The 144179-nt window shown below is 35.6% G+C and overlaps 2 protein-coding genes and 2 long non-coding RNA genes across 4 annotated transcripts in view; 3 read left to right on the top strand and 1 right to left on the bottom strand.

Moving 5' to 3' along the window:
- LOC145675437 (uncharacterized) overlaps positions 1–12789 on the top strand; it is a 103036-nt gene extending 90247 nt beyond the window's left edge. Inside the window, exons 2-3 of the long non-coding RNA XR_014129116.1 lie at positions 9119–9263; positions 12444–12789. This is a non-coding gene — a long non-coding RNA (uncharacterized LOC145675437). The remainder of the gene's footprint in view (positions 1–9118; positions 9264–12443) is intronic.
- The window catches only part of LOC145675435 (uncharacterized), a 29062-nt gene extending 1571 nt beyond the window's left edge, over positions 1–27491 (bottom strand). The window contains exons 1-4 of the mRNA XM_081745854.1: positions 26881–27491; positions 18946–19147; positions 11643–12015; positions 1–508 (exon numbers count right to left, since the gene is read on the bottom strand). The exon at positions 1–508 is cut by the window's left edge and continues 1571 nt beyond it. Of these exons, the coding sequence (XP_081601980.1) occupies positions 1–508; positions 11643–12015; positions 18946–19147; positions 26881–27117 (1320 nt within the window). The 5' untranslated portion in view covers positions 27118–27491. The remainder of the gene's footprint in view (positions 509–11642; positions 12016–18945; positions 19148–26880) is intronic.
- A 30129-nt stretch (positions 27492–57620) lies between these two features.
- On the top strand, positions 57621–115293 carry LOC145676082 (uncharacterized). Its single transcript, XR_014129278.1, has 4 exons — positions 57621–62178; positions 67683–67866; positions 107553–107621; positions 115203–115293. It is a non-coding gene; the product is annotated as an uncharacterized LOC145676082 (long non-coding RNA).
- A 25263-nt stretch (positions 115294–140556) lies between these two features.
- On the top strand, positions 140557–143031 carry LOC145674820 (uncharacterized). Its single transcript, XM_081745040.1, has 2 exons — positions 140557–142842; positions 142984–143031. Exon 1 carries the CDS (start codon positions 140589–140591, stop codon positions 142683–142685), a length of 2097 nt encoding a protein of 698 aa, XP_081601166.1. The 5' UTR covers positions 140557–140588; the 3' UTR covers positions 142686–142842; positions 142984–143031.
- The last annotated feature ends 1148 nt before the right edge of the window (positions 143032–144179 follow it).

Genomic DNA, 144179 nt, shown 5'->3' with positions numbered 1-144179 from the left:
ACACAGTTTACAACAGTGTGGTTTCTTTTCTAAATGAATTAACAAATGGGCTTTTAAATCACATTTTTGAGCAAAAGCTTTTCCACAGTCATGACATTTGTGTGGTTTCTCACCTGTGTGAATTAACATATGCCTCTTCAAACCATATTTTTTAGTAAACGTTTTACCACATTTCACACAACAGTGTGAACGTACACCGGTATGATATGATATGTGTGCATTCAAATGAGATAGTTTACTAAAAACTTTTCCACACTCGTGACACAGATATTGATTATCACTTGTATCTTTTGTCTTGTGAAATTTCGAAAGGAATTTTTCACTGAACGTTATGTAAAGATTCTGGAAGGAGCAAGTTTCATCTATCAAATTTCTTGATAATTGTAGAGAAGTTGGAGCGATATTTTTACAGCACTGCCAGCAGGAGTTCATTTCTTCACCAGTTCTCATTTTCAAGTCAGAATTTTTGGACAGCGTTTTGTCACATCCATTGCAAGAAATTTCGGAGCTGAAATTGTTTAAAAAGACAGACTCAGGAAATGCTTATATGAAAAATTTGAATATTATTTGCTTATTAATAAACATTTATCATAATGTAATTCTTAGGACTGACGTAATATTACAGAAATTTTAAGACTTGCAGACCCAGTACGTGATGTAAGGTTCTTGGTACGGATTCATTTTTTAGAAAAGAAATTTTATTAACTTCCAACTGTCACTATCTATTCTAATTGGTCTACACATATGAAACAACAAGAAAAATACTCAGCACAGAAACCAAAATGAGAACATATATGTACGACCTACGCAAACCCATTGATTGCCCGTGACAAGGGAGACAAGGAAACTGAAAACTAATATATTCCTGAAAAAGTACGATTCATTCTATCCCAATGAAGCAGCACAGGACGTGGACGAAATTAAATGAAAACAACGTTAATACACCGATAATCTCGAGTTGGTGATATTACACATGAATTTAAGCAAAAAAGTATGTACGAACTTTTGTCACAAGGGACACTATCTTCATGCGAGTGGTGCTGGAAAGTGGTACAAGAAGCTGATATGACGGATATTTCATTGACGTGACATGTCCCTGTTAAGTTAAAATTTAGGTGTCCCACAAATGCGAAAGGAGTAGTATCCGCGCAATGTGATCTCGGGAATAGGCAGGGTTTCCGATAAAACACTGCAAACAAACAAGAAAAAAGAGACGATGGAACGCAAGATGAGATCAATAGAGACAGACTACACATAGGAACAGGAACAATCAGCAGGGATAAAAATGATGTTCCCGGGAACACCGTAGAATCAATCGGAGGCAAAATGGGAAATTAGTTAAGTTAATGAAACAAAATTAATCTCTTCTGGACAAATAGCAGATGACACAGACGCAATAGAACAATATGGCACAAGGTACATGTAGCCAGTGTTTCCAACCGCAATTAAGAAAACGCAGATATCGACTGTGTGAGATAGCACATGGGATGTGCCCCATCGAAATACTGCACTCAAACACTACGGTACCGGTAACGTATGTTGTATGAAGGCTCACTGAAACCACCACGGGAATGCTAATGACAAAATGAATAATTAACAACAGCATAGTAACTATAGGTATCACAGCAAATGTTCGAAGCGTCAACTATGCTACATCACAGCAGCAAGTGCAGTACACGCACTAAGATTATAATATGAGTGCGAATAGTTGCACTTGCATGAACTCGTATTGACATATGTGGTGCTGGTTTTGCGCAGAGCTGGCGGATCTGAGTGTTTTTAGATGAACTGCCCATCATAATCAAGTTGAAGAAAATCCGGAGACCGTGCAGGTTATTGGCATTGATTATAGATACCTATTCATCTGTATGGTAGTCAGATAGAAACACCGGTAAAGGGGCACGGTAAAATTTGAAGTAACTCCAACTGTACGAGGCTCATAACTCATCTTTCGTCCAGTGAAATATCCAACTGTAGGTAACTGAACCGTCACGTAAACATGTCCAAGCAAAGGAACACTTTAACATCCCAGTCTACACATTATTTTAAAGGTATTAGCGTGTGTGCTTTGGACTCAAGCATGTTGTTGTGGTCCCCTTACTGAGTATTTGGAAATTGTTGATGCTATGCAGACTGAAGACTGCTTCATCGGCGATTATAGAAATTGTTCTTCGTTGGTAACTTGTTACAGAAAAGAACGACAAACTCTTTCTACACATATCAGGCTACAAGAAATCTTGCATACCTTGTATGTGGTATCGATAAATGTTTCTATCATGAAGAACACGGATACATAGCTATGTCATGAGTTCGATGAAGACGCCTGGAATTCCACTAGGATATTTTTAAACATCTCGTCTTCATTCCCAGGTGTTCGTGCTCACGCGGTCGTTCTCTCGTCCGCTGTCTCCGTCTCTTTCTGGTGGGGATACACTGCATCAAATATTACACTCTTTCGGAATTTTAGTCGTAATACAAACACATGGATTCTATCCAATTACTGTTTTTCGACCATTCTTGAGAAATTTGCCCGCCTGTACAGCTCACAGATGACGAGAAGAACCCTAACGGAAGTAGTATGACGTAGGTATGGGCTCGCCTACTTTTCGCATGGGGGTTTCAAATGACACCACGGAATAGCACACAGATAACTACCCGGAGTAGCAGACGGCATATAAGTATAGACCACACCTCAAAAACCGAAAATGGACTTGATCGTGTCGTTGACCTTTCCTCGCTACCCCTGTTTTAGGGTTTTTCTCGTCGTCTGTGAGCTGTACGTGAAATATTCCGCCTCATAAACTTCCAATCAGTAACTTGCACAGCGCCACGTAGTATCCAATAACCTGCTTCTGACTATGGATTTTCGTTGCCATATTATTCATAGCTCAATTTATGAACATGTACTAACCTATTCCAATTCAGGAAAGTATTTTCTGTGTGGTTGGAAACACTGGCTACACATTTGCTGCTTTCAAACAACAAAGTCAATACAGCTTACTTTCAGGCGAACAGCATTGACTCTTCTGTATGACACATCCTTCACCTGTGAAGTGAGGAGACTACAAATGTATAGATTCAAATGGACAAGGCTCCAGCCGTATTTCTCGTTCAACACTGAAGTTCTATTCAAAGTCAAAAGGGACAGTAATTCGAGCGACACTATCTTCGTCCATCTCTATGTAATCTGCAGACGTTTCACTGATAGGTTATTCTGGAACTGACTTCCGGAAAAAGGACTTGCTCGACGCCGTCACCTTAATTATAACTGTTTTCGAAAATCACTAATGCTGTATGGCGAAGCATTCCTTTCCTCATTCTACACAGAAGTTTATTACAATGGAAACTAAGCTCCGGAGTGATCGCTCGGTCTCCTGGTCATGACATTACACAGTTAGTATGAAGAAAAAGATTCACTAGTTAAGTAAGTGGCTCAAGGCTCAGTATTTTTATCGTGGGTACCCTTATATATATGTAAATCAATAATACAATTAGTGGATCACTGCAAGGAATGTCCAACATAATTAGACGACAGAAAATGAATGGTAAAGAATTCATGAAATAGTCTTAAAATGTTAAATCCGCACATCTTTTAAATAGTTTGAAATTATTAACGTCGGATGATTCAAGCAGGTGGATGTATTTCATAATGGTGTATAATGTCAAGAAAATATGACGGACATAATTCAATCTGAAACAACTAGACAAAATATTAATGCAGCTGTTAAACAGAAATGCAATTATGCACCTTAGTGTTACATTGTTCTAAGCAAAACGAAAGGAATGAGAATCGAAGACGCAAAGATTATGTTGTTTATGCCTGCGCAGCTTGATCGCTAGTACATGACAAGTAAAATAAAGTGACATAGTTAATTATTTTTGAAGATAGAGGAGAATGTTAAATAATAACTTACTGTAATCTGTTACGTGTTTTTCGAATGTAAGCGTAAAGTTGCTGTGCTGCAGTGGTGAAGCTTGCAGAAAGCTTAGGCAACACAATTCGTTATACACCATGACTTACCTATGAGACCAAATTATATTTGTGCGCTATTTTAATTCACATTGTTGATTCGGCATATTTTAGGTAACTCTAGAAAAGGGACATAGGGTCTTTAGGATTTTTAGGGGACAATTTATTATTGCTGGCATTTAGTATTTTTCGATTTTCTCTAAATCGGCTCTAGTGATTAGAAATAAGTTATATGAAGTGCTATGTAAAGGAGCTGTAACTTTTTAAATGTTACATGAGCGATGACGAGCACCGTATGAGCTACTTGCTCATATTACTAAAAGTTCATGCTTATTAAACTAGCAATAATGGGTACAAAGGTTCCTCACAAACAACAGTTAGTTTCGAGAACATTGAATTGCGGAAATATACTTAAAAAGTCACGGCTTTAGAAGAAACGCATCATTGTTCCAGCAAATGAGTTAATGTGTATAAATCTGAAAATATGTGAGAGTATTTTAATATTATGAGACATTAGCATTATTCTAGCAATTTGAAAAATCAAGATATCTTTTCCCGAGAAAAAGCAGGTGTCCTATAGAGTTTAGCTTTTAATAGTTTTTGGGACCTAATGTAGGAAAGATGCAAAAAATTTCTTTTGAAACTTAAATTCAGAATACTGAAGTTTTCCTCACACTCCTGACTGCATGTATATTTTGGTTCTTGCAGTAGGTTTTCTCAGAGATTACTTGATATTACCAAAATCATATATCAGAAAATAGATTAATATCACTTTCCTGAAAGAGTCCTTGGTTTAGAAGTTTGCTTTAAAACAACGCATATGAGCAAATAATATATTAACATATAACGATGCTTAAAGATTCGGTTTACTCTCCCTTTTATTACATCCTGACATAAGATAACTTTACTATATGATAAAGGTTGCTTTAATGGTATTGCAAGCAAATGTTATTTTACATTCTTTCGTGATATTTAACTTTTTTTTTTTTTTTTTTTGGAATCGTTTTCCTCTCTACATCCTATGCAACTGATGCATAGGATCACTCAAGTGTTACCAGAAAACGGCAACATATTTTAAAATAATCTTGCTTTTATCCCGCTGACTTTGATGGATTTTTATAAATTACACATTGGTTTTGGCTCCAAGGAAGGTAACCGACAAGAGCGTCTTTTGGGAACACTCGAACAACTAGTAAAACAATTAACACAACGCACACACACAGATGTGTAATCATCGTAGTCTACTTGTAATTATGTTATTACATTTTTGGTTTAATAGTTTTACATTTACTAAACAAATAATGCATTCAACGAAATTATGATTGCATAGAGTAATATTACATTCAGTTGTCAATTTTGTGGCAGAAAGACAAGGGAAAATCAGCAAGGCAAGAGAACAACCTTAAAACATATAGTAGAAACATTCTTGTGTCTATGTCGGAAGAAATTCAAATTTCAAGAATTCGAAACGAAATTCATGCTTACTGTGTTCTTCGTCATGCAATACACCAACACAAGTTCTTATTAGAGCTAGAAAGTGAGCTTAGGAGGCAATACAAAACAGTAATAATAATAAACGTTCATGTGAGTTGACGAAAGGAGTACTTAGTCCACCAGAAAAGGTTGTCCGCGTGTTGCCCAGAAGGGTCACCTGTTGACACGATCAAGAGAGAGAGGGATTGAATGACCCAAAGTTTAATGCAACCGTCGGAATTTCACGTAATCTGACCTCTAAAAATACAGTTCATATACGGTGTCCCACACTGATGATATGAAAATTTCACAACTACCATCACAAAAACTAACCAGTTATGAACATTTCATGTTAGCATAAAAATGAGGAAAGGAAGAAATATAATAAAGTAAAAAATGACAGTTATATCAACGCGTTTAACTTCCACGCCAAAAGAAAGATGGAAATCTCTGGATTACTCGTAAGCGACTTGTTAGAGATGGTAGAATACTCATACAAATACCAATTAATTAATGCGCATATCTAGTTAACTAAAGCGACGAAGCTATATAATTCCTGGGTCATACAACGTGTTTTTTAAAACTTGAGACTACAAAATTTCTGGAGAAAGAAATAGTTAATATTTTGCAAGAGGAGATTAACCGGGGATGAAATTAACCCCCATCCCCTCAGAGTAATGATGAAGGAAGTTAAGGATTCTCAAAATAAAAAAAAAAGGGAAATTTTATTCCAAACATATTTTAGTTCCTGATAGATGGTGCTAAAATCAGAGAAAACTAAGCTCAGTTGGAAACGATTCATTCTAAATCACCAAAACACAGAACCACTTTTTTCTCAAACATTTTCTCGTATAGTTGTAGAATCAGCGAAAGATAGCTGTGCACTTGATGTTAATTCAGATAATCCAGATGTATTGTTTGTAGCAGTTCAATTGGGTACAGAGTGCGGAAATATTCATAGGTGCCTACCGAGAATTTGTGGCTGCATCTCTCCATTTTCCACGACCACGGTACCTGAGAAACTATTAATTACACTGCTCGACAAAATGAAACTTTTTGAACGCTGTTGTTTTTGATTTGACACCTGATTTTATACAATTTGAGGTTGCTAATTACGAAAATGAAATTAGTTTTCTCCCATCAGTCAGATTTTTTCATTCACAAATCGGAAAACATGATTGCGAAAATCGTGCTATTTACACAGCAACACTGCTAATATAGAGTAACATTATGACCATATATTTCTAACAAAGGAACATAATTTTGCGTCAGAACTAATCTGAACATCGACATTCTAATAAATTAAGGTTATCAGTGATGTAACTAGGGGGGCAAACGAGGCTTGTGCAATGGAAACCGCATTGGGAGGACCCAAATTGGGCAAATATTTGGGGGAGCGTTTTGGTTTAGTTGGTCAAGCGAGCGTTAAGGCGCGCTCTTGCCCCAGGCGACAACTAGCGTATTTACGTCGATGAAGGTCATTGATAAACAACTGACCTCATTTTTGTCTCTGCCTTTTTACTTGGAAGCTTCTAAATCTAGACTTCCTTTTGTGAGTAGTTCGTGAATCTTCACGTACCAACGTCCAACAATAATTCGCCAACATTGTTGTTCTCCAACGTCCCTGATGGTGGAATTCAATTGCTTTGATGTCCTGGTGAATTATCAAAAACATTAAGAAAACCGTAATAGTTTCCAAACAGCAAAATCATTGTAGAGCACTGTTATTATTTCATTTTACGCCCACATATTTAGTTTGAAAATGTGTTCATCTAGTTTTTCAAGAAGGTTCTTTACAAGTCGCTTTTGATCTGTACGTTGTGAGTGTTACTGATACTACATTAAATTAGACAATTTTTAATACAGTCATTGTGTTGTTTCATTTGTTTCGAACTGTGCCTGTTCGTTGCTTCTGAACTATCTGTACGTAGTTTCGTTACTTTATTTTGTTACATTTCATATTATTATTTCAGTTTTACTGTCAGTCAATAACTATGGATTATTTGTCTGTATAAGAGAAAATCGAAATACTTCTGATTTATGGACAATCTGGCAGTATCTGGCATAATATTCATTTTGTGGGCCTTCCTAAGAGATAAAGTTGATCAACAATTGTCAAAACTCAAGAAAACATGATAGAGCGAATCACGAATGTGTGCGCCGAAATAACGTCGAACATATGGAATTGAAGCTAGTCAACGTGACCACTTATTATAATTGAACGTTACGAGGCAAGGGAATGGATCGAAAACAATCATCCATATACTGAGATAACTTATAGTAAGAAAATAGCTTTCGTGTTATCAACTCTCGACTAACACTGGAGCATGATTAAATAGAACAGGTTTTCATATTGAAAGAACGAAAGAAACTGCTTGGTCGTCAGACACGAAACATGAAAAAATTCAAAAGAAGGGAAAGGTATTTCCTATCGCTAATTTATTTTTGAATGAATTGTGAGGGTTACTAATTGAAGAGATCCTAGTGAACTTAGTTCTCGCTGATTACAGTGTCATCTAGGTTTCGAGTAATGGAGAAAAATGTTTCGAATAAAATATACTTATATTTCCTAGAAGAATTCGAATTTGCAATAATACATGTTGCTCCCACTTTAGTTTTCGAAGTTGGAGCACTCAGCTCAAGGGATTGGGGCTAATTTTTCACAAGCAAATTTCCTTCTTCATAGTATTAAGGTTTTATTTCTAACATTTTTTTTATGTCGTCCGATGCTTATCTCTCCAGATATTTTACAGTCTCAAGCTAAGAATCCTTCCCCTATATATTGAACTCTGATAGAAAATTGCACTTGACTTGCAATATGAATAAATGGAAGGTCCTGGATAGAATGAAACAACATAGTTATCTGATCATTAAGAATAATTTCAGACAGTAGATATTCTAAAGTATAATACTTTACGGCTGAATATCTATTCCATTCTTTATGCCGTTAAATGAACTATTTCGTACTTTACATAATTTATTTACAACAGGATCTTCATGTTCTTATTATTGTCGTATTTAAGAGTGCCTTCCTTACTGTATACTACCTTTTGTAAAAACGTCAATTTATAGAAGTTGGTTGGTTTAAGTTTAGCATTTCTTTCGGCAGTAAAGCTATAAGAGATGTGAACCTAGAGCTTAATGCGAGTTATATAGGCTCCCACCGGGAAATGAAGCCGGTCTAGCATGCAAGACATAATTTACAAAAATACGAAATGAGATGATTTGATATCCTCGAATATACTCTCATGTCTGTAAGACGACGAAAATAAATCAGATGAACATGTTTCGCCACCTCTATCAGTTTTGGTAAATCTAGCATCAAGTTCAATATTTTACTAAGTGTGATACCCATTGTAAGGATCATAATTTCAAGGCTAGTGGTGGTCTGGTCTTCTGTAAATAGTTTAAAAGTGAGCAAATGCACATGAAAAAGTGACCAAAATCCTATCAAATAGCAATTTTAACCTTGATATCACACTTGAGCACAAATTTAATTTACTTTTATTGTTTCAGTTAAAATAGGGCCGGCTGGATTATAGCTGAAATAAGTAAGGTTGAAATAAATAAAAAAAAATATTTTACTTAAGTTTGTCAGCTAATAAACAAATGCATTACTTGTGTTTAGAGGTTCATTATTAATTGCATACTTTGCACGGTTTCGTATTTCAACAGGGCTTTTAAACCCACTTTGAGAGCTTAAGCATCCACCAACCACCTTTAGAAAGAATAAAGGTTGAAGTCAGATTAAAGCTGACTTGGTTCACATGTGGCAGCACAGTTGGACATGGCAGCAAGTACTGAAGTTTCTAGAAGAGTAGTAAGTAACAAGTTTCTGCCTTTTTTCATTTATTTTTTATTTTTCTTAGAAAAGTACCAATGCAAAATATAAATCACACGAAGAAATGATTAGCCTATAAAAAGGTAACTTTTAGTGATGAACCTAAAAAAAAGTGACTTTTAGTTAAAAAAGTGACTCGCTGTAAGCCCTATAATTTTGTTTGGTTAAAATATAGCTAGTAGGTTTAGACTTAAATACACAGCTTTAGACCCCATTCCTTTTACAATCTTTGCAAAACTTGCGAATAACGTGGCAATGCAATGAATACAAGAAGTAATTGTAAAAGCTATGCGGTCTCTTGAAGCCTATGACGTAACATTTGCGTTGTGTTGCTGACGCTCACCGCTAAGGAATGAGACCCCATGTTTCAAAACTTTCATAGAATACGAGAAATTTTTCCGTTACTGTAATGCGAAGGTATTTAACTTGTATTAAAATTCGCTCCATAATACATACTCCATTGGAATAATTGTATTACAATAACAGCAAACCTGCTTATAATCAATGAACAAAATGAAGTTCCTTTCTCATCCACATTATAAATATGCATATTATTATTAGCAATATCTATGAAAATGATTTGGCACTCATAAAATCAGAATATAAGCTATTGTAACAGAAAATGCGTTTCGAAATAATAATACTTAAAATCACACTAACTGAAATAATAGTCTGATATGTAGAACATGTAGTGATATGAAAACATCTCGCAGAAACTGAGACGCAATATGAGTCGTAATAAATAAGGACGGATTCAGGACGTTGGAATCATATATTACATACTTGCTTACATCAAAAACTACTCTTGTATATATTATAGTGAAGCTATCTTGTATTATTCATTTTAATTAAAAATAAAATAAATTGAAAAAAAATCATTATAACCCGATAGAAAAGATAATCAATGAAGGATAGTTTATAGCATGAAAAATTTTCCTACGGAAAAGTAATTCGTCGTACATGCATGTTTTCGTCAAATATTTATTATAAGTTCATTTTAATCGCTGCATTTAAAACGTGGCTAATAAATAGTCTCATCACTGAATCTCTTATGCCTCAAATAGGGTACTTCAATGTAATTTTCTCCTAAACTGTAATTAGGAAGTTTTCTTTGTGAAATTCTGACTAAGTCGAACATTAGTTTTGAAAACTCGTAGCTCAGAAAGCAGTTCTGGATATCGTATTGTATATACATACTAAAAGTTCATCAGCTTGATCAAGATCGAATGTGTTTCATCAGTGCCTTACATACATGTTATCTTTATGATTATTTGTTTATTTATTTTTGAAAGTTCAAATGAAGAATAAAAAATGGCTAGGATCAACATCACACACCAATATACTGACTTTAATGACATATGGATTATCAAACATATATATACAGGTGGTAAAATCTTATCTTGGAATCCATTTGTAAATATTAAACAGAGAAACAGAGAAAAGATGCTGAACTTTGAATGATACAAATAATAACAGGTATAAATCGTTTATTATAATCTGCAATTCCATCGGGTTAAAAGTATTGCTAATCTGAGTTATAAAGTATATTTTCCTCGTAAAAGGCACATGAACTAAAAATAATACACTCATTAGAGTATTAAAATAATCAATCCTTTGCAGATAGCTTAAATGAATGGTTACCATCAGTTAAGTTCAAAAAATGTTAACAAAAGAAATAATGAAATAATAACATTTAAAACTAGAATGACTGAAATAATAATCTGATACGTAAAGTATATCAAAACCATGGCATGACTTCAAGAAAGATAAATAAGACGTGATCTGCTTTGTATTGAATAAACAGATTAAACGAGGTAAAACCATATACTATTACTGCTTGTACAAGAAATTATTTGTATTTATGTAAAGAAGCTTTACCGTATTATTAATTTTAATTAAAAATAACAAGAACTAAACCTGGTATTTCCATACAAAAGAAAATCGATAGAGGAATATTTAATGCATGAGAAATTCGGAGCAGGAAATGAAAGTCAAGCAAAATGTTTTCAACAAAACACATCAAAAATCTTGAAAAGGTGTGACTACGCTATTATAAGTAATGATTGTTAATTTAAATCTATCTGTTTAACGAACCACGATTATGTCTTTTAGGGTAAGAGAGACAGATGATGATGATGGAACAATTGGTTGAATGAGATTGTGGAAGGAAAGAGGAGTACCCGGAAAAGCCCACGGACATTATGTCCACCACAAACTTACTTGGCTGGGGATCGAACCAGGGACATCACGTGCCAGAGATAAGCGCTCTACCACTGAGCCACCACTCTCCCCAACGACTATTTAAATGTTTAGGAATGTGCTAGAATACATTAAAAAAATCTAGGAAATAAACAATACCTTTCCGGATCAGATGTAGATGTAGTTTTCAATATAACTTCTTTGGTGTCAGTTGAGAAAGCTGAAGAAATTGGTTGCGCCACATTATGCACTGACGTTTGAAAAGTATTATTGCTAAATGATGATTTTACATCAACAGTACATCTTGCACTATGAGCTGATAATGCCACTTTTGTGGAGGATACTATAGTTTCGTTGTTAAAGTTGTATTCTTCTGTCACTACTGGTAGTGAAAACTCTTCTTTCTCTATCTTCATTGGATTTATCAAGTTCTTCTCTGCTAGTGGATCTTCCTGAAGATAACACTCATTTGTATCTTCCATCCAGATGACTTCTGATTTTATATACATTTTACTATCCACACTATCTTTAACTGAAAGATAGAGTGATTGTCACTAGTTAATGATGATAAGGTTAAATCTCAAAATATTTATTAAACATGCATAGAGTGATTGTCACTAATTAATGATGATAAGGTTAAATCTCAAAGTATTTATTAAACATGCAATAAGTTATTAATTCTACGTTTTTCAAATATCTTGGACATTGCTTCATATTCGCAAACAGGATGAGATTACACTACACACAAAAGATGTTCATCACAGTTTAAAAACAACGAATGATTGTAATATTAAGTAAATATTAAATCGGCCCCAAACGGATATTTCGAAATGAGAGAAAGAATTGTTTTCTTGTAAATAAAATGCAAAAGTTCATAAGTAATGGCATTGATGCTATTTAATTAAGACATTTTGCTCAATTTCTAATACTGAAATAGCTGTTATTCGTATTTCTTTACAGGTTTATTTGAAGTTTATCATTTCTTAGCACAAGCATAAACGCAAAAGTTTACTGGAAGATATGACTGGTGTGTGCTCCCACCGACATTATATTACGGATCTTCCATAGAAAGGCGCCTAGTATTATTAATATGGCTGTATGCTTGTCGAATACACAACTATTCGAATAATTAGTCTGGAAACAGAATAAGAACTGTTACACCAGCATCTTGTAATCAATCATTTTAAATAAACACTAGCGAGAAAAGAAAAATTATATTTTAATAAATTATATAAATTTTTATTCTAACAAAACAGCTTGAACAAATACAACACTACTGTTTGGTATGTAGTTTTCCATGTATGAGTGGTCGTAGTCAAATCGGAAACAAGTAAAAATAACTCTTTAGAATCCGCTACTGACTTTCCAATTTTCATTTGTATTAGAACTTTGTGTTGAGAGGAACCAGAATGCAAATTGTCTTCATTGCAAAGGAACTTTCTGTAATATTCCGTGTATGTATTATGTTATTTACTTCAAAGAATTACGTAAATTGCACAAGTCATTTACGTGTATTCAATAACATTTAAAAAATATCTAGGTGTGAATACAATGTATCGGATAAATCCTGAATAAATATATTGTATAAATAATTTTTACTTTATATGTTTTTGAAGAGCGAGTCATAGTATTGATGACAAAGGGATGACGTTCTCTTCGACATTTTATGATATATGGAAACAAAGAGAGTCAATAGGCTTTCGAAATGCAAGAATTAATCTTATTTTTCGGAAATTTACAACAAGCAAAAATATGGGAATTAAGCATTACTCGGTAGTTTCCCCCTGTTTCAAGCTCTGGGGGTAATGAGTTCATAAATGACACATCTACTAGTTATTTCATATGATTCTCCCAAAAACATTCCTTTGCTATTTCTTGTTTTCTTATGAAACGGCGAAGTAGTAGTAGGGCTAATACTACTTCAATATGAAAGAAAAAGCATTGTCATGCCATTACTTGGCTACAATATGAAGTAGGAAATTAGTACTTATGCTAAATTTTTTTTTTCATAAAAATAAAGGTCCATGAGCGTAGCTCAAGCCCAGTGGGGTGTCCGAAACGTGGCGGATGGTGGAACGGCCTTCAGAAATGAAGGTTAGCTGAGAAATAAGCGAGTTCTAGCAAGATTTTGACGAATAAGGGGTCCCCGACCAATGAGCACAGGAGGTAAATATCTCAAAACCTCACTGCGAGCATGAGAGCAGAGAGGAGGCAGCCCCTCCATCATGCTAAGAAGCTGCAGACGAATCCCCTGCACTTCCGATTATAAATGATTAAAAGAAGAACCAGAGCTGCGCGGCCGGACCTACAGGACTGAAAATTGGCGAAGAGTAAGGTACATGAATATCGGAACGTGGATTATCAGGGGACTGAACGGAAAGGAAACGTAACTCGTAAATGAAATAAAGAAAACCAAGGTACGATACCTGGCCATAACTAGAAGAAAGGAAATGGAATTATAGAACTGGATGAAGGACACATACTCATATATATCAGAGTCCCGAAAGAAGAGAGAGCCAGAGCAGGGGCAGGACTACTGATACACAACGATAATAAAAAGAACGTAATAGGATGGGAATTCGTAAATGAAAATATAATGGCAGCCAGCACCAAAGAGGAAGACTGTGAACTAACATTGATAATAGTACATGGCCCAAACGAGGACGACACAGAAGAAAACAAAGAAAAATTCTTCGAGACGTTCCAAAAAATCACAGCCGACAGTAATCAAGAAGTCATATTAGTCGGAGACCTGAATGGTAGAGTGGGTAACAATATAAACGAATGGAGATATGTTATAGAACCGCAAGGTGAAGACACCTTAAATGATAACGGAAGCAGAATCTTAGAATTCTGCTTAGCAAATAATATGGTAGTGGCGAAAACAAAATACCCACACAAAGATATACAGAAGTACACAAGAGAGGAACCAACACGTAACGAAAAATCTATAATCGATTACTTCATAATAGAGAGAAAAGCACTGAAGAAAACAAAACACGTCCGAGTTAAAAGACGCCCAGAAATAGGAAGCGACCACAGACTATTAATCCTGGAAAGGGCAATCGAAAGAAACATAACCAGACGGAAGGAAAGGAATAAAAATCAAGAACGGGAAAACAAAGTACGAATCAAATCACTCAAACTAAAAGAAACAAAAGACAAGAGAGAAATATCAACTTTGAATAACAGAGAAAATCGAAGAAAATAGAAGAAACGAAAGTAATGAAGAAAAAAGCATAGACTTGCTGTGAGGGAAACTCAGGAACATACTACTACAAGCAGCAGAGGAAACATGGGGAACAGTAAAAATAGGTAGCAATAAGGAAAGAACTCCATGGTTGACACAAGAAGTAAAATACGAAGTAAGAAAAAGAAAAAGCTGTGGAAAAACACCTCACCAAAAAGGATTTGGAAAGTTTTGAGAAGTACAGACAACAGAGAGACAAAGTGAAAATCAAAGTACTAGCAGCCAAGAAAAAGGCATGGGAACTGTTTCGAAAGAGTATGGTGGAAAATAGAACAGAAAATTAAAGATTGTTCTATAAAGCATTAAAAACGATGAGAAAGGACAAGGAATGCCCATCAAAATTCGTAGAAGAAAAAGACGGTAAACTCAGAACGAAACCAAAAGAGATAATGCAACGGTGGAAAGAATATTTTGAAGATCTACTACAAGCCGACATCCAAAGAGAAGACAGAGAACAGGCCACAAACCTAGATGAATTAAACGAAGAAACGAACGAAAGAGATGAAACAAACGAAACAAATAAAATAGAAATGGAGGAACTAAAGCAAGCACTAAAAAGACTAAAAGTAGGCAAGGCTAGTGGACATGAGGGAGTGACACCAGAAAATCTGGAATATATGGGAAAAGCTGGAGGAGAACTGTTCCTAAACCTACTAAACGAAATATGAAAACAAAAAGCAATACCGAAAGAATGGAAGATTTCAGTAACAATACCAATTTTTAAGAAAGGGGACAATCGGGAATGCAAAAATCACCGAGGCATATCTTCAGTCAATGTACCAGGGAAAATGTACTCAACAATCATGGAGAGTCGACTCAGGAAAGTAATAGAACAACAACTTGAAGAAACACAAGTGGGTTTTAGACCAATAAGAAGTGTACAAGACCATTTCTTCAGCCTCAAGCAAATTATCAGCAAATCTGTAGAATACAACAAAACCGTACACGTGTGCTTTGTAGATTTACAAAAAGCATTCGATAAAGTTCCATGGAAAGAGATGTGGAAAGTATGAGAAAAAAGAAACGTAAACAAAAACCTTATAAAAGCTATACAAAATGGAAACAAATGTTGCCGAAATTACGTGAGAAACGGCTATCATAAATCAGAAGAATTTGAAATCAAGGCTGGGGTGAAGCAAGGAGATATGTTATTCCCGTATATGTTCATAATCTTAATAGATGAAGTACTCAAAAAATGCCATAAAAAATGAAACCATTTAATGTAGGATACTGGAATATCAAAATGATAAAGCTAACAGAACTTCTAAACGCCGACGACATCATACTAATAGCAAAATCAGAAACAGATCAACAGCAAAACCTAAATATACTAAGCACAGAATTAAAGGAGAAAAATATCGTAAAAAGCAAGGAGAAAACCAAAACCATGGTAATCGGCAAGAAAAACACGAAACAGAATCAAGCTGGATAACGAAACATTAAAACAAGTAGAAAACTTTAAATGTCTAGGAGTGGACGTAAACAACCAAGGAAGAAAAGAAGAGGAAATAAAGGATAGAACCATGAAGATAGGAAAATTATACCAAATGATAAACAGGGGTTTCATTAGTAAAAAAAGAAATATCCACAAACACAAAGCTAACGGTGTACAGAACTACCTACATACCAACACTCACATACAGCAGCGAAAACTGGGCCGTTAGCGGAAGATACCGACGACCTATACAAACCATGGAAATGAGGTACCTAGGGAGAATAACGGGCAAATCCAGGAAGGATAGAATAAGAAGTCAGACTATTAGACTCTTCTTAAACATTCAACCATTACAAGAAACAATGGAAGGTAACCAAATTAGATGGTTTGGACATACAAATAGAATGGATGAAACAAGTACTGAAAGCACGCCCCCAAGGCCGAAGACCAAAAGGAAGACCAAGAAAACTCTGGAACATGAGTGTTAAAGAGATATTGGAAACACGGGGTTTGGAGTGAAACCAAGCCAACAAAATGACGACAGATAGGAAAGCCTGGAGAGCTCTCTGTAACACCTCGAAATCAATGGGTAGAGGAGGACGCGACTAAGTAAGATAATGGTTCACTTTATGAGCCTCGTAATGCCAGTTCCCCGTTACTTGACGGCATTACAGTTTCAGCATTTAATAAAAAGTTCCATATAGACTCATTCAAAACTAGATACTGCTTAGCAATCTATAGAAAGTTTATACTTTGTACTAATTACGTACGTTATACTCAAAAATTGTTATTTATTACTTTACATCCACATAGAACAGTAAAACAAATAAATTCCATTTCTGAGGAAAATGCTGTAGAAAATTTACAATGAAAATGTAAATTTGCTTTACAAATCAATATGGAAGATCATCTAAAACATTCTATAAACTGTTATGCATATAAACAAATATGTAGATAATAGTTATTCACAAGAAGTTATTACATTACGGTCTAGAATAGATTCATTTATAAAATACAGTTATTTTCTGTAAGTTGGCCACTTTTCAATGGAATCGATGATGATCAACATAGACAGGTTTCACTTTACTGTTAATGATATTTACGACGTAGTACTTTTCAACTCGTCCAAACAACCTTCAAATATATTTAAGGCTAAGTGTTAATTTGTTAAGAAAATATTGTAGTCTTTTAAAATGATCTGAAAGAAAACGTGAAAAAGTAGCATGTTTTACATTGAAAGAAAAGCTACAGAGAAAAAGTATTTTTTCTTTTTACTACATTAGACAGAACACACTGTTTAAAGTAGGTTCCGAACCACTACTTAAGTTTGTATCCGAAACAAGTATTCCAGTAGATAATCGACACTATGTTCATGTGCGTAAGGCATCCGGGCGCAAGTCCTTCTCATAATGTTATTCTTATTTGCAACACGGGTCATAGTAAGCACGAAGATCAATTTCAATAGATACCTGGGTTATATTTCGGAAACACGTAATTTCCATAAAATATTATAAACATATATCTCAACGTTGAAAGAAATCAATGATGTAAATTCCCAAACATTTTACTTGAAACAATACTACGTTTTTAGAAATCGACAGCCTATGGTGGTACATCACCTCAAGACCAAAACTTAAAAAATAAACTATTTTGTGATATTGCTCATAAGACGCGATTTATGAAGATAAAGACCAATTTTCCTTTTGGAAAAGTAATTATAATCTTGTAGTTAATTTAAAAAAATGAAATCTTTAACTTTCACGTCCCACGATTATGCCGGTTAGGCTAAAGGAGACGGTGATGAGAGACGAGTGAAATGGTGGAATGAAGAAAGTGGGAGGAAACGGGAGAACCCCGAGAAAACCCACGAGCACAATGTTTGTCTACCACAAAGTCCACACGGCGCGAGCTGGGATCGAACCAGTGACCCCAAGCACCGGAGGTGAACGCTCTACCAGTGAGCCACCGCACCCTCTGTAGTTAATTTGAGAAACTGCACGCTTTAAACTAAAGGGTGGCCCATATAAAATAGTTCAGAGCGGTAATATCCGATATCAGAATGGAAAATTATAAAAACTGGATTACCAACGTGACAAAAGACGCTGAAAAATACTTATGTTAACGTCGAGAGTATATTGGTTGACATCGCGGTTGACAGAAATTTACATTTTTCTTCAAAATCTTTTACTGTCCAATAGGAAACTATTTTCGTGTAAATAAAGGGCATCTAAAATTCGCATTCCTTAGGGTATGATAGGGAATCATTATTGCAAGCAGGTAGTGCGTACTGCTACCAACAACGAACTGAAACAGACCTGCTGATAAATCTACACGTGCTAACACTCAACAACACAACTTCTAAGGATGCACTACTATCAAACGAGACTTGTCTTTTCCCGGAATATATACAAATTTTCTTTTTGGAATACTCATACATGTTTATTCAGAACTTATGAGAGGCTCTATATTTTTCATTCAGAACATTAAATGTTAAAATCAGTATCTAATGAGGAAGATACTAGAAACAATGAAAAGGAAAATGTGTTACTCTGAGTTATTAATATTCTAAATATTGTTTGTTATTGTTGCAAAGTACAAGCATTGGTTTCCATAACTTCACATACCTAATACCACGTCCATCAGTGTAAATGCTTTCTGTAATATTGAGAAATGAGTGTCGCAAATTCTAACATGGATTACTATGATTTCGTTTTAAATAAGCAAATACAAAATTAGATACTAGTGTTTATACGTTAAATATTCATACGCTGTCTTACCTTGGTTATTTTCAATGTTGGGCAAAGCTTCAGAAACAAGTTTACTTTTTTGTTTGCCAGAAGAGTTTTTCTTAGGTTTTTGAGAAAACAGCAATGTTCTTGGTTGGTAATCGAATATGTGTGGGATAACACCATCTTTCATTTTAACAATACATTTCTTCATTAACTTATATCGTATAAAGTTTTCCATATCTTCTTCCAACTGGAACAAAACACAATAGAACGTTAGTACAAAGGAGGTAACTTGTAATGCAGTATTGATATGTAATATTTATTACAGTAATTTCGCTTTCGAAAGAAGAGTGCGAAGAAGCGAACTAAATTCGTACTTCTGAAAAATGTACTCGGGAATAATTACGGCAAATTAACAAACCAACATATGATACTAAGTACAGTTCTAAAGGAGACGAAAATGCAAATCGCATTGGAAGAAAACTTAAACAAATATTAGAATAACGTGAATGAAAAAAACGGAGCATTTGTATCGATGAACAGACGAAGCCTGAAAAAAATCCTACTATTTTAAAGGTTCTCTGTGAAACATGGCTTACGCAACGAGAATGATCTCGGGTGTTAAGTGCAACAAAAATTACATCAATCTAGTGAACATAAAATGCAACGGTTAAACTAAGACACTGTATTTCATGGTTCGAGACAAATTTGAAAAGTGAAAATTAGCGTCAGATTTTATTAGTTTTTATGTAAAAATCATCACTTACAGTAGAAGTAACTGCTCAAAATTAAATTTGACAAGAAAAGAAATCAATTTGATTTATTTGAACTACATTCTACATTACGAAATATTCTATAGTATTAATGCAATTAGTTCTCTAACGGTAAAGTACCTTTGTTTATTATATGTAAAATTCATATGGATGTATTGTAGTACTCTTATACCACTGAATACATACATAATGGAAATGCATGGTATAAATGGAAAAATATATTAGGGTGTGTGTGTATGTATGTATGGTATGCATCTTGTTGTTTGTGTGGCTTTAAGAATAACGGTTAAGCTCTTTTACTATTATTCTGACAGGTAATAGACGGTCAGTCTGCACAAGATGTAGAATACGTTTCACATTTGCATCATCTCTAAATTCCTGGTCTGGCAGACCGAGGCTCACCTTCCAATGATTCCGTGCCTTGAGAAAACGCCTTGACACTTAAAAATCTGTGATCGCAAAAAAGCAGCATCGAGGTGGCCATGATTGATTTTTAGTAGCCTCAGTCGCATTTCCACTGAAGCCTGAAGCGGAACTTGATGGCATATTGTTGCTCGTAACTTTGTTCGCTCGTTTTCGTGACGTGGCACAACTCAATATGAGCTCTCCCATTTTTTCTGTCTACATCACGGACTTGTCACTTGCACTGAGATAGAAGGTTTTATAGGCGACTAAGACACGAAATATTTTAATGTAACCAAATGCGTATTTTGATTTGGAATGCACTATATTACATTACAAAAAAATGTAGTGATGCGGTCCTCATGTTTAAGCTATATACACCTTTGGCGTGGGAGACCCCGGTTTGATTCCTGGCGGGAGGTTAAGTGGTTTGGATCCCACGTTAAATTGTAGGTTTATGTCTTTCGTAGTCTCGTTGGTGAAGGGGATGCTAAACTCAAACCAAATGAAACAAAAATATATCAAAATGAAAGAAAATCCAGACATTAATTCACAATATTTCGAAAGAAAAATATCAGTAAATGAAAATTAGACACAGAATTAACTTATATGGTTAGGGCTACAGCATTACTTACTGCTAAAATTAATTGTATATTTATTACTTTACTGATAAATTTTGTATTTAAACATGGTCTATAAAATGCTAGTAAGAGAAAGATGAAAAGAAATTTCTTTAGGTTAACGTATGATTATTTTTAGGTCTATGGGAGATGGTGGCATATTAGTGAAATGAAGACAGTAAGAGGAAACGGAATAAGCTAAAGAAAACCCATGAACAGGATCACGTCTAACAGAAAACCAATCGGAAAAATGATACACACTATGTACAATGACTTCCTTAAGAAAGATTACGCAACATCAAAGCTTACGTTTCTAAAAACATGTACACATTCAATACTTTTATCTTTTCAGAACTGAAAATACCTACTGAAATCTACAGCAAAAATGGTCAAATAGAAGCAAAGATCTGAATAAAAAGAATTGGAAGTGTTAATGCCAGGATTATTATTTTTGAGCTCAGATGAATATCCATCTAGTGTCTGTCAATAGGTATGAAAAAGCTGATACTAGTTCTTGTAGACATTCAGTAAGATACCAATACAGAAGTGGCCCCACCGATTCCAGTAACTATACGGCGTCCTGTGAGTGATGTATATCAATATTTTCTATTTGCTTAGGATGTTTCTTCTGTATTATCTTTCGTTAAGTGCGAAAAATTTACTGACACCGTCACGGACAAAGATAAACTCATTTATTACACTTTTGTCCATGAGTGAACTTCAAGTTCACTACTCTTAACTATGATTTGGAAACGACAGTGAAAGGAAACGTTGGGTATTTGAAAACTAAACTATGCTTAAAAAATTCTTTATCTACAAGAAATTACTTTGTAATTCAGTCTTCGAATTTAAACGTATTGAAGTAAACTACCTTGCAGAAGCCATCGTGTAAGTTAATACATTTATAAACTTGCACATATTTCTTTCCGTCAAACAAACGTTTAAATGCATTATGCACATAGCGTTAGTTTTTTCGGGATCAAAATTATCTTTCGTTAAATAGAGGACGCAAAACAAGGGTCGTGTTGTACTATAGCTGAAACCTCGGCCTTTAACAAAGTAGTTTCTTTAATAGAAGTTTTATTGAGTAGATTTAGATATTGAACAGCGAATATATCTGATTATGACTTTTATTTACAAAACAGTTTTCTCAGTGTATAAATCAGGTTTGCTTTATAAACGTGTATATATTTTGCTACGTTACGCTTGCATCAGGAGAATTGTTTATAATCAAAATTCAGCAGTAATATTCATGTCTTTAGATGTATTCGTTGAGAATAAAATATTCTATAAATCTTCAAGTACAATATTAACGCTCGTTGACTCATAACTAACGTATTATTCAATACAAGAAACAACGTTCAGTGATTTTCCTTTACGTTCAAATTAAAAACAAACTTTACGGATTATAAGGAATAGCATTTAAGATTACAATCGCGTACGTCGCGTTACGTTTAAAATTATTGCTGAACCCCGTTTTGAAAATTGCTTTTTTTCATATCGTTTGTCTAGGTTCTTCACTTCTTTCATAATTTACATCGTATTAAAATGTAAGGCTTCAATAATTTCAATTCTAAGAATCCATCTTTGAAAGTGTCTGACTTTTATATTCCATACAAATGCACTTTTTTTTTTTTTTTGGTAAAAAGAAATCTCTTTATACTGCTGTATATCTTCCATCATTTCACCTATCACATTCTGTATATAGACAAATACACTTCCTTCTTCAAATTTAGTTAGTACCTTTTTTCTTTGTTATTCTAGGAAATTTTCACAGCTTGATGTATGGATTTAACAACACAAACGATATTACTACACAGTATTCACTTGTAGTTTTAACCAGGCACATGCCATTTGTACAAAAACCTTTCTTAATAGCTTCGTGACACAGGCACGAAAGTTTCTGAAGAAAGAAAAAAAAAACAATCAAATCATCGTTACTAATAGTTGAAGTATTTAAGAGAAAAGAAAATGAAAGGGTGAAGTTTGTTCTATTTCTAGTTGAATACCTCTATTTACAAAGACATAAACAATTTTGTTCACACCATACATGCACATGCTAACATGTGATTTATAGAAACAAAATCGTCTATACAGAAGCAACACTAGTAACTCAAATATTTAGCATTATTTCAGGATTAAAGAATAATGAAAAGAATATTCATAATTGTTTGTTTCGAACGACAAATACGAACTTTGCAAAATGTTTCTGTAGTGGCTTGAAAACACAAAAGTTTCATTCTCTTACAACTACTTACAATGAGTAACAGCACCAAATGCGATATTTACGTCTTGTGGTATCGTAAGAGCAACGTAATCAGTTATATTAATATCCATAGTTTTACAAAACCGCTAACTTATTCCAATGCGCTTTGCTTAATAATAGTGTCCACACCACATCTGGAAGATATTTATACTAGAAAGGTAAGTTTTCAATGCACTCTCAAATTACACTCTTGACATAGGTGAATAATTGGAAGACCAAAGAAAAAACAAATTGAGCGAAGTTCAAATAGAGTTGAAGCTATTGAGATATAAATTAAATAAATTGATGAACTTCAACATCTAAGAAAAATGTCATATTAGCAATAAAATTGAGAAACATTGTCAATTGTTTACCCGAAAGACAAACAAAATATATTTTCTCTCCTTTCTCTCTCGGAATCGAGAAGACGGACGAAACAACACATTAGTTTAATGCCAGAGCCATTCTTGCGTCAATTACTGTTGTACGACCAAATATCTACAGAAGACGCTATCTCAGCAACAGCAAAAAGTTCGGATGATCGGCTCATTCGATTCACGGTTTGCATGACCCGAGTACCTGTTTCTTACTCGTTAAACTCTGACAAGACTGAAGTGTGCTATATACAGTGGTCTGAACTACTGACATCTGGTGATACACTTTCGGACAACAATGCAAGACCACAGTCGATGGAAGCAACGTAAAGCTATCTGCCGCACACATTAGAAGCAACTTTCCCATCCGTTGTACAGTACTTCCTTGCACTAATCAAGTTCCATCTCTTCCCAGTATTAAACAATGCTCTTAAATGAAGTCACTTCGATGTCAATGAGAAAGTGAAGAACCATAGAGATTTTCGATATGTAGGAAATCCTTTCTTCAAGATTTATTTTTAGATTTACCATGGTAATAATTCTTATTTCTGATGTACTAAATTCTACGGAGCAACAATTTTACATCAAAATATTGGTTTTTCTGAAAGCCTTGATAAAAATTATTAGACTCCTTGACTTTTATGACTAACTACTCAATTTCATTTCACCCCAAGGTTCATGATTGGTGGACATCAGGTAACCTGCTATGAGCTTTAGAATCTGGGTGATTAACGGAAAGCGAAGAACAATCAACAGAGAAAGATTTAGCTTCAGTGAGAGCTTTCAAATAATATTAACTATTAAATTATGTATAAGAGGTTTTCATGTAACTGTTATCCAGATTTATATAGAAATCCAACTTGACATTATTTATTTATACCTTTCTACTACATGTATATTTACTGATAATGTGCTTACAAAAAATTTCCGAAGATACTCTTTATATATATTTACGGACAAATTTCAGTTTTTGTGCTGTGCTATTTTGTACATGCATATACTTTGAAAAATAATGACTTTATTCTTGACTTTCCTAAATATCTCTGCTCATGTTGTTCAATCGAGCGGTTATTTATTGTTATTGATTCTAGTAATAAAGTGGTAATTACAGAACACTGATGCAACTGAAACAAGCATACTTCAATGAATTTCAACAATATTGGTGAGAACTACATTGACATTTAGTTAAAAATCAAATACAATCTGAATTTTACTGAGTTTGTACAACTACACATATTCCGAAGTCTACCTATCGTATCAATCAACAAAAATTAAGTTACATTATTTTCATGGTGATTTCCGAAAGTGATATCCATTATAAGAAACGTAACTGTACTCCTCTGTATACTATTTTATAAGAGTCATACCGGCATCCTGTAAGAACGTAGAAATGCTTACGTATTTTATGGGTCCATATACTTGTAAAATTTTCAGGAAAATATCTATTATTTGAAAATATGAATGAATATGTAATCAAAATAAGGTAATAATCAAAATACTCTACATGAAAAGACATATTTATAAGGATTAAATTTCTGCAAGCGAATGAAATAGGAAGTATTGAACCAAAAACTGACACATACACGTACGTGTAATTTCGTTGCAGTGTAGTGTTATCCATTACTCTATTGCATCCACAGACTTGCATTGGGGCAAAATACGAACCCAGCAGTACTATTGTAAGAAAACAAATGCGAAAGAAATACAATGATTCTTGGCTGCTTAGGGAAAGATCGGACACAACACTAAATATTGCAGGAAATTAACTGCGAAGTTAACAGCGTTTGCGATGTTAAAAGCAAAGCGTCCGCGCGAAATTGAGTAGCAAAATATTTAAAAAACTAACTAATTGATGTTATCTTTCAGTGCCAAGTCAAATGAACAGCGAATAAGGTTTTACCAACTGCTGGAAAATGCAAGCAAAATGAAGCCGATAAGTTACCAAACCGTACTTAGAGAATCGTAAAAAAATGTCTTCCAAAATACAGCAGAGAAACGATTTTTTCTGTTTACTTAGCTCAATTTATGTTCAAACTTGAGGCCATAGTCCACGAAGAAGAAGTCATGACAAAGTTTCATAACATCGTACGAGCCAAGAAGTGGTAGAAAGCTAACATTAATCAAGAAAGGCACTGAAAAAGTATAGGGTAAGCAGATAACTTTTGTGGCGTTCATCTGGAGGTCAGTGTGCTTTTCGTTTAAAGAGCACACTGCGCTTTTCTGATCTCTACGGACGCAACACCACATGTTTCGCCCTTCCTCACTTAGTTAGATAGCATTCGAGCTTTCCGTGGCAACATATCACAGGTTGGTATGTGTTTTTCAATAATTATTTCTTGTGCCCCCCTTGAACTTCATGGGCTATGTGGGGTATTATCATGTAGCCAAGCGCAAATGCTATTGAGAACATGTAGAAAATCTGCGATTCTTAAACTATTATTTCCGGTAACCTCGTTGAACCTAACGTAAGACAAGTGAATTATTTTCATGTTGCTTAGCAGAAATATTATGAAGAGCATTAAGGAGAAAATCTGTGAAGGAAATATAATTTTTATACAATTATTTTTGGTGGGCCCCCCTCAAACTCATCTAGGCCAAAGTGAGATACTTTTATATCGCAAACACAAATGTTTAGGGGAGAATAAGGAAATTGGTGAAAGAATTGGAACTTTTCAACAATAATTTTGAGCGGCAGGCTGTGCTAAAACTTGACGTGAACGCAAAATTGATAATTAATATTGAAAAAGAAAAGAAAAGTGTGCATTTTACGAATATATTACGTAATAAGAAAAACCATGATCGGGGATAGCTATTTGACGGCAATATTATTGTGCAAGTTGAGTTCTTAATTTGTATTTATTTACGACAGTAGCACGTTACAGTGTACAAGTCATAAGAAAAGTGCAACATGTTTGTTTATGAAGATGCCGACCGTTGCTGGTGTGTGAACTTTTTAAGTTAAAATATCTTACTTTATCGGTATATTTTTGTATCATTTTATTCGTACAGGTTAGATTAGTTTATTTTCGTTTAGGTTTGGTTAACTTTGCATTGAGCCCCCAGTTCCAAAACTATCCATAAACAATGTGTCAAGGTGCTGAAAGTACATAATTAATTAAATTATATATGGCTCCGTAAGTTACGCCTGGGGTTAAGTTTAGAGTTACTCCTCCGTTTTTTATGAGAATTAGGAAAATTTACAGGAGAAATGAGGTAAGAAATGATGATCTGGAGTTATTATGTGATGTTTAGGTGTGTAAGTTTAGCAGTAAAGTTATGTTTAATACATGAAAAGATATGAGGAAGTGGGCACCATTTGGAAGACGCGGAACATTCGATGATTCAGCAGCATGTCTATTTTATGTCGAGAAAACAACCTAATGAACCCCTGATCCCGTTCCTACTCCTAATACTACTTATACTACGGATCCGTATAGTAAAACTGCACGTTTTAATGTGTTTACTACTTTTTTGTAGGCATGAAAATGAAGGGGCAACTCTAAACTTAAGCCTACGCCTGTACTGAAGAAGGTATTATTTTAACTCTAAACCCACTGTACCGTACTTACATTAAAATGATCCTCACAGACGAAGGACACAGTATTTCTGCCGATGCTGTCCTGAACACGTCCACATGCTAGTATCCATGCTCGCCTTCGCTCGATATTCTTTGGAAGCGTAATAAATAGCTTGTCTGGTGTTCTCAATGACGTATTGGTACAAAAGGGTACGAGGCACCACTTATATGATGATATTTTCTTTTTTACTCGCTTTCGCACTTTTGTTTTCCTTTCTTCTCCTTCCATAACGTGATATTTTATTACTTCAACTGCAGTGTTTACTCCCAGCCATATACAGTATAGAAATAAATAATAATATTATGTCATAGTAATTTAATGTAAAATTAATTATAAAAACTTAGACTGTCATACTAGTCCTTCTATATGAATTTTGTTCTTCTTTTTCTCCAAACGTTTAATAGGTGACTCGAACTTAATTCATGTAGACTACAATTAGAAATATTTCCTTCATATATGCCCTACATGGAGGATTTTAGAAATGAACATGAAATTGTCTATAAGTAAAGGTTTCTACAAGGAAAAGGTAACAACCAAATCCGTGTAATATCATAATTGAGAGAAAAGTTCAGACCAATGTTGCCAACAACCTCTGAAGAAAATAGGCTACATGGCCTTTAGATTTTTTTTTTTTTTTTAACGCAAAAAGTGGCTAGATTTTGAACTTCCAACCTATAACCCACAGTGTGTATTTAAACCTCTTTCTTGTGTGTAGGATTATAGGTGAGTTGTAGTAAAATCTGAAATATCGAATTTTATTCGCTGAAGACTAACAAGCAACATAATGACTTTAAATTATAATAAAATCTATCAACAATTCATCTCATTTGTGAAAGTCAACAGCCATATTATCAGTTGAATTAAAATAAAACTTCATCGATGACGTCGTAGCTTGCCGAGGTGCTGGTACTTTTTGCACCATCGTAGGATAGTGGATTGGTTGTGTTTGTATAGTCTGCCATTGTTCCAATTATCAGTAGTACCGTTCCGGCAGGTCAAGGTTCTTACACACACTTCTTCTTACTATAGGAATAGCAACATGAATCATCATGATTGCATTGTGAGGTTTCAAGTTAATTTGATATCCTATTTGTTTCGTTTAATAAACAAAAACAATCTGTGTAGCTTGAAGAACCGAACATTTTTTAAAATTTGTATTAGAAATTTTTCATTTTTACAGTGAAATGCAAAAAATAAATCAATTAAAAAGTAACAAACGGGGCCGTTACCGGAGGACATTAAATTCTTTCATAAAACACTCTCTGTCCAGAGAAATCAATTAATTATATATAAAGAAAAATGGACTTTTTTTAAAAAATTATATTTTATTTTCAAAGAAAGGGCTATAAGGCTATATTTAAGGCTATAAGCATTTCGTAGATTTGTATGGCTAAATGGCTCTCCAAATAGGCTAGATTTAGCCGAAACTAGGCTAAATTGGAATCACTGGTTCAGATAGTACCCAAATGGACGGGGTTAAAATCATGGGGGAAAAGTGAGGAATGTGTAATGAAGAAATGAGAAAGTGTAAAGGAAGAAGTTGATGTATGAACGAGCAAATGAACAAAGAAGATAGATGAAAGCGTAGTATATGTGAGAACAAAGTCCTACTTGACCTCATTTTTTCTACATACCACGGGAACATGACATGCAATCGAAGGCTATCAAAGACGAACTCAATTAATGTTTTCACCTAATGTTACATGACAGGATTGGAATTTTTAATTACCAAGGGCCGGGTGATATCATTGAAATTCCGTAATTTATTTTGGATCTCTTCACTTACTAGCCTCTGCATAACTTGTTGAGAGTAACACATCGCATAACATTCAAAATGCAATTATGCTTATTCCAAGATAGCAAAAATGACTTGCAACAATCTTGCAGCAGATTTGCAATTCAAATCTGAAAAACTTGCAGCAGACTTGTCATGCAAGTCTGCAAGTTTGATGCAAGTTTAATGCAAACTTCCTAGTTGACGCTCTTCGAACTTACAGCACGGCAGTTTGCAAAGGAAGTTTCTGCAAGGGGTTTACTTGCACAGCAAGCCTACTGGAAGTTTCCACTTGCACTGCGAGTGCACAGCAAGTCGGCAGCAAGTTAGTACGGTTTGACGCAAATCTCTGCAAGCATATCACGAGCACCGCAAGTGCACAACAAGTTGGCAGCAAGTTTGTGTAGGTTGAAAGCAAGTCTCTGTAAGAATACCACTTGCACTGCATGTAAGATAAGAGATTTTTTTACGCATATAGACATATTCTGCTGTAGAAATTGATTAATTTTGTATGCCTTTTACAAACCGAATATTTACTGTATACGAACATACATACAGTATATTTTTCTCAACAACTTTGTCAAACAATACACGTTTAAAATATAAACTATCTTTACATACTGGATACTTACGTAATTATCTTAATTATCCACTTGTTTTAATGCTTCACACACTTCGCACCTACTACAAATGGCGGCCTGGCCGGGAGAGTTGCAGCAAGCCTCCAATGCAAGTGAAATCTAGCAACTAAAAATAAATTACAACATTTGCGGGAACTCTTTCAAAAACCCTGCAGCAGGTGTACAATGCACGGAAAGTCTAGCAAGTTAAAATCAAATATAGTGAAAGCCTTGCTGCAAACCAACATGATTTTAGTGATAATGGCTAAAATATACGGTAATCTGAAACTCGTGTTTCGCAATGCAGTAATGCAACAAACTTATATAATAGGGCTTCTTATTTGACATTCTAGTTTTGAAAGAAAAAATCTTAGTTTCAGCATCACGATATTTTATAATAGCAATGACGGTTACTTACGTCAGTTACGACCTAATTACAAAAGGACAACTTCTCAATTTGATCATACGGTAATGCCTAAAATTAAACTGTTACACTAATAGGTTTCACTACCAGCGTTGCTCGTCTATCTGACACCAATAGGTGCCGTAAGCGTGCAAGGTATTTATGGATTCAGTTTCAATTTAAAAACGGTATTGTTTCAAATTTAATTATTGTATAATGACGTAAGAGTCAGAGCCATATTATGATTTGAGAATTAATATGTTTCCATTTATATATTAATAAGTTGCGATCATTTAATTGCAATATTTTGATTTATTTCAAAATAGATTTTGAAGATCTTGCATATGAACGTGTTTTACAGTTTATTATTAGGATATATATAATTTTAACTTATAGCATACACTGGGCCGTCGCGTGGATTGTAAGCGCCCGGGGCGAGATTTCTAGTGCCCCCCCAATGTGTTGTGAAAAAGAACCAGAGTTTATTCTATATTCCTAGGTTTAAATATGGAATTTAATATCATAACATAAGACAAAAGAAGTTGGTATTAAATCAGTTTTTTAAAGTTAGTGCTTTTGTAGCTAAAACAAAAAAGTTTATGAAAACATGGTTTTTCAATTAGTGAAATCGAGTGCTATTCTTGCATATTTTGAACTTGATACACATCAATATAGTAATAACATAGAATATGCAAATAACGATATAAATATTAAATTCCAAGATTTAAAGAAGAAAACTATTCTCATAGAGGGCTGGAGAGAGTTCCAGTTGGTAATTTTCAAGTTCAGTACTCTATCGGGAGTCCTTCATGGATCTAATCTAGGTCCCCTCTTGATTCTTCTTGTTGTTAATGATATTTTTCTGTGGTATTATAACTTCTCAAGTTCTTCCTTTTGCTGATGATCTCAAATTATACCCCAAAATAAGTTCAATTGATGACTGCGTGGAAATTCAACAGGACCTACAGGAGGTTCAAATATAGTGTGGTAAGAATAAATTAGTTGTAATTGTGTCCTAAAGTAAATCTGTATCATCCACGAGGAAAGAAATTCCAATCAACTTTACCTATACAATACGTGATATTTCCTTGTCTACCCCAAATACTATTAAAGATCTGGGATCTATATTTTATAGGAAATTAGCCTTTGCTCAATACGTTGACGCAATAACGAGTAGCGCATATGGAAACCTAGGTTTAATTTATAGGATAGAACGGGATTTCTAGAAAGAATAAACATTTATATGGTTCTATTTTTTGTATGTGAAGTCAAAATTATAATACTGTTGTACTTTTTGGACAACAAATGTCACTAAATACTCTGATGCAATAGAAAGTATACAGTTTAATTTAAAAACAAAATGGTTGCACACAAGAAAACAATTTTCTACCCAAAGAATGTTCCGGACGAAGACTTAGTAACGAATTTTAGTTTTCAAACATTAGAAAAAAGATGGGTATTTGATTAATATGTTGTTCATACAAAAATTATCAAACGGTAAAGTTAACTTTCCAGAATTAGTTTCAGAAGTATTATTACGTGTCCCAGCAGGCAAGACTAGAACAACAAACACTTGGATATTCTATTATAGAAAAGCAAGAACTAACATTACTTAAGTCTACTCTGTGGAGAATGTGTGCTTCATATAACGTAGTGATTAGATTTCATGAAGTACATTATTTAGTAAAAATACAAAAAAAAACTATTAAAATATCAATAATAATAATAATAATAGCACAAAAATAAAAAATCAGCACATTTTAGTGGGGTCTATTTTTCTGGTTCGACAGGTTGTTTCTTTCGGTTGCAATTCTCTTTTCTCCAGGGCCATACGTTTTTGTCGACCGGGATGGTTTTGTTGCAGCCCAATTCCCCTTCACTCAATCGGCTTCACGTTGATCCTACGGCGAGGGCGTGCTTATGCGACAGCCAGGGAAGTTGCGTAAGTTCTCCTCGCAAGTGCCCCGGTGTGAAACTGCGACGTTTACACACACACATTTTCACTTTATAAACGCATATTTAATACCAATATTCTATGGATAGAAAACTATAAACTGCGATTCGTTCTCATCATCTAGCAGAAAGTCCAAACCAAATAAGAGCGAGACAAACTCTCGAAGTATATGTAGTGTGGAATAGACAAATATCGTTATATCTGTATTCCGTTATCTTGTAATTAAAGATAAATACGCCTATAGTGTCAACGTCGAAACACATCTTCCGAATGGTATTAATGGCTTGTCTCATTTCCTCATTAATAAAGTCATTACTTATAATGCTTGATAGGTTAAAGGTATCAAGAAATTACGTAATGCCACCTTATTGGTGGAAACGGTCGACGAGAAGCAAACAGTGAAGCTACTCAAATTGACTAACATCGGACTAGTGATTGTACGTGTAGTATCCTGTTGTCTCCTGACGTCATCATAGTCAACTAATCATCATATTCTTGGTTTGCTTTACAAATTTATATGCATTCCTCTTTCCTAAACTAGCGGGTAGTTTGTATGCCTTTCGTACATTGTGTCCCGGGTTCATTTCCGGTGGCAGAACCTTAAAAAATTGGAACGCATTGCGGTTGGTATGGGTTGCATTTTAAAGTGTAGCCCACTTCTCATATACATATCCTCAAAACTGAAACAGACGCTTAACTGCAATAACCAACCAAACAAACCAAGTTCCATCTAAATATTGAACATGAATTTTGAAAAAGGATAATCTCATATGAATGGTGTTTTTGTTTTCCGATAATACTTTGTTTGTCAGTACATAGTAAATAAATATATATTTTTTAAATGATCTACAGTGAAACTCCATTTATTTGGATTAATGAGTTCTGGACGTAAAAAGGGTACGCTGAAATGCAGATAAAAATTGGGAAATCATAAGAAAACGATACTTTTGTTTAGTAAAATATCAGGCCTAATATAAGTCAAAATTAAAGTCAAGTGAACATCTGTTTCACTACCAACAAAAAAAGTACAGAAGTTCCAATTAAATAGAAAGTTTACTGTTAGTTTTAATACTAATTTTAAAAGAAATGTATTAACTGAACTAATACAGTCTGCACTTGAATATCTTTAGTTTTTAAATACATACATTTTTAACTTTCTGTTATCGATACGAACAAGTGACGATATGAATGACTGCCGTTAGGACAATTGCAATTATACTTATTTATTGGTGTACCAAAAATGTGCGTGAACGATTTTGTTCAAGTACTCAATTACTTTCTTATTAGGACAATCACATACACACGAACACAAATAAGGGGTGCGATATAAAAAACGTCCTTTTTAGCTTCCATTGCTTTCTATTAAATTTTATTATTACTATTAGTACTGCGGATAAGCTAATCTATTGTGCACTTTTAATAAAAGCACCAAATTTGGCACAGAGGTAGACAGATGTAAGATGAACAAATTTGGATGTGGAGCCATCGGCCAACTGATTCCTGGCGGGCGTGGGACCATTTTCCAAAATGACCGCCAGTAGACACCTGAAAGACAAGAGAAGTTAGGTAAAGTTTGTTGGTGAAGGTTTTAGTAAATGTTTATTGAATATTTTGAATAAAAACATGCCGTCTTGTAAGATATATATATATATATATATATATACAGGGTGGTCGTGCATGAATGTCGGAAAATTCGTGAGATGAATCTACAGGTAAAAACAAGCAAAAAATGTCATATGAACATTGGGTGAATGCGGCTTCGTTTGGACGCTAGAGGCGTCTGAAATGTCACCTTCCGAGGCGGCAATTTGCAATATCTCAAGAACGGAGAGAAATACGAATGTCGGGTCAAAACATATCAAAGGAAACCCCATCCGAAGAATCCAATTATGCATAAGTGGTGGCGAAACAGTGGCGGCGCTAGAGGGGGGCACAAAGAAAGTGAATGAAACATGGAGAAAAGTGAACAATTTACACTGAAAAATTGTAGGAGGGGATGTTACTTGGAATATGCAACAACAAATGTTAATGAACAAAGGCAACAACGGCTAGTCTGTAGGGACTTTATGGGAGGCGGATTGTAGGAATACAGTATCTTTGTAATGGTGAGAAATAGGAATGTCGGGTCAAAAGATGTTAAAGGAAATGCCATCCGAAGAATCCAATTATGTATAAGTAATGGCGAAACAGTGGCGGCGCCAGGGGAAGCACAAAGAAAGTGAATGAAACATGGAGAAAAGTTGAAATTGGTGAAAACACAACTATTTGAAAGCAATCAGGGAACAAGGAATACGACTCTAGGTGTGCTGTATGATACATGCCCGATGACAGAGGGCGCATAGCTACAGTAGGTGGAACAAGGGGGCGTGCAGAGCGTCGCGTAGTAGAGTTAATTATAGGAGTAGTGAAAGCGTGGGTAACGAGAGCGTTCGCATCGAAGGTGCAGAGGACAGCGCACAGTTCATTCGTACTGAATGGGGCAATGACAGTAACAGCACAAGCGTTTTAGTGCTACACTCTATAGGCAGGGCAGTAATCCATGTGTATGTGAATGTGGTTTACTTTGTGTCGTGTGAAACAGTGTTGATGTTGACAAGCGCTATGTGTAATGCACCACAATGAATAGGGTAGTATACACTAACGCCGAAATGGCAGATATGCATTTGATGTACAGCTTAGCGGAAGGTAATGCAGAAGCACGTAGGTTATATGCGGAACGCTACCCAGATCGACAAATTCCAGCACCGGGGATGTTTATTCGTATTCATCAGCGATTGCGGGACACGGGATCATTCCTTCCCAACACAGACATTCCGAGACGGCGACGCGTTCGAACACCCCCCTGGAAGAGAGGGTACTCCGACATGTGACACGGAACCCGAGTATTAGTACCCGACGAATAGCAAGGCAGGAAGACGTTTCGCATCAAGTCGTGCTAATCATCTTGCATAGTAATAATCTCAGACCATACCACGTACAACGAACGCATGCGTTATAGGATGGTGACTATGAAACCCGACGACGTTTCTGTCGTTGGTTATACCGCCGCTGCCGTGTATCACCAGCCTTTCTAACACAGGTATTGTTCTCGGATGAGGCATTATTCACACGGGATGGCATCACAAATTTCCACAATGACCATCGATGGGCACTCAACAACCCGCATGCAATTGTAGAGACGAAGCATCAACAGCGTTTCCAATTGCATGTGTGGGCTGGTATTATTGGCGACAACGTTGTGGGACCAATAATACCAGCCCAACGTTGTGGGATTTCTTACCACAGCGATTGTACGCAATATCGTATCTCCAGTTTCTGACTCAGAACCTACCTATTCTGCTTGAAGATTGCCACTGAGGACACGACAGTGTATGTGGTTTATGCATGATGGCGCCCCTGCTCACTCATGTCGCACCATTCGTGCATATCTGAACAAAACATTTCCACGCAGGTGGATAGGTCGTGGTGGAAGACAAGCATGGCCCTGAATCCCCTAGATTTTTTCCTGTGGGGTTAAGTGAAGAGTCTCGTGTATACACGGCCCCTGCATGATGTTGAAGATCTTTGCCAGCGTGTATGTGATGCATTTGCCACATTACGGCAAACGCCAGCGATATTGGCACCAGTCAGACAATCCTTACGCCATCGTGTAACTGTCTGTCTCGAAGAACAAGGACAACATATTGAACAGCTGCTATAGAGTGGCATTATGTTGACCATGGTAAGTACAATACCTCTTGTTTTTACAGTACACTGGGTCTCATCTTCCATACGTGGTTTTTACGAGCAGCACGTTTCATCACTAAGAGTGTTTAACAGTTTCTTTGCAGCTCCCATGCGCCGCCACTGTTCCGCAGTACGTGTGCATAATTGGACTCTTCGGATTGGATTTCCTTTGATATCTTTTCACCCGACATTTCTATTTCTCTCCGTTAAAATGATACTGTATTTCAACATTCCACCTCTCATAGTGTCCCTACAGCGTAGCCATTGTTGCATTTGTTCATTAACATTTGTTGCTGCATGTTCCATATAACATCCACTCCTACAGTTTGTCAGTGTAAATTGTTCACCTTTCTCCGCATTTCATTCACTTTCTTTATGCTTCTCCTGGCGCCGACACTGTTTCGCCATCACTTTTACATAATTGGATTCTTCGGATGGCATTTCCTTTAACATCTTTTGACCCGACATTCCTATTTCTCACCATTACAAAGATACTGTATTCCTATAATCCGCTTCTCATAAAGTCCCTACAGACTAGCCGCTGTTGCCTTTGTTCATTAACATTTGTTGTTGCATATTCCAAGTAACATCCTCTCCTACAATTTTTCAGTGTAAATTGTTCACTTTTCTCCATGTTTTATTCACTTTCTTTGTGCTCCCCTCTAGCGCCGCCACTGTTTCGCCACCATTTATGCATAATTGGATTCTTCGGATGGGGTTTCCTTTGATATGTTTTGGCCCGACATTCGTATTTCTCTCCGTTCTTGAGATATTGCAAATTGCCGCCTCGGAAGGTGACATTTCAGACGCCTCTAGCGTCCAAACGAAGCCGCATTCACCCAATGTTCATATGACATTTTTTGCTTGTTTTTACCTGTAGATTCATCTCACGAATTTTCCGACATTCATGCACGACCACCCTGTATATATATATATATATATATATATATATATATATATATATATATATATATATTGTTACACAGTTATGCCTCGAAGTCCTAAGCCGGACTCAAATTATGGGGCGAGACGCCCGCGCTTTTCAAATTGTGTGTGCAGCAAGGAAAAGAGAGAAAGGGAGAACGGAGTCAGGTGAGGCTTTAATTGTATTAGCAATCTGATGCCTCATTGACACCAACCCACACGCATGTAATAGTGGTATGACCCTGGCTTTGATTTACTCAAATCACAAGTGCCGGGTCGCGGATGCAAATTTAGTTAACACCACGCAAGCGATAAGTACATAAAAACATTATGTATTTGGAGCTATGCGTGAAATAAAAATATATTAGTAAATGTAAAATAGATACTTCAGCCCGGCGTGATGGGGGAAAATCATAGAAACACTAGACGTCTTAGCCACTATTGAGCATGCGCGTGAAAAAGCTTCTCCAAGCTCGTTGAGGCTCGTGACGTAGCTCTAGAGCGACGTCAGAACTAGCAGAAAATGCGTGGGACGAAGTCCCTATAAAAGCGAGGCTCTTCGCCGGGTGCTGGTTGATCGTTTCCGGACTTCGTATAGTGCACTTGGATCGTCGTCCCGGACGCTCGTCGTAAAATCAGGTATGTGATTATTTTTCTAAGTCCCCCCCCCTCGATTCGGGATGAGCACCTTGAGATTGTTTAATGATAAATATGAAGTTTTATTCCAACATGAAACCAAATTCCCTCTTCAAGAATTAACACTTTTCCTTTTGGGCCAATGCAAGTTGCGAGTACGGATTATCAAATTCACTATTTTCAATAAATCGCGGCTTAGCATAAAAACCTTCTAGCTCCCATTTGGTAATGAAGGGGTTGTGCCCATAAATGTGATATAGTAGTAAGTTCAAGTTGTAATCCCAAGTAACCGATTTGTAAGATTTCTTTGTATTTTCATTTTATTTTTTTTATTCTTATAAATAAACCGTACATTGAAATTGGTCTCTTTAATTGAGTCAAGCTATCCCTCCCTATCTAGATTCAGCTCACAGTCTTCATATGTTACCTGGGTTTCGATTTCCAGTACAAGCTCTACCACTGAAATACGAGTCTCCCCCCACTATTGAGACTTTTAGTACACTTTCTCATCATCTTCGAACCAGTGAGCCAAAAACGTTTCAATACTGAGGCTTAAAGGGAGTTGGACTCAGAACCAACTTTGTCATACTGGGTGGAGAGTAGAGAAGTGATTTCAAACAGAGATGGGCACCCTCACTCATTTTTGCCCTCAAGAAGGCCGCCCTCACCCTCACTCACCCTCACTTCGGTAGATGAGGGTGAGGGTGTCTGAGGGTGTGTGAAAGAGTCTATTGAGGGTGAGGGTGTCTGAGGGTGAGGGTGAGGGGGTGGACTGAGGGTGAGGGTGTCTGAGGGTGAGGGCGAGGGAGTCGATTGAGGGTGAGGGTGTCTGAGGGTGAGAGTGAAGGAGTCGACTGAGGGTGAGGGTGGCTGAGGGCGAATATGATGGAATCAACTGAGGTTGAGGGTGTCTGAGGGTGAGGGTGAGGGAGCCAACTGAGGGTGAGGGTGGCTGAGTCTGAGGGTGAGGGTGAATGAGGGTAATGGTGAGGGAATTAATGGAGGGTGAGGGTGAGTGAGGGTTAGCGAAAATGCCCATCACCAGAATGAATTCCTGAAGGACGTTTGCTTGAAAGTTATATGTTTGGGAAGTGGTTGATTAAATAGTTCTTTCCTGCGAACTTCAAATAGAGTAGCAACCTGGTTGGCACAGAGTCACGTAATTAGGTCACAAAACATCCGCTGGCCCAGTGTACGAATTAATGGGGATGGTGAAAGAGATATTCCGTGTGACAAAAATTTAATTCTCTCCCTGAAGAACATTTTCATTTTTTCCCCCTCTTTAGTATTTTTTTCGAGTGGTCATATAGCTAGAAAAGATAGCATATTTTATGTAAACAAACAAAAACATAACATTTATGTCTGACTTAAAACAGGTTATAAACATTTTTGCAGTCGTTAGAATCACACACTTTTTTCTTGGAATAGTTACTTACTCATGAGGAAAACACATTCTTTTTGTCAGAAGCAAACTATAGAGGCTCGAGAGGAGTGGAAAGGTCACGAAAATTCTGTAATTCTTGGAAAAGCATTCCTTGTAAGACGTGTCAAGGTCACAAATTCTCATAACATTCGTTGTAACGGATGATCTATAATTTAGTAGAATGACGTATTAGCTTCTACATGACTGCTTAGGTATATATATATATATATATATATATATATATATATATATATATATATATCGTTTTCACCACTGAACTTAAAGTATTTTAAATTTAATTGATAAGTTTGAGATTTGGTTGCCTGCTTAAATGCCATTACACATTATGTTTTGCCACTCCCATATGGAAACATAATTAGTGGTTAGTTCAACTTTAACTATTACAAATTTAAAACCTTCCTCATCGCTAGTCTAGTGGTTAGCGTGTGCGCCAGTGATGCACAGGGTCACGGGTTCAATTCTCGGTGAGCGAACACAAGGACTTAATTTTACCTTTATTCATTTGCATTAGTCGCCCGTCTCCCTTAGAATAAAGGGCATAGCCGTGGAACATTAAACTAACCATTCTAATTTCGTATTTAAGGAGCTTGGCTTACCAACAGTTCTTGAGGGTAAGGGAGGGTGCATGAGCGTGGCTGATGGTGAGGGAGTCGATTGAGTCTGGAGTCGGGCGAGACAGTCGATGTATTATTTTTAATGTGTTATAATTATCTACTTGAGGAGTGTGTGACATTTGAGGCTGGTTTTGGAAATAGAAATGTTTTATCCATAGATTTTCATGAGTGGTGTTTGAGGCTGGCATTTGTATTTGTTGCTTTAGTAACAAATTCCATGGCACCTTTTTTTTTTAAAAAAAAAACATAGAGTAAGGAAACCTCTTGAATTTACAAGGTAGGAAATTTATATAATGTCTTTTATCGAAAGCTACTCTGAAACAACGGTGTGTCGTTTCCCACAACTCGATTTTGGTGTTGTTTGTCACAATATTTTTATTCAGGATATATCAGTTCCTATCCAGTAAAGATTAGCACATATCTGACGAAACAGCTAAATGTTGCCGCGAACTTATATTCGTATTGATCCCTTGCAAAAAAGTGGCGAGTGTTCTCGCCTTCGGGACGAGATAAGTCTCATCCAATCTCGCTGCTGAAAAAATATTTAGCTCCAAATGAACACGAAACATCCTAAATTTCACGATAGCTTCTCTTTTAACGGAGTCCTTTATATTAACTCATTTTATATAGTGTACTTTTATATACAAAGTAATGTATAGATGAATCGAAAAGTAGAACCACATTATGCTTATCATTCTCAAATGTATTACACATAACTTCAAGACTCAATGTGGTGTTATGACGTAAATTTCATACTCGCAAACATCTTACTTGAGCTTTCATTAATTTTTTTAAAGCAAAATAGAGGCTACAAAATTGTAAATCAACTGTAGTAAAGCTCCTATAATTGGAGATGATCGTCCCTGTTGGAGTTAGATTGTTAAATAAATAAAACAAAATAAAAATATAATCAACTCGCCCTTTCAAATTTTCTATTCTTATATTCGGATTTAATAAAGAATTGTTTATATTTAACGTATTCTAGCAGGACTATATATTCTCAAGCACATAATTAAAAGTAGAGGCTGCTCTTGAGGGAAGTCACACTGTTAAAAGAATTAGTTTTCTTACCTCAAAGTAAGGGAAAGAAGATAATCTTATCCAGTCAAAAGGTGCAGGGCACGATTCGGAACAATATTGCGGAGTCTCAGGTTCCCAAATCACTTGCATATATATATATATATATATATATATATATATATATATATATATATACCGTGTAACGTGGGTTCCTGTCACCACGGCATGGCGCGTCCTCAGGTTGCGGATCGAGGAGAAGGCCTCTAGATATAGAGGTTAGCTGCGAATATACTGAATAAGCAGTCGCGGACAGACGACTAGGAGTGGTCCTCCAGCTTGGGGGTTTGGGTAAGGCTAACACCCTCATCCTGTAAAAAAAGGTACTTGTTCAGAAACATTCACAAAAGCCTCGGACAAGGACTGATAACTTGGCACGACATCAGCAAAAGAAAATGGACATGAGATTTGGAACATGGAATATTAGAAGTCTTTATAGGGCAGGCGCGTTAAAATCTGTAACGAGTGAGTTAGAGAAATACAGGATAGACTTAGTAGGAGTTCAGGAAGTTAGGTGGGAAGGAAATGGATCTGAGAATTCCGGAAATTTTACGTTCTTTTACGGGGAAGGAAATAAAAATCACCAGTTAGGAACAGGGTTTTTCGTTCACAAACGAATATTACCAGCAATTAAACGGGTTGAATTTGTTACTGACAGACTTTCTTTTATTACTCTTAAGGGACGGTGGTGTGATATTATTGTTTTAAATTTACATGCTCCAACTGAAGATAAGGGTGACGATATAAAAGATAGTTTTTACGAAGAAGTGGAACGGAGCAATTAGAGATAGCGAAGAAATTAGAGATAGCATTAAAAGTTCAGCAATAGAAAAATTGGGAGTGCATGGAAGTGCATCGGGACCGTAATACGGCAAATTGTGGAGGCGTTAAAATATTAAATAATACTTTTGATAAAGTGGATACTTTCAAATATTTAGGATCAATATTAACAGACGAAAATCATATTCACGAAGAAATTAAATGTCGACTAAAAGCAGGGAATTCGTGTTACTATTCGGTTCAAAATCTCTTGTCGTCGCGAATTCTGTCGAGGAATTTGAAGCTTAAAATATATAAAACGATAATCATGCCTGTTGTTCTGTATGGTTGCGAAACATGGTCGCTTAGTCTGAGGGAAGAACATAGACTGAAAGTATTTGAGAACAGGATCCTGAGAAGAATATTCGGACCCAAGAGGTACGAGAATGGGGAATGGCGAAAGCTTCATAACGAGGAACTACATAGTTTATACGGTTTACCCAACATTGGATCTCGCAGAAATAGGAATACAAAGTAGAAACTGGATCGAATTAGCTAAGGATAGAAGTCAGTGGAGAGCTTTTGTGAACGCGGCACTGAACCTCCGGGTTCCATAGGCCATAGAGTTAGTTAGTTAGTTATATAATATATATATATAAAAGGAAGGCTTGGTGCAATATAGTGCGAAGCCACATATTGTTCCCAGAAGAAAATAAAAATTTCAACTTCACTACCATACTAATTAATGAAGGCAAGATCAGCACTTATGGTATTTATTGGCATCTAGTCTTATTTTTTTAATTCTTGTCAACAGCAACGGGTCATATGATATCCAAAAATCCTAAAAAATAGTAAAATCTGTTTTTCTTTTTTTACTTTACTTGAATGAGAATGATATTTACCCTTACTTATTGTTTAGTAAGTACATGTAAATAACTGTGAGTGTAAGGGAGTCGATTGATGGTGAAGGTGGCTGAGGGTGACCAGAGTGACTGAGGGTGAGGGTGGTTGAGGGTGAGTGTGAGGGAGTTGATTGAGGGTAAGGGTGAGTGAGGGTTAGCAAAAATGCCCATCTCTGGTATGGACCATGATTCTGCGATAAATAGTCTCGACGAAATAGTTGCTTGACTGAAAGTCTAAAATTTACCTAAAAAAGCGTAAGTCTCAAACGGTTTAATAAAAAATATGTATTATGCAGTACTTTGACAAAGCTGCTGCAATTGAGTATTTTAATATATTAAATGGCAATAATGTATTTTGAACTATGTACAATACAAAATAATGTATACCCATATTGTGGAGTGTGTACTCTCTATCATTTTATTGTAAATTAATAATATTAAAAAAACACTAGTGCCTTTGATTGGCATGCTGTTTTCAATGACATGCTGACATTTGCCACCACGATAGCTTTCTCAGAGGGTTTAGAGGTTCAGACCCTCTGTAGCAACGGCGCTGATTATTATTAGGTTATTACAAACATAATTTTTATCATTGTTATAACATAGTTTGTTGTAACATAATTGGTATTTACTATGAGTTTATGTCCGGTTAGCTTTTGTCCGCTTCTGCATCAATATAGGTGAGCTTATGTCCACGATCCGCCACTACACGCAAGAACCACGTCAGGATGGAAAACTTGCTAACTTAATTTCAAATCAGTGATGCCAGTTTTGTAACAGCTAATTTCCCGTCCGAAGCCGTCAAATTTACCGATTAGACGCAATATTTCCCGCCAACTAAACGAGAGACAATTTACAACATCTAGTGATAAATAATTTTGAAAAATGTCACTTTAGATGGCCTATAACGTACAGTTGAACTCATTCTCGTAATATGAAAGCCACTATTTACAATATGAGAAATGTATGATATCACAAAGCTGTTGGCTCAATATTAAAAAAAAAATATTTTAAAAACAATGTGAACTTTTTTTTTAACGAACAGCATGCTTTTTTCTATGCTTTGGAAGGGAATGTTATGTTCGGCAAAGAAACACAATACGATTTTCTGGTCTTAACAAGATTTTTGTGTTGCTGCACATTACTTGTTCCTTTAAAAAAAGAAAAGCTGTAGTAATAGACAAAGTATTTTGCTATTGCATTACATGAACTAGATGCTTGAAGTTTTTTGTGTGATACTGAAGTTCACTTTTACTACAAAAGAACTCTACATTACAACAGCTCATACCTAGTATTGGTATCGATTCCCGACGCGGACTGTAAACCCTATTAAATTGTGGATCCGAAAGTCACTCCTTGTTAGATCTCCTTGTTTCATCTCGTTTCTTACTCTCGCTCATCTTTAAAAAAAAAAAAAAAAAAAAAAATAATAATAATAATAATAAAATAAAAATAAAAAAAATTACCGCGAAACAAATGCTGCATTTCTCTCTTTCACTCTAGTTTGAAACAAGATTAAATTTGACACTTCTGCGACACGAAGGAGCTATTTCGAAAAGAGGGCTATGCTTCTATGGAAAACAACTTCATAAAGATGTAGGCCTACAACAAATGATAGCAGTGTGAAGTATTGTTTTCTGTCTTGTTTATGAGGTCGCGATGGCTCACTGGTAGAGCGTTCACCTGTGGTGCTTGGGGTCTCGGGATCTATCCCAGCCCCTGCCAAGTGAACTTTGTGGTGGACAAACACCGTGTGCGTGGGCTTCCTCGGGGTTCTCCCGTTTCCTCCCACTTTCTTCATTCCACCATTTCATTCATTATTCATCATCACCGTCTCCTTTAGCCTAACCGGCATAAACGTGCGACGTAAAACTGAAAGATTTCATTTCATTTTTCTATCTTGTTTATTGATTCATCATTTGAGACAACCTACATATTTTCGTGCTGAAAAGTGGTAAGGACAGGTAGGAAAGGTCTAAGCGCATCTATCACATTATCAAAATATTTACTTTCTGCAATGGCCCAACGCGGAAAACTTGACTTGCTACATTTTTTGTCTCCCTCTGTTCGCTGTTTCTTATATGTATCGAATTGGTTTGAAAATTCCTTTTATTATTCAAACATAGCAGTGACACCTGTGTGTGTGCCAAAACACAGAACCACCAGACAATTGTACCTCCTTTTGTTTTGGAAACAATAAACCAATCTCACGTGTGCGAGGGGAAAGGTAGCAACAGCGGAAAGACCAGATATTTACTCATGGTCAGTTCACAGCACATTGAGATAAGTCAGCGAAGGAATTGATCCCTCCCCCAGCACTCAACCATACGTCAATCTGCAAGAAATCTTTGGTAACAAATTTCCAAGAAAAAGTTATGTACCGTACTTGCCAAAAGGAAACATCCCAGCGGAAACAAATAAATACGGTGGTCTCGGTATTGAGGACAATACAAAGATTGGAAGCGGAAAAACTGGTGGTTGTCTTCAACTGATCCAAGTGATTTATTCAAAACAACTGGGCATTCACAAAAGTGCATTTGCACACGATATGAGGGAGTAATCTACACCCCTCAATACCTCCCTAACACCCCTCCAAATTTCTTTACACACACCCCTGGAAGGAAAAGGAATACTCCTCCAGATCCAATTGTATCAATCAGTATCATATAGGTTATTTATTACATCAAGTTAAAAAAGGTTTAGCGTTTAGGAAAGAAGGCAACATTCTTATTTATTTATTTCACTTCAAAATACGAAGCGACCTCGTTCTCATGTACGGCTTCGAGAACCACATGCCCTCATTGTTTCGGGTGGTGTTTCGATCAAAAGAATTGACAAAACAGACCCACTCATACCTATCCTCCTCGACTCCGCGGTCGTTTCCTAGAAAAGAGATAGATGGACAGATGCAGATAACTGAAATTGGCAACGTCTTGAGCGGTCATTCACCTACCTTCTTCTAAATAAGGAAAAATGTGACAATATAGTAATAAGTTTATTTCAGAATAAGTTGGTAAGTGCTACTCTGCAACAGGCTCGCAATCAGAGGGGGGCTAGGGAGGGCCTGTCATTCCCTAAAATTTTCATGTCCCCTCCAGACTTCAATACAAAATGCACAAAATTAAATATTTGTAAGAGAATTTTTAATGACTTGGTCCCTTCTAACATATTCATGGCAGCCCAAAGCTCTGTGGCTGATTTCGAGCCTCTTCTGCAAGTGGTGTATAAACGGACGGACGTTAGAAGGGTGTAGTCAAAACGTTTTTCGAAACGAAGAGATCGATAGAAGAAAGAATTATATATATTTTAAACTGAGTCTAATGTTATGCAGGAACGCATTTGACGCTAGCTTAATTTTTTGTAAAGTATATTTTTATTCATGTAAATTCATTGAGTGGAAGAGGGTTCATATCGTCATCTAGTTTCTACATATTATTATTATTATTATTATTATTATTATTATTATTATTATTATTATTATTATTATTATTATTATTATTATTATTATTACCAATATTTGCAAAAAGCCAATTCCGGATAACAATGTTGTTATTTGTATAATATGGGCAGCTCGTGGAAACATCATTGTATGCCACATTTTTTTTACTTTCAAGTAAGTATAAAAAGAAAGTTCATCATTCCTATGCAATTCGATACAAAGACACATATCAAACAAGTTTTCCTTGTGGTTCAATACCAATCCAGTCCATCTAATAACTTAATTTTACGAGAAGTGACAATTATCATGATGTTCGCTAAATCCTCTCATATCATGGTAAAAATGAAATGAAATCTGTATATCCCACCGTTATGCAAAGGAAACGGTGATGATGAGAGATGAGTGAAATGGTGGAATGAAGAAAGTGGGAGGAAACGGAAGAACCCTGAGAAAACCCACGAACACGGTGTTTGTCCACCACAAAGTCGACATGGCGCGAGCTGGGATCGAATCAGGGACCCCAAGCACCGGAGGTGAACGCTCTACCACTGAGCTACCGCGCCACCCCCACATATCATGGCAAATAAAGTGCTGACTTCGCTTCTTAATATTTTGTATGGCCGGAAATTCTCTTTTATCGTATTCATTGGAGGCAAACGTTTTTACAGATTTAGACTGGACTGCAACCGAACACGTGTGGTTTATTGTTCAACAGTCCTGCAACTCTGCAAGTAAACAAGTTACCAAAAAACGGAATCTGTAATCAGAGGTCCCTACAGAGGTTCAGACTTTTTTGTACTGAATAGTATTAAGGTCTTTCCTTTTTTATAGTAGGCAATAAAAATAGGAGAAGAACAATATTACTTTTCTGCGGCAATGTGTCATTTATTTGAGCAAAGCTATGGTAGTCAAAATTTGCAGACACTCCTCAAATAACAGGAAGAATCCCACAGCTATTTACAATTCTCTGCTTTCACGAAATATTTAGATGTGTGACACTTTGCGTGCTGAAATTATTATTATTATTAATAATTTATTATTATTATTATTATTATTATTATTATTATTAAATAAATAGTTACGTATTTTAGATATCATATTTGAGATAAGAGATAATATTTTGGTGACAAAATTACCGGTGACGAAATTACCGTGACGAACTTTCCGGTGACAAAATTACCGCCGCCCGTCGGACATAAGCTGACCGGTAGTCTTATATTACAGGGGGGACAAAAGCTCACCGATAGTAAACATAAGCTCCCTTCAGGGACTTTGAATAAAATTCACCGAATATTGAAATTAAGCGTTAGCTACTTCCTAAGCGGAAAATGGAGCTACTATCTTATATCATTTATCAGGTGAAAAAAAAAGTTTGGGAGTTGCGTTGTATTAAACGTGGACAGACCTTGAGAAACTTGTAACAAAATACCCTGGATATTAAAATCTAGACATTGACTACAATTACAAATAGGCCTAATAATTCAGTAGAAAGCAGAGCTACTAATGTTGTATAGCAGTTATGAGATATCCGAATAAAATAGGAATTTTGCAAGTTTAATGTATTAAGCATCGGCGACAGTAGGCGTAATTTTTGCCCTGGAAATTTTGGAACCAAATTTTTCTTATAGGCAGGCCCGTAGCCAAGGGGGGGTCCGGGGGGTCCGGAACCCCCCCCCCTTCGAGACCAGAAATGGAAGAAAAATTAGGGAAGGATGAAAGAAAATGAAATGAGGAAAAGAAGGATCAGCGTTAAAAATAAACTACAGGAAGCTTTTGGTTACTCTTTCTTATGAGGAAATTTGTATTACTTGCAATACATGGTTGCGAGGTAAGCGATATATCTTGGATGAGTCAGGGAATTCGAAATTACTAGAAAAGTTGCGGAATTCTCAGAGTTTCTGCTACTAGTCAGGGAGATCTCAAGCTTCCGAAAGCATAGTGCTGTTATGTAACAGCGTGGACATTTTTTATCATAATTTTTCGTCATCGCACCCTTGCAATATCGAATATGATATTTCAAAAACAATTTCCTACTGCTCCTTTAACCTGTAATGTGAAACAGACAGTAGTTGACGGAATAATAAATACAAAAATATATGTGGAAAAAAAGTTCTGTTAACATTTGATTCTACAGAAAAAGGAACGCAGATATTGCAAAATATTTTACAAGACATTATTGAGTATGTACTTCTTATAATAGTGAATATGTACTTTTTATAATAGTTGAGGTCATAATGAAAGGAAAATTGTTATATTAGAATAAACAGACGAAGGATGTAAATATTGTATAATCTTTCTCAATACGTTTTTTTACTAGAGATTTCTTCATAGTTTATTAAAATACTTAGCAATATATCCTCACAAATCAATATATGTTGATAGTAAAGTAGTTTAGATTGATCGAGCTCCTGGGCCTTCAGAATTTCATGCCCCCTCCCCGTTATGAAATCCTGGCTAAACAAACCAATATATGTTCCAGTAAAATTGTTTAGAATGATCGAGCCCCTGGTGTGATGACCACAGCATTTCATGTCACGGACCCCCGCCCCCCTTCATGAAATCGGAGGTCGGACAATTCATCACTGCATTAAAATATTTTCATGATTAAGCATGCATACTTACATAATAGAATTTGGTTACCTAACGGAATTCGCGATTCTGGTTTGTAACTTTTTTTTTATACGAATTTATCATACTCAGATGTAATTAGGGCTTGCTTCTCAGTGCTGTCATCGTGTTTGCAGCCTAACACTCAAAGATATCTCTTTCTAATTTACTAACACAAAGGTTTTTCTTTTGGTTAATAAGTTCTTGTTTTGTTCTTAATAAATAAAATAAGAAAGAGATTCATTTGATGAGCATTGGTCTGCAAGTATAATAACAGCCTTAAGACTCGAACTCTGCAACATTCTTAATATTTTATTCTGATATTTGACAACTGATATATAGCATTAATAGCTCTATTTTCTACTGAATTAGGTCTATTACTAGTCAAAGTCTAGATTTTAATACCTCTTCATACCCATCATACATTTTTCTAAAGGGGGAGAGCGGTAGCTCAGTGGTAGAGCTTTCACCTCTGGTGCTTGGATCCCGGGTTACATCTCAGTCCCCGCCAAGTAAACCTTGTGGTGGACAACTACCTTGTGCGTGGGTATCCTCGGGGTTCTCCCACTTTCTTCATTCCACCATTTCATTCGTTATTCATCCGTCTTCTTTAGCCTAACCGGCATAATCGTGGGATGTAAAACTTAAAATATTTCATTTCATTTTTTTCTAAAGGAAAATGAAATATTTCTGAGTTGATTTCAGCCATAGTAAAAAAAAACTTAACAAGGAGAGAGACTTTCACCAAAATTTCGTTTACCAATATTTCTGTGCTGCAAAATTTCCTGCACCGAGAGTTTCAGCATAGGGGAGGGGGTTGGATTACTTTCTTCAGTAAAAGGAAGTAGTATTCTTTTGTTTGTCCAAATCCGTTTTCAATTTATATTTTAATATTCAAAATCTACTTCATGTTATCATTCAAAATCTGGTTTTCATTTTTGTCATATTTTCTGTTTGTCATTTTTCAGGTGCTTCAGCAAAACCTAGAGAGTTTTGCTCAGGATCAGATTAAGAAAGAGGTCGTGCCAAACCCCTTGGGGTTAAGCGACGAAATTTTTGATATCTATCCGAACACTACCTATAAAGTGCATCTTCCAGCAAATGTCCGTGTGCCGTCCAAGGCTTCGTATGACTTAGAAATTACCGCACCAACCGGGAACGTGCATATTTGGGAATTCTTACCGTCCAAAGGAATTCGATATTGGCACTCCTGTTTGATCCCCGGAGGTCCAGTTTTTACTGACAATGGAAATATTACTCTGACTATTTTTAATAGTTCAGATCGAACCAGATCTTTGTCTAAAAACCTTTATTTAGGGAAACTTGTTCCCCAGGTGGAATCCTTAAATGATGAGACGGACAATGACGTGCAGACCGTTAATCAGATCGTACACCTTACTAACAAAGATGAAATAGACGACGTGGAAGTCTCTGGGCAACCCCAAAAAGTCCCCCAAACAAAGGAAGAATTAGCTCAAGTACTAAATATTGGTCCAAACTTAAACCCAGAAGAAAGAAACCAGTTACTGGACTTATTGATGGAATTTAGGGATGTTGTAGCTTGGGACAAGTCTCGTCTGACTGCGGCTACCGATAAATATATGTGCCCATTAGAGGTCATTACAGATATTCCTGTTTCTCACCCTCCATATAGAGAGACACCAAAACAGAGAGAGATAGTCACAGAAGAGATCCAGAGAATGTTAGACAGCAATATTATCCGGGAAAGTAAGAGCCCATATTCGGCACCAATTGTGATAGTACCTAAAAAAGATGGCTCCCCGCGTATATGTGTCGACTTTAGAGGAATCAATAGGATTTTAAGGCCAAATTATACGCCAGTGCCCCGCATAGATGAGGTACTAGCGTTTTTAAATGGTACCAAATACATAAATACTTTGGACATGCAAAATGGATACCATCAATTATTAATCCGTCCGTGTTATATAGAGAAGACTGCATTCATCTGCAGCCGGGGAAACTTCGAATTTTTGAGACTACCATTCGGCCTAACCACGGCCCCGGCCCTTTTTCAAAACATGATGAATGTTATCTTTGGTTACATTATGTGGAAGTATGTAATCTGTTACTTAGACGATTTGGTTTGCCCTAGTCCTTCCTTCCCAGCTCTAATAGAGAGAACGAGAATTATTTTATCTCGACTCCGGGAGGCCAACCTAAAACCCTAAGAAATGTTACTTTGGTTACGAAGAAGCCTCGGTGCTTGGTCACATCGTCGGTAGACGAGGAATTTGTGTAGATCCCGCCAAAACTGAAGCCATATCAAAGGTACCATACCCCACTACAGTCAAAGAAATACGTAGTTTTATTGGACTTTGTTCATTTTACAGAGCTTTTGTCCAAGGATTTTCTACTATTGCAAAACCACTTATTTCATTGACTAAAAAGAATGCCAAATTCGAATTTGGAGAAACCGAGAAACAAGCATGGGATACCTTGAAATCTTGTCTTATATCTGCTCCGGTTTTTGCCCACTTTGACCCAAATCAGGACGCCATAGTCTATTCGGATGCCTGCCGAGACGGAATAGGTAGGTACGTTGCGCAAATTAAGGAAGATAACCAAGAACACCCGATAGCCTATTTTTCGAAATCTTTGTCTCCAGCGGAGCTCAACTACTCCACGGTTGAGCTTGAGGCGCTAGGAGTTTCTAAGACAATTTTGCATTTCCACTTTCTATTGGCAGATCGTCCCTTCATTGTTCGGACTGATGCTCACGGCATCTGTTACCTCAGAAATAATAAGATGCTAAATTCTCGATTTATGCGTTGGGCCATTCGTTTACAACCTTACCAATTTACAATTGAACATGTAAAAGGCCGCAATAACGTGACCGCAGATTTTTTGTCAAGGTGTCCGCTAAAGGATGAGTTACCCTCCAAATTTGGTCAAGAAGAAGATTGTGCAGACGTGTGCAACCTAGTGTTATGTCCCAAAATAGATATAAGAGCAATGCAAAAAGAGGACGATAAAATTAAGGAACTAATACAAAAGAAGAAAGATAACCCTACTGATCGTGCTCTAAAACCCTATGTTGTAGTTGACGATGTTTTATATCGAGTCATGAACAAAGATAGGAAACTAGTGATACCGGAAAGGGCTATCCCCGACATATTACAAGAAGCCCATTCGTCTCCGCTGTGTGGAGGCCATACGGGATTTTCTCGCACTTACTCTAAAGTGAACGAACCTTACTACTTTCCTAACATGGGGAAAATAGTTAAGGAATACGTGCGCTCGTGTGACGAATCTCAAAGGGTGAACATCTCTCGAGAAAAGAAACAAGGTTTTCTTCATCCTTTACCTGTAAAAGAGGAATTATTCTCCCGTTGGAGTTTGGATATTTTTGGCCGCTACATTGTAGTGCAGGCTACAGTTATATCTTGGTTATGATAGAGTATCTTCGCCATTTCGCAATATTAGTACCGCTGCGAAACATGAATGCCCCGACAGTGGCTAGAGCCATGTTGGACGAGTTAATTACGCGTTTTGGCCCCCCTAAAGAGATATTGACGGATAGAGGAACGAATTTTCTCTCAGCGATAATGGCCGAACTAAATGACTTATTTGACATTAAACATGTTCGAACTGCAGCATTCAAACCGTCAACAAACGGGCTGTGTGAGCAATTTAACTCTGTAATTGCAAATTTTCTAACTAAGTACACGGCTTAACAGCCTACTAAGTGGGCAGAATATGTCCGATTGTGTGCATATGCTTACAATATATCAACCTCCCCTATTAGAAAATACTCCCCATACGAGATTGTCTTTGGTCAAAAGGCAAGATTTCCCACTCAGTTGGACACCCAGTATCAATTCACAAAAATACAGGAACATCAGAAACAACTAAAGTTAATCCTTAAGTTAGCCCAGCAGGCTATGACGCATGCACAGCAGCAGACTAAATTACGAGTTGATCGCACTAGACAACCTATTAAGTTAAAAGTTGGTGACTTAGTATTGTGTAGAGATTATCTACCTAAGAAGGATATTTCTACTAAGCTGACACCCAAGTTTATGGGACCGTATTACTTAAGAGTATTTCTCCCACAAATGCCTGTAAAATTGAATTAGTAGCAAACCCTAACCACACTCAGATTGTAACCATTGAAAGGTTAAAGAAGTATTTCCCCCGAGACAACTCACGCGACCTGGAAGTTTCTAGCGATAGTGAGGACGAGGAATGTTAGGCGTAACGTATAGGTTGACCATGAGGTTTTGTCGCCTCAATTTAGACGGACTTATGAAAAAAAGGGTATATTATTTAGAGAGTGTGTTAAATATCTCATATATCGTATAGACCTCTAAAAAGTGGAGTACACGTAGTCAAACATGACCTCTGGCATACCGGAACACGTGCATACAGGGCTATAGATAGAGCCTAAAGGTATACATTGTGAAATTGTAAAAAAAATAACTGTTTAGTATACTCTTCATCAATCAGAAACAGGAAGTTGATTCTCTTTTTACCTCCTGGGAACCATCCCCCCTCTCCCTTCGATGCTGTAAAAGGCAGTAGTAGGCCATGGATAATAGGCACTCATATTATTCGGCGGCGCTAAAATTGATCTGAGAAGCAAATAAGTCATTTTTAGAATCAGGGCCCTACCATAACTACCATACCAAGGATGTTAGACGCGTCACAGGAAAAGTTATGTCGAGATGATACCTAAATGAATATTTTGCCAACATATTTGGATAAGTATTTTCTTATCCTTTGTGTGAATGTGGCCGGCCACGAATGAGTTACCCTTCTTCTTCTCCTATAAGACTCCCAATATGCTGACAAATACAGAAAATATATAAGGTAAACATATGCTGGCATGTGTTGACATAGCTGAAAAGAGAAAATATTATTAGTGATCACAAACATTTATATGTACAAGTGTACCTTATTGTATACTCAACTCCGACTTTAAGTTTACGTCGTTGCAGCTGCAAACTCCTCATTCACAGTAAAGGAATCCTTCCGTTGCCGCCGCCTGATTATTTATTTCTTTCTCTCAAGAAACTCGCTGCTCTCCCTCTTCGTGCCTAGGAATTCATTAACCTGGAAAATAAAACAGAGTCAATATTGCTTGTTTTTGTTGCACAGCTACAAAAACTCCCTCCTACTTAAGATAAACGCGTTAATGTTTACGCGTCGCTTTCTTTTGACCTGAGATGTCTTCCCGTATCAAAAAAACAAAAAAAGGGAAGCTTGATTCTCCCCACCAACCATCTATATATTCGTTTCTAATGATGTCCGTTGTTCCTTTCAAGGATATCATTTGACTCTTACAAATAACCATGGCCATGGCACAAGGGCATCCCGAAGAACATCACTTACCCCTTGGTAACGTTACTTCCGTTGCTAAGGCTTATTTCCTTTCTGTTGCAGGGGTCACTCTGAACCCCAATCTATTTATTCCGTACGAGCTTTCTTTCCTGGTATCCAATGAAGCCCCCATGGACACGAAGCAACTACCCAGACCGCCTTCAGTGCTGGTCACCATCACTTAGAAGACGTACTGGGGAGATTGATGACCCATGTCCCTTATGGGACAGTCATTTTTACGTTCGGAAAGGCCGCCACCGAGCTCCTCCAGGTCAAGCTCCCGAGGCGCCTGTTCATGGACCTGGCGGTGGTGTGCCCTAATCCATGGCATCATTGGCTTGCCCATCCGGCGTTGGGGCTTGATTTTTCCTGCCCGGTAGTGGCACACCACGGGATCGATCAAACCCGATGTAGGCACAGCATCTTGGAGTGAATGTATAATACCTATTTGAATTGGAATCTGCCCTCCCCTAATCCCAGTGACTGGGATCCGGATTCGGAGGCCTCTGATGCATAATCTATCCCCAGTCTCGCACCCGGAACCATTTGCACTCCAGATGGGTACGACCCCATTGGTTGCTAACAAGTGTCGTTTGGAGGCGGGGCGTCATTGCAGCCCCCTTTGCTATGCAGCCTCTTGGGTCAGGGCAAACTTGCGACCGCCTTGGAGGTAAATCGGTACATGACCCAAAGATACTGTTAACCATGGACGAAGGATATTTTCCAGGGATCTTGTCCATGGTGTGGTTGTCGTGCCCAACTGTTATTCCGATGGGGATGGCCAGCCTCCTTCTTCCCCTCCCCCCTTCTGTTTTATTTTCTTCTCTCCTCCTGTCTCATTTTTATATTACTGCTATCCGCTTTGCCAGAGGCACTCATCTCTCTCTCGCCTGTCATGAGCTTATGTTTGCTCTCCCCCTTCGAGTGCTTCTGCACTCCCCTGCCTTGCGTACTCCACACGTGCCTTCCCCGTTTGTTTGCTTTCGAGCTTCTTTCGCAATTATCACTACTTTTATTTTATTTTTTCCCGCGTAGTTCGGGCGGGAAGAGTATTGATTAAATTAAAAAAATATATAAAAAATAAAATAAAAATCAAAACATAAAAATAAAATAAAATAAAATAAAAACAAAAATAAGGAGAAATACGCCTTCGTCTCTTTTATGCATTTCTGCTGCTGCTGTGGACACCATACACATATATATACGTGCAATTTTCCTGCGACGTTTCTGGGTGAACACAAGTGACCTTATGCTGCTGTAAAATTGGCAATCTCTTAGCAATGACCAATCTATTGACAAAACCACGGCGATGTACTGGCATATTGCGCATATTGGACATAATGCATTTATAATTATATATGTATCGGCCATTCATTTTTTTTAAAGAATGTAAATAGCTATCTGTGTACTATACTTCGCTACCTTTAGTCAGTAAGTTTACATTATCCTTAGTTATGTCCATGTTGAATTATGATCAAGTTTTAACAGTGATGCTCCTTCTAGAATAATGTTTTCAGTTATGAGGACATTAATGATATTTATCAAAATACTAGATAGTATCATATTGTATCATTATTTCTTGTTCATTGTGGCAAGCTAAACTTAGGTTAGTGTTAAGGTAACTATATGTATTTTGTAAGGACATTGGGCGTAGATCGAGCCCCCATTTTTTAATGTCCTCCCATCATTGGGTAATGGGCTAGAACCCGCTTATTGTAACTAACTTGATTATATTACAAAAATAACATCATGGTGGGCTATAGTAACTTCCCAGATGTTGTCCTACCACTACACCACTATACTCGTGTTTTTCCATCATCCCTGTGTAACTGCCTGGATACAAGTTAAACTCTTAGCTTAGTTTGAATTAAAACGGCACATAACGCAGAGTGGGATTAAATCACGCTAATAATAATAATAATAATAATAATAATAATAATAATAATAATAATAATAATAATAAAACTCTGAAGGAAAATCAGTACGTGTACATCATGTCGTAATGAGAATCAATACTCGAATAATAGAATCGTTCATAATTTACATGGTACATATTAAGGACACTCGAGCTCTGTCAACTTGTCTTTAATGAATCTGGTATAAATTAATTTAATTTGAATCAGAATAAAACTTATGTTCATACCCAACAAAAGATTTAAAAACTACAAGTCATGAGACTTTCAAATTTGGTGGCCCCCTCCATAAGCGGCCCTGTTTAATAGGTGGAAACCACCGCATCACAATAGCTCACAGCATCCGTGAGAGTGATATACAAACTTCAGGATATAAATACATGAACGTGACGGTAATTATAAATTTATGTGAAATAAATTGTCAATCTAAACCAACAAAAGTAGTACTCTTTAACACGTAAAAGTTAATCAAATATCATTTGGTTATTGAAATTTCTTAAAATGTTCGAGGATACTTCCTCAAAACCCGTCTTTCATTCTGCATTAAAACTAAAAGCAAATCGCCTCCGTAGCGTCAATATCGAAGAACACACCAGCATTTATAACAGGAAAATAGATAAATAATTTAAAACAGGGGAACGAAACTACAACGAAACGAATAATGTTATTAATGTTGCCAAACAGATTATCATGATTGGAATACACTGTAGTCTCAGTTGAGCAATTGGTTCTTAACGACCTCTGGTTCGATCCCCCGATGAATTACTTCTTTTACCCTATATCTGGATTATCGTTTCGCATGAGCTCAAGTTTATAATCAAATTTGTTATGTGTAAGGTAGATTAGAAACAAATACTTTCAATAGAAACTTAGTTTACCACATATCATTCCTAGCTACACTAGGGGTCCCGAGTTCGAGACAAGGAATGTTCCTGTCAAAATTAATATCGTTGTCAAAATGATCTCAAGTTCCGGTGATTATTGGCATTTACGCAATTGTATCCAACCTTGTAAGGAAACAGATAAGTCGAAGATCGAATCCCGACTCACGCATTTTCTGTATGAGTGACACGCACAAAACATCGTTTTTGTTTTTCCTTAGGGAAACACTTACTACATTCATAGGTAATGCAAAACGCACTTCTTATAATCACTGTTAAACTGTAACTTTGGTCACTATCTTTCGTTGCGGTTTTCACTTAATTCAGTGATAACAATAATCGGTATGAGATACTAACAGGATACGAACTTCGATTTCGTTGCACACTAGGGTTCAGCGCTAAACTATGTTAGCACTCAATGGCTAAACGATTTGGTAACTTGAAGTGAAGTAATTGAAAACGCATGCTTCAAGAATAATACACTAACAATTCAGGGAGATAGTATTTACCCCGTAACAGGAGACCTCCCCACATTGTCTTTGGAAACGTAAGTCTTTCCTTCTCTTTCCTTTGTGTTCTTCGAGCCAAGATGATACGTACCGGGGTATACCCCAACAAGCTGAAAAATATGAACCACAAAGTTAAGAACTTATTTAAACTCGTTGGTTATTATACCTAATAATTAGCATAGAGTAGAAATTAGATAAATGTAACTATTAATTAAATCCAGTAAAGTTTTAACTACCAAGTTCTTTCAATTTCGACTAATAAGTAGTCGCGACACTACGGACACACTCGACTCCGCGGGATCAATCTATAATACTATGTTTGTGTGTGAGAATTTTTCGTTTCAGAATTTTCCCTTCAGAAGCCTACTAGCAGAACCTGCCCAGGTGAGAGAAGTGAAAAAAAAACACTACGCATTGGAGATAACTGAGTATTCATTTTCCTTTTCATTTTTGTTAAAAGTTATTAATTTTTAATCACTTGATTATCAAATTACTTCGAAAAAGAAATTTGATATTTTTTCTCGTTATTTTTACCAAACTACTTACAAAAGTATGCAGACAAAATGAACAAATCATAATGTGCACAAGATAAGACTGGCTCCTCTGAGGGCCTAATTTGTCAATAATTAATTATACAACATTGCACCAAAGCTTAACAACAAAAAAATCCTTTAATATTAATTCAAGAAATTAATAGTAATCAAGATAACGTATTAAAAAAGAGGAAACCGGCATACACTTGTGAAAAATATGCACGTTAACTGAGAATTTCTCAAGTGCTGGATTGCCCTATTGTGGGATACGTCTTATCTTGAACACTATGGGTACACAAGGTGTAATAAAGTGTAAAACTAGAAATGAATTTCAATTATGAAATATTACATGTTTAAAATGTTTAAAATTTATATCAGTTTGCTTGAGATATTTTAAATTTTTAGTTCAATCAATTAACATAAATTTTGAAGATACTTTGGAACTAATTCTCCTAACTGGCATACTTGCAAAGGTATAATTAAATTTAATTAAATCTTGTTGAATCTAAGATCTGTTTAGTAGTCCTGTGGTTCACGAAGTTACTTAAAAGCATTGCATCACCTTGTTAAGTTTTATCTTTGTTAAAATTCAATTTTTTAAAAAAGGTAGATAATGTTAACATTTCAAGGTATAAAATACCGTATACAACACACTTTTTGTATTCATGCATAGCAATCCAAACAATTGACCACTCCTATTCTTTTATTTAGAAATAAATACAAATATACTTATCTGACAATGTTAAGATGTCCCTGGTCTGAAGCCGGCGTCTGCAACACTATACTAGATGTTTTCTCTCAGTTGCGATGCAAAAACCCCCTTTTCCCCTCTCTCTCCGAACAGTCGTCAGCTGAGCTGATAATTTACAAGCCACATATCATTATACCAAGCTGTATAATTAGCTAACTTCCGCCACGCTGACTCAATTCAAACTTCCTCTTAACACTCTATTCCTCAAGCTGACTACATCTGGAAATAACATATACGGCAAATGTATGTCAATAAGGCAATGTATGTTCCGACGTTTTAATAATAAGGTATTGCCCCTCTTGTAAAGCACCTTGGATTTGCTCACCAGATGATTCATCACCCATTAACCACTGCAGTAAATGAAAAGTATATTGTGATAATCCACTTTCCTCCATCATTATTATTCCACTCACGAAGAAACAAACCAAGTTAGGTAAATCAATCATCTTGTGAAGAACTTGTTCTACCATGTTATCTTTAACTTCGCATCATCACAGCTCAAACACAAGAGCCATTCTAACAATAATGTGTGGTCAGCGCACATACACTTATTTCCAGGCTTCCGGTTTTAATTTGTTCATGGTACGAAATTGATTCTTAACTTCATCGTGATATTAACACAATCACATACATTATTTAAACAGGTATCTATACCTAGACTCTGACGATGTGTGGTCAGCACACTCAGGACATCTGAATGAAAAACATTTTTCTCATTCGACTCTCATTTTCAGATAAGCCTCATTATTGGTAACCTTCGCAGGTTCCATCGGTCACTATACCTTTCCTAAACTGATGTGTAGTCAGCCCCATTTTAAAAAAACATAAGGAACAATTACAAGAAGGATACAGTGGACTTCTATATAAAGCAGTACTCTGCATAAGCCAAGGTTACTATGTAAAGCATTAATGATAATGTAAGCTAATAGTCTCTTTGATTGCAGATCTCTATCCATTGCCTTCCCAGTGTGATGCCTAGAGTAAGGCCCCCCCACAGTCCTAGTATCTGGAGATACCCAAGGATCCAGACCACAGCCTGTCGGCCCCATCCAGGGCTGATCCAGAGGGACGAAATGGAAATCGATTATTGTTATTGTTCGATCCATCACTGATTATTAGTAGACAACAGTTATCTAAAATCCGCACTTCCATCCAGACTTTATAAATTTCTGCAGTGACAAGGAAATTTTTTTTTATCTACGGACGGACTCCCATTTACCTACATCAGTTTACTACTTACAGGTGAAAAACTCTTCTCGTACCAGTACAAACACAAAATTTGGACAAGTGATAATACTCAAAGTAAAAGGAATAAAAACTCTTTCAAATCAGCGTTGTGACAAATCATAAGAAGATTGTAACCAACCAGCAACGTCAAGAGACTTTAAAAACTTTCTCAATATATGAAATAACTCAATTTCATTGTGATAACCACGGTCTAATGTACCAAAAACCATGGAAAGTTATTGTCTGAATATATAAGTTTAAATTCCTATTATTGGTCAAATGTAAGCACAAGATTCGTTTCAGACAATCAAAAAAAAAAAAAAAAAAAAAAGAAAGAAAGAAAAGAAAAGCCTATATGTGAGTATGGTAGTCGACCCTCCACATTCTCATTCCCCTACGTTAAAGACCGTAATTTTTGGAACCTCTGAATACTTATCTTTTGGCAAAACCCGAAGCGAAAAAAAAGAACAAGGAAGTATTTTATTAAATTATCCATTGCACATTGAAATTAATCATATCTGCATTCAACTGTTGCTCAACAACAGGATACATACATGTCACCATGTATGTCGTCTCTATGTAGGATTATTCTCCGAATAACTAAATCACTGACACTATGTGTTTAAGATTTAACAACATGAAAGTTCACCACCAACGGAAACCTATGGTTGTTATTAGTCAAGGTTAGTTGGATTAAAAGAAAGAACGGAACACACTTCCGGTGTTTTAAAAAAAAATTCTCCAGCTCAACCATAGCTTATGTTGTGGTTAACTTTTGTGTTTAAAATCTATCCTATAAAACAACAGGAACCACCAACATGATGGAACATGATGTAACTTTACTTCGTAAATTTCCTTTGTACCCACAAAAAAAAATCCCTCTCGATTTCGTTTTGTATTTAAAAAAAAGAGACATAAAATACGAATGCTAATACCAATACTACTTTTAATAATAATAAGAATAGGGATACTAACAATACTAACCTATAGACCCCCCAAACATCCCCCCTAATTATAAAGAAACTTTATACAGTCCCCTGCAAAACATGTACTCTGGTATGGTCAATGTAACTGCATCCCTGATTATTAGAATTTGTATCTGTTATTACCATAGGCCATTAGGGCATAAACTAACACACTAACCATAGGGTCAGTTCTTCGACTATTCAGTCTCACTCTTACTGACAGAACCTCTCATGGAAAAGAAATCTAGACTTGTTTGTATTTAAGCCCTAGGTGCGCTAAAGTGCGCTCATTAGTTTGTAATTTCTGTATATTGCCAGTATACATAAATGTCAATGTGTCTAGCGTAATGCCTACCACACAGGATGAGTAGAATTTAATAAAATAAGTAGAATTTAATAACGAGTAGAGCTTAACCAAAATGAGTAGAATTTAATAAAAACAAATATATATACTTTGATCACTAGTACAGAACAGAGTTATGCAGTAAAATTGTCATATATTACCCTTATTGCAACCAATGTAGAGAGTAATAGCTAATAATGTTAGTTATATTCCTCGATAACATTATGATGAGTTTTAATATCAAATGTTTATAGACGCACTTGAAAATAGTTATTAAGCATTGTGTTTAATCGCTAGTTGCTCATTATTCAAGTTATGTTACATACGCGATTTAAGCATTTAGTATGCAATCGCTTCTATATTACAAGAAATATATTACAGGATATGTAATGTTGTACTCAAATACTTTCCAAGTTATATTTTCCTTATATGCCAAAATAGTCAATATTCACTTAATTCTTGTTTTATAGGAAAGTAAAGTATCGCCTATGCTTTCTTAATTATATGGATATATTGAAACAACATAATGAATTTTGTTCACAAATTGTAAGGCACAATCCCGCAAGATTTTACGAAATAAGGCAAAAACGATCGAGCGTACTACTCTATATCATTGTATGTTTCCCATTTGGCTTATACTATAAACAAGGAAAACTGCTCTTGCAATTTTATCGTCCATCTCAGCCAAACTTTAAAACGCTTCACGCTATATTTTTTTTGAGTGTATTTAATGTTGATCTTTTTAAATTTTTAGCTGAATCATATTATTAGCCTGAGACTATCACATTTAACACGTATGACTATAATTGTAGTTACTACAGTAAATATAATTGTACTTAGCAAATCAGTAAACTCACAAAATCTTAATTTTCTTTATAATACTAAAATTTGAACTCGTAATTGGTTCAAAGTCATGCTTAATACTATGGTTAGGAATTGGTTTTAAAAAAAAATCTACTATTTTGAGTTCACACAAAACCTCTTGACAATTATAAGCTAGAAGGATACCATGATTGTAAGGTTTCATTCTACAAAGGTTCAGATCATAAAGCTTCGTACTAAACATGGTTCTTTAATCTACTATTTTGTTAGTGGAATTGTTGTAGCATTTAAACGTATTATAGTTAAAACACATGAAATCTTACAATCCCGCTCTCTTGCAATTTATTCGTTCATAATCTCCAAACTATCAGGAAAGTTTGTTTTAAGTTCCTTAGAGCCTTACGTAAGGCCCGTTCTATATTAACCCTTTAAACCCCAGCAACTTGCCTTGGATAACCGTTTCCGTAATTGGTTGTTTCATTAGGAAGATAACTTTCGGCATTTTTAAAATTTTTTTTTACCGAGGTCGGCGGATAACTGTTACACAGTTATGCCTCGAAGTCCTAAGCCGGACTCAAATTATGGGGCGAGACGCCCGCGCTTTTCAAATTGTGTGTGCAGCAAGGAAAAGAGAGAAAGGGAGAACGGAGTCAGGTGAGGCTTTAATTGTATTAGCAATCTGATGCCTCATTGACACCAACCCACACGCATGTAATAGTGGTATGACCTTGGCTTTGATTTACTCAAATCACAAGTGCCGGGTCGCTGATGCAAATTTAGTTAACACCACGCAAGCGATAAGTAAAATAAAAACATTATGTATTTGGAGCTATGCGTGAAATAAAAATATATTAGTAAATGTAAAATAGATACTTCAGCCCGGCGTGATGGGGGAAAATCATAGAAACACTAGACGTCTTAGCTACTATTGAGCATGCGCGTGAAAAAGCTTCTCCAAGCTCGTTGAGGCTCGTGACGTAGCTCTAGAGCGACGTCAGAACTAGCAGAAAATGCGTGGGACGAAGTCCCTATAAAAGCGAGGCTCTTCGCCGGGTGCTGGTTGATCGTTTCCGGACTTCGTATAGTGCACTTGGATCGTCGTCCCGGACGCTCGTCGTAAAATCAGGTATGTGATTATTTTTCTAAGTCCCCCCCTCGATTCGGGATGAGCACCTTGAGATTGTTTAGTGATAAATATGAAGTTTTATTCCAACATGAAACCAAATTCCCTCTTCAAGAATTAACACTTTTCCTTTTGAGCCAATGCAAGTTGCGAGTACGGATTATCAAATTCACTATTTTCAATAAATCGCGGCTTAGCATAAAAACCTTCTAGCTCCCATTTGGTAATGAAGGGGTTGTGCCCATAAATGTGATATAGTAATAAGTTCAAGTTGTAATCCCAAGTAACCGATTTGTAAGATTCCTTTGTATTTTCATTTTATTTTTTTTTATTCTTATAAATAAACCGTACATTGAAATTGGTCTCTTTAATTTAGTGAAGCTATCCCTCTCTATCTAGATTCAGCTCACAGTCTTCATATGTTACTTGGGTTTCGATTTCCAGTACAAGCTCTACCACTGAAATACGAGTCTCCCCCCACTATTGAGACTTTTAGTACACTTTCTCATCATCTTCGAACCAGTGAGCCAAAAACGTTTCAATACTGAGGCTTAAAGGGAGTTGGACTCAGAACCAACTTTGTCATACTGGGTGGAGAGTAGAGAAGTGATTTCAAATACGATTTCACGGAAGAAAGTGTATACAAATATAATGCCAATCCCAGAACAACACATAACAATATATATATATATATATATATATATATATATATATATATATATATATATATATATATATATATATATATATATGTCGGCGCAACACCTACAAGAGTAGTACTTAACCCTTTCATTCCCATTGCATAACTACAGATACAACCACAATTTTGGAAAACTAACTATAAAAAATACTCCCCGAGTGTCACTTGAGATACGATATTACCGGAGTGTAAATTTTGGTGCTTTTATCAGAAAGTGCACAATATGTTGAAATATCCTAGCTACACTGCCGGTCTATTAAAAAAACAATCACTAATTTGAGCAAGCCTTGCAATTTCGAAAGATGATGCTTTTTAAAACTAATGCAGTCTGTCACGTCAATCAAGTACTGAGCCTAAACAACGAGAGGTGAAATGTTTCTTTTGCGGAGAAACTGCTGGTCGTGCCACTCTTCATAATACTGCGACATTTCAACTGGACTCGCGTGTCAGGTCGTGCGCAATGATTCTGGGCAATATGGACCTACAGACGAAACTCAGCGCTGGGGACATAATTGCACAGGATGCGAAGTACCACTGCAATTGTCTCGTGAATTTATACAATCGCGTTCGGAAGAGTAAGGAAATTTGCCTTAAAAGTTAAAATGATCAATAAGCAATAGGACTTGCCTTTGTAGAACTGGTCGTGTTTATTGAAGAAGCTTTAGCGGAAGGCGAGACGGCTCCGGTTTTTAAACTTGCAGACCTGGCGCAGTTATATGCTTCGCCGATGGAACAGATGTTGGGAGTAAGTAGGAAGTAAGAGTGCACTCGACCCGTCTTAAACAGAGACTGCTTGCTTACTTTCCAAACATGTGTGCACAGCATAAGGGGAGTGTTGTTCTGCTTGCACTTAATGAAGACCTCTGTGATGCCTTGGCAAAGGCTTGTGAATTGGATACAGATACTGATGCTGTCCATCTGGCTCGCGCTGCCCAAATTGTGTGACGCCACATCTTCGGAGATGACAATGTGTTCAACAGATTTCCTCCAGAATGTCAACAGGATTCCGTACCATCCGTGTTGTTTGCCCTAGTCACTATGATCCTCGAAGGATTAAGTATCAAAGATCTTAGAGAAAGCACTACAGAAGCTGCACTGTCTATCAGCCAACTCCTCAAATTCAATTGTGTGAAGCAGCGAAGAGCGACACAGGCAGTACGTCTCGACCAGTCCGGCACGCTACCACGCAGGATACGCCACTTCCCATTTACATCGGACTCATGCTACATGCACACACTCGTGAAAGGGAGCTAGTCGACAAGCTGTCACACGTAGAAATTTCTATTTTCTACGACCGAGTCCTGTCCCTCTCCGCACAGTTGCGGAACAGTGCCTGCCGCCTCTATCACCAGAAGCAAGTAGTCTGTCCTCCCAAGATGAGAGGCAAAATCTTCACCACCAACGCTGTAGACAACATCGACCATAATGCAAGTTCTACGATCTCAAAACTGTCATTTCATGGGACTGCTATTTCCCTGGTGCAACATCCTGCGTTCCATGGAGCCGGGGTTGACCGCGGCATCGATATCCTCGGAGGGTCGAACGAGAAAGGCCTCAAATCAGTTGACCGTTTGCCACAATACTATACAGATGTCCCATATGTCAACAGCAGCATCAAGAACACACAGGTACCGGTTACCAACGTGACATCCCTGAGAGGCAACAGCGGGCTCAAACAAAATATTGAAACAGAGTATCTTTGGCTACTACACACTCAATTAGCCATAAAAAAGTTCTCCATTAGAAAGCACTTCATGGGCTGCATACCACATAAGTCTGCAGTCCAGTAACACAAGTCGGGCTATCTGTTCCACTATACTACTCCCACTCTTCCTGGAGAGTGCCCATACCATTGCAATGATCAAGCTCTCCATGGATGTCGTCAGGAACGCAGTGGAACATCTTAACCCTGGCCAGATTCCAGTGTTCACATTCGACCAACCGCTTTTTGCACTGGCAAAGCAAATCCAATGGAAGTGCCACAGGTATACGGCGAAGAGAAGTTCGTAATCCTCTTCGGAGGTCTTCATATCGAGATGACAGCACTAAAGACCATTGATGACTTTTTGCGAGGAAGCGGATGGGTGCAAGCACTGGTTGAGGCAGAGATCATCAGTGCCGGGACTGCGGATTCCTTCCTGTGGGCATCACATGTCACTCTAAGCAGGAGAGCGCATCAAGTAACAGCAGCAGCCCTCTTCACCCTGCAGCAGAACCCATACAACCACTACATTGACCAGTTGCGTGACGCTGGCACCGAGTAGCTTGAGTTCGCAGAGTGGTGCCAGGAAAAGGCGGAGACTTGCCCCCAGGTCTACTACTGGGCAACTGTACTGGAATTGGAACTGACGATCTTGGCATACATGCGCTCTCTGCGCAAAGCGTCGTTTGCCATGTACGTCGATGTCCTCAAAGAACTAGCAATGGGGTTCCATGCCCTGGATGACACCAAGTACGCGCGCTGGATTCCTGTGAATCTGCAAGACATGGTGGAACTGCCAACTAAACACCCTGAAATCGCTGATGAATTCTTCGCAGGCAATTTCACAGTCCACAAAACGACTAGAGCGTTTCCGCAATCTCTATTGATCAAGTCCACGAACAGAACATTGCAACCATAAAAGGAGACGGAGGTGCAGAAGGTCTCACTGACAATCCCAGCGCACTGCGACGGTGTATGCTAGCAAGACCAGAGGTTGCCAGACTCACCGAAGAATTTCAGGACTGACCAACAATGATCACAAGACACGAAGCATCATGACCAGAGTGTGCAAACTGCTTTCCAAAAAGACGCACAGTCAATGGTCAAAGTGATGGAAGACTTTGGGAGTCCATTTGAAGAGGATAGTCAAGATCTGTTAGTACTCGACACCAAGGAGATCGCGCTATCTCGAGCAGTAAACGACCTCCGTCGTGCATATAAAGTTTGACATATGCAGTTTGATAAATTTGTCACAGAACGCCTGGTGGAGAGAACGAAACCCATACTAGATCCTATTAAAAGAAACAACTTCAAATTATTTGGTCAGCCTACTACAAAATCTCAGGGAAAGGGCAAGCAGCAAAAGAAATCTCTCAGAAACGACGTAAACCTCTTCTCTAGTCTGTATATCGGATGCCGGAACCGGGATGAAAATCTAGACGAATTCTTCAAACATGAAAACCAAGCTTTCCCTCTTGCACTATCAGACGGCGGTGGCATCCGGGTGGTGTAAAGAGTGATATTTTCAGTCAGCCTAGGTCTAAGGTTCCTCCAACAAGCTGCATTATCCTAGAATGATCAGTTATCATCCAGTTGCTGAAACCTGCTACGGCAAAAATGTTCAAAGAATATGTCCAGCAAGATTTTGTGCCTCTCAAACTTTCTTGAAGCCATCTAGTGTGGGACTGCTACATAAGAAACTCGTTGAAAGGTGCAGCAAGAACCAAGCGGGAAACAGGGTGAGAAAATGAGTGGTGGGTAATTCAACTATACCCGTGAACTCTGCCAGCTTTTTCAGAATTGACGAAAACAAGACAGAACTCTTCATTTTCCTATCTGACATCCTCTACGACTCATTCCAGCTTGCATACAAGGAGCTGCCCATCATTAAAGGAGATGATGTCTTGAGAAAGCCACCGCTTTTGGATACTTCAGTCCTGGCACCTTGCAACCTCGAGGAGGCCGATACCCGTATTATGTTGCACGCCGCCCACACTGCTCACAATGGCCACAAGAAGATCCTCATCTGCACAGTAGACACTGATGTTGTCCTGGCGGTGGCTGTGGCACACACCTTGAATGGAGAAACTCAAGTGTGGGTATCCTTTGGCTCGGGGAAGACGTTCCGTTGTTTGGCAGCCCATTAGATTGCTCGGTCTCTGGGCCCTGAAAAAGCTCAGGCACTACCGATGTTTCGTCGCCAGACGTGGAAAAGATGACAGCATGGGCAGTGTGGACAGTGCTACCTTAGCTCACGCAGACGTTCATTCTTTTCTCCGCTGCACCAGATCGTATTACCGAAGATGCCATGCATATAATTGAAAGGATAATCATACTGCTTTATGACAGAACAAGCACAGAAACGGATATTGACAAGACACGTCGCAAACTGTCTGCAAAGAAAAGCAGTTCCAGCTGACCCCACCAAAAAGAGCAGCCCTGAAGCAGCACGTACGAAGAGCAGTATATCAGGGCGGACATATCTGGGGCCAGGCCTTGGTTCATGCACCAACACTGCCATCACCAACCGACTGGAGTTGGATCAAGACTAGCGTCCTGTATGAACCTCTATGGACAACGCTACCCGAAGCATCCAAGATCTGCTGGGAGCTCTTCTCTTGCAAATGCAAAGACTGCATTAAAAAGAGAAAGTGCAAGAAAGCCAGTCTAGAATGCACAACACTGTGTGCCTGTGACGGGGAATGCTCTGAAATGTAATATTATTAACTAAATATATATAAAACTTACAAATTATCTGACATACGTTTCTTGAAAGCATTCACTAAAATCTTCAGCAACAAACCTTGTCTAACTTATGTTGTCTTTCGGATGTCCACTGGCGGCCATTTTGGAAAATGGCCACCACGGCCGCCAGCGGTCAGTTGGCCGATGGCCCCACACCCAAATTTGTTCATCTTGTATCGGTATACCTCTGTGCCAAATTTGGTACTTTTATCAAAAAGTGCACAATATGTTGAAATATCTTAGATAAACTGCCGCACTATATTACATATTACGTTTTGTTATATTTTTGTTTTGTTTCTTTGTTTAATTCGACAATGTTTTACAATCTTTAACAATAAATGCTTTTTCTTTTCATTGTAGGAATTTGAGATGAGTATGACCTTGTGATTAACAAAGGAGCAAAGAATGAGAGCATTTCAACTTTACAATGAAAACAAGAAGCTGCAGAATTCAACATTGGACAAGTACAAAGTCGAAGCATCATAAGTTTAATAAGGGAGTTTGCAAGAAGAGGTAGCGTAAACCATGACAGAAGATCCATTAGGTGAGTTTTAGCAATGAGTGTGGAAAAGTTTCAGTACTAAAATAATCATTGCTAGGCATTTCTAAAAAAATCATTAGACGTATTTCTCAAGAATTAGATATTAGTGATAGAAATGTTCGTAGAGTCTTAAAGAAACTTAAGATAAGACCTTACATTTCTCGTGTGCTACAAAGTTTGCATGATGGAGATGAAGACAAGCCTGTTAGAGTTTTGTGCAATTTTCATGAACAAAGTTAATGAAGATAAGACATTTTTTGATGAGTTATGGTGGTCAAATGAAGAAACCTTCAAATTGGTGGGACATATCAATCATCGTAAATTGTGTATACTGCAGAGATGCTAATTTACATGTCATTTTGAAAAAAAATATTAATTTACTAGGAGTTACAGATTGGGGGCTATTTCTTCAGTAGGAATAATATGACTAATAATCTTTGATGGCACTGTTAAGTAAGATATTTATTTAAGTAAGATATATGCTACAAACCAGAGATAAAAGTGAGGAGGAACGCGAGGGGACGCCGTTCCCCACTTTCACAAAATATCTGTGGTATCCCCTACTTTCTAAAACAGTTACAATGGGCAAAGATTGGCAAGGGGGACGCCGTGACCTCTACCTTCACTCCTCCTTTTCAAATTCAATTTTACCCCTGCTACAAACTGAATTCTGGCCTCGAGTTCAAAATTATCAGAATGGCATTTACTTTCAACAGGGTGATGCACCGTCCCACTATGCTTTAAACGGTTGGGAAAGAGTAAATGCCATTTTGAGGGCAAGTGGATAGGACTACGTGGAACAATTCAGTGGTTATCAAGGTCACCAGACGTAACCACCAGACTTTTTCATGTGGGTGTAATGAAAGCTCCTGTTTACAGCCTAAAATAAAAAAAAAAAAAAACAGTTCCTCACTTAAAACAAGCAATTTCCTACAAATTTTCTGAAATTAAAATGGAAATGTGTCAAAAGAAGTTTCACTGGTAGGATTCAACATTGTATTGAACAAGAAGGTGGACATTATGAAAATGCCATTTAATCTAAATAAGTGTCGTTGTTTTGTTGTCTTCATGGTGCAATATTTAATTCCTCAGAAACTACTGTACTTTATTTTATACATTTAATTAGTGTGAAAATTGAGTAATTAAAAAGGGCCTTACATATGCCTTACTCGTATATATATATATATATATATATATATATATATATATATATATATATATATATATATATTGTAACCATTTCCTCTCTCCGTCTCCACAACCCACCCAAGACAACATTGAATAAATCCAAACATGTATTGGAAAGCAGGCCGTAAGGCCAGAGAGACAAAACAACCACACATCTGGATGAGTTATTTAACTTCCCGAAAATTTAATTTGGTTTCTGGCCAAAATACATACATGAATTCTATATACTATAGAGGTTATACTGCTGATTTTTAGAAATATTAAAAAAAGTCAAAAATTAACAATTATATATATAATCTTTAATTATCAAAAATATTCAACAAGAAACTAAACGCAATTTAGTTATGTCAACTCTAAGTTGTGGATATGTAATATTTTTAGTTTTGTTCAAAATTACCTTAACCACGAGGACACAATAGTCCTCCTTCTTTTTGTTACAAAAATGGCGTCAGCCAAAAGATAAAAAAATGACAAATAATTATAATTATTATATATGAAAAATGTATGAACTAATACTCGGAATATTCACATAAATATATATATGTATATATTTTAAACTTATCTGCAATACGTATATTACTGGCAAGACCCGATTATACTGTCACAAAACTACAGATAATTGATGAGCTATAAAAAAAATGAAGTTAACACCAGGCAATTACGTCAACTGAAGCATATGAGAATTTTTACATGGGGAGCCAGAAAACTCCCAGCATGCTCCATTAGATAACAAGTGAAAAATTAAATTCGTAAAACAAAACTACAATGACGTAAAGTAAAAATAATAACCAAAGCAAGGGAACAATAACATAATAATAATAATAATAATAATAATGATAATAATAATAATAATAATATTTTATAAATGACTAGATTCTGAATACATTACATATCACCCTCCTCCGTCTGAAAAAGTTCAGGTGATCAGGCTGAACTTTTTCAGGCCCAGAATGATACCAACCTTATTCAGAAAATAGACCATTAAAATATATAAACCATAAATACATATATATTTAATATATAGTAAATGAAACAACTACCAAATATATACAAAGGAAATAAGTATTACATATAGATAATTTTGACGTTTTTGTGGCCACAAAAACAAATTATAAAGTGCAATTAACACAACAAAACTCGAGAAACATATTTATATGTGAATTTATATATATATATATATATATATATATATATATATATATATATATATATATATATATATATATATATATATATATATATATATATAGTAGTCATGCCAGACCTTCTTAAACCTTAAGGATCATTAACATGCAACCGAGGTAAGTAGCGTTTTAATAACGATACATGATAAGGAAACTTCCTATTTTGAGATTCATTGAATAACAAAGCTGTATTTTTTCTCAAAAACGACTCAATAACCACGGGCCCAACCCATAAGGGCGACAAGGATTTATTAATCGCATCTTTCTTAGACGACAGAATATGAGAGCGATACAGCACTTTATCCCCTTCTGAAAATGTTACTGGAGTTACTCGTTTATTATAAATACGTCTTCGTTCATTCCATACTTTTTCCATATTGTGAAATACCTTAGACCAAATATCCTTGGCATCTTGAGCTACAATATCGTTATCAGAAATATCCCACCTAGCCATTAAGGGATCAATGGGTTCTCTTCCCATATACAAACGAAACGGGCTATATTTAAGTTCTGAATGAACTGCCGCATTAATGCCAAATTGCAATTCTTTCAAATAACTCGACCACTTGTCTTGTTTGTCATGAAAATAACTTCTGATAGCCGTTTTCAAAACCTGCACGTATCGTTCCACGGCGTTTCCCCCAGGAAAATAGGGCGAACTGCGTATATGCTTAATACCTAAGCCATGCAGGAAAGACCTGAAGGTATAACTTGTGAAATAAGAAGCCCTGTCCGTAGTGAGGAAAAAGGCGAAACCAAATTTACAAAAAATGTTATATAATTCGCGTGTAATAGTAGTGCTATTGGCCTTCCGCAATGGAACTAAATGCAAAAAACGTGTACAGTTATCAAGTACCAATAACACATAAGAATAGCCAGAACTAGTTGGAAGAGGACCAGCCAAATCGGCAAATAGATGCCCATTAGGAATCTTATTATATTTAGATATTATTTCCCCTTGAGGTTTGGCTAGTCTAGGTTTCGAAATTTGGCAAGTATGGCAAGTGGTTACAAAAGACTTGATATCAGCCATCATATTAGGCCAAGTGAAAAGCCTATGAATTTTACACAAAGTTTTAAAATAACCAATATAATTGCCCGTTAGCTGAAATTCGTGATAGTAACTCATGATCATATTTCTCAAACACAAAGGTAACAATATTTTATACTGAACATTACGAGCTTTAGTTCGCTGGTAAAGAATACCATTTTCTATTCTATAATCACCCAACTTATTTCCATTATTAGCCACTTGTTGATATATGTCTTTCGTATCAGATTCAGTTTTTTGATAATTCCTAATATCGCCATAGGCTAGACGCAAATCTCGCAAACTACATATAAAATTCTTAGCATAAACATCTTCATCCAGTGGTTCATCTAACACATCATACAAATTGGTGTCATATATACGGGTGAGAAAATCCGGTATTAAATTCTGTCCCGAGGTAATATGTTCAATTTTAAAATTGAACTCAAAAAGTCTTTGAATTATGTTACCATAACGAGATACTTTCTTAGGATTGCGTAACATATGTACCAAACTCATATTGTCAGTAAGGATAGTAAATTCATTTACCAAGAACTGCTGAAATCTAATCACCGCATTAAAGATACTAAGCAGTTCTAGTTCAAAGATTGTACGATTAGCGTCAGCCTCCTTTAAACGTTTAGAGTAGAAAGCAATAGGGAGCATTGAACCATCAGTTGTCTTTTGTGAGATTGTCGCAGCCAGGCATTTTAGAGATGCATCTGCCTGAAGATAAAATCTCTTATTAAAGTCAGGAACCTTTAATATTATATTTTCTTCAAAGGCTTCCTTTATTCTTTTAAAGGCATCGACCTGCCTAGGCCCCCACTCAAATTTTTTCTTAGGAGATTTTAACTCCGTAATAGGAGACATTATTTCCGCATAATTAGGACAATGTTTCGCATAATACCCCAGAGCTCCCAATAATTTCTGAACCCCTCTCCTACAACGGGGGGGGGTGGCAATCGACGTATCGCCTCAATACGCTCAGGGAGTAATGAAACATTACCATCAGAAAACAAAAAACCCAAATACTGAATAGAAGTTTGAAACAGCTTACACTTTTGAGGCGAGACCGTTATCCCTCTAGAACGCAATCTAGAAAATACCTCAAGCAACAAATTCTTGTGAGATTCTACATCTGAAGAAGTTAGGACAATATCGTTAATATAGAAATCAACGCCCTTTCCTTTCAGATCACCCAGCACATCATACAAAACACGAGTAATTGCTTGACTTCCTATCTTTATTCCCATAGGGATTCTATTCCACACATAGGTTTTCCCCTCAAAAGGGCCGTGTATGCCCTACTACTTTTTGCAAGGACAATTTGATGAAAACTACGTTTGGCATCAATATGTGATATTATCTTAGCGTTAGCTAGTGAAGCCATACACTCTTCTACATTAGGACAGATCATATTGTCACCCATTAAATGCTAATTTAGTTTCGCGTAATTTAAAACTACTCTCCCTTCACCTTTGGAATTTTTAACAATGAAACAAGGAGATCGGTAATCAGAATTCGCTTCTTGAATGACCCCATTACGCTTATATTCTTCTATAAATTTTCTCATCTCATTTCTGTGAGCTTTCGACAACGGATACTGTTTTTCACAAACAACAGTGTTATCCTTTAATTTTAAGTGATATTCAAAATTGGTCACCTTACCTATTTTATCTGTAAGAACTTCTTTAAATTCATCACACATATATTGAACAAACGAACTTAATGTAGGATTTGAAACAAGCAACTTTTTATCAACACTATTTATAATACTATTCGTATCAACACTAGGAGCCAAGTTGGCTGCATTATCAACACTACAACAGTACATTTCATATTCCACTGGTTGAATGTCTGGCACAAACAGGTGTATAGGAAAAAAGCTGTTATTTTTCTTTTGTCTTTTTGTTGATAAACATTCATTTTTCGCTGGCAAATGATAAGCACTCGCTGAACGTGTGGACTCTCGATTCTCATAATTATTAATAGATAAAGACCTCACCTGCTGTTTTTGAATGTCAGTGGCGTATCTTACCGGCGTAACACTATTTATAATACTATTCGTATCAACACTAGGAGCCAAGTTGGCTGCATTATCAACACTACAACAGTACATTTCATATTCCACTGGTTGAATGTCTGGCACAAACAGGTGTATAGGAAAAAAGCTGTTATTTTTCTTTTGTCTTTTTGTTGATAAACATTCATTTTTCGCTGGCAAATGATAAGCACTCGCTGAACGTGTGGACTCTCGATTCTCATAATTATTAATAGATAAAGACCTCACCTGCTGTTTTTGAATGTCAGTGGCGTATCTTACCGGGATATCCACCTCACCATAAACGCCAGGAATCAGGTTCCCCTCAGATAGTCGAGAATGTGAATCCTTCCACTGTGCCCCAGCAACAGAATAAACAGATGTAGCCTTAGATCGACGATCCTCTGCATTGTTAAACATTCGAATAGCGCAGGAAGTATCTGAGGTGACAGCATCCCCAAAAAGAGCGTGTATTGGGTGCCCTTCATCGACAGACTTCCTGCAAGTAGAATCAAAGGCACCAGTATCCATGTTGGAAAAAGATCCCGGGGAGGGTGGGGGGAGTTGAGTTGTTATTCCCGTAAATAGGGGAATAGACAGTTGATAGCGTTGAAGTTTTAAAGATTTACTCTTAAAGTCCATGTAGCACTGAGCATCATTCAAAAATTCCAAACCCAATAAAACAGGAAATTCAAGTTCTGGATAGACAAATGAGCGCACACTAATAAGTTTGTTTTGTATTTTAAAACTGAGTCGTACACACTTGTCTAACACAAGTTCGGTATTATTAACTGCCTTTCCTTTAAATGTTTTAGGAATAATTTTTAAGTTCATTTTTGTTTTCAAAAAGTGAAACACCTCATTATTTATTAAATTGATTGAAGATGCTGAGTCTATACAAGCATGATATTGTTTACTAAACAGCTTAATTAACACATAAACACCTCTATTAGTCTCTTGTGAAATGGTACTGAAGCGTCCCTGGCCTTCGGTATTATACGAATATCCTTTAGTGTTCATAGAATTAAAGGAAGACGAAGGCAAGCGCGCAGCACTATCTTTATTGTGAAAAGTTCTACCACCTTTTGGAGAAAAATAATGCCCCGATCTAGATTTATGAAACAAGGGGGAAGATCTATCAGTAGCAGTTCTCGTAGAGGACGATGTGGGTTGAAACGAATTATTAAATTGCAGAGAATAAAGTTCATGCTTCATATACTGTTCCAATAATTGTTCAAAATCTCTCATGGATTTAGGCATTCCAACATAGAATAATTTCTCCCTAACACTGGGAGTAACACCCGAAGCAATTGCACGCAATATACTTTCTTCACCCACTGTAAGATCTAAAATTTTTACACTAGTACACACCCTCTTTACATAGTCCTTAATACGTTCACATGGACCTTGGGGACGATAAAAATTAGTAACCATAAGGTGATGTTGGGCACAGTCAGAAATTAACTGCCGAACAACGTGCCTACATACAGGGTCCCAAGCGCTAGCCAAAGAACACGCTTCAGTAAAAATATCACTAAGAGGATTTCTCATCCTGGATCTCACTGCCAACATTAAACATTCGAAAGGAAAAATGTTCAACTCGTCCAATTCACTCAAATGGACTAAAAAGGTATACAATTGGTCGGGCACTGTACCATCACACATCGGAAGTTGATTCACATACATATCAATAAGCTTCAATTGTACATTTTGTTCTAATTTGCTATGAGGGATTGAATCCGAACTCTCATTCATATGAGGTAGCGTTTGTCCGCCTATCATATGTTTACTAGTCCCACTATCACCTCCTGACACAAAATCGGTTTGAGTAACTTGTGACTTCGCCTCGGGTTTTGAACCCCATACCTTTCCGGAACGAGTAAGGTGCAAGTCCTTATCTTCTTCAGATTCTGACATTATGAATTATTACAAATATTTATTGGCAAAACAAATAAATGAAGCTTGTAAGACCTTAACAGAATATAGCTGTCGCCTTTTTATTATTATTTTTTTCCTATTAAATAATAGCACGTACCTGTATTCGTAAGTTCAAGGCTACACACCAGCAATCTACACCTGTTGTTTATAATCCAATTGATAACACGAGAAACAGACAGGTTTCTTTCACTATCAAACAAATACAAGTAATAGCAAAGACTACATGCCCCCGAGCTACTTCGATTAAAGGCCAGAAACAAAAACATACGAGGGTGAGTTGACGTAATCTATTATATGTAACCATTTCCTCTCTCCGTCCCCACAACCCACCCACGACAACATTGAATAAATCCAAACATGTATTGGAAAGCAGGCCGTAAGGCCAGAGAGACAAAACAACCACACATCTGGATGAGTTATTTAACTTCCCGAAAATTTAATTTGGTTTCTGGCCAAAATACATACATGAATTCTATATACTATAGAGGTTATACTGCTGATTTTTAGAAATATTAAAAAAGTCAAAAATTAACAATTATATATATAATCTTTAATTATCAAAAATATTCAACAAGAAACTAAACGCAATTTAGTTATGTCAACTCTAAGTTGTGGATATGTAATATTTTTAGTTTTGTTCAAAATTACCTTAACCACGAGGACACAATAGTCCTCCTTCTTTTTGTTACAAAAATGGCGTCAGCCAAAAGATAAAAAATGACAAATAATTATAATTATTATATATGAAAAATGTATGAACTAATACTCGGAATATTCACATAAACATATATATGTATATATTTTAAACTTATCTGCAATACGTATATTACTGGCAAGACTCGATTATACTGTCACAAAACTACGGATAATTGATGAGCTATAAAAAAAATGAAGTTAACTCACCAGGCAATTACGTCAACTGAAGCATATGAGAATTTTTACATGGGGAGCCAGAAAACTCCCAGCATGCTCCATTAGATAACAAGTGAAAAATTAAATTCGTAAAACAAAACTACAATGACGTAAAGTAAAAATAATAACCAAAGCAAGGGAACAATAACATAATAATAATAATAATAATAATAATAATAATAATAATAATAATATTTTATAAATGACTAGATTCTGAATACATTACAATATATATATATATATATATATATATATATATATATATATATATATACAGTAAATGTTTATTTTTCCATAATGCTCAAGAGTGGAGTTTTAATCTTTTAAACCTCCTTTATCTACGCCACTGATTGTACTTGTATAATATGCTTTCATTTACGTATTTAATTTGGTAAACATACTTAACTCCAATTGAATTGCTAATAACAAATTCCATTACTGTAATGTTCATAAACTGCAATGTCTTTTAAGCGTGAAATACAAATAATTTGTCATTAACATGTTCGATTTACCAGATGGAACATTGATGTGATTGGGTGGAGCTATAAGAACTTTCAGCAGGAGAAAGTTGGTAGTGAAGTTATGGAACAAAGTAAAATTTCTTCATAATAATGCCATAGAGGAAAACACAAAATATAAATTTCTGCTACTGTATTACAATATGGAGAATTTTTTTTATCTTGTATGGTAATAACTGTTTTATGGGAAAGCAAACGTGACATATTTGTTTTATAAATTATATCCAAGAACAATACAGCCGAAGAAACATTAGTCGATAACAATCATTAACTTAATTGAAATGCTTCATTATGGAAACGCATGGCAATAATTTGTGTTTTAAATTTAAAATTTAATTATTTAAGAAGCTCACCAAATCGTTCTGCAATTCATAAAAGTAATTCTAGTAAAGTCAAGTCGAAAGCAAAAACTCCAACACTCAGCTAAGCCACTGTGATAACTGCTGAATATAGCCTTTCGTTTTGACCAAAAATATAACAGTAGAATAATTACGATTTCATACAGATCAGGTGACCACCTTATTTTAAACTAGGTCATCTTAATTACAAACAATTTCAATCATTGGATCAATCCAATCTCTTTCCAACATATCACTTCATAATGTGTACTAAGCACCCGAACAACATACAGTACATTTATCATGGCTTAGAACGAGTGAACTTCACTCATGGCTACCTGGATACTTGATGCACTTTTGGTCTGAGAGACCTTAGTGCGTTTCCCGGCAGGAGTACATGTGACTCGGATTTCACGTTAAGCTTTGCATACACTTCTCATATAGCCTTAGTGCTGCAATGGACGATAAACTGAAATGAAATTCAAGACTTAGGACCAAATGGTACCTAAGTTCAATTAGGTCAGGTCATGAGAGATGAAGGTCAGGTGAGGTCTAATAGCATTTTCCTCAACAGTAATAGAGTTACAGTATGTTAGTGGTGAAGTAATCTCTTTGGTGTATGTAGTTCCTGGTTCGATCCCATCTTGCTTCAAGTGGGCTTTCGGTCGGCAAACAACATGTGAGTGAGTTTTCTCTAGGTTCTTCCGTTTTTTCCTATTTATTCCACAATTACATACATTCTCATAATCACCGTTCCCTTAAGGCTGCCTTTTCGTACTCTTTAACTTCATTCATGTTTTTCAAGTTATGATGATTCTTTTCCGTTTCATTTCTTTTTCATTTGCATTTAATCACAAACTAACTTTTTCAAAGTCTTCAAAATAAGTTTTCAGAAGTCATTGACAAAGCAAATTCTATAGGTTTCCTGGATATATTTTAGAATACTGCTGACTATTATTGCATCTGTTAAAATATGGAATCTTATTATCTACAAGCTGAAACACTTCCTCCACTACAAATTGAGTTCGAGGAAACTATAGAACAATGCTTTACCTTACGTATCAAATTATTAAATAGGAAACTAGATGTATATTGGTGTTATTTCCGTAGCGTTAGGTTATTTTGATCGTACTTGTTGAGGTTAGGCTAGGTAGGATTATAATATTTTAAATATATTTAAGATTATTTTAGTTACCCAGGAACTGGAAAATACCAATGTATTCAATTAAAGGAATAAAATGATTATACATGAAGATTGATATTTACAATAGTTGAAATTGAACACTGTGAACCCTGACCTCTATCAAGGAACCTGTGACTCCTTAATATAATAAAGAATTTAACAGCCTACCATACGAGTATAATATTATTTCGACAAATATAAAGGTCCTACTGAAGGTTGATATAAGCTTAAGAATAAGGTCAACAATGCAGTAACATAATGTAATGTTTCGAAATGGATGGACTAAAATACTTATCAGAAAGTGTTGGTTCAGGCAATACTTTTTACACTGTTGATAATACAATGCAAAATAAAAAATATTGCAAAGCTTCTGTTTCACATGAAACATTAGAGCTTAAAATTAAAAAGAAGGAAATAGAAATTGATTTTCATTAGATGTTCACCATTCAAATACAAACTCAAATTATCGATTTCACTTATAACAACAAATGCCAAGTGTTTATACTAAACATTACTATTGGTGAATAGTGCGCAATAAATTATACCATTACCAGCAGAAACAATAAATTTTACTACTATGAGAATACAAACCTCGAAATTTTGGATATTGCAGAAATTTTTCTAGAGATGCGGAATTTGTCAAAAACACTTACTCTCTTATTTCTAATAAAAAGTTTAAAATAAGTCCAAAGAAAAGGCAATTTTAATATAAAAATACTCTTTCTTTCTCTTTATACAGTGAAATCACGTATTGCCTTATATTTAATTAAGGGTTAATATACCATCCTCAATTTAGGCAAATCTTCACATAGGATATTTTCTGAATAAAGAAACCTTAATATGAATATCACAGAAACTGTCTCCATTTGTCTGTTTACAAGCAAAAGTTTCGAAAAAAGTGTATTCAGTTCCTTTTCAATTAAGAGATCATAAACAGAATTTCATACCTATAACTTAAGCGAAATTTCATATAGGACCTTTTGTGAACAGAGATTCGAAGATTTGAATATTATGCAAGTTACATGGGGTTTTCTAAAACGCTAAAATCTATATTACGTTGATTCTACTGAGGAGTTTTTCTACCAAGTTTTATTTTCCTTGTGTAATTTGTTGGATAGCCTTTTGTTGACAAAAAATTTATATATATATATATATATATATATATATATATATATATATATATATATATATATATATATATATATTCCGCTATATTTCTCTTCAAGGTAAGTATTTCAAACAAATTCTTCTTATCCTTTACTTTTGAGACAAAAGAATTTTATGTTCAAATTTCACGTAGAGTAGTTTGGCCTCGTTTTTGATATCTGAGTTTCTTTACTCTTTTGTATAATAGTATAAATATACTTTGGCGGAAGTAGTTACCTTGACATTGACGATGAAAGAAAGAAATTATAGTTCAATTGTATATTAATAGTATCAATAATAACATTGTATTTTTATTATGTCCCTTTTTCATCAGTGTTTAAAAGTTACTGCATGTGTATGTTTTTTTATTTAGATTTTGCATATCTCTGCGGCGAACAACAAAAATAGTGCGAGTGACACAATTCCTCTTGTAAGGACCATGGTTTGAGTGTCGCTCTCGTCTGCCGAAGTTTCAGAAAGGCTAGCCTTAATTAGCTTCGTCTATCCGTCACTTTGCTTCAAGTCTGGGTACTTAACTCAGCAGTTTCTTCACCTAAAATCGATGACAATGATTCTGTCTTTACTCGTTCATGTTATAAAGAATAGACAGCGAAAGAACAGTCTTGACAGTGTTCTTGGAGAGCCTAATTTTGGAAGGGTACTATTACTTGCCTTAGGATTATACGGAAAATTATTAAATAAACTGTTTATTAATGAATAGAATACATTAATGATTTGAAGCATTATTTTGAGTTTCGCCTATTAATATTTGAAGACACTCAGCCTTATAATTTCAATTGACTTTATGTTATGAAGCAGTGTCATAAAGAAATCGGCGGTCACAAATTATACTTATCCTATCTCAGGAAGTGATACGTAGCAGCACACTCGACTAAAGGAGCAATAAATTGATTATGTATGGAGATAAATGTAAACACTAAAACTAATACTTCCGTTCCATAAAGTGACAATTACGATCCCTGACATCTAGCAAGTATCGTTAAAATAGTATCTAAATCACAGTTTACTATTTAAAAGAGTTGAATCGAATAAAGCTGCAATTAAACACACGGTAAAAGACATTCCAGAATTTCAATATACAAAATATTTCAAAGGTGACATTAGAAACATCCAGTTAGAGTACGAAATTGTTATAGATATAAAAGTCTGTAGTATGTATTGTTTTTGCGTCTATGAATTAATGCTAACATTCGACCCTGACAGCGAAAATTGCATTTGAGCTACGAGAAATAGGGTAATTGACAACAAGTAAGGAGAAACATACTGCGTCTTCGAATGATGTTTTGTCCTCTGATTACCCCATTGCAGTTTACAGCATAAATCTTTTGTTTCACTAACCAACCTTTTGATTCGTCTGGCACAATGGGCTCACGTCAACAGTAGTAAAGACGGTGGTTGGGCTTATTTTTCTGTCTCTGGTTCATGGGTAATGGGATAAAGGAATTGGTTTGTCCATAAGACTACTACTTCTCAATTTTGGCAATAAATACATTGCCTCATCCCTAAATTTTAGGAGAGGCGAATAGGACTAACCTCTTTACATTTTACAAATTGTCAAAATTTAAAATTTGATATGGTAGTGCAAGACAAGGGTTTCACGTCTATAAGTATATGTGGTCAATTCCGTTCCCTATTAAGGGTTAAAATTGCTAAAAATGTAAATTTGGGACTTTTTAAAACCTAATTGATGAGCCTTTATCACGTTATATCCTTATAAGGTCTACAAAGGTTCACATTTTTTCAGAGGATATGAATACATTGACTCATCCTTGTCAAAGTTTGGAGGAGGTACATTGGCTTACGCTTTAAATTTGGGAATTGTCAAAAAATAAAAGTAGGCAAGTGTTTTCAATGACACCAATATATAATTCTGTAAAGTTTGGTGGTCCTGATTATCATCTTCTATGGGTAAAACAAGAATTTTAGGTATGATTCAAAAAAATTATCAAAAAAATTCGATGTTTGCCAAGTATTTTAGGAATGATCTTAAAACGTGCATCAAAAGATTTCGATCTTGAACAATAATTAGCTTTTGCAGCAGGAGCCACAAAATTTTTGAACGGCTCTTAAATCGAGCTTTCTTATTTTCTAGAGAAAAAGGACATCACACTGAGTTAAGTGATAGTTTGGGTTTGGGTACACTATATATACTTCTCCAGATATAAAGTGCACAAGAAAGTTTTTGATTGAAATATATTGGATATTTTGTTTTAAGAAGGCTGAAATATTTGTCTTGCCATTTTGTCATCATGTAGTCGTTTACTTACCTAATTTATCATTTTTAATAAACCCTTATTGCATGACTTGATTATATTTTTGAGTTCATGGGTCAATTCTGTTACACAAGACATGGGCACCTCTTAGATTTTGTGAGTTGTGGTAATCCATTTAAAATTTGTGAGCTACGAGAAAAGAATAATAAATGTTTTGTAAAACACAAACACATACATCTGTTAATTTGGTTGATTCAACTTCTATCCTGATGTGATAAAAGGTGCCAAAATTACACGGAAGTAGTAATTTGCATTTTGAAACAAATTTGAAATTAGCATGCGGCCAAATTCTGAAAGTAATGCCTTAAGCTCTGCAAAGATCAAGATTTTTATTACAAAATGGGAACGTGTGGATTAGTACATTGGTTTCTTCTCTTGAATAAGATATGTGTACCATGATACATCTACTTGAAACTTAGGAAGATGTATATTGGCACACTCTTAATTTTTGGAAATAGTCAAGACTAAAAATTAATAAATGACCCTAGAACTAAGACATATACTTCTGTACATTCGGATGGTTTATGTTGTATTCTCAACCAGGTAAAACGATCACTGAAATTTCAAATTTGGGAGGTTTACGCCTTTATTAAATCTCAAAAGTGTGGCTTTATTGTAACATATGACAATATGAACAAATACAATATACCATTTTGTTTCGTTGGATAAGAGTACCTTAAGACACCCTTATCGATTTCGGAAGGAATACATTTTGCCAACCTTTACATTTAGGAATTGTCAGGAATTAAAAATTCTAACTGTTCTCTAGGACTTAGGGATATATTTTTGTAAAATAAGTGTCCATGTTCATCCATTGCATGAGTAAAACTGCCAAAATTTAAATATGGGGGATTGTGATTACATCTCAGATGAAATAGGCTTGTTTATTATAGTGAATGATCACAGGACACAGTCTAAGGTCTACGGCGAAATGTTATCTAACGGAAAATCTCATTGGTTGATCCCATCGATGGTCAATTATATTCTGCCGCGATTTAGATGGAATGAAAGTATAGGGTCATGTTGGACGGGCGAAACTGTTGAGAATAGATCGTTACGCTTTAGCACGACTCCAATGCATATATTTTAGTCACAATCGATACGAGCTATAGAAGCTAAATACACGGATTTGATTGGTGGGAGTTATCCGTTTCTCGCCACGTACCATACATATAGCACAAATCAAACGCCAGTTGCTGTCGATCCCCGCAGCTGAGCATGCTAGCGAGGTGGATAGTAATGAAAATTGCTTCTGGCGTGGGTTCAAACACGGCCCAAGGAAAAATTTTTATTTTTTCTTAAATTTTCATAACAATCTTGTCATTAAAATAAGATGAATACAATACTCATTTGTCCTTGTACATAATATATAATGCATAACTTGTGCTCTTCCTACCATTTGCCTTGAGAGTTCTGGTAGCCCTTATAAACAATGCCGTTATAAACAAACATGAGAGTAACAAGTGAGGCCCTCGCGAAGTGATGGATTGTAAGGTAGTGGTGAGTTTGAGGGGGAGGTTCCTGAAGCATCAGAAGGGGGAAAGATAGGCATATGTTCTTGCCTTCTACACACACAACTTTATTGATAAAAAGTGATTTACTTACGTTACTAAACATAACTGAGCGAGCGAAGGGTGTTTAGAAGCCCCACAGGCCTAGTTTTATTCTACGCTCCCATGACAATACCACGTGACATTACGTCACACTCGAATGGTGGAACTTTGACGTAAATCTAACCTCACCCGCTTCCTTGTGACCAAATTAAAAACAGAGTAGCGCGTGAAAAAATGTATGCGACTCTAATGATTTAGCAAACTGCTAGGGACTGGAAGCGTGTGATACGATTTAATGTGTAGTTGTTCACCACATTTGAAACTATGGAAACTGATATGTGAGTCAAACATCCAAACAAGTCTATCATCCGAAGTGTCTCCACCCATTCGAGAAGCATGCCGGAGGCTCTGTGAGCTGTGGATCTCAATATCCTAATTTTCACTGGGTTCGGCGCTCATCTTCGCCGTTTTCATTATTGTCGCGTGAATGAGTCTCTATTTTGTGATATCATGTATATCCAGATTTTATCGGACAGTGGTGCTGTATTTCAGAATGATATTGCCCTAATTTTTGTAGTGGACATAAGTCTTTGACCAGGTAATGGCGACTGCTCTTAAACAAATACAGAGTATGAGAACTAAATCTATATACAGTAGAGCGTCGATTTTCCGAAGTAATTGGGGGACATGGGTGTTCGGAAAACTGATTTGCTCGGATAATCGAACTGTACATGTTTATTTGCCAAAAAGAAGTACTGTACAGTAAATTTATTCATAAAAACAGGCATCTCTTTAAGTATTACAAAGTAACGTACAAAGGCAACTTTAGTAGGAATATATAGTATGTAGTACAGTTTATTAAGCAAAAATATGTACATATTACATACGCATTTTGCATGAACAATACACACAGTACACAAAATTAACGTTTAAAAAATCCTTTAAGCGAACGAGTACACAGTTCGGTTAAGCGGTTGTTCGGTTCACCGACGTTCGGATAATCGACGCTCTACTGTATCTGTAGCTTCGTGTAGGGAAGAAAGAAACTTGTGAACGAAGGGCTTAAGAACAACGCTAGTTATTAATATAAACTTTCGCGAACATTATTCACTTATATCATCATAAGAGAAATGCGAAAGCCGTTTTGAATCGAACAAATATAACATACAACTTTGCAAACGGAGGGAAAGAAATCTAATGTAATCAGACTAAAGACGAATCGTTTACCGCCCACTGATCGCGGTTCAGTGGTCAAGGCGCTTGACCAGTAATCTGGAGGTTCTTGGTTCGAATCCACGTGGGGCAATTATTTAATTGATGGCGATTGATCGGCGATTACATAAGTGTTATTATATTCAGATATTTGAATACTCGGATGTTTCAATACTTAACTATCAAATCTTCAGGAATAATAATAGTAATTATTATTATTATTATTATCTCGTAGAAGATTAAAAGCTAGGAGCTAATTATCGCCCAGGCCATACCATTACAAGCAGAAACGGGACATTTGGAATGAATATTTCGGATTTGTTTAAATTTGCTCACGAGAAGAAGAATTTCTCATCTCGTTTCTAAAACAAACAAAATAACGAGAATTAACATTTTACATTCGAGACGGGACAAGGCTAACTCAAATTATCGTCTCGCTTCGAAGATGAGAATCGAGACGAGACGAAAAGTATCGTAAACATTTCTCGTCTTTTCTAGAATTTAGAAATAGTGTATGTCCATTCTTTAAGTATCATTTGCTCTGTAGACTGAATCTTATAGGCTATTTTATTACTTTGTATTTCAGAGCTCATTGAATTATGGTATGTGTAGGTATTTTTGTAGCAACGTTTTTATAATTAGTTCTGCAAATCCTAAAAATTAGTTTATTATATGCCTTACTGTTGAGTGATATTCAGTTATTTTTATTACAGTTATTTTCCTTAAAACATACAGTAGAATCCTTTCTACATGAAACTTTAGTGGAACGCTTTAGTTTAAAATTTTGGTAGTTGCAGAGGTGTGTCTTGAAGGTACATAACCCTTTCCCCGAAATCTATACATTTAAGTAAGTTTAGCCAAATTTTAGGGGAACTTTAAAACTTTTAATACCATTATATTATTATTATTATTATTATTATTATTATTATTATTATTATTATTATTATTATTATTATTATTATTATTATTATTATTATTATTGTTATTATTATTTTATTTTTATTAGTGAAGTGTTGAGAAGTTAATGGTTTATCCTTTTCAACCCAGCTCCTACCTAGTAGGCATTTTGCTGGACAAACATCGTGTGTATAGGTTTTCTCCGGGTTCCGCTTTCTCCCACTTTCTTTATTCCAAAATTTCTTTCATTTTCATCATCGACGTCTTCTGTAGCTTAGCCGGCATAACCATTACTTAAAAACTAATTTTCTTAGGGCTCTTGTGGGTTCTGTATCCCTACTTTCTACATGAAATTTGCCTGGAAACATTCCGTTTAACATTTAGCTAGTAGGGACGTATGCTCAGGGTATGTCTTGATGATCCTGACACTTCTCTTGAATCCCAACAATTTTGTAACTTTTGCCTAATGCTACGGACGATTTTACAGATTTTAATTCTCTGTCCTCATACTGAATTTATCTTCTATATTATTACTTGTATTATTATTATTATTATTATTATTATTATTATTATTATTATTATTATTATTATTATTATTATATTCTTACTAAATCGGGGGGCGCGGTGGCTCAGTGGTAGAGCGTTCACCTCTGGTGCTTGGGGTCCCGGGTTCGATCGCAGCCCCCGCCAAGTGAACTTTGTGGTGGACAAACACCGTGCTCGTGGGTTTTCTCGGGGTACTCCCGTTTCCTCCCACTTTCTTCATTCCACCATTTCACTCATCTCTCATTATCACCGTCTCCTTTAGCCTAGCCGGCATAACCGTGGGACGTAAAACTTACAGATTTCATTTGATTTCTTACTAAATATTTGAGATCTCATTATTAAGTCCTATTAAAATGCAAATAAGCATACTAAAGTTAAGAAAAATTAAAATATATTTTTTTTGAGCCCTCTATAAGGATGAATTGCCTTGTAAGAGCTACTTTGGAAGTAAAAGAAGGGGGAAATGTGTCAGCTCCTGGTCAATACGACAGTCGAACCTTCGCGTGCCTTAACAGAAACTAACTGGAATTTGTCTTCATCACACTACATTGTAACGCTCTTCTTTTGGGTAAAAGTCTTTGGATTATATATGCGTTATATTGATATTTTAACAAAATGTGCATACAAATATAAAAAAGAATAGTTCCTATTTGCAAATTTTGGTTGAACTGATATATGGAACGTATTGGAAATGGTAAACGAAAATATTATTATTATTATTATTTCTAGTAAGAGTGGAAGAACTTAGAAAGAGTTCCATAATGAAACAATAACGATTCAGACACATTTATGACTCATACTTTATGTATTCATGAATTGTTTGCTGAACACGCTACGTTTTCAGAGAGTACGAATCGAGATTCTAGACTCTGACGTCATGTTGTCAGTATTTCCTCTGTGAAGGAAGTCTTTTCAACTTTTACTTATAAGAACGAAAGAAATTGATTATTTTTCATGTTAAGATACGTCAGAAATATCAACATTGTAAATGATAAAATTTTTTCTTAATTTCCTCAAAGAGAATTGATCCGCGGACCCCTAAGATACGAAAAGAATGCTCAAGAAACTACACTAAGACTGCTGTGTTAATTAAGAGTCAAGAAACACTCGTCTATGTAGCCAATTGCACACTTCTGGGATTCCAATATTTTATTAAAGATGAGACACTGATTTCGGTCATGATAAAATACTATAGTCCAGAGAATTCAAATTTGAATTAAATTTGACTTACAAACATGCAAAACATGAAGGAGAAAGTGGTCTTAACAGTAATTTGAATCCTTAACCTGGAGCCTTAGAACACTCTTTTTTCTGATTCACCGAAAGTATCTCCGTAACTTATCTCTATTATATTCGATTATTCTAGTTTTACAGTTATTTCCGGTAACCTTGAACGAACAGGGACACGAACACAGATACATCGAGGACATTTAATATTTCAAAGGCTCTCCAACCGGGAATCGAAACTGAGACCCCACCCACTAAACTATCTGATGGGTGGAGTACCTGGTTCGTTCCCAAGGCATTTAAGCTTGAGACAGACAATATCGTGCTCGTGGACTCCCACTTTCTCATTCCACTAATTCGTACATCATAATTCACTTTGTTTAATCATAGTCTTCCTCAACATAATCGTGGAACATTAAACGTAAAGATTACATTTTCAAGCTGTTAACCCAAACCAATCCAAACGGAAAAACACTTGTATTTTATATTGCTCATAAACGTGTTTTCAGAAAAAATATATAGATGAAAATACATGGTGGATCGTAATTCCATTCAAAAGTGAAACAGCAGACTCATAATACCTTAACCTAAAACAAAACCATTACATATCGTTTGGAACATTTCCAAAATATATACGGATATTCTGAAAAGTGGCAATATAGTGTCTGTTTTTAAACAAAACTGAACCAAATTATGGTTCGTTTTCTGAAATAAACTCACATATTCTGTTTCAAGCTTAAACCGTACCCAGAACAGTTAATCAATCGTTGGTCAATGAAAACTTGACCCACGACCTATTGACCCACCATCCACCATGAACCACTCCGACCCATCACGAAACACTGACCCACCAAAACACATCCTCATGAACTCTGGCACTTGATTCACGGCCTCTTCTTTATCGACTAAAGAGTTTACATTTATAATAAAACGAGGTTGTGAAATTCTAACTAATCGGAGTTTAAATTTCTACGGTCAATCGCTCAAGCACCGCTCTGTTGCAATAACAATGGATCTGACCTTTACGATATAAACTGGTAAAGTGTTTGTCATGGGTAAAATTACGATGAATTTCAATTAAATTACCATGGTATAATTATTTCCTTGTTGAATTATCGATACTTTTCAGTGGAAGAACAGATAAAAAATTTTAAAGTACGAAATGAAGGTAAGTAAGTAAGCTTGAGATGGACAACATCGTGCTCGTGGGTTTTCTTGGGACACCCGCGTAAATGTGTCTGAAACGTGTCCCATAGTTTTGGAGCTATGAGCCCTTTGAACTTCATTTCTTGTTTTCGGCAAACTATAACTTGGAAAGGAAGCACATTTCAGCAGTATTCAGGTCGGTCTATACTCTTTGTGTTATATTGGTGTCAGGAATCACCGCCAAACGTCGTCTTTGTTGTTTTGAAGCACCCATATATATATATATATATATATATATATATATATATATATATATATATATATATATATATAGGTGTTTCAAAACATCCTATATATGTGGTGTTAATGAACTATATCGAGAAATTGTAAGTGGTGATTCCTCACATCAAAATAAAAGGAAAAGTTTATATGGACTTATGGGCGAAAAGTGCATAGAGCTGTTCAAAATCGCGAAAAAGCTAAATTTCAACAGCCCCTATTTCGAATTCCAGAAACTATGGATGGTGGTCCTTATCGGAGTAAAGGAAGTCACGCATACACAATCCAAAAAGGCATATTACATCAATTTTCAATGGGTGTACAGAGTATTCCGTGCAGGGTATATTCTCAAATATCCTCTCAATAGAATTTTCAGATGTACCTTGATTTCAAAGAGTTTCTAAAGTATTCAGAAGGTAAGCCTTGACAACAAACGACATCCAGTGCTTCGGAGAGAAGTCGGAAGAGTTAGAAATCTGCAGTTCCATGTTCTTCATGTTTGGAATAACGTGTGATGCGACATATTTCGTCACGGTATATTTCACGTTTTCTTTACTTATAAGCGTGAAAGAAAAAATCGCAGCATGCTTTTTTTTCGGGTACGAGACCGTGCTGTTGACGATTCTTAACACTTCCATCTTCGCGCCAAAGGATTCCGTGTTACGGCTGCCACGGCATATCGTTTACCTACTTTTGACCAATCATAAAGTAAGAGCATATCTCAAAATTGGTTGATGGCATGTCTGAGAATTTCACCCTGCAGGGAATATTCATCACACCCATTGAACATTAATGAAATATGCATTTCTGGATTGCGTAGGCATGACTTCCTTTACACTGATAAGAACCGCCAATCCACGATTTCTCGAATTCGAGATAAGGCCTCTTAAAATTTGCTTTTTTTCGTGATTTTGGAGAGCCATAGCTCTGAAACTATGCAATTTTCCCCATAGGTCCATAGAAACGTTTTGCCTCATTTTGATGGGAGGAATCACCTCATACATTTTGTCGGTCTAGTTCATTAACACCCTACATAAATATTTGGACGGAAAGAGCAGATTATAGGGATTTTATCTCCAAATTTGAACTACATAATGGCAGTTGATTTCACGAGACAATAGTAACATCAACTACAGTCTAGGTACTAGACGTGTTCCACCATAGTTGGAGTGGGTAAGAGGGCCGAGTTTTCTGAGTGGGTCAGTGGGTCGTGAGTTAACAGCATGCGACCCACAACCCACCGTGACCCACCTCGACCCACCAGCCACTGTGACCTACTGCGATCAACCACCCACCATGATCCACTCTGACCCACCGATCAACTGTGTTCACTGCATTGTAGACAGCTTCTTCTGAACAGCATATTTTTCTTCACCCTCGACCGTAGCAATGGAAACTAAAACACGTTTCTGTTTGGTTGTAGTTTGCGATTGTCCAAACCTTCTGGTGTATGTGTAGTAATAGAAGAAAATTGTAACTTTGTTGGAATTCAAGAAGAAGGACATTGAAGAAGCAGTTGAGGTTACATTTATATCATGGCAGTCAAGGTGGAACAAAACGAGCCCCGCGGGGCTTCTAACCCATTCCAACTACTACTCAGTGGCGGCCGGTGGATTGTGGTTTCGGGTGTTGCAGTATGAACGATAAGTGACAGAAGATATAAAGTGGACGTATTGACTAATCAGCATAACTTTAGATGCAAATGCTATGTGACATGTGATATTAAATAAAATTCTGTTTTTTAAAAATAAAAAATTCAGAACATTTATCCGATTAATCACATTAATTAATTAGTAAGTTCATTCTCCTCTCTTTGATTGGAGCAAATCTGTCTAATACATGCTGGTTGAACTCTGGTATTCTTATTGTCAGGTCTTTTTCGATGGAAAGCATAACCAATGGTGATAACCTTTCTTGGGACATTCAGTTTCCTGAAAGTGTCAATTCTTTTTCACGTAGAAAAATACTTTTCGTCTTTTGCTGACGCCATAGGTAGAGTTAATATTAATTTCAGAAGCTTTGTAGATTAACTAAATATTTTTTCTAGATTATTGCGAACGATTCATTCTAACAAACTCAGTCCGTGACAGTGATCCAAATTAATCTTCAGCGTTGACTGAAGAGAGTTCGTAACAGAGATTAGTGTTATAAAAATGTCTATTGAACACACTTTATTCACAGTTTATCAAGGAAAATTTAAAATAAATTGAGAAAATGTATCTAGTGCAAACAACATTACTGCCATAAGACATCCTGTAAATTTAAACTGGATTTTTGTCGAACACTCTCCTGAATTGTCCTTTGCTTGTTTTGTCTAAGCCTTAATTGCAAGTTTTTAGTCAGTTGAAAGCGCTGGTCAATGTTTTTTGTAAGTTTTTTTTACATCAGTCAAGGTATACAATTCCTTCAGAATTTGTAGGTTATTTACAGAATTAAAGCACACACAATAAAATTAAACCTAATAATTAAAAACCAAAACAGTTGATACAAAAGAGGTACTGGCATATGAATTCCGAATGTCACATATTCATACATAAACACACACACACACACACACACACACACATATATATATATATATATATATATATATATATATATATATATATATATATATATATATATATATATATATATATATATATATATACACGCGTGCGTAAAAGAAAAAATCTACATTCCAAATCACCCGTCTTGGTTGTTACGCAATGCACGATGAACACAATATACTTCCGCATGAGGCGAAACAATGCTTATCAATGTCATATGTTCTGGAAAGGAAACCTCGAAACCCGCCAGATGTAGGATCAGCATGCATACCTAACAGAAGGTAAAAGTCGAAGAACATCAAAACAAACAGCACTGGAAGTTCTGCACCCAGAATTGTGTGTTGCGAGGGGTTCGATACGTCTATGCAATATATACCTTTCTTATTCTGCATCCGAAAAGACGATAAATAGTTCTTAATTACTGTCACCTATATTCTTAGCAAAAAAATGATAAAACGATTGTTTTAATAAAAGAGAGAGTACATGATGAGGCGTAAAATAAAATATTTAGCCTACATCAATCGTTTTTCTGTTAATCATGTATAGTTCGTTAGGAAAGTCTACAAATGTTAGTCAAGTTTTGAAATTTTTGGGAGGTCCGGACTCGGTGAACCCCCTTCGTGGCTACGCCCCTGAGCATTGCTAACTAGTCACAAATTCAAAGTGGCACTCCCCATCATACAGTTCCATGTGGAAATTATCAAGAGTATAAAATATATTTATTTTATAAAAGAAATATGTATATACTAAAATACTGTCCACAAGGGGGCTGGGGGGATTGTACATATTAACTTACTAATATTTGGTTCATAAACTATTGTAGAAGAAGCCTTCATTATATATATAAGATAAGAATTAACTTGTAAATGCGGGTCTATTTTCATTTGTTTTCTGCTCTACTAGATATTTTCTTTCTTATTTTGTAATTCTGCAATTACTTTCTTTAATTGCAATTATATTGATTTGTTTCAGTATAGTCCTGTAATTTAAAAATATGAATGCATAAAAACAAATTCCATTTGTTAATTGCTAGTGAAATAAAATTCAGAAATCTTATTTAGTGCGAAAAACTTCTCGTTCACTGGAAACCGTGCTGTGTTGCAGAAGCACTGCAACGACCAGTCCCTTTAACTTCTGAAATAGGGGAAAGATTTAACATTCGCTCCAATTGCCACGCTGAAAGAATGTGGTCGTTGTATGCTCGCTGGAACACAATATAAATTAGAGACTCTGTGACGGATTATTTTTCGCTTTTTAAAACCAGTGGCGGCTAATGTTAGTGTTGCAGCGTTGCGCAACTACCAAAGTATTTTAAGAAAATATATTATTATCAATAGTAGTAAAGAACAGAATAATACTATTTAATACTTGCATATATACACTTTAAATAACATTTTTTTTTACTTCTGTATCTGTCCGTTCCGTTAATCCGTTTAAAAAGCGAAAAATAACCCGTCACAGAGTCTCTAATTTATATTGTGTTGCAGCGAGCATACAACGATCAGATTCCTTCAGCGCGGCAATTGGAGTAAATGTTAATTAAGTCTTCTTTCCCCTATCTCAGAAGTTAAAGGGACTGGTCGTTGCAGTGCTTCTGCAACACAACACGGTTTGCAGTGAACGAGAAGGTTTTTCGCGCTAAATAAGATTTCTAAATTTTATTTCACTAGCAGTTAACAAATGGAATTTGCTTTTATGCATTCATATTTTTATATTACGGTACTAATACTGATGCAAATCAATATAATGGCAATTAAAAAAAGTGATAGCAGAATTACAAAATAAAAAAAAAGAAAATATATAGTAGAGGAGAAAACAAATGAAAGTTGATCCGCATTTACAAGTTAATTCTTAGCTTATATTGATGATGAAGGCTTCTCCTACAGTAATTTGTGAATCAAATATTAATAAGTCAATATGTAGAATCGCTCCCACCACCGTGGATAGTATTTTAGTATAAACATATTTCTTTTATAAAATAAGTATATTTTATACTCTTGATAATTCCCACATAAAACTGTATGATTGGGAACACCACATTGAATTAGTGACTAGTTAGCAATGGTCAGGGGCGTAGCCACGAGAGAGGTTCACCGGGTCCGGACCTCCCAAAAATTTCGAAACTTGACTAGCATTTGTAGACTTTCCTAACGAGCTATACTTGTTTAACAGAGAAACGATTGATGTAGGCTAAATATTTTATTTTACGCCTCATCATGTACTCTTCTTTTCTTATAAAAATAATCGTTCAATCATTTTTTCTAAAAAAATAGATGACAGTAATTAAGAATTACTTATCGTTTTTTCGGGTGCAGTATAAGACAGGTTCCATATTATGTAGACGTATTGGACCTCCCTCAAATACTTTGGACCCCTCCCAGTTAACATTTGTGGGTGTATAACTGGCAGTGCTGTTTGTTTTGATGTTCTTTGATTTTTGGCTTCTGTTACATGCTGATTCTTCATCTGGCGGGTTTCGAGGTTTCCTTTCCAGAACATATCACATTGGTAAGTATTGTTTCGCCTCATGTGGAAATATATTGTGTTCATCGTGCATTGCGTAACAACCAAGACGGATGATTTGGAATGTAGTTTTTTTCTTTTACACACACATGTGTGTGTGTTGATGTATGAATATGTGACATTCGGAATTCATATACCAGTACCTCTTTCGTATCAACTGCTTTGGTTTTTAATTATTAGGTTTAATTTTATTGTGTGTGCTTTAAGTCTGTAAATAACCTACAAATTCTGAACGAATTGTATACCATGACTTCTGTAAATAACTTACAGAAAACATTGACCAGCTTTCAACTGAGGAAAAAAATTGCAATTAAGGCTTAGTCAAAACAAGCAAAGGTAATTCAGGAGAGTGTTCGAAAAAAATCCTGTTTAAATTTACAGGATATCTTATGGCAGTAGTGTTGTTTGCACCAGATATATTTGCTTAATTTATTTTAAGTTATCCTGGATAAACTGTGAATAAAGTATGTTCAATGTACATTTTTTTATGATACTAATCTCTGCTACGAACTCTGTTCAGTTAACGCTGAAGAGGAATTCGGATCAATGTCAGGGACTGAGTTTGCTAGAATGAATCGTTCGCAATAATTTGGAAAAATATTTAGTTAATCTACAAAGCTTCTGAAATTAATATTTACTGTACCTATGGCGTCAGCAAAAGACGAAAAGTTTTTTTTTTCCACATTAGAAAGAAGTGACACTTTCAAGGAATTGAATGTCCCAAGAAAGGTTATCACCATTGGTTATGCTTTCCATCGAGAAAGACCTGACAATAAGAATACCAGAGTTCAACCAGCATGTATTAGACAGATTTGCACCAATCAAAGAGATTGCATCTAAAGTTATACTGATTAGCCAATGAGTCAACTTTATATCTTCTGTCTCTTATCGTTCGTACTGCAACACCCGAAACCATAATCCACAGGCCGCCACTGTTTAGAACGGATTAACGGAACGGACAGTTACAGAAGTAAAAAATATGTTATTTAAGGTGTATATGTGCAAGTATGAAGAAGTATTTTTTCCGTTTTTTCTACTATTGATAATAATATTTTTTCTTGAAATATTTGGTCGTTGCGCAACGCTGCAACACTAAGATTAGGCGCCACTGCTACTACTACTACTACTACTACTACTACTACTACTGCTACTATTCTTACTACTACTACTCTTTATACAGTGGAATCGTATAGCAAAACTGCACGCGTAAGGTAAGTAAATCACTTTTCTGAGTATTATTATTTTATAAAAATAAAAAATCCTTGGCCTGGGATTGAACCCACGCCAAAAGAAATTATAATTACTAGCTCATTGCGCTAGTACGCTGCATTACCAAGACCACCAGTAACAGCCATTTGATTTCTGCTATATTTATGGTACGTGGAGAGAAACTGATAACTCCAACTAACCAGAACCGCGTATTTAGCTCCTATGAGTAGGGTCAAGCGTGATTTTAAAATATTCTTCTGAACATTGGTCAATTAGTCTACCAAGACCACCAGTAACAGCCATTTGATTTCTGCTATATTTATGGTACGTGGAGAGAAACTGATAACTCCAACTAACCAGAACCGCGTATTTAGCTCCTATGAGTAGGGTCAAGCGTGATTTTAAAATATTCTTCTGAACATTGGTCAATTAGTCTACCAAGACCACCAGTAACAGCCATTTGATTTCTGCTATATTTATGGTACGTGGAGAGAAACTGATAACTCCAACTAACCAGAACCGCGTATTTAGCTCCTATGAGTAGGGTCAAGCGTGATTTTAAAATATTCTTCTGAACATTGGTCAATTAGTCTACCAAGACCACCAGTAACAGCCATTTGATTTCTGCTATATTTATGGTACGTGGAGAGAAACTGATAACTCCAACTAACCAGAACCGCGTATTTAGCTCCTATGAGTAGGGTCAAGCGTGATTTTAAAATATTCTTCTGAACATTGGTCAATTAGTCTACCAAGACCACCAGTAACAGCCATTTGATTTCTGCTATATTTATGGTACGTGGAGAGAAACTGATAACTCCAACTAACCAGAACCGCGTATTTAGCTCCTATGAGTAGGGTCAAGCGTGATTTTAAAATATTCTTCTGAACATTGGTCAGTTAGTCTACCAAGACCACCAGTAACAGCCATTTGATTTCTGCTATATTTATGGTACGTGGAGAGAAACTGATAACTCCAACTAACCAGAACCGCGTATTTAGCTCCTATGAGTAGGGTCAAGCGTGATTTAAAAATATGCTTCTGAACATTAGTCAATTTGTCTACGTTTTACTTTTAAGGCCTCCATTTCCCTTTCTCATTTGATTTCTGCTATATTTATGGTACGTGGAGAGAAACTGATAACTCGAACTAACCAGAACCGCGTATTTAGCTCCTATGAGTAGGGTCGAGCGTGATTTAAAAATATGCTTCTGAACATTAGTCAATTTGTCTACGTTTTACTTTTAAGGCCTCCATTTCCCTTTCTCATTTGATTTCTGCTATATTTATGGTACGTGGAGAGAAACTGATAACTCCAACTAACCAGAACCGCGTATTTAGCTCCTATGAGTAGGATCGAGCATAATTAAAAAAATATGCTTCTGAACACTGGCGAATTTGTCTAGAATTTGTCTACGTTTTAATTCAAGGCATCCATTTCGCTTTTTCATTTGTTAGTGTTTACTTACCTGAGATGAGTATCCTTAAGTGAAAAAATAAAACTTGAGGCATTTTTGGATATTGATATTTGTAATTGTAATAGGAGTTATACAACTACTTGGCTTTCGAGACACACAGCCTGTGAGTTTTCAGAGGAGCTAGCTACTGGAAAAAATATATTTTTGAATCATTGTACTAAATTATTATATAAAAAATTGAATGTAACTATGTGTGCCTAATCATCACGGGCAAATGGCAGTCGAAATGAAGTTTGGTATATAGTTAGAACTTAATCCAAATTCGGATGTTACCATATTGCTTTCATTATAATAATTTTCTAAGGGATAGTGAGGATACGAATTTTTGTGAGAAAAATGAGTATCTTACAAGCTGTTCAACTCACGGAGATGAAATTCAGATATTAACTCTTTATTGAAAATAAACAGAACGTCTTCTAACATTTTTTAAACTACTGCTTTATGGAGAGGGGCGACACTTTCTGTATATGGTAAATGGATAGTGGGTTAGTTTGTGAAAAAAATCGAAAATGATCGATATTACTCGTAGTTGAAAAACAAGCAATACAGTGCTTCGTATCATATCACCATATAGGCTTACCATAAGCTTTCTACTATAGTAATTGCTAAAGCTTGTTTATTATATGGAGCGCTTAGAGCACAGGGCAATCAACCTACAAAGTTGTGAGAAAAATAGAAAATTTGTAATGTAAGCTTCTGTACGTTGGAATATTTACCTTGATTTGGGACTTTAAACATTTCATCCTCTTTTAAACTTCGAAGTATCGATAATTTGACAAAGAAATAATTAGACCACGATAATTGAAATTCATCGAATTTTACCCATGACAAACACTTTACCATTTTATATCGTATCGTATCCATTGTTATTGTAACAGAGCAGTGCTTGAGCGATTGACCGTAGAAATTCAATCTCCGATTAGTTAGAATTTCACGACCTGGTTTAATTAAGTGTAAACTCTTTAGTCGGAAAAGAAGAAGCCGTGGATCAAGTGCCAGAGTTCATCAGGATGTGTTTTGGTGGGTCAGTGGTTCATGGTGGGTGGTGGGTCCGAGTGGGTCATAGTGGGTAGTGGGTCACAGTGGATCATGGGGGGTGTTGGGTAGTGGGCCAGAGTGGGTCTCGGTGGGTAATGGGTCAGTGGATCTTGGGTCAAGTTTTCTTTGACCCACGATCGGTTAACTGGTTGAGTTCGGTTTAAGCTTGAAACAGAATGTGTGAGTTTATTTCAGAAAACGAACCATAATTTGGTTTCAGTTTTGTTTGAATAAACAGACACTAATATTGCCACTTTTTAGAATATCCGTATATATTTTGGAAATGTTCTAAACGATATGTAATGGTTTCGTTTTAGGTTAAGGTATTATGAGTCTGCTGTTTCACTTTTGAATGGAATTACGATTCCGTATGTTTCTTTTTTTCTATATATTTTTTGTGAAAACATGTTAATGAGCAAATAGAAACATAACTGTTTTTCAGTTTCTATTGGTTTGGGTTAACAGCCTTGAAAATGTAATCTTTACGTTTAAGGTCCTACGATTATGCCCTGAGGTCCTACGATTATGTGAGGAAGACTATGATTAAACCAAGTGAATTATAAAGTACGAATTGGTGGAATGAGAAATTGTGACTGTCCCGAGAAAATCCACGAACACGATGTTGTCCGTCTCAAGCTGACTTCCCTTGGAAACGAACCAGGACCCCACCCATCAGATACTTTAGTAGGCGGTGGGTCTCAGTTTTGTTTCCCGTGTGGAGAGCCTTTGAAATATTAAAGGTCCTCGGTGTATCTGTGTTCGTGTCCTGTCGTTCAAGATTACTGGAAATAACTGCAAACAAGAATAACCGAATATAATATAGATAAGTTACGGAGATACTTTCGATGAATCAGAAAAAACAGAGTTCTGAGGCTCACAGGTTAAAGATTCGAATTACTCTTAAGAACACTTTCTCCTTCATGTTCTTGCGTGTTTGTACATCTTTTTTAATTTAACTTTGAATTCTCTGGGGCTATAGTATTTTATCATGACCGAAAGCAGTGTTTTGATCGTTAATAAAATATTAGAATCCTAAACGTGTGCAATTTGGTACATAGACGAGTGTTTCTTGACTCTTACTTAAGTGTGTGTGAAACGTTATTGTTTCGTTGTGGAATTGTTTCTTAATTCTTCAACTCTTACTAGAAGTAATAATAATATTTTTGTTTGCCAATTTCCGACACGTTCCATGTATCTGGTGAACCAAAATTTCTAAATATGAACTATTCTTTTTTATATTTGTATGCACATTTTTTTAAAATATCAATATAACACATACGTAATTCAAAAGTTTTTTACTCAAAGAAAGGGCGTCACTATGTATCGTTGATGACAAGACAGTTCGTTTCTGTTAATTCATCCGTAGGTTCGATTGTCGTATTGTCCAGGAGCTGACACATTTAACCCTTCTTTTCCTTCCAAAGTAGCTCTTATAAGGCAATTCATTCTTATAGAGGGACCAAAAAATTTGTTTTCATTTTTCTTAACTTCAGTATGCTTATTTGCATTTTAATAGAACGTAATAATGAGAACTCAAATATTCAGTAAGAATATAAATAATAATAATAATAATAATAATAATAATAATAATAATAATAATAATAATAATAATATATACACAAGATAAATTTAGTAGAAGAACAGATTGTATTAAAATTTGTAAAATCGCCCCTAGCGTTAGACAAAAGTTACAAAATTGTTGGGATTCAAGAGAAGTGTCAGGATCATCAGGAAATACCCTCTGCATACTCCCTACAACTAGCTAAATGTTAAACGGAATGTTTCGAGGGAAATTTCTTGTAGAAAGTAGGGCTACTGAACTGACAAGAGCCCTAAGAAAATTAGTTTTTAAGTGATGTTTATGCCGGCTAAGCTACAGAAGACGTCGATGATGAAAATGAAAGAAATTTTGGAATACAGGAAGTGGGAGAAAGCGGAACCGGGAGAAAACCTACACACACGATGTTTGTCCAGCGAAATGCCTACTAGGTAGGAGCTGGTTGGAACAGGATATACCATTAAATTCTCAACACTTCAGTACTACTACTACTACTACTATTACTACTACTACTGCTACTACTACTACTACTACTACTACTACTAATAATAATAATGGTATTGTAAGTTTTAAAGTTCCCCTAAAATTTGGCTAAACTTACTTAAATGTATAGATTTCGGGGAAAGGGTTATGTACCTTCAAGACACACCTCTGCAACTACCAAAATTTTAAACTAAAGCGTTCCACTAAAGTTTCATGTAGAAAGGATTCTACTGTATGTTTTCAGGAAAATAACTGTAATAAAAATAACTAAATATCACTCAACAGTAAGGCACATAATAAACTAATTTTTAGGATTTGCAGAACTAATTATAAAAACGTTGCTACAAAAATACCTACACAGACCATAATTCAATGAGCTCTGAAATACAAAGTAATAAAATAGCCTATAAGATTCAGTCTACAGAGCAAATGATACTTAAAGAATGGACATGCACTATTTCTAAATTCTAGAAAAGACGAGAAATGTTTACGATACTTTTCGTCTCGTCTCGATTCTCATCTTCGAAGCGAGACGATTATTTTGAGTTAGCCTTGTTCCGTCTCGAATGTAAAATGTTAATTCTCATGTTATTTTGTTTGTTTTAGAAACGAGATGAGAAATTCCTCCTCTCGTGGGCAACATTAAACAAAACCGAAATACTTTTTTCCAAACGTTACGTTTCTGCTTGTAATAGTATGACGTGAGCGATAATTAGCCCGTAGCTTTCAATCTTCTACGAGATAATAATAATTATTATTACTTTATTATTATTATTATTATTATTATTATTATTATTATTATTATTATTATTATTATTATTATTATTATTATTATTATTATTATTATTATTCCTGAAGGTTTGATAGTTCAAGTATTGAAACCTCCGAGTATTCAAATGTCTGAATATAATAAAGCATATGTAATCGCCGATCAATCGCCATCAAAAATCCTAAAGTAAAAAAATTGTCCTACGTGGATTCGAACCAAGAACCTCCTTCGAACCAAGAACCTTCTTGACCAGTAAACCACGATCAGTAGGCGATAAACGATTCGTCTTTAGTCTGGTTACGTTAGATTTCTTTGCCTCCGCTTGCAAAGTTGTATGTTATATTTCTTCGATTCAAAACGTCTTTCGTATTTCTTTTATGATGATATAAGTGAATTATGTCCGGGAAAGTTTATATTAATAACTGGAGTTGTTCTTAAACCTTTTGTTCACAAGTTTGTTTCTTTTCCACTCGAAACTATAGATATGACATTTAGTTCTCATACTCTGTATTTGTTTCAAAACAGTCGCCATCGCCTGGTCAAATACTTATATTTGCCATGATACATAGCTAGAATTAGTCCAGCGTGGTTGAGGAATATCAAGATGAATATGAAAACTCATCCTGGCCCACACAGTCACCGAACTTGAAGACAATTGAAGATCTGTAGTCTTTTGTGGAGACATGAATCCATCTAAATTTCTAACTCTATCCTACACGAGCCTGAGTGATGAACTGTACGTTTAATAGTGTAATTCCGCTTGTGGCTAAACACAAACAAACTATTTGCTGAGTAAAACAATATATTCACATTAAAAAACTACCTACATGTGACAGTTTTGCTAACTAACGCTTTAGCTTCATCAGACACTATCTAGCCAAACTAGGTGAAACTGTCACACGTATGTGGTTTTTCAATGTGAGTATGTTGCTTTGCTGAGCAAAGGTTTGTGTTTAATTATGTACCAAGCAAAGCTTCTGCTTATGTAAAATATTACGCTTGTGGCTATTTAATTCATTTATGACTTAACGTTATACTAACATGATATATTGCAATTGTTACAGATACTTCTTTGAAATTGATAAATATGACGTATTGTGTTGATGAACAAATACTTGTTGTCTCTTACAGACGGAATACTAAGTGTAACTCTCTATGCTGAGATAATTCGATACAATTGAGAACTTACCTTCTTTGACGATGTTGTAATCCTTTTTTAAACTTTCTATCCTGTGCCAGTTCTCCTTCACATTTAATTCCAGCGACATGTCTGTCTATATTTTTTGTCTGAAGATGTCAAGCCCACAATAAATGTTTACATGTAAATGAAGTAGTCATAGTGTATTCTGTGGTAGTAACATATTGCAGTTTTTCACTATTTGTCCTTCTCTATCCATCCTTTACATAGTTCTCTGAAATAAACTTTTGTGTTCAAGAACCCCTACTCTATATTCATTCCTTAAGATAGCGTCAATCTTTTATTGTTGAAAATAGATCAAAATAACATAGTTAACATTAAAAAACTAACTAACTTTATGGCCTATGGAACTCGAAGGTTCAATGCCGCGTCACAAAAGCTTTCCACTGACTTCTATTCCTAGCCAACTGGATCCAGTTTCTACTTTGTATTACTATTTCTGCGAGATCCATCTTAATATTGTCCTCCCATCTGCGCCTAGGTCTTCCTGATGGTCGTTTTCCGACTGGATTTCCAGTTAAAACTTTGAAAGTTTTCTTACTTTCTTCCATCTTGGCCAGGCCGGTAGCCAGCCCAAAAAGGTAGGGGGGGCGGTAGAAGTTAAGGATGCCCGGTAGTAGTTAGGGGGGCTCGATCCAACCATAGTATAGGTCACTATATTATAAAATAGATCATTTGCAAGCCTACCGTGGAAATTTTAGGAGGGCCATTGAAAATCTAGGGGGCGGCCCCTAGCCCCCCGTGGATACGGGCCTGATCCTGGATACATGACCTGCCCACCTGAGCCTTCTAGACTTTATGACCCTAACAATGTTTGGTAAACGGTATAAATTACGTAGTTCCTTGTTATGAAGTTTTCGCAATTTCCCATTCCCGTTCCTCTACGGTCTGAATATTCGTCTCCCGATATTATTCTCAAGTACTTTCAATCTACGTTCTTTCCTCAGAGTAAGGAACCACGTTTCCCAACCATAGAGAACAACAGGCATGATTATCGTTTCATTATTTTAAGCTTCAAATTTCTCTACTGATCATAATATACATCTTGTAATACAGAAAATGGTATTAAATATTATTATTTGTCAAATTAACTCATGATTATCCATATCGCCATGAATTGTTCGTTAATTTCTTATGTGGACATTGAATATTAATTTCTCCTAAATTACAGCAATTTAATGAATTACAGCAATTTATTTGAAGCAATTTTATAATATAGAAAAAATCTATTGAACGAGAATACAATAACTAAGTTACTTGACAATACGAAATTAACTTCTATATTATATTTATTTTAGCAATTACATAAGTTAATATTAGTCTATGAGTAAACAAACATGATTAGAATGTAAGACGTTATTGGCTATTTGAGATGCGTGTTGAATACCTCTTTGAGATATGATGAAGGTTTACTCGCCTAAAGAATTTGGGTTTTATATGAACTCTTTGTACAGAAGACACGCTAACATTTTTCTGTTGGAAATGAAACCATTTCTCTTTTTAGGTCGACTAATGGGAGTACTTCCATTTTCTGTTCTTACAGATACATCTATAGAATTTAGCAAGTTTTTTGCTGTTGTTTTATACACGAGTATCATCTTTTGTTTATACTGCTTTATTAATATATATAGTGCATATCTTCTTATCTTCGGTGACGCAATGTATTTCCAGGGCGATACCATTCAGAAAGCGCTATACACATGTTTTTTCGCTTGTCGTCCGATCAGAGTCATCTTTTGGTGGTTGGGTTGCACTGCGTTTTCTGATTATTGCAGCTTGTGGCATATAATGCAACTCAGATATAAGAATGTTTTTAACGAACCTCTTGTCTTCACTATAAGAAAAGAAGTTATGTTGTCTTTAGGAGCAATTGCTTTAGGTATACTCTCTTTTATCGTATATGCGTTAGGATCTACTATATCCGTGAAAGAAAAGTTTATAGTATTAGTTATAGCAACTGCTGTATGGCATGACACATATTCCTGTTCGCTTTTAACACTCTTTTGTATTTCCATATCCAAAACATTCGTTCTAATGACACATCATACCAAGAAGTTTTTTAATGTAAGGAATCGTACATGCAATGCTTCAATTGCCTGGCAAATACGCGTTATTTATTTACAGTTACTTGACATAGTGTTAGCTTCTGGTAACGTCTTTTCGTCACACTTTGCGTTGCATTTTTTATCTCTTATGGGAAACTTGATAGTGAGTTCGTATTATGTATATATCATGTTGGTTTATAAAACAATTCCTTTCCATCAAGGTCCAATAATTTATTTCTTCTTTTCACTGATATTTATCGTTCTCAATGCAAATGCAGCTGAAACAGTTAAATTAAAGGTTAGTATTTACTATGATATGTTGATGGAAATTGTACAAACTTTTCTATAGATAAGTACATTAAATAACGAAAGTGTTTATTAAATACGTTATCTTTTGGTTCTTTGGCTATGTTACCTTTATAAATTTTTATTTCGTTACTTACAGGTGTAAACATGGATTAGTATTAAAGTTCACCAAATAAGTACTGAAGTTAATATTTCACTCTATTTTTGTATACAGGTATTTCCGTCGGTAGTGGAGAGAGAGTAGACCCATACTATAGCTTACTACTTTCACAAAACATTATTTCCACTTGTGATCAAATCACGTAAACATACAGTTTAAATATATTTTACAATTCTGAAGCATTTATAAATCATCGAATAAAGTGAGAATAACCACCACTGCATTCGATTATGACAAACAAAATTCAAATAACATTGTTTTCATGTTGGAAACTTGCTGAATCTTTTAAATAAGATAGTATTTTAAATGTTATTGACCCTATACCATATAACGTTATCGTTATACGCTCTCTGTACAACCCTCGTACATACAAGGAATCAGCGATTGGCCAGAGGCAATTCGAAGGAGAGAGGAACTACGAAATTTTTCCCTCTCAAGTGCTTCTGTGTGTGTCACGCCCACAACCCTCTTCGCATAGCCAGATTTGGTAAGAAATTCAGAACTGTGTGGCATTTCTCTCACCTCTGTACAAGCTAAATCGTGAAGTGACGAACTATATTTTATGATTCGCATTTTAATTAACCCATAAGTACTCGCGCAGGGTGTTCACAGAACCCCAACTTTTGCGCTGCTAGTTGGAAGTCCTGATGAAAAAATATTAAAAAATGTCTGAAAACGAGTTCAAAAAATCTGATTGCAGGAAATACTTTTAAAATCATGTCTGGAGTTACGATACATTGTCTTATTTATTTTAAAAAATATATTTTATTATAATAAAACAAATATCAATTTGGGGGTCTACTGGACCCCCGCGCGAGTACTAGTGTCACAAAAAAGGGCACGAGTACTAAGGGTTAATTAATTATTATTATTCAATTTAGTGCTTGTGAAATTACATTCATTATGCCCTTGATAACGTGAAAATCCATAAATTGGTTTCTGTGAAAGGAGTAACCTCCTAAAAACTAACTGATTTAGTGGAAATATTTTTTACCTTACGATGATAACAGGGATTATACGTAACCCCAGCGAGAATTTTTTTCTGTATGTACCTGGCACCACTGCACTCATCTTTTAGCGCCTTTGTGTATTCATAGGAAAAGGCAAAGCGAATTTACTGCTGAAGAGTTCGCGGTGGAATTCGATTTGCCTACCGAGAAATAGAGCTGTTGGGGTGGTGGGTCACCCCTGTTACCATTCGTGTTAGTGAAATTTTGTGGTGGCATATTAATATATTTCTTGTATAATGACTAGTGTCAAGGTGTCTGATCAACATTTTAAGAATTTTGTTTCCTCTATGTTAGATTAAGAGACTGAGGTTAGTGCTGATGATATTTCTAGTGAGGAAGAGGATAATATTGAACTGCAATCGGAGTCAGAGTCTGAAATAGAGGCAGAAGATTCAGATAGTGAATAGAGAAGAACCAGATGATATAGCAAAAGGTAAAGACAGACATATTTGGTCCACTATGCCTCCAAAACATTCAGGGATTGCTGTTCTTCATATTTTCCACATTTCTCGTGCTTACTGCTAATATCAGAGAAATTTTGAGTATTGAGAACATCGATGATAATGAACCTGCTCAGGAATGGTCCAGGTAAACAAGATATGTAATCTGTCCTCGTACAAGTGACAAAAAGGTAAAAATAACATGTTGCAAGTGTCACTTACATGCAGTGAACACAGAAAAGAAATTTGCATCAACTGTTTGTAATGACTTACGTGATAGGCCTATCAAGAACACAATGCAGTAAGTGAACTGCCCTTCAATTTCAAAGTGTAATTTAGAAATATGCTTATATTACAAATTATACTTATATAAACGTTAACACTGTAATCTTAGATTGTATAAAAAAGTTATTTTTTTATTTCAAGTGGGAATATGTAAAATGTAGTGCCATTGTATACAGTTCTAGTGTTAGGGTTATGTGTAACCCCATGTTACCTATGTAAAGTGTTCAATTCATGTTACCATCGGAAGGTTTATATAGATGTGTATCAATGCGCCTCCCATTGTCTGGAAAGAGAGCAGTGGGACTTCGGATGCAACTTAACATGGTAAAATTTAGAAGTTTTCCCACTCAATATGACAAATTAGTGATTTTTCTGTGACACATTCATTACGAAAAGTGGAATCAGTTCAACATCTGTTTCATAAATTGGTGATATTCTAAGATGGTGATCAACCGATAATTAGAAAAATAATTATCTTCGAAAAAGTTTCGTAATTTGCACCCAATGAGGATATAACTCGCTTAAGTCTACTCCTCATTCAATATGTGATTAAGATGGACTCCACCAAGGAAGGAGTATTTTTCGGTGAAGTTTTATATCCTCAATGGTAGTAGGAGATAAATGATTTTTTCTACAGTGGATGATGCTTACGTTTTCTGGTGAACAAACTTTTGAAATCATAACTATTTGCGCAGCCGTTTCGCGTCCACGTCCCGTTCTTCAATAAGAAAAAAAGGGCCTAATTATTACATTCCGGAAAAAAATATTTTTTGCTTTAAAATATGAAAGTGAATATTTGTGGTAGTTGAAAAGTCAAAATATATTTATTAAGTATCCATATTGTGAGTGTTAACCATCATTCCAAATAATTCAATGATGAAAGTGTATTAGTGTGTATGCTACATGAAAATATGTTTTCCACAGGCAAAGTATTCTCATACTCTACATGTATATATTTCTGTTATATTTGCAAGTGCGTCACAATGCAAGGAGATATCGTTCATCTCATATAAATATTTGGAGTGGAATTTATGTTACCAAGAGTCTGATTATTCCTGGGAGGAATATAATTATCCAATAAGCATATTACGAAATGGGCTCAGGTATACTTAACCCAATGTTCCCCGAACTTCTGTCCGTGAAACTGGGTAATCAATATAAGGAAATATCAAGTGATTCTGGTGATGTGAAAACAGGGATGCATCACGAACACGGTATTGATCCAATGCCAATGACACATGGTTCGAATCCCGACTCTCGTTATGTATGTTCTCTGTTGGTCAAAAAAGTGAACTTTGTGGTGGACAAACACCGTGTGCGTGGGTTTTCTCGGGGTTCTCCCGTTTCCTCCCACTTTCTTCATTCCACCATTTCATTCATTACTCATCATCACCGTCTCCTTTAGCCTAACCGGCATAACCGTGGGACGTAAAACTCAAAGATTTCATTTCTGTTGGTCAAAACTTGTACTTGTGGGTTGCTGTCGTCCTGGAGAGCTCGTTTTGCCTTATCAATTGGTTAAGCTCTCATAGGGATATGGAACCGAACCCATTACTGTCTTACCTGTCTTCCCAATCAGAGAGTAACAGGAATTGCACCCAGCATTACTGTTTTAACCATCAGAGTTTAAAAAGTTTAACAAATAGTTAGCTTTGCTATTCAAAAAAGTTATATTTGTATAAAACATTTCGATCCAGAACGAGATCTTTCTAATAAAAAATATACTCAGTAACTTTTGTTGAGTAAACTTTTATCTTGTTAATACTGAGATTTGATGAATTGATTTTGAGTTTAATAAGATGTTTCATAAGGATCTAGAACGTAATATTGACTTCAACTATTAACGTCTCGAAGAGAACCGATCCTTCTCTTTATATACAAAAAAGTGCTTATTATTTTTGGTTGCTTTGTAGGTTATTTTTATCTGAACTGAGGTTAAGTTCGTCACTATTTTTAAAATAACATTAATAAAGAGAAACATATTCATTTGTACTTATTTCAGGCTGATAAGTTTGCATGGGAAATTCAATGCATACCGACTTCTGACATGGACTATGGCACGAAGCAAGAGGTATGAAACTGTATTTTTTTCTGATATTGCTATTGTACTTTATACATTTATACTGTAGATGCTGTTTTCACCATGTATGTTTATGTTTACAGAGGAAATCTGATCATAATTTTGTATAATAAAAGGAGACAGAATTACAAGCACGTCATTGTGCGTGCTATGCTTAACTCTTCAGAACATGAAAAACGTTTCGAGAAGCTCAAACTCGATAACACTAATTGGCTTTCATTACATCACTTTGATTCGATTTAGAAAACCAGGTCAACGCAGATGCATTAAGTATAGATACTGGCGAACATTTAGCTTGCTACAATCCTAAAACCAAGGAAGAGAAAGTATTTCCTACCAGGAAAGGAAAGCCTCAACTTGGCGGCGCCAATTATATGCGTTAATATGTCTTGTGAAAACTTCGCTATTTCCTGTTAAAACAGAAAATTCAAATTGTTCATAGACGCAAAATGTGTTACGTCAATGAATATTCAAGACAACCGGGAAGGGAAATTCATACGATACAACATATTCTTAGCCGCTTATAATTTTGAAATCTTCACATCGAAAGCTTACATAATCGAGCAGATATCTTTAGTTGTCTTGAACACAAGAATGATATCAAAGAGCAAGAAAAGTACGGTACGAAGTTCACAAGTTCCACTACATTGTAGATGCTAAAGTTTTTTCTTATAATTCTTTAGAGATACTACCCTCCAAATAGAAGAATCTGTTTTGCATAGTTTGGCGGAAGGACAAAGAAAAGATGCCTAATTTTCAGATATTATTTATATCTTGTTAGAGAAAGAAAAGAATAAAAGCTACAGCTCAGCCATGCCTAAGGATTTACCAAAATCTATCAGTTAGCATTGCGAAATTATTACTTTCCAAAATATGAAAACATAGTTGGCTGATAAAACCTACTTTGATTGTCAGAAACTCAAGAAATTAACTACAAAACCAAAGGAAGAATTGCTAGATTAGCCGACTCCATTTATAGCGAGCACCTGGTAGTTCAATACTTTAGGAGTTCTCCACTGGGGATGATCATACAAAGTATATATTTTTTGTTGAAGTAGAGACGTTAACCCGTTGCTGTATCATTAGGGTTACCGACTGCATTACTGCCGAAGACATTGAGAAATTCCTCCTCGAAGATGTTATTCTTCTCTACCCAAAAATTTGACCAAAGTTCATGACTTCTAATTCAAATTTTATCCAACATATAACCATAGTGATAGGAATTGTAGAAACATTTAAGCGAATAATAATAATAAAAAAAAGAAATGCTTAAAATCTTTGTACAACAATCAGGTGATATGGTCAAATCTGGTTCCACATATAACTTTTGCAATAAATTGTTACGTTCAAACTGGCAGTAAATGTTGTAGCTCTTTTCTTCTAATAGACGAATGAACAATCATAGCCGATTCCACACTTAAGTCAACGTCTGATTTCCAAATAGACAGAGATACATGAGACAGTGAAAGGAAATTTATCTAAAATGCATGAACATCAGAAAAATATTACGATGCAAAACATACGAAAACAACCTTTTCTCCAGGTGAAAAGTATTAGTATTCTATCTTTTCTGCAAAACAAATTACTCAAAGGCATGAAGGAGCAGATGCAAGGGCACTGCATTTATTATTGAAAAATTAAAATAAAGGTCGTGTTCAAAACACTTTCTGAAAGCTGATTCAAAGTATCTCAATTGACAGACTTAAGTCATATTATAAAGAATAAAGAGCTACAAACTGCTCACTGGAAGTAATATTATATTTCGCTCCTATAACCAGATGTGCCAGGACAATAACATTTAAGAAAAAGAGAAGAAAAGATAAACATAGAATGAACCGTGGGACGCGATATTAACCTTCTTTTGACCAAGTAGGGTCGAAAAACAAGCCGTTTAATTATTTTGTTACTTCAGTAAAAGTATTTCTACAAGAATGAGATTCAACGACTTTAATTATTTATTAGTACGAAATATTTTTACGGGGAAGACAATTGTACTAAATGAATTGTTTTCGAAATATTTAGAAATTATTAGAGTGGGTGCAAGTACACCCTACTTGGTAAATAATGTTACTTTTTAAATATGCATTGTTTTCCTCAACGACCGCGAGGTGGTAGCTCTTTTTATCTAGCTTATCATAGTTAATTGAGCCTATTGTACAATTATTATGAATAAATATGGAAGTGTAGTGGTAAGTGATGGTATAACACTTGTACCTTTTCTCTCTGTCTTGTGCTCTATTTAGAAGATAAATGAGTTTTAGGTATTACACGAATGTTACTTCTCTCGAATGTAGGTGAGAATGACTTTTCAGTATTTTCAGATTCATATCGAAGTTTCAGAAAGGGCGCAACCCTTTAAACAGGCAGACGATAAAAAAAATTGAAGGTTCGTAATAATCTGAAGATATGTAAGGTGATATTGTTATCTTGTGTCCTCGCTCCGGAGACAGAAAGGTTGGAACAAAATGTGACGTTTGTGACAGTTTTGCTTGCAATATCACTTAACGAAGATGGTATGCGAAAACTGTTAATGTTTGCAATGATAGGAATAAATGTTTCTGTATTTGAATATATAGTAGACAAGTAATTTTGTAAAGATATTGGCATTTTATTCGTTTGCAGAGAAATATCAACATGCTATATTTCGCACAAAATTCAAATTATGTTGTATTTGTGAGAAAATATGGGAATATATTACATTATTTTATGTCGTAACATTAACTTTACAATAAAAATCCATGTATTATAATAATTAAGTATTGTTATTAAAAACAACCATTTACGTGTGGGGTGCATTTGCATCCCAGTCGGTAAATAATGTGTAACATTTAAGTTGGTAAAAAAAAAAAAAAAGATTAGGCTTTGCCACTACATACAAAAAAGATCTGTGTTTCTAATATCAGAGATTAGTTTATCTTTTCATCGCCAAAGCGATCTTTTAACAGAGAACAAGAAACGAGAAAACAAAATTTATAGAAGTTACTCAAATGATTATTTATTGACGCTTTACAACATAAAACAATTTCTAATCATTTTCACTTTAACCATTAAAACTGACAGTATTTATCTTAGAAGAATCATGTAGACACACTAGAATAGATCATTTGCTTATCGTCGCTTCCTATTGTATCGTCAACTCATATAGTTTCTATTAGGCCTACTGTCTGTTATTTAAATTGGCTGAATCATTAATCTCATTCACTGAATGGGAAACCCATTTTTATTTCCTCATCGAAAAGGTCAACTATCTAAACAAGAACCGAAACCAAATATTCTCCGTTTCCTTGATCATTTTTTAATGCGACTTGCATAATCGTCATTGACATTAGACTTTATAAACATTATACAGGATGTTCATAAAATCGGGATCAACAGTTTTATACAAGCCGTAAGAATTGAAGTTCATCGTTATCTTGTTAATCAACATTGGATTATTTTTATATAAATGTGTTATTCGTAACAATATAAGTTGTCCAGAAAGTCAGTCTGTTCATTACATAATTTTTTCTTCCAGTATGAACACCTTACTTATAGGAGTGACTCTGGTAACATTTACAGTGATTATACTATCATTTACTCTATGTATATTCTACTATCGTTTTCACTCGCTCCCCCGAACCGCGAACTGGCCATTTCTTTGATATTTCTGCACCTATTCCACGGGTACTCTTAATAACAACACAGCTAGTGATGTGCAAACTATTCGACTAATTCCTTCCTTAGTCACCATCACTTGAGTTAGTGTACTTATATTAACCTTTATACGCCAAAGCTTAAAACAACCTTATTTTAAGGGAAATGAAGTGCGAACCACGGATGCTGCTTCGGCTGTTTAACTGTTTCCTACTTTTCTCTTATCACCGTTCCTGTGTTGATGCCAGTTTGAATTTCAGTGCTTAGTACAATCCTGTCTCTTCAATGCTTTTTTGTGTGTTCCTTACCTGAATATTTTCAAGTGTTTACTCCAAGAAAAAAAAAAACAACCCTTTGGATTATTTTTAAAACTGGCCTGGAGGGCGTAACATCCCGCATATGGCTCTATTTACAAGCAACGAAAACGTTTTTATATTTACAAACACTAATCATGTGCGTCTTACCACAAATTATCTCAGTGGCAGACGACAGGAACACTAGCGACTACGAAGGACCACAGCCACTCTGGAACAGCTTTAAAACCAGGAGAACTTCCAGATTTGGTATCAGTCTACGATTGGTTTATCTTTTCTCTTTTAGCTTGTTTGGAGCTCTAGGAGTAACCTATCCCAAAGCTTCTAGCTTGCTCGAAGCTCTGGGTCTCTTTTCCTGCCCAATTAGCTTGCTTCGAGCTCTGATGGAACTACTAACCTCAGTCATATAATTTGTGTGGAGCTCTGTGATTTTAACCCCCTTTGTTCGCGTGGAACATTCGGGATCCTAAATTCAATTCACCTAGGTTGCTCGGAGCTCTCTAGGCTGCTCAAGCCTTGAGATACATCCCATTACCCAGTATTAGTTAATTATTTATATTAATTTTTATATTCCACCATTTAAAATAAGGAGATTTTATAATAAAATTCGGTAGTAGGAGAAAGGTTCTCGTGTATAATTTATCTCTATGTATGAACAGAAATTTACGATACTTACTAATTCAATTTTAAATAAAAATAACAAATTGAAACAGTAAATAGTGCATTTCTTTTTTAAAAAAGGAAGTATTGTATAAAGCAAGACAAATGGTGGTATGTAGGGAATGGGGCAAAGTGGATGACTAATAGGAGGTTCTATTTTGGTGCAAAATTTTCCTGACTGATTCCACGCAATGTGAGAAAATAGTGGATACGTCAGGTCCATGGATTTACGGTGTTCTCGTGTTTGCTCACACATTTTAATTTCACTAATTCCTTCCGTAGTTATTTACTTCCATTAATTACCAGCCTCGTTTAGCCACCAATGCATCTATACGATACGTAAAATTAAATTTTTCCTTCCTATTGAAGAATTATGTGCATAGTATTCTTTTAGAAGTTTTATATGTCTACAACAATATTGTGTATTAATTCTTAACATTCTTATCCATCTATCCATTCATCCATCCATCCATGCATCCATCCATCCATCCATCCATCCATCCATCCATCCATCCATCCATCCATCCATCCATCCATCCATCCATCCATCCATCCATCCATCCTTCCTTCCTTCCTTCCTTACTTTTAAGCTTCTTCATTTTTCTAACAATTTATCATCAACAAAGAATTCAAATGGCAAATATACATTGAATAACAGCTTTCTGTACAGTGCGGACGTGTGAAACCAGTTAACCACTTTATGCAAGATATTCCTGCTTATATAGTTTGCTCTTTGGTTTTACTTATAAATTTTGGACTAAAGTACGCACAAATTGCGTTAACAGAAAGAAACTACAACGATGTTACCCCTCCATACGCCCACAAGGGAAGAGATACATAGATTTGAGTACTATAATAATTCTCTACTAGTTTCAGTGAATCACATTCAGTCCTGTACTCATAATCGGTGCATCCGGTTCCACAGATTTCTCCCTACTAACTCGCAGGCTTGCTTTAAACGGAATGTGAAAGTTGCGGTAAATGGGCTGTGTTGTGAATGAATAATTTTCCAAATAATTGTACGGAATGACCCCTGACGTACTCCAAAATATCAACTCACATATTGTCAGAAATGAAGACGGTACGGTGGTGGACCTTGTGCCCATGGGTTTTCTCGGCGTACTCCCGTTCTCTCCCACTTTGTCATTCTACCAATTCTACCATCATCATTCGTCTCCGTTAGTCTAAAGGTCATAATCATGGGACGTCAAACTGAAAGAAAGTCTGTTACAAATAATGAAACTATACACATATCCTTATTGATACTATTTAGCGCGTTCAATAATGATTGGCACTCCCCCTTATAACTGGTGCCAAGTAGCAGTTTGAAATGTTTGTTGATGTATGTATTAAGATAGACTGTAGTACTATCAAATCCCCCACTAAATGGTTTTGTTTCTTTCCGTAGATAGCACATTGTAGCAGCAGTTGTTCCAACTTGCCAGGACGCTGGTGGACAGCGGAAAGACAGCATGGAAGGAGACACACATGGGCAACGGTGGAGTGTGTGGTTTCTCTGGAGGGAAGATGTGAATACTTCAGACATCCACAACAGATTATTAACCGTATGTGGGGACACAGCACCAAGTCGCAGATCCGTGTTTCGTTGGGTATCCGAATTAAAAGAAGGCAAAGACAGTGCTGCAAAAAAACAAAAGCACTGGGCGTCCTGCAACTGTACGCAGACCAAGCAATGCCGCGCGAGTAAATGATTTGATAATGGAGCACAGGAGAATCACGTTTGATGAACTAGAGAAAGAAATAGGTCTATCACGGGGTTCCCTCTACACTACCATTCATGAGAATTTGAAGCTGCACAAGGTGTGTGCACGATGGGTGTCTCATGACCTCACCATTGCACACAAACAAAAGCATATGGAGATTTGCCAGCAGTTGCTGCAACAGTACAGTGAAAATCCGACCGAGTTCTTTGAGCGTCTGGTCACCGTCAACGAAACTTGGTTCCTCTACGAGACGGCAGTCCATGGAATGGAGGCATACAGGAAGACCTTTTCCCAAGAAGGCAGAGATGGGACTATTCGTGGGAAACCAATGGCGACCGTTTTCTGGGATCAGGAAGGGATAGTGCTGGTGGAATGGCTCCCTCCCAATACGTTCATCGACAGTGAGAGCTACTGCAGTCACTGCGTAGACTCCGCCGACGCATCCAACAACGCCGACAAGGAAAATGGGGCCGTGGCGTACTTCTCCAACACGACAATGCACGGCCACATGTCAGTCGCCAGACAATTGCAACAGTGCATGAACTAGGGTTTAGCGTACTACTGCATCCTTCATATTCGCCGGATCTGGCTGCTAACGACTATGCTTTGTTCGATACAATGAAAGAGGGCATGAGAGGTAAAAAGTTCAACACAAATGATGAACTTCACGCATTTGTCCGCCAGTGGCAGCGAGATACCCCCAAAGAATGGTTTGCTATACAAATAAGGAAGCTTCCAGATCGGTGGCAAAGGTAACGTAGACATTGCCGGGGAATACATCTATAATAAACTGTAATCGTTTGTTCAATAAATGGTTCATGTGAAAACAAATTAATTGTAATGCCAATCATTCCTGACCGCCCCAAGTACATCATGCATCGTTTATCTCCAGTATTTAAATATATATAGCTGCAAGCCTGTACAGAATATACCCGCAAGTAAGCTAAAAGGGAGGCACCAATTCTTCATTATGAGTACAGAACCGAACCTCGTTCACTGCAAGTAATGGAGAAGGATTATAGCACTCAAATCCATCTATCTCTCCCACTTGTGGGTGCATAAAAAGGTAACATCACTGTAGTTCCTTTTTGTTCACGCAGATTTGTGCGTACATTAGTACAAAATGTTAAAGTAAAAGCAAGGAGCTTCCACGAATTAAATGACACTAGTATTACAGTTGGGCATGGGATATTTAACATAGTTGAAAATAAACGCAATATTAAACTAAATTTCTATTTCAGATGCAGATGTTAATACATGTTGTGAGAACGAAGAAGCCAGAAATCACATTAGGAGGATTTGTCGCAATAAATAGACCTCTCATTACGTCTGTAAGTAGATATGAATTCCTTACATCTTTTGTAATCAATTTATTAATTTGTCACATTGTTATTAAGATTCTAACAAATATATTAATACATGTTGTGAGAACGAAGAGGCGGAAAATCACATTTGAAGGATTTGTCGCAATAAATAGACCTCTCATTACGTCGGTTAGTAGATATGAATTCCTTACAGTTTTTTGTAATCAATTTATTAAATTGTCATATTTTTTATTAAGATTCTAACAAATATATTAATACATGTTGTGAGAACGAAGAAGCCAGAAATCACATTAGGAGGATTTGTCGCAATAAACAGACATCTCATTACGTCGGTAAGTAGATATGAATTCCTTACAGTTTTAGTAATCAATTTATTAATTTGTCACATTGTTATTAAGATTCTAACATATATATTAATACATGTTGTGAGAATGAAGAAATCGGAAATCACATTAGGAGGATGAAATGAGTCTCAATAGTCAAATGACTCTCACGATTATCGTAGATACGAATGGTGGTATTGCCCTTGGTAGAGCCAGTTTGTTTAACATACTGTTCATTATTTTAGGAACATATTTCTGGAGCTTTCAATCCCAGTATCCCAGGAGTGGTACCGCGAATCCTATGTGATTTGAAGATTTTCCTAGAAAAATCATTGCTGGTAGCAATGTTCTTTTCTGATGCACTAATAATATTGAGGTTGTAACCATGACTTCTCGTCCACCATTCATACACTTGCTAACTGGTTTGCAGACTTTTGGTCTATCATCGTTATAGGGCTTTTTCACTGTTATTGTTGAGGTTTAATCAAAATTACAGGTGGATGTTCCATCTACGATCTTGCCAGATCGAGTGTAAGCATTATCTAAATTAAAAAAAGAACTTTCTAACATTATGCTTATTGAACGAAGTTGCACGTGAGGTACTGCAGCTCTTAGGCTGGCGAACGAATAAGTCAGATGACGTTTTAGGAAGCATTCCATCCAATGTATTCGAACCTCCCGTCTTGACTTCTCGTGGATTCGTAATCGTCTTATTATATATTTTAGCCATTTCAATAGTTAGTTCCCTGAAATCGTTTGTACATTTTCCGTAGCGCATTTTAGGCATTGTGTTATGTAGTTAACTAAAGAGGTTTCTTGTGTCTCATTGAAAACTTGTCCGAATTTCACATTCAGGATTTAACTTTTACTTTTTACATATCTTTGGTAAGTTTAAACTTTCACGTCATATTCTTTTGCAGCTTGCCGTAAAGAATTTCTTACTATCAACTACAAGAAACGTTGCCTCTACTGGCTTTCTCATGGGTTCTTAAGTAAACAATGCTTTGTTTATTTTTCTCTTCCTTCCCCTCGTTATACTGTGTCTACAAAGAAACATACCACCGTAATTTAAAATTTAACAATCTTAAAGAAGTAAAATTTCAGATACAAAATAACATAATTCTGTAATACAAGAGTACATACAAGACTCAAACATGCTATGATTTCAAACATGCACTACAGGATCAAAAACAAAATTTACGTTTCAATGCTTTCACTCACATTCGAAGTTAATCGCCTCTTCTAAGTTGAAATATGACGCAGTGAGTTTGCACAAATTTTTGTCTGAAATTATCATTCTTACTTTCACAAAATTCTTATAAGTTTGTTTCATTTTTTCTGTGATACTTTTGTATTGTGCATTCTCTAGAATAATATCACTAACTTATTATAAGTATAAAGCAATGATTAATTCCAACTATTTGCTTCATTAGCACATTGTCTTGTATTTTGATATCTCTCATTGTGGCCCATTCATGATTGTTTCGTTTTGGTCCATACCATTTCATTACCTACATTAGACCCTATTATTTAACAGAACATACAATAACTTAATACAATTAAGCTCAATCATTAAGAAAGATGTATCTACCTATCATGTGAATTTAACTTACCTGTATTTTTAGAGATTCAGCACGAAATGTCTTGATGAACAATTTGCTGAAAAAATCTTTTCAATTTGAATTTCCTACACAAGTGGCTTCCTGCTTATAGTATTAAGGATTGACATTTGCAACATGGGATTGTGAGTATTTCGCACATTCAGAAGTTAACTATAGATAGAGAAATAATTCTTATATAACAACTCAAGGTATTTGAAATGAGTTTTTGTGACTTACCCTTCCCTAAACAATTATTCTACCTTCTGCTAATTGCTGTAATAATGCATTGAGTTTGGTTGTGTATATGCCGGTTTATAAAGTGCCACAGTAATACTGTAAGTGTTATTCTATATGAACGATTTTGGTACGAAACATTATAATGTACTAATTGTGCTATATCTTTCTGGATGACGTGCAGTGACTCAATTGGTAGAAAATAAAATTACTTTCAATGTTTGAATGATCCTGTCATTTTCTATTATGTGTGAGAGATGTTATATCCAGACTTCCTAAGTTTCTTAAAGAAAATGGTGTTCGTGGCTTACCTTGTTATCAAATTAGATGATCAAGTCGTTGATGCCTAACAAGAGTAGAGTATAGACAAAATGTTGACTGTCAAAATTTGATTGATGAACAATGAAGAGTATAGAGGGTAGATAAACACAGCTGTACTGTATGTATTGCCCGGAAACGCTATAGAGGAGGGGGGAACAGAAAATAGCGTAGACAATATATATATATAATGAATAACAGACTGGTGATGATGTTATGAGGGAAGTGTACAATAACATTCGGTAATATAATGTAAGTTGAGGTGAAAAACAACTCCAGCTGGACTAAATTCAATGGAATGGTTGAATTGAAGAGGAGATGAGGGAGAGAGAGAGGTAGAGAGCGAGAGAGAGCCTTCATACTTTGTGTGATTGATAATTGCTGTGTAGTCACGTATGATGTGTTTTTGCTCTAAGAGAGAGTTCCAATTATATTGTTATTTATTAAACCATAGAAAGATGCAATGATCGAAGAAAAGAGAGCTCGTGTTTACAAGACTCAAGAGAGTATATATATATATATATATATATATATATATATATATATATATATATATATATATATATATATATATATATATATATATATGTGTGTGTGTGTGTGTGTGTGTGTGTGTTGAAAAATCATGAGAAAAAAACAGACTACCCCTGCATCCTGTTTACGTGAATGAGAAGGCAAATGTGAATGAATGAATGCATGCTATATTTTTTTCTACTTTTAGAAGAGATAATTCTTTTTTTCTTTTCTGCTTTTGTTAATATGTTGTTGTTATTTTAAAAGTTTGGTAAGTTGACCATGGGAACCGATTTTTTGTTGTACCAGCTGTGGATCACCCCCGCCCACAGTGCTTTAACTTGAAAAAAAAGTATGAGGAAAGATGGGTGTGGGAATCTCCGTGTTTAAAAACGCGATGTAGATTATATATGTATCTTATTATCTGATTAGGTGTGTGTGTGTTGCGTAGTTGGTGATTGTTCTGTGAATACATTTATTTCTTCTACAATTAAAAGGTAAGAATTCTTATACGTTTTATTGATATGATTTGTGATCATAGCGAGGGGAGGCGTTTTCCCTTAATATACTTTTTTTGTATTAGCGCGAATGGAATTTGATTGAGTGAGAGACCCGGCTTGGATTTTAGGTGGGATGGTTTGGATTTCACGAAAATGAGTAGGTCAGCAATGATTTAGCTTTAATGAATGTTAGAATAATAAACTTAACGTGATTTGAGTGAAATTTTTAACAGCGGTGGAAATACTAGTAAATATAGTGGTTGTGTATGTAATTGTGAATGAAGTTTGAACGTGTAGCCCTTATACAAGTTATGCGAGAGAAGATGGGAGAACCCCGAGGAAGATCACGCACATGTTGATTGTCCAACACAAAGGCCACACGGCGCGAACTGGGATCGAACCTGGGACCCCATCCAGTAGAGCTTCATGAAATGTTGAATTTAAAGTTACACGATTTTGCCCGGTAGTCTAAGGAAGACTGATGTTTAAGACAAGTGGATCTTTTATATTGCTTTGCTTTCCACAGAAAACTTTTGAAAGACTATATAGAAAGTGGGAGGAAACGAAATCTTTGAGTTTTGCGTCCCACGATTATGATGGTTAGGGTAAAGGAGAGACGTTGCTGTCATGAAAATGCTACTAACAGAAAGTTTACTTGGCATGTGTTGGAATTGGTAGGAAACAATAGAACACTGAGGAAGCTCACGTACATATAGATTGGTGGGGGGTCGGGATCGAATCCTGGACCTGAAACAGTAAAACTAGAATGAAATCTTGAGTTTTACGTCCCACGATTATGTTGGCTAGGGTAAAGGAGAGACGTTGCTCTCATGAAATGGTGGAATGAAGAAAGTGGGAGGAAACATGATAACACTGAGGAAGCTTACGCACATGTTGATTGGGGGGGGACCCCAACCAGTAAAACTACAATGAAATCTTGAGTTTTACGTCCCACGATTATGCTGGCTAGGCTAAATGAGAGACGCTGCTCTCATAAAATGAAGAAAAGAGAGAACACTTTAAACATACGATTTGTCATGAAATATTTGGTTGGGGTGTAGGAATAGAAATGAACGGTTTACCACTGAGCCTGCCTGCCTTATCAATAATTTATTGATGTTCCATGTGTATGCATGTATATTTGTATGTGTGAGAGAGGGATGGGAAAAAAGCGTGAATGTGCATACTTGCTATCCATGCTTGAAGCGTTCTTTAATGAACGCTGAATGGGATGGAATTTAAGACAATCCAAAGGACTTGAGAACAGTGGCGTATACAAAATATGATTATACGGGTGGATTATTGAGAATAAATTGAGATTGTAAGTGAATATGTAAATGCTTTTGAGTGATTATTTTTTAACAATTTAGCATTACTTTAAAGATATGTGTACCATTTGAAAAGTAAAAATTAGGTTTTGAGTATGAGATATGTTTATGTAAAGCTATTGGAAAGCACATACAAATTATAGAAATTTTAAAATGTTCATACATACCTAACACAAAACGCCGTTCTCTTCTATGTTTGAAGCACATACGAAAACTGTATACGAACAACTAAAATATGGCGGAAAAAAAACACGGTAAATGGAAAAGTATTTTTGTCGGTAAACGTATGAGGCATTGCCGTTTTTACAAATATCAGTAGACCGAAAAGTTTTGGTGTTAACCGCACAAAAGCATGCATAGTACTGACAATCAAGGCTATATAGATGGCGCTGATGGTAAAAAACTAAGATTTTTTCCGTATAATAACTTTAAAAATTCATAAACCGTAAACTAATGATTGTAGAACAAAACGGACTACAGAAATCGATTTGTCAGTCCAACATCTATATAGAAAGACACCCTACATGATAAACTTGAACAATTTTTATTTTTTTCGAATTCTTACAAGGGAAGGGTTGAGACTGAGTTTTGTGGCATTACGTTTTTACGGGTCGTAGAAACAAAAGAAAAGTATTTTCTTGAAGGATAGGAACCTAAGGAACACTACAATATCAGTTAGAACAATGTAACTTTAAAATAATTTTAAATGGGCGTAACTCCTAAACTATTGATCGTAAAACAAAATGGACTACAGAAATGGATTTGTCAGGTAAAATCTATATAGAAATACACTTTACATGATAAACTTGAACAATTTTTTGGGGCCTAACAGTGGCGGCTCGCTATGTAAGGGTTGTCCCATTACATTTTTGGCTTTTTACGCCAAACTGTTGGTCGTAGAAAGTAAAGAAAGGTATTTTCTTGAAGGCTAGGACCTAAGGAACAATATGATATCAGTTAGAACAATATAACTTTAAAATAATTTTAAAGAATCATATCTCGTAAACTATTGATCGTAGGACAAAATGGACTAGAGAAATCGATTTATCAGCTCAAAATCTATATAGAAAAACACCCTACATGATAAACTTCAAAAATTTTTATTTTTTCGAATTTATACAAGGTATGGTCAAAAAGTACATTTTTTATTTTTGGCTTTTTACGGCAAACAATTGGTTGTAGAAAGTAAAGAAAGGTATTTTCTTGAAAGTTAGGACCTACCGAACAGTACTATACAGGTTAGAACATTGTAAATTGAAAATAAAAATTTAATGAATTTGCATAAATATGGCGTCGATTTTTTGAAACTTTGGAAATATGTTTATTAGAGGATATGTTGTTATATCAATAGATAAAACAAATGATATTACTAAAATAAATACCATTTTCGCGCCTTTTTTTCGCTACCGGTGCGCGCCGTGTGGTATCTGCACCTGGAAAAAGGTTTTTGCGACGGGGGACGCGTAAAATATTGGCGCCCGGAAAATGCGCGGGGTATTCCCGGACAAACAACACTCGGTAACTTGGTATGGTACATGTACACAAACGCACAGTCTTATACACACTAGTGTCAATGTTATATGTACAGATGGCAATGATTAAAAGAAACAAACATGGCGGTTGGATTTTAATGTGTTTTCTTTACATTAATGATATGTAGTATATGTAATAAGGTTTATAATATAATATTATCTTATTATAAAACACCAATAATTGGAAATTTGAACAAGTTAACACGAAGATTTACGAAGTTTTACGAACATTGCCGAACATAAACATAAGCGTTTATATACAATTCCTATACATGTTGGTAATTGTACCACATGAATGGTTCCGAAAATTATCGAACTTAATCGAACTTCCCGAAGTTTTACAAACTTTACCAAAGTTTAATAACTTAACAGAACATAAGCATGAGAATGTTTTAACTATTTTTGTACACGTTTATTAAATGTAACTTCCAAAAGACTTGTAACTTAGAAATATATATTTGAAAAGTTTATTAGTAGATATATGTGTAGTTGGGAATAATTGTAATTTTATAATGAAATTAATTATAATATCAACACAGAGTATAACACTACTACCTGTATAGGATGTAACACGGTTTGTGGCGTGAAATATAATCTCATACCCAAACGCATTTAGTTTGTAATCTCGTACTCAAAGTCATTTAGTTTTGTAATCTCGTACCCAAAACCATTTAGTCTTGTAGTCTCGTACGCAGATGCTTTAACATATTTTAAATTAATAACAGTAATATTACATAATGTGATGTAATTTGTAATTGTAGTATTATTTTTATTAATTTGCTTGCGGTGCAAACTCCTTATTTATTTAACCTTTCGTATCTTTTATTCTATCGTAATTAATTATTTATATTCTTCTAATAAATTACTCGCAAGAGCAAATTTTATTTGTGAACTTGTGTTACCGGTTTAAAAATTACTTTCTTAGTAATGCTAGGAATTTCTTTTGTTTATTTTTTTGTGCGTTGTGACCAGTATAGTATATATTACGCATGGATGAAGAAACGTTATCAAATGTTTGCTGGTAACCATACCTTCAACACGATATTTACTTAGTGAATAAATTTATAGAAACATATATTTAAAGAAGTACTAAAATATTATATTTAGAGAAGAGTACTAATATTAACTGTATTGTTACAGTTGTTGAAATTGAAAACAAGATAAGAAAAAAACAAAAGAAGTAAGGAAGGAAGGAAGGAATCCTGATTTTAACCAAGTTTAGGATACGTACATAGCAGATTTACTTAGAAGATCATCGTAAGTATATTTATATATATTATACATATTTGAATGATAATGATTTTATACTTTGATTAAATAAATGTATATAAAGTATTATTTTTAAATTGTAAACTGATAAATATTTACAATAATATCCCATTTTAAAACAAACGAAATTTGTTTTACCAATCCATAAAACGTGTTTCTTAATAGAATCACACTCTATTTTAAAAACGAAGTTCTTGCAGAATTTAAGTATGAACACATTGTATTTTAACAACGAAGTTCTTGCAGAATATAAATACGATCACACTATATTTTAACAACGAAGTTCTTGCAGAATTTAAATATGAATACACTGTGAGTGTTCCATTAACAGAAAAATAAGTAGCACTTCGTAGAAGTAAAGTAAATAATAATGTTAACTATATAACACTATATTTTTATATATTTTTGTATTTATATTATTTTAAACTAATTTTTGTTTTTTTTAAAAATATTTTACAGATGGAATTTCTTGGTGCATCTATGGTTGAAGACTTCAATGAAGTTGATGAAATTTACTTGGTGGCAGTAATTGAAGGAGTCAATACAAAGGAACGTGTGTTGGAGACTTGGTGGAGACTTATGGACAAACAACGCCAGGGACTACGCGGAAGTGAAAGGTATGGTACCTTGCTATCTGCTCTTTTTAATTTTTATTATGATAATCAAGCACTTATATTGCAATACACGATGTCTTGTGCTGACATCATTGACTTGTTCAGACACGGATTTTTCCGTGAACAAGTTATGTACCAATGGGTCCATGATAAATTCGTGCATTTTAATTATTTTAATTGTGCACAAGGTGATAGGCTGAATGCAGTAGAGGTAGCCGAATTTTGCAATTATGGATCGCGTTTTATTTTGGTTAATAATAATGTGATGGCATCTGTTAATGAGAATTCCGTGACCTCGGTCCACCAAGAAAATGTAACCTTGGAAAATACACTTCAAGAAGATTTCAATTTAATCGATGAGATTATTAATGAACATTTACATAGTGAAGCAGATGGTACGCATAAGATTCAAAATTCCGCAGTTATAGTTAATCGAGACGAATTTGGAACATCTGATTATATGGAGACCTTATTGAATGAACTATGTGAGAATGGTCAAAATCCCGTGGATGTTGTAACTGAAGAAGAAATACAATCATCAAGTGTACAATGTTTACGGGATATTCGGGGTTACGGGATGCGGTCTCCACAGCCTAGCACATCCGGCTACGTTCATATGGTTGATCGTAGTGGTCAAAGAGATGTTCATAATACAGGGGAAGGTAACTTCGAAGTTGCACACGAAAGCAGAAAGAGTTTCACTAAGTTTAACTTAGTGGGACATGAAATTGCGGTAAGGCCAAAGGAAAATGAAGAAATCAGAAATCCTGCGGCCTATATTGAAAACTTAATGAACTTTGCATTAAATAATGTTCTTAATAATGCAAGACCTAATGATTTTGTTGGAATGTACATTGATTCCTCGAAGAGCAAGAATAACAAAGCAGTGTATGTTCCATGGAGACGCTGCAAAGATATTTCTGCCAAGTCCATTTTATCTTCCATTACTAGAGTTTTAAATAGTAATGAAGACTTTCTTTTAGGTGATAATGTCCTATTTCGTTTCCATATAGTAAATTCGATGTTTGGTGCTGGAAAAAGTCGAAGTAACAATTCCTCACTAAACAAATATTTACCCTTGAATGAATTTTTGGTACAACATTTGGTAGATCTTCCGGGAAGGGATACTGACAAACTTTGTTTACCTAAAAGTATCGCTTGGGGCATAGCTAAATATACGGACTCTATCTCTAATTTATCCCGTTTAACAGATCCAAACCGTCATGAATTAAAGAGTAGAGCTATTGCCCTCTGTACACGTGCAGGTGTTAGCTTTAAAGGAAAAAATGGAATGGATTTTAATGATGTTGAACTATTTCAAAATCATTTGAGTCCAAATTATCAAATTATTATATATGAAAAAGTCCCCGAAACAAAGCGTGAATTTAGAGTACGTTATCCATAAACAGAAGTACAACGACCAGATTTAAAGGAAGGAAAACCAGTTTATATCTATTACGATGAGAGGGGAACTATTGGACATTTTCGTCCTATTAGAACGATTACTTCATTTCTAAGAAAGAGGAAGTATTGTTTAAATTGTTTAATGCCTTTTAATGGTCCAAATCGATCACATAAGTGTGAGTTAATGTGTTCATCTTGCGAACATGTGCATAAAGTGGACATTAGCATGTATAAAATGAAATGTAATGTATGCAACAGATATTTCACTAGGGGTGAATGTTTTGATAATCACTTGAAAGGTAATAAAATTGGCAAGAGTGTGTGTGAATATGTTAAGGTCTGCACCAAGTGTAATGATATCTATGATTTAAGAAGTCGGAAATCGGATCATGCATGTGGTGAATACTTTTGCAGTACTTGTCGTGAACATGTATAGGAAGGTCACTCATGTTATGTGAAGAAACTGAAACCTACTCATATCAAGAGGTTTCTTTATATTGTTTATGATGTAGAGACCATGCTGAAACCTGAAAATGAACGTGGCGGACGGGAACATGTTGTATGCTTAGTGTGTCTTAGACACATATGCCATGATTGTATAAACAAAGGCATTGATGAGCTATTCAGTACATGTGGCGATAAAAACGGTAACTGCTCGTTTTCTTTTAAAATCATTGACGAGTTTATTTCACACATATTACTAGACTCAAATTTAATAAGGTTTGTGTAATTGCACATAATGCTTCACGCTTTGACAGCATTTTCTGTTTGAGATCTCTCATTGAGTCTCAGCATATTATTCCAAAAACCTTAATTCAGGGTCAGAAGATTTTTAGTATTTCTATTGATAAGAAAATCATTATCAGGGATTCTTATCTTTTCCTCGGGGTCAGGTTGGCAAGACTCCCGAAGACATTAGGCCTTTCTGAAAATTTAAAGAAGGGAGATTTCCCATATTTTTTTAACACAGTAGAAAATCAAAATTATGTAGGACCCTATCCGGGGAATAGAATACTATGACCCTGAATCGCGAAGTACTGAAGAAAGACAACGGTTGGAGGGATGGCACCAAGAACGGGTGCATCTGGGAGAGCAATTTAATTTGCAAAAGGATATGCTGGAGTATTGTGAAAACGATGTGAGAATTCTCAGAGAAAGTGTTATCAAATTTAGTAATATTATAGAGGAGAAAACGGGTGGTTTACAATGTTTTCTAGTATCGTCAACAATTGCAAGTTTAGCCATGCAAACATACCGAACATCATCTCTTCCAGAAGAAAGTATCTCTATTATACCACCTTTGGGGTTCCATCATAAAACAAAAACAAGCAAGAAAGCAATGAAATGGCTAAAATATATGGAGCACCAAATGGGTATAGAAATTCAGCATGCTGGACGAAATGGAGAACAATCTTTTGGAAGGTATAATGTTGACGGATACCATGCAGAGCTCAACGCTGTCTTTGAATTTATGGGTTGTTACTGGCATGCTTCTAAGACCTGTTTCCCGAATAATCGTAACGCCATAATTGATAACGGTCATGGTCCGTACAACACATTTGAAAAAAGGTATGAACACACGGAAATCCGTCGAAAATATTTCACAAAAATTCTCAAAATGAATTTGTATGAGATATGGGAGTGCTCTTGGGATGATAAAGTACGCACAGATGTAGACTTGCAAAAGTTCCTTAAAGAACATTGCAGTGCTACCGACGACTTTCTTATTCCTAAGAGTTGCTACAACGGTGGACGAACAGTTTTCCGTTCATATGTAAATTGTGCGGACGATGAAGAAATAAAATATTTTGATATCACATCGTTATATCCATGGGTAATGGCAAGGAAACCTCTTCCGGTGGGACCACCTAAGGTACATAAGGGGCCTGTTTTCCCAGATGTGGAAAAAATTCATGGGATTGTAAAATGTACCGTATTGGCTCCAAAACAACTCTTTTTTCCTGTTTTGCCGTACGTAGCGCAAGGCCGTTTACTTTTCGGACTTTGCAGGCTATGTATGGAAGAAGAAACTAATGACAATTGCACACATAGTAATTCTGAACGTGCATTAACTGGAAAATTTTGTACACCAGAGCTTCACCGTGCTCTTGCAAACGGTTATAAGATCGTCAAAATTTATGAAATTTGGGAATTCGAACTAATGGGTTCTGAAGATCTGAATTCACCTAGTTTATTCCGGGACTATGTGAATACGTTTCTTCAAATGAAGCAGGGAGCCTCAGGCTATCCTGCTTGGTGTAAAACTGAAGAAGACAAGCAAAAATACGTTGACGATTATTATGCTCATGAAGGCATAAGATTAAATAAAGATAATATTAGGTCGAACCCTAGACTTAGACAAGTTGTACCTTAATTCCTTATACGGAAAATGGGGGCAGCGTACAGATATGACGCAGTGTGTGATTGTTGATAGTGGGACAGAGTTTCATAGGTACCTTACCACACCGCGGTATGAGGTTCATAGTGTTATTCCAATTGGTGAAGATCATCTCATTCTCACATATAAAGACCTGGAAACAGAGAATGTACCTCTGGAATTTTCCAACGTCATACTTGCTGGTTTTTTACCTCATGGGCAAGGCTACAATTATATGATTTACTTGTGACTGTAGGACCTAATGACATAATTTATTGTGATACAGACAGTATTATGTTTACGTGTAAAAAAGATAGTGAACCTCCGTTGAAGCTTGGAAACTATTTGGGTGATTTGACTAATGAAATAGAACAAGGGTGGGAGTTTGTGACGTTTATAGGGTTAGGGCCAAAAAATTATAGTATGAGGCTTAAAAATGCCTCAGGGGAATGTCGTTATATTCACAAAATTCGGGGAATTTCACTAAATGATAGGACCTCTCAAAGAATAAACTTTGAGAGTTTTTATAGATTAGTAACAGGAGAAATTAATTCAACCGTTATAGATAATCCAAATAGTTTCGTGCGAAAACATGGTTTCAAAATCTTTTCACGTAATGAGACGAAAACACACCAAGAGGTAAACAAAAAACGAAAACGAATTGACAATATACAAAATAACGGACCGATACCAAAAACTCTAAGTTTACCTCATGGTTTTGTAGAATAATTTAGCTTGGCTTATAAGTGATTGATTTTATTTATTTATTTATTTATTTTTAACAGAACATTAGTAGACTATCACTATTTATTTCTTTATTCCATCGTTTGCTGTGCAAACTCATAAATTGTAGACCAAAGTATACTCATAACAACAGCTAAGCTGTGATTCTAGTCATTTCAAGTTTTAATATTTATTTTTTAACTTATTCTTAATTTATTTTTAATTTATTTTGTTAATTGTGTGAGTGAGTGTGTGAATGATTGTATATATATAAAGTATGGTATCTGTTGTGTGCATTCATTTTAATACAAGATGTTAAAGTTTCAACATCCATCAACCATTTTAATTGCTGGTCCTTCACGTGCAGGTAAAACATGTTTTGTAAATCGTTTATTAAATGAACGCGATCAAATGTTTACTATGAAATTTAATGTAATTGTATGGTGTTACAGTGCAGTCATTCCAAATTTGGATGCAAGTGCACAAATTCGTTTTATAGAAGGAATTCCAGACATGAATAATTTTGAAATACAAGAAAATTCACTATTAATATTAGATGACTTAATGTCTGAAACCAATGGTGATGTTGCAAACTTATTTACAAAATATGCACATCATAAAAAATTAACAGTAATATTTATTATTCAAAATTTATTTCCAAAAGGAAAACATGCTCGTGATATAAGTTTAAATGCACATTATATCATAGTATTTAAAAATTCTCGTGATAAATTACAAATACAATATTTAGCAAGACAAATTATGCCACGATATAGTAAACAAGTTGTGAATGTCTTCGAAGATGTAACACGTGAACCTCACACTTATTTGTTATTTGACTTAACTCAGAAAACAAATGATGCATTACGATTACGTACAAATATTTTTCCTGATGAAACATTGCATGTATATGCAAATGTAAAAGACAGTAATTCATTCGTTTACGTTTAGTTTAGTTCAAGATGTTGAAGGTGAAACAACACATTGATACTCTCCGTGCTTTGTGCAAATGCAAAAGCGCAAAGCGAAAACAAATTATACGACATGCATCTGGTGATTTAATACGTACTATTTCACAAGTTGCTAAAAACATAATAAAAGGAAATATTCCATTGAATTCGCGTCAGAAGCAACGTTTACGTAGACATAAAAAGATCTTGCGTGCTTTATCTGCACAACGTACAGCAGTTAATAAGAAAAGGAAAATTTTATTACAAAAAGGTGGTGCGTTTTTACCATTAATCTTAGGACCATTACTTGGTGCAGTAGCAAGTAGTTTGTTTGGAAGATAACTATGTCGGAATTTCGTAAAATGATATTAGTTCCTGAAAACGCAATGCAACAAACGCATGCAAATATAAAATCAATAGATTCACATCAGTCACGTTTAGATGAAGAAATGAATAATATTTTACAACGTTGTAATCTTAGTGTTGATGAAAAATGGAAATTGTATCAGCAAGCATTACAACAGTATTTAAATTATACTTCATCTGTTTCACAAAATCCTATCACATTACGTATTAGTGAAACATCATCAGCTGAAGAAAAAAATAATTCTATTTTACCCATGGTATCGGACATTTTACATTCAGTACCGAAAACACAACGAAGTAAAACAGATCTATTATTAAAACAGTTAACAAGTTCTGATAAAATTCATTGGGATCAAACGGGAACAGTACGTATTCAAGGAAAAATAATACCAGGATCTAATATTATCGATTTAGTAAATGATGTTGTTCGTACACGTAAATATTCTAGAAATCCCATAGGTATTCATGAATTTAAAAGTTTATTAGATGATATTAATGTACCACGGGAATTTATTTCTACACCTATAGTTAAATCACATACCAAAGTTAAAAAATCAAAAAGTCCAACAATCGTAGCAAATATATTTAAAAATTGGAAAGATTATAAAATGTAAAACATGGTAAAATTGTCAAAATTATATTATGATTATACGAATCCTGCTTCTTTATCAAGTATTAAAACACTACAAAGAAAAACAAATTTATCGAAAAAGAAAATTAAAGATTGGTTAGCATCTCAAGATGCGTATACATTACATGCACCAGCACGTAAAATGTTTGAACGTAAACAATATTATGTTAGTGCGCCAAATGAAACATTACAAATGGATTTAGCAGATATGCAAAATATTGCAAAGTATAACAAAAATTATAAGTATATATTATGTTGTATAGATATTTTTTCTCGGTACGCGTATTGTGTTCCCTTAAAAACAAAAACAGGTGCTGAAATGGCAAAAGCAATCAGAAAAAATTTTAAAAAATTTTAAACTTCCTGTGTTTAATGTACAAACTGATTTAGGTACAGAATTTTATAATCGTTATGTAAAACGAATATTTAAAGAATATGAAATTAATCATTATAGTGTACATTCAGAAATTAAATGTGCATTAGCAGAACGATTTATAAAACACTAAAAGAAAAATTGTATCGTTATTTTACTGCTAAGAATACATATCGTTATATAGATTTGTTAGAGCAAATTGTAAAAAATTATAATCATACGTATCATAGTAGTATTAAAATGGCACCTGCAGATGTGAGTCATTCTAATGTTGATCAAGTTTGGAATACATTGTACGGTGATAAAATGAATAAAAAGAAAATATCATGTAAATTTCATCCGGGTGATTATGTACGGGTAAGTAAATATAAACATAAGTTAGAAAAAGGATATTTACCAAAATGGTCTCAAGAAATTTTTATCGTTGATAAATGTATTCCGACAAATCCTATTACATATAAATTAAAAGATTGGAATGATGAAGAAATTAAAGGTATATTTTATACACAAGAATTACAAAAAATAAATGTGAATTCAAACAAGACATATTTAATCGAAAAAGTATTAAAACGAAAGAAAGGTATGATGTATGTAAAATGGTTAGGATATCCGTCAAGTATGAATTCATGGATTAAGACAATTTCTGTTCAGTCTTCAAAATGAGTTCAATGATAAAACATGATTTCTATGTTACTCTTCCTTCAAATGCTAGTACTGAAATTTTTAGTAATAATACAACTTCTTCATTTATAGTAAAGCTAGCAGAACCTATTCACTTAAGTGAGGGAGAATGGTATGTTGCATTAACCCATTTAATGCACCTTTTAGTTTTTATAATGTTCGTCAAAATGAAAAAATTGAAATAGAAGCCGTCATTAATGATGAAGTTGAAATTGCAAACATTAATATTACACCAGGATACTATACTTCTATTACATCCATTTTAGATATGATTCCTGAACACTTGCGCTTGTTAAAATATTATAAAAATAAAAACGAAGTTGGAATTAAACATTCTTTAAAATTAAAAGATTTTTTGTCATTCGAATGACACATGGATTACAACATTTACTTGGATATATAAATGAAAATACAACTGCGTTTACAGATATTGTTTTTCTGAAACCTGCTAATGTAGAAGTACCACAAATAACACGTGCAAACTTTTTATGCAATTTAGATTACAATATACCAAACATTCTTAATGTTTGTGTTGATATTGTAAAGCAACAAGAAGATATTGGACCATTACTTCGTAAAGTTAGTGCATATAATACTGAGCATGGAAATGTAAAATGTTTTCTATTTCACACACCACAATACGCTAAAGTTGTAAAATCTTATTTTAACACAATTGAAGTAGACTTAAAAGATGAGCACGGTTTAAAATTGCCATTTGAATTTGGAACTTCAAACTTGACACTTCAGTTTAAACGAAAATGATTTCTGAAAGTATAGATGATAGTTTTTACATTACACTTGTATCAAACGGTAGTACTGATGTATATCCTACTACATTTTATAAATCAACTAAAAAATAATATTCAGTTATCAGAAACCGATTGGTATGTAGGATTAAGTGAATTGCATGTTCCTTTAACATGTTATAATGTTAACGATGGAGAAAATGTCATATGGTATAAAATAAAAAATGAAGAAGCACAAAAAAGTAAAATTGTCAGTGGATATTACCACTCCGCACATCATATCGTTGATGAATTAAATAAAATAACAAAAGACATAAATTTTCTGTATCAAATATTGTACAAGTAGATTGTACTAATCGTGTTGAAGGAGCATTATTATCACCAACATTAGCATTACAATTAGGACTTCGTAAACATAAAGATCTTGTTTTCTATAGACGTGGAATTAAACAACCGTATGTTGATATTGGTTACCCACATCAAATATTTATTTACACTGATATTATACAATATCAGTTTTTTATTTGATACAAAAGCCCCTTTATTACGTATTGCAACAATATCAGATGTTAAATATGGTAAAGTGGAAACAATAACATTTCAAGATATTCATTATCTACCACTTGCAAAGTTTTCATTTAACAGTATTGAAATACTATTAAAAGATCATGCAGGACGAAATTTGCCATTTCGTTCTGGTACACTAAGTGTTACACTTCATTTTAAGCGCTCTCCTAATAAAAATTAATTAATTAATTAATTTTATTCAGAATGAAATTTAGAAGACATTACGGACATGGTATCCCATACTTTTCAGGACCTGTATATCAACGGGGACATGGTATAGGTAGTTTCTTCCAAGGATTATTTCGTTTTGCATTACCATTTCTTAAACAGGGTGCAAAAACTTTAGGTCGACAGGCATTACAAACGGGAATACAAGTGGCGGGTGATGTATTAGAAGATAAACCATTTAAAGAATCTGTTCGTGCACGTGTAAAAGAAGCTGGTGAAACATTAAAGACAAAAGCTGTTAACAAAGTTGGTCAGTTATTAAGTGGAAGTGGTAAGAGACGGCCACGCAAGCTGTAAAGCTCCAGCAATCGTTCGTTTTGGGCCTCCAACTAAACGTAAGCGTACTAACAAAAGCAAAAGAAAAGTAAAAAGAAAAATAAGTCGTGTTACAGATATATTTTCATAATGGCACTACTTAATTCAAGCAGTATTGAATGCTGTACCAACGATTTCGATTTATTTAGTACTCCAATGACGCAAACTGCAATTGAATCATGCTTTAATGCTGAATATCGACCAATTTCAACATTAGGTTCTGATGGACCTATTGAATTTTTTATTCCCGGTGAAACAGGAGAATTTATTCATACTGCATATCTTTATCTTTACGTACGTTGTAAAATTACAAAACCTGATGACACAGCATTAGCTGACACCGATGTTGTAGCACCAACAAATAATTTCCTACATTCATTATTTAGTCAAATTGACATTTCATTAAATGATAAATTAATTACTTCTTCATCAGGATTTTATCCTTATCGTGCATACCTCGAAACATTATTAAATTATTCCCGTGATGCTTCTGATACACATTTGAAATTAGGTATGTGGTATAAAGATACCGCTAAACAATTTGATACCATTGGTAATGCTAATGTAGGTTTTCAACAACGTGCTAATTATATTAAAAATAGTAAATCGTTTGAAATGTATGGGCGTTTGTATACAGATATTGCTGGATTACCAAGAGCACTTGTAAATAAAGTAGGTCTTCGTATAAAATTACATCGCAGTAAAGATGCTTTTTGTTTAATGTCACCTGTAAATACTTCTTATAAAGTAAAACTTGAAGATGTTACTCTACATATACGTCGCATTGATGTTGCACCTCATTTGGCAATGGAAATCAATACTAATACGAATCATGAAACAACAAAATATCCCCTTACAAGAGTTCAAACAAGATCGTATACTATTCCTGCAAACGTTAATTCATACAATGTTGATAATATTTTTCTGGGTAACGTACCTAAAGGTCTCGTTATCGGATTTGTTTCCAATTCGGCATTTAATGGAAAATCTGAACTAAATCCATTTCATTTTCAACACTTTAACGTTAACAAACTGCAGTTACAAGTTGGATCGAAATCTTTTCCTCCCAGTCCCCTCACCCCCAATTTTGAAAACAATTTGTACCTTCTAAGTTACCATTCTCTGTTTTCTGGTACTGGTTTATATTATAAAGATAATGCACATACTATTACTCCTGAAGAATATCCACACGGCTATACTCTTTATGCGTTTATTCTATCACCTACAGCAACATTAGATGATTGTACGTGGGACCTTGTGCGTGATGCACCTGTAAATGTTAAAGTTTCCTTTTCTGAAAATTTAACTGAACCTATAACATGTATTGTATATGCCCAGTTTGATTCTTTAATTCAAATTGATAAAGATAGAAATATATATACTGATAATAATTTTTAAAAACATCATTTTAATAAAAGAAGTATAGGAGGTCACTTCTAAACATATGAATTACATGTGCCCTTCTGGTACAAAGTGTGTTAAACATTGTATATTGTAATGTTTTTGCTTGATTATTTAGAGTTGCAAGGTATCATACTATGAAGTGTCTTAAAAGTATTTTTCATGCGTTAGCACCATTTATCGTTATTGGAAAAGTTATAAAAAAATCTGTCAATAATATTATGAGCATGCTATTTCGTTTTATGAGAATATTCCATATACCCCACTAGGTCTTCCAACATATACGCGTATAAAGTGAAGTGAAGTGAAGTGATGTGAATTTAAAAACAAAAGTTATGTACACGGATGATTTAATAAAAGTGTTACTTCGTGATAAACTTACCGGTGCAAATGTGCATGGCATATATCCTATTGATAAAATACCAAAAACTGTACAACCACCGGCTGGACTTATTATAAATTTAAGCAATTCATCTTCAGGTGGCACACATTGGGTGTGTGTATTCATTGATGAAAATCAAAGAGGGTACTATTTCGATAGCCTAGCTTTACCATTTCCAAAAGAAATAAAAACTTTTTTAAATAAAAATTGTAAAATATATTTTACAAATAGTTCCGCATATCAAGATGATAATTCAATCTTGTGTGGACAATTTGTGTTATACTTTCTGCATCATATTGTACGAAAGAAAAGCTTTCAAGAATGTTTAAATTTATTCAGAAAAAATAATCTTAAACAAAATGATAAAATTGTATTTAATCATGTAACCAATATAATGAAAAAAGAAAAACAAGTAGAATAGCTTAATAAAATTTTTAATTACAATTTAAAATCTTGTATTTTTATTTACAAGAACATATCATTTCCTTTTTACAACTTTGCAAATGCATTAGTTAATGTTATAGTACGTTGAAACTTCCACCAATAACATAATTGTTGTGCATTACGAAATGCACATCCTGATTATTTGTCAAGTTTAATATTTTGTTCATGAAAAGTACAATAATCATTAAATACGTTTGCATGCAGTAGTAATCGCGGGACTTGAGGCCATTTTTACCGCCCCCTAGAGCGTGGCGCCCGCCGCCGCCGTCAAAAATTTGCGCCCCGGGCGCCCGGCGCCCATTTTTGGGGTTACATGTTATGACGTCATAGGGTCACGTGATGTTAGGCCATGCCTTTTTGGGTTACGTGATGTTAGGCCCTGGAGCATGGAGCCCGCCGCCGCCGCCAAAATTTTGCGCCCCGGGCGCCCGGCGCCCATTTTGGGGTTACATGTTATGACGTCATAGGGTCACGTGATGTTAGGCCATGCCTTTTTTTGGGTTACGTGATGTTAGGCCACGCCTTTATGGGTTACGTGGTGTTAGGCCACGTCTTTATGGGGTAGTTTTACCGAGGGGGGTTGATTTTGTTTTCTTTTACGGCATAAAATTTTTGGAGATCGTTACTTTTTAATGGAATATAGGTGTATGTATAGTTTACTTTGCGGTATATATTTTCAATTTAGCGCCCCTAGGCCACACCCCCGTTCGCCTTTATGGGGTAGGTTGTTGATTTTGTTCCCTTTACGGTATAAAATTTTGGAGATTGTTACCTTATGATGAAGTACAGGTGTATGTATAGCTTATTTTGTGTTACTTGATTTTAACTTTTGCGCCCCTGGAGTGTGACGCCACTGAAATTTTGCGCCCCGGCCCCTTTAGTTTACATAGTTTACGATCCGCCTTTATGGGGCAGTTTCACGTATGAGTTTATTTGTTTCTTTTTATGGTTATAAATTTGAAGAATGTTATTTCCTTTTTACCTTATAGGATGTATATATAGCTTACCTTATTTTTGTTCCCTTTGATACACCCATGCGCACACCTTAGCATTACGTCATGGGGTCACGTGGTGTTAGGCTTTATGGGTAGACCTACCGAAGGGATGCAGGGGTACATAGGACCAACCCCCTTACATTTTGGAAATTGCCAAATCTAAAAATTTGGTATGGTAGCCTAGGACCATAGTATGTACCTCTACTAGTATTGGGTGTCTATGTCGTTCCCTTTCATGGGTAAAAAAATTGCCAAAAATTCAAATTTCGGGGTTTTTGACCTAATTTATCCTCTTGGATGAGGTGTTATTATCCCCCCTTTGATGAGGTGTTATTACCCTATATGGATATATGTGCATATACAGGGTCAATTACCTTTCATAAGACATGGGTATATTTGTGCACCCCTTTAAAAATTTGGGAGGAGTACATTGGCCCACCCCTTAAATTTTGGAAATCGCCCAATTTAAACATTTGGTATAATAGTATAAAATCCTAATATAGATCACTATAAATTTGGGTGGTCTACCTCGTTCCCTTTTAGGGGTATAAAATTGCCAAAATATAAAGGTAAGCAATACGTTGTATCACGTGTTTGGTTTTTTGACCTAATTTATTCCAATGAATGAGGTCCTATTATCTTATATGGTTATATGGTCATGTATAGGGATCCATCCCCTATTATAAGACATAAATACATTTGTGCACCCCTTGAAATTTTTTTATTTTGGGAATGATACCTTGGCCCACCCCTTAAGTTTTTAGAAATTGCCAAATTTAAACATTTGGTATCATAGTACTGGACCCTAATATATATTACTATAAATTTGGGTGGTCCACCTCGTTCCCTTTTAGGAGCCATTTTGTTCCGCTTTAGGGGTGAACATGGATACAGTGGTCCACCTCGTTCCCTTTTAGGGGGCATTTTTGTTCCGCTTTAGGGGTGAACATGGATACCTTGGAATCGTCCCGAGTTTGATTCTTGGAAATGTTGAATTTAACGTCCCCGCGAAAACGGTGAGAAATGATAGGACGAAACATGAACTTACTTGACTGAGGATTGAAGCAGTGACCTCATACACTAGAGACAATCGCTGAGCCATCGTACACGTGTGTTGATTACTATGCAATGGTCCCGAGTTTGATTCTAGGTGTTAGTTTCAGGAAAATGTTAACGTTCCCTTGAAACGATGATGAGAAATGAGAAAACATCATAAACTTACTTGCTTGCGGATTGAAGCAGAGATCTCACACATCAGAAAAAAAAACGCTGAGCCACCGTACTCCATTCAGTGCAAGCAATTTTTGCGTATGAAAAAAGAACATGAACAGATTATGTTACATTACTACACATTTCTGCTCGTTGTTACGCATAGAAGCTTGTTATTGTGAAATTGCAGCATGTGCTTTTACTACATCAGCATTTTTTCTCAGCTGACGGACTTTTAAAGCTCAACTTTACATTTATGTCAAAGACAGTTTCGTAACATATCGATGAGTGTTACATTTTTTCAATCAAGTTTAAGAAAAATGAATCACATTTTAGATGTGGTAATTTGAATGTCGTAAGAAACTAACGAGTCAACGGTATGATGTCATTATCAAAATTGCGATACTAGATGTCGTAACGATTGATGTGTAAGGAGAAAAAACGTGAATAATGTCACAACCAATCAGATTGCTTCTTACATCACGTTTCGGCTCATGATGAAAGCTGTGTTTTCATTGGTTCTCCGTGATGTCATTGATTCATTTCCTCGTTTCTGATTGGCTGATAGTGTTGTCACTTTATAGTTGAACACGTTTCAGACCTAAATAAAATTCTTAATTTCATTTTCAAGTCCTACTTCCACGAAGATCTTGAATGAACGTAGGTGTACCTCTAGTGACAGCGTGACTTTACTCCGTTCCTTGAATTTGAGGTAAGTATCAACCGCGTTTCTTAATATCAATGGAGTGTTTTTGCATGAGGATAACATTGTTATCACTGTTTTTATTTAACATGAATTATTTAGCAAATGGAAGAATAACCCTCACTTACTTGACCGGGGATCGAATTAGGAATCCCACACATTAGAAGTAAGCACGAGAAAATTGTTGATTTTGGTTTAGCGTCCCTTCAGTAGTGGGGTGCTAGGAATACAGCTTAATGTTGAATTTGAGCGCATACTGGGTGTTGAACCCGGGCCAGAGTTGCGTAACGCTAACCACTTAGCTCAGTTTCTGAAAGTAAACAAAGAAACTACGCACGAATTTGTTCCCTACAACGTGAGACGTGGACTTGCAGTTTAATGTGGGATCTGATCTCCCGCCGAGAAACGAATTCGAGTCTTTCTTGTCTTAGCTCGAAAAAAAAAAAAGCAAGCGCATGACATTTTGTTTTCGTTTCATGTTCGTCATACGTTTTAAAGTTCAGTGTCAGAGGAAAAATGCTTACTACAATGATTCTTTCAGCACAGTTAGAAAAACAATTTCATTCATTCTTTTTATCACTACAGAAACTTAGGTCATTTACATGTTGATGTTGGTCCGGGTTTGACGACAATAAAACGTTTCAGTAGTAGAACTATTTGAGATATGATCATTCTTTTAGGATTGATCGTGTAGTCATTTTGATAACGTAGTGATCTCTGAATTCAATTTTAATTCGTGCTTTTTTTTTCTCTCTTTTCGTTTTAGATATTTGTTTTTCTTTGCCTATTCCTTTTCTGCTTACCTTACCTTTTTCCCTATTTGAATATGGCTACTTCTGGCTTTACTGTCTTGCGAGAATTCAATAGACATTATCGGCGTTTTAATCTTGAAGGACGAATGCTGGAAATTCAAATTAATGCTCCGACTAGTGACACAGATATTGTGGAGTGGGTTCAGGCCTCCTTTCAACAGATGTTGGATTACTTATTGGAAAATGTCGACGAATTATCGATGGTTGGATTGTCGATTTTATCCCACGATGAGAAGAACAAACCGTTTTATCTATCTTTCCGGCGTGCAAGTAATCTGACACTGGAGACTTTATGGGCATCCTTTGATCGCATTCTTCAAAGTAACGATAGTTTTCTCATGAACGAACCGTTCATTGTCCATTTTCATCATGTGGATGTGCCCCGTGGATTTGGATTGGTGCGTCGAGGTCTTTTACCAAACGACGAATTATTAAAGTGCAAGAAAGGCATTTTACGAGTAAAAAACACCGACAAGAAATGCTTGGCTTATGCAATTGTGATTGCTATTGGCCTAAAGAAATATAAAGATACAAATCAGAAACTGTACAATCAATATCGCAAACAGCGCAAGTTTGTTGTTATTCCAGACGTACTTGAACTTTTGTCTCGATCCTCAGTGAATTTAGATCATGGGGGATCCGTGGAAGAATTGCGACAATTGCAACGCTACTTGACAAATTATAAACTTACCGTATACACCAGCTTTTCCGGAGAAGATATTCTGTATGAAGGACCGGGTGGCGAAGACAAGATTCCAATCAATTTAATGTGCATCAATTCTCATTATGACATCATCACATCATTAACGTCTGTTTTTTCTACCAGCTATTACTGTACTGCATGCCACAAAAAATATGATCATCGTAATGCACACGTCAAGAACTGTTCGGCCATGTGTGAGAAATGTTTGCAGAAACCGCCATGCAGTAAGACCAATACGGAGAAGCAGTGCCCAGAATGCAATCGTGAATTTTATGGTGAAACATGCTATACAAATCATCTGACTGTACCATACCATAAAGGCCAACCAATATGCAAGATGGTGAAACAGTGTGCCAAATGTCTACGCATTTATTCGTTTGTCCATACAGGGGAAAGAAAACATGATTGTACTGATTATTTTTGTAATGTGTGCCATAAACACGTTACGTCTACCCACCAATGCTACATGAAGCCTGATACGACTCAATTAAAACATGGAGTTCCATCAGTGTTACATGCCAAGAAAGCTATGATTGTCTTCTATGATATCGAAGCCACACAGGATACTTTCTTCGATGAAGACACGTTCATTCATAAGCCCAATTTACTGGTGGCCCAACAAGTATGTTACAACTGTGTTCAAGATGAGGATATACATCATCCGTGTGAAGTTTGTGGACAGCGAGAACATATTTTTCAAGATGATCCGATCAATGCCTTTCTTGCGTATTTACGTCAACCACGACCCAGCATCAAACTTATTGTATCTTTGGCACATAACTGTAAGGGATATGATGGTCATTTTATTCTTAAATCTTTAGTGGAAGAACATGAATTGAAACCTACTTTGATCTTGAACGGAGCAAAAATTTTAAGCATGAAAGTGAATCACTTATCGTTTATTGACTCCTTAAATTTCATGCCAATGGCTTTAAGTAAATTATCCAAGGCATTTCATTTACCAGCGACCAAAGGATATTTTCCACACTTTTTTAATACTGCTGCAAATCAAACGTATGTGGGAAAATTACCGGACATCCATTATTATGGTGCAGATGAAATGAAAGTGGATGAACGAGAGAAATTCATGACATGGTACAACGAACACCAGAACGATACGTTTATTTTCCAAGAAGAATTGGTAAACTATTGTGTCCAGGACGTCAACGTACTTCGAATGGCTTGTATATCTTTCATGACCACTTTTGAACAAGAAACTCACGTCAATCCTTTCCTGGAGGCTATCACTTTGGCGAGTGCGTGCAATTTAGTATTTCGACGAAATTTCTTAAAACCTAATACTATTAGCATTCTCCCTGCACGTGGATATCGTCACAGAAACAATCAGTCACGGATTGCTTTGCAGTGGCTTGCCTACATGGAAGAAAAAGAGGGTCATTCAATTCAACATGCTGCGAGAGGAAAAGAAGTTTATGTTGCTGGTTTTCATCTGGACGGTTACTACAAAGATCCTGACACTAAAGAGAAACACGTGTATGAATTTGAAGGGTGCAGATTCCACGGCTGTCCTCTATGTGTCCCTACAGGCCGTGATCAACCCATTTATGAGAACTCCGAAGAAACAATGAACTATCGCTACGAGAGAACACAGCGTAAAATGAAGTTATTACGATCCATGGGATATAAAGTACATGAAATGTGGGAATGTGAATTTCGTCAAGTGTTAAAATCCAATCCAGCATTGGCCTCTTCTTTAAGCACACATCCTTATACTAATAAGACACCATTAAATCCAAGAGACAGCTTCTATGGTGGCCGTGTTAATGCCATTAAATTGTACCACGTCGCAAATGAAAATGAAGGCGAAGAAATAAAATTCTTGGATATCGTCTCCCTGTATCCTTATGTGAATAAATGTGGACGGTATCCAATAGGGCATCCACGAATATATCTACAGGGAGATCCAGAAATGCCCGACATTCAAGATGTCAACGGATTAGTCAAGTTGAAGATCTTGCCTAGCAGAAATGTGTTTCATCCAGTACTGCCATTTCGCTCAAATAAGAAGTTGTTGTTTCCACTTTGTGCTGCCTGTGCCACAGCATTAAATCAAGATTCTGAATGTACACATTCGGACAGTGAACGAAGTCTAACAGGAACGTGGGTGTCCTATGAAATTCAAAAAGCCATTGAACTTGGGTATCAAGTCATTGAAATTTACGAAATTTGGGATTACGACATCACCGTATATGATCCAGAAACCAAGACTGGCGGATTATTCAGCGAATACATTAACACATTTTTGAAATCTAAGCTGGAAGCTTCTGGTTGGCCTGCCAATTGCGTCACCGAAGAAGAAAAGCAGCAGTATATCCAAGTGGTACAACAACGGGAAGGCATAACTTTAGATGCAGCAAATATAATGACAAATTCAGCACGTCGTAGTCTTGCAAAACTCTGTTTGAATGCCTTCTGGGGACGACTCGCTATAAGAGACAATTTCAGCCAAACGACCATCATTAACGACCCCAAAGAACTGTATCAGAAATTAACTGCTCCAGATATAAAAGTCAACCAAATTTTACCTGTTAACGATTCGATGTTATACCTTTATTGGCAGTATGAAGATGATGTTCCAGTACAAAATCACAATGCTAATGTTGTCCTTGGAGCATTTACAACGTGTCAAGCTCGTCTGGAACTCTACAAATATTTAGAACTGCTGCAAGAAAGAGTGCTATATTTCGATACAGATTCAGTGATATTCACGCAGCGACCATCACAGCCCACAATAGAACCAGAAGTATTTCTTGGTTCAATGTCAAATGAACTGGAATCAATTGGACCAAAAGCATACATTAAAAAATTCGTGTCTGGTGGCCCAAAACAGTACGCCTTGGAAATCTACAACCCCGACACGAAATCAACCAGTTATGTATGCAAAATTCGTGGATTCACACTCAATTATACTGCAAGTCAAAAGTTAAATTTCAATAGTCTGGAGCAAATGATCGTAAATCAATCGAGTGAAAAAATCTCCATTAGCACGCCGCACAAAATTTACAGAACCCACGATCATCATCTTGTCACAAAACCTGAAGAAAAGAAGTACAGTTTCAACTATAAAAAACGCCGATTAATACCAGACACATACGAGACATTGCCCTATGGGTATAAAAAAGCCAGAACAGAATAACAGCCATATTTTCCCCTAATCCCACCAACATCACCTCCCAAAGACGGGGCAAAGAATCAACGCAACACGGGACATGCTTCAACGAGGCCACAGCGGAAACAAAACTCAGATGACATCACCTTGCAGAAACCCGTGGAGAAAAAAAAAAGGAATTCAGGTACGTCACATTTGCGTTTCTTTTCTCACCTCACTCTCTCTTGATCAGTTAGTTCGATGTTAATAATCTGTTTTTCTTCTTTCACAGGAAACAAAATAAATATTACCATGTATATTCATATGTTTTATTTTCTCTTTACAGAATTTGTACCCGTCACGGACACGTCTTCCTTTGAAGAAAAAAGAAATTCTGTATTCATTTTCACATGCTAAAAATAAATGTACAAAAACATGATTCTGTGTTTTTTATTTCACATCCTAAAATCAAATTCTTTTTCCTGTACTGCGATTTCAATTTCTTTTTCTGAATCAGTTTACCGGTAAAATAAATCAATGTTTTACGAAAAAAAAAATCAAACTAAATTTTTGTTTCAGAAAATTTTTAGTGTACGAAAAAAAAACTGATTCAGAAAATTTTTGTGTACGAAAAAAAAATGTTTTCAGAAAAATTTTTTGTGTACGAAAACAAAATTCTGTTTCAGAATTTTTTTGTGTGTACAAAACAAAAACTGTTTCAGAAAAATTTTTATGTACAAACAAAATTCTGTTTCAGAAAAATTTTTATGTACAAACAAAATTCTGTTTCAGAAAAATTTTTGTGTGCAAAACAAAAATCAGTTTTCGTCACGAAACTGCTCCGACTAAATGAATCGATTCATTCTGATAGTGTTGGCAGCACTGGAAAAATTTCGGTAAGTATCGCTCAGACCCTGAGTTACAGCGAACACAACTAGATTCGAACCAGCAACCTTACATGTCTGATTCATCTCTAAATACAGCCAACTAAACAATAAGATTATGTGTATACGTCAATGCTTTGCACTGAGTCAACAAGGTTTTCTTCAAGGTCAAAGTTGCACACGAAGTAAAAAAGATGACAACGCAGATCTTCTATCTTTCTATATGAAACATAAACCTAGTATAAACTGCTCGCACTGAAATGTGTAATGTAACATAATCTGCTCGTCTTCTTTTCATACGCGAAACTGTTCGCACTGAATGGAGTACGGCGGCTCAGCGCTTCAATCCACAACGAAGTAAGTTCATGTTTCCTCCTATCATTTTTTTCATCATCGTTTCAAGGGGACGTTAAACTCAACATTTCTTAAACTAACACAAAAATCGAACTCGGGACCATGACATAGTAATCAACAAACTGAACTTCTCAATCGAGTATGGTGACTCAGCTCTTATTTCTGATGTGTGAGGTCTCTGCTTCAATCCGCAAGCAAGTAAGTTTATGATGTTTTCTCATTTCTCATCATCGTTTCAAGGGAACGTTAACATTTTCCTGAAACTAACACCTAGAATCAAACTCGGGACCATTGCATAGTAATC

This window comes from Thermobia domestica, chromosome 18 (genome assembly GCF_964235325.1).
Source record: "Thermobia domestica chromosome 18, izTheDome1.hap1.1, whole genome shotgun sequence".
Taxonomy (NCBI): domain Eukaryota; kingdom Metazoa; phylum Arthropoda; class Insecta; order Zygentoma; family Lepismatidae; genus Thermobia; species Thermobia domestica.
This window is presented reverse-complemented; position numbering and strand designations above follow the sequence as displayed.

What these genes read in the sequence shown, in the direction of transcription:
- LOC145674820 (XM_081745040.1), top strand. Translation starts at nt 140,589, where the DNA reads ATGAAAGTGGATGAACGAGAGAAATTCATGACATGGTACAACGAACAC.